Source organism: Dendropsophus ebraccatus, chromosome 6 (assembly GCF_027789765.1).
Source record: "Dendropsophus ebraccatus isolate aDenEbr1 chromosome 6, aDenEbr1.pat, whole genome shotgun sequence".
Lineage (NCBI taxonomy): Eukaryota > Metazoa > Chordata > Amphibia > Anura > Hylidae > Dendropsophus > Dendropsophus ebraccatus.
The window spans coordinates 55,921,817-56,065,995 of NC_091459.1; the positions used below are offsets into that span (position 1 = coordinate 55,921,817).

At 45.3% G+C, this 144,179-nt stretch overlaps 3 protein-coding genes across 4 annotated transcripts in view; 2 read left to right on the forward strand and 1 right to left on the reverse strand.

Annotated features, from left to right (window-relative positions):
• The first annotated feature begins 32,846 nt into the window (after positions 1 to 32,846).
• On the forward strand, positions 32,847 to 53,268 carry ABRACL (ABRA C-terminal like). The gene is made up of 3 exons (XM_069973750.1): positions 32,847 to 33,096; positions 47,304 to 47,374; positions 52,868 to 53,268. Exons 2-3 carry the CDS (start codon positions 47,314 to 47,316, stop codon positions 53,050 to 53,052), a joined length of 246 nt encoding a protein of 81 aa, XP_069829851.1. The 5' UTR covers positions 32,847 to 33,096; positions 47,304 to 47,313; the 3' UTR covers positions 53,053 to 53,268.
• Positions 53,269 to 61,510: 8,242 nt separating this feature from the next.
• On the forward strand, positions 61,511 to 95,043 carry HECA (hdc homolog, cell cycle regulator). Of its 2 annotated transcripts, none has more exons than XR_011363651.1 (4): positions 61,511 to 62,236; positions 84,967 to 86,004; positions 86,221 to 86,302; positions 91,057 to 91,144. XR_011363651.1 is itself a non-coding variant. In XM_069975027.1 (4 exons), exons 1-4 carry the CDS (start codon positions 61,975 to 61,977, stop codon positions 94,396 to 94,398), a joined length of 1,620 nt encoding a protein of 539 aa, XP_069831128.1. In that variant the 5' UTR covers positions 61,513 to 61,974; the 3' UTR covers positions 94,399 to 95,043. The 2 variants fall into 2 exon arrangements, 1 of the variants encoding a protein (XP_069831128.1); XM_069975027.1 differs by lacking the exon at positions 86,221 to 86,302 and adding an exon at positions 94,234 to 95,043 and having other exon boundaries at positions 61,513 to 62,236; positions 91,057 to 91,211.
• A 16,695-nt stretch (positions 95,044 to 111,738) lies between these two features.
• The window catches only part of TXLNB (taxilin beta), a 63,399-nt gene continuing 30,958 nt past the window's right edge, over positions 111,739 to 144,179 (reverse strand). Inside the window, exons 3-10 of the mRNA XM_069973751.1 lie at positions 140,515 to 140,606; positions 135,881 to 136,051; positions 132,852 to 133,046; positions 131,580 to 131,699; positions 120,261 to 120,335; positions 116,249 to 116,341; positions 114,114 to 114,209; positions 111,739 to 112,988 (exon numbers count right to left, since the gene is read on the reverse strand). Coding sequence (XP_069829852.1) covers positions 112,527 to 112,988; positions 114,114 to 114,209; positions 116,249 to 116,341; positions 120,261 to 120,335; positions 131,580 to 131,699; positions 132,852 to 133,046; positions 135,881 to 136,051; positions 140,515 to 140,606 — 1,304 coding nt within the window. The 3' untranslated portion in view covers positions 111,739 to 112,526. The remainder of the gene's footprint in view (positions 112,989 to 114,113; positions 114,210 to 116,248; positions 116,342 to 120,260; positions 120,336 to 131,579; positions 131,700 to 132,851; positions 133,047 to 135,880; positions 136,052 to 140,514; positions 140,607 to 144,179) is intronic.

Genomic DNA, 144,179 nt, shown 5'->3' on the forward strand with positions numbered 1-144,179 from the left:
GTTGTGATCACAAGCAGCTTTGCAATATACTCGCTTTATTTTTAAAGTTTTCTTTGTTTAAATCAACATTATACATATGGCCACTAGGTGTCTCCTTTCCTGTCAAACTGTGCTCCATACTCCCTCTGTGTCGATATTTTGTCTTTTCTCTGTTCAAAAAAAGAGACCAAACACAGGAGGTCCCAGTCCTTTGTGCCCTCACATCCAGCAGAGGAGAATCCTGGGTGTCCTCGCATTGTATGGTCAGCTCTCCTGTCACACAGCACCAAAACCTCTTTAACCACACAGTGACATTATACTGACTGAATGGTTACATAACAAAGAGCATTGTCTCCTGGTAAGCTGCAGAAATGATAAAATAATTAGCAAAAGTTATTAATATATGGAGGTACCTTGGTTTAAGTGTAACTTGGATTAGGAGCGTTTTGCAAGAAGAGCTCACAGTTTTTCAAAATTGTAACTTGGTTTAAGAGCATTGCTTTAAGAGCTCCCTGTACTGGGTGGGAGCGGGAGTGGCATGGCCTGCACAGGGTGGTCTACAGCACTGTACTCTGGCTGAGGAATTCTCCCTCACCTTCCAAATCATGGCAGATCTGTCAGCCATTGTGTTTCCCATCCTCTCCATTCCTGCTATAATGTGCCTGCACTCACACTAAGCTATACACACTGCTGCTATAATGTGTCGGCACTTACACTCAGCCATTCAAACTGCTGTAAATAAAGTTTCTGTCCTCCTGCACAGCTCTGATTATCACTTCCTGATTGGTTCATGCTGAACACACACCCCTTCCCCCTATCACTTATTTAGCTGTTTCTTATTGTTTGTTTCATCTGTTTTACATGTTATTCAGAATTTAAAAAAAACAAAAAACATTATTTTTGGGATGGGGAACCAATTGTCTGCATGTTAGTGATTTCTTATGGGAAAAGTTGCTTTGGTTTAAGAGTGATTTGGATTACAAGCAAGATTATGCTGGTAATCAAAGGCACCACTGTAAAAGATAATATAATATAATTAGCCTAAAATAATCTTTGATTGTAAAACTGCCATCTTAGATTCATGTACAGAAGACCTGTACAGTGATCCATCAGAGAGCCTGTCTGCCAGAATGAGCAGCAAACAGCATCCAATAGTGTAAATGCTTTTTTTTTTTTATTTTAATACTGCTATTATTGGCAATGCATGGCGTTACTGTGGCATACATTGATATTATACATCAGAAAAATATTTTTTACATATTACTCTGTATCTAGGCATAGAATGATGTAAAAAGTATGTTAGCACATTAGCCACTAAATTATTAGAAGCCATTATCTACTAAGGGTTCAGCATTCAAGTTTAAGGCCCCGTTCCCACCGAGCAAAACTAGCGGAATTCCGCGGCGGAATGCCGTTAGCCTCCCGCTCATAATGGGAGTCTATGAGAGGCACGCGCTCCTGCCCTGTCCGCGATGAAGAATGAACATGTTCAGCCGGGGAGATCTAGTGGGACGGATCTCCCCCCGCGATGGGGGGAGATCCGTTCTTCTGCCCAAGCCGGGCCTCAGCGTCGGAATGACGCTGATCCCGGCTTGGCAATAGATTGTTATGGCCTGCAGCAGGCCATAGCAATCTATGACCGATCTCATCGATCTTTGCTGTGTATATACACAGCATTGATCTCTATAAAGATCAGTGCTGTTTATATACAAGTCCCCCAGGGGGACTTCTAGTTGATGTAAAAAAAAAAAGTAAAAATGTTTTTTTTATTAATAAAACCCCTCCCCTATTAAAAGTCCAAATCACCCCCCTTTTCCCATTTTATAAATATAAATAAATAAATAAACAAATAAATAAACATATTTAGTATTGCCACGCGCGTAATCGCCCGAACTATTAATTAATCACATTCCTGATCTCGCACAGTAAAGGGCGTCAGCGCAAAAAAATTCCAAAGTGCAAAATTGCGCATTTTTGGTCGCATCAAATCCAGAAAAAATGTAATAAAAAGTGATCAAAAAGTCGTATATGGGCAATCAAGGTACCGATAGAAAGAACGCATCATGGCGCAAAAAATGACACCTCATACAGCCCCATAGACCAAAGGATAAAAGTGCTATAAGCCTGGGAATAGAGCAATTTTAAGGAACATATATCTGTTAACAATGGTTTGAATTTTTTACAGGCCATCTGATAATATAAAAGTTATACATGTTATATATCGTTGTAATCGTAACGACTTGATGAACATGCATAACAAGTCAGTTTTATCATAGGGCGAACGGCGTAAATGCAAAACTCCCCGAAATAAAAAAAAATTCCTTTTGAAGCTAAACTACCTCCCACCAAGTGACTACTTCCTATAGGGGTGTGTAAGGGAAGAAGAAAAGGTAAGTGATAGGTTAGAAAAGAGGAGTATCTCTATTGGACAATAAAATACATAATACACAAAGAAAAGTAACCCCTTGTTCACTACAGATGTGCAATAGATAAAAGTTTACAAACAAAATACTGACATCTAGTGGTGAAACAATAAACTACCTACATCACCACTTTAATTGAACAAAAATGATATTTTTGCGACAGGTGTGGCATAAGAAACACCTCGTGGTGGGACACGACGCTACTGTATGGGGACACAAATAGACCTAACTACTATATAGGGGCATAAAGGGGATCTAACTACTATATGAGGGAAGAGAGGGGGCCTAACTATTAAATGTATCACGAGGGACCTAAATACTATGCAGGGGGACCAGAGGAGGGCTTTATACTATGTGGGGACACATAGACTATCTGGGCCTAGAGCCAGCCCTGGGTCGGAGTATAATAAAAAATAAAGGCTTAAATTAGTGGACTGCTTAAATTGCCAGATAGCAGAAGGTGCAGAGAGTATGGAGGACCATAGTACTGTGAGTCCTAGGTTGTGTGTAGGCCACATGGATGTGTCAGATAATCAATGGGGCTGCAAGTAAACCTGTCTGCAGGTATGCCTACATATACCACAGACATAGAGACAATTTCTAGTCTGAACGTAGACTTAGGGCCATATTAAAGGTCCAAATATTCAGGGTAAACACAATCTGCTAGATTAGTGCTCGCTTAGGGTCTATTTACAGAAAAAAATCATCTGACAGATTATCTACCAAAGATTTGAAGCCAAAGCCAAGAATGGATTTGAAAAAAAGAAGAACTTTCAGGCTGTCCTTTATGATTTATTCTCTGTTTATAGTCTGTTTCTGGCTTTGGCTTCAAATCTTTGGCAGATAATCTGTCAAATAATCTTTCTGTGTAAATGGACCATTACTGTGCAGTTTTTATGTTTGAATAGCCATAGTGCATGCATTTTTTCACCTACTGACCTATATGAGACCTTATTGTTTGTGACACCAACTGTACTTTGTAATGACACACTTAATTTTCCCATAAAATATGCAGCAAAACTGGAAAAAAAAAATATTTATGTTGTGAAATTGAAAAAAAAATTCTGTGGTTTAATTTCGTGTTTATGCCATTTGCCCTATGGTAAAATTGAGCTGCTGCAGAGCTATGGAGTGCCGAACTGGGATCACCGTCATTGGGACACTGAGGCCCGACCCGGGCAGAAGAACTAATTGCCCCTCCGCAGTGACATTGCACGAGGGGGAGCGATCCAACCCACTAGACACCAGGGACGTGCTTTTCAGAACATTTAAATGCAGCTGTTAGGTTTTACAACTGCACTTAAATGCTTAATTAGGCGTCAAGTGGCCTGCATCGGATACTAGAGGCGCTCCCTGGCTACTATCAGGCGCAACCCCTCTCTGAACCCCCCTTGCGCCGCCATAAAGTACGAGGTATGTCATGGGATGTTAAGGGGTTAAAGGTGTAAAATAATAAAAATGTACTTGCCCAAAATAATACAAATGTACCTGCCCACGTTCCCCCAATGCTTTTTCAGCATGTTGAAAGACAGCGATCAGCCGATTATCGGTTCCTCGGCTGTTCGTTGCCTTTATAACACGAATCAACCTGATTTGGCAGATAATCGCTCCATATAATAGGTAAGGCTGAGCGAACCGTCGGACTTTTGGTCTGACGGCATCTTCGCTCAATTGCTATGCCTGCGATCCCGGGTGCATAGTTGCGCTTCAGGGAATCTGTGGGCAGGATCTTCCAGGGAATTCAAGATACATTCCCTGGATTTCCAAGGAATGTATCTTGAACTCCCTGGAAGATCCCGGCCGCAGATTCCCGGGAGCGCAACTATGCACACGGGATCGCAGGCATCGCACTGGAGTGATCGGCTTTCGGACCGAAAGTCCGAAAGTTCCGCTCATCTCTAATAATAGGGTCCTTAGAAGGAAGCTGGGAAGAACCATTAAGTACTATTAAAAAAAAAAGCTTGTCGGCAAAAATGCCCCCAAGTCCATCTAGTTTGCCCTATTAGTATTTCCTAGATATATGTTTATCCCAGGCAGGTTTACATTCAGTTACTGTAGATTTACCAACCACATCAGCTGGAAGTTTGTTCCAAGCATCTACTACAAAGTAATATTTTCTCATGTTGCTTCTGATCTCTCTCTGAGGAGACAGAACATTGGTTCCACTCTTTTTCGGCTAATAGAGAAAATGAAAGCATCTAGGGAATAAAACCTCAATAATAACCTCACCAGCCCCCCAGCATTTAAAGCAGCAACAAAAGGAACTTGGGGAAACTAAAATATTTCAACATTTAAAGAGCTCTAAACATTTCTTTTATAAATACAGCTGTTCAGTTCATGGAAAAAGTTACATTATTATATAAACTTTTCTTGTGAAATGTTTGCAGTCCTTTGAATACAGACCAACAGTAGATGTTTTTTTTTTTTAAACGATATTTTATTAGTGGCTTATGTAATATTTGAACATACATATTGAAAATTCATTACATATTCAAAAAGAAAGTCGCTCACAGGCAACAAAGGATTGTATGTTTACAATATCATACAGATACAATGAGCCTTTGTAATAACCTTAAAAGATATATTATCATATACAATACAACGTAGTCTTACCAAAAACATAAGTAGAAAAACAGTAATTTATAATATCACCTTAAAACACGGTATAGATGTCAGAAATTCAAATATGCTACCAATAGAATGGAGAGAATTGTCTTTAGCAGAGAAAGGGAAAAGCTTAAGATATTTGGAGTGCTCCCAGAGTGCCCTTTTGGGTGGCCATGCAATACCAACCAGTGTCCTTAAATTAGATTAATGACAGATTCTCTCTCTTCTATAGTAAAATCATGAATTAGAAATTGTGTCCATTTGGACATAAATGTTTTTGTTGATTTTTCTTTGGTGCGCAATACATCCAAAAGTTCCCAATGAGTATCCAGTATCCAGTGTCTTAATAAACATTTCAGGGAAACTAATAGAGTTAAATGAATTCCTTTAGAAGTAAGTAATTTAGGAGAGGGAGTAGTCTATATCAATAAAATTAAAAAGATAACTAAGAGGGAGAAGTGGTATGGCATGGCCCCAAGTGGACAAAAGATAGAGCCGCACAGAGTCCCAAAATTCCTGCACATGCATGCAGGCCCAGGCACGATGAAACAAGTCTGCTTTAGGAAGTGAACATTTCGGGCAACTGTTTATGTGAGCAGTGTGGGAGTTGGAAAAAGGAATATTAAAGGCATATATAGCCTTGTGTATAAAGCGGAAATGTATTTCACGTAAAACCACATTGGGAGTGGCAGAATGCACTAGTTGAGATCCTCTCAATATTTGTTGGGTCAGATCCTCTGAAAAAATTACGGAGGACCATTTTTTGAAAAAAATTTGTCTAGATAAATTCTTTTGAGAGCGTGATCTAAGTTCTCCATATGTATGTGATAAAGAATTATGTACCAGTGGTGTTGGGAATAGATTATCAAATTCTATATCACTTTCTGCTTCTGCTATGTCCTGTACTCTGGAAGTAAGAAATTCAATTATAGAATCGTATTGAGGTAAATGAAATGAAGACAATTTACATCGTGTTCTGACGATATCCCATGATAAGAAAGTGTTGGAATTAGTATCCAGCAGATCCCCAACAGAAGAAACATGTGCACTCTGCTACTCCGAGTAGTCCAATTTGTCTGAGTCAGGTGGGTAAAGTGGTGAATGCCACAGAGGAAATCTTTTCGATAGGCAAAAGGGTAAACCATATAATTTTCGTGTCGCCTTCCATGTGGCAATGGTGTCTTTAAAGATAACACTTCTCTTAATTTCTGGGGGTAGTTCTGGTAATTTAGCATGTAGCAGGGTGGGTAAAGGCCAAGGTGCTGCTAAAGCTTTCTCAATTAAAATATAGGAGAAATATGACGTGTCCATAATCCAATCTTTAGCATGGCGAAAGAGAGCGGCTAAATTATATAATCTAATATCTGGGCATTGAGCGCCACCTTTAGAAGTAGGGAGACAGAGAGTGAAATAGGCAATACGAAGTCTCTTTGATTGCCAAATAAATTTAGTGAAATATGATTGGAGTAGGGAAACGTCAGAATGTTTGAGTAAAAGGGGTATTGTTTGCATTGGATATAACAGTTTTCCAAAACACATCATTTTGATTAAGTGGGTACGTCCTAGAATTGACAATGGAAGAGATTCCCATCTCTGGAGATCTTGTTTTATTCTCTTAATTATAGGGCGATAGTTCAGGGAATATAGTGAGGAGGGAGTTCTGCCAATCTGGATTCCAAGATAAGTAATATAGGATTTAGCGATGGAGACCCCCGCAGGACCCGAAGTAGACCTCTTATGTGGAGTTAGGTAAAGAAGTTGACTTTTATGTATATTGATTCTATACCCAGAGAAGGAACCAAAAAATTTTAAGGCATCTAATACTGCCGGAACATGTAGATCTGGGTTATCTAAATATATTAAAGTATCATCAGCAAAGCATGTAACTTTGATGATTTGGGAACCAACCCGTATGCCTGAGAAAAAGTCAGAAGAAATAAGATATCTAGCAAGAGGCTCCATCGCCAAATTGAACAATAGAGGGGATAGGGGGCAACCCTGTCTGATACCTTTTTGTAAGGGAAAGCTATCTGAAAGGAAACCCGGGGTATGAATTCTAGCTTTTGGAGATGTGTATATTGTGGAAATAAAATCTTTGAATTGACCTGTGATACCAAATTTTGTTAAGGTCATGTCCAGCCACTCCCAGCTATTATCAAAAGCCTTTTCGGCGTCAATTGTCAACAGACCTGGAGAGTGGCTGGAACGACCCCCAGATTGGACACCAGACTGGGCCGCTAGTACCGTTCTTATATTAGTGACACCAGAACGTCCTTTTACAGTAGATGTTTTTATTCTGGTCTCCATGGCTACATCTAGACATATGTATACACCACTGTAGTGATTATTCCTTTTACTGTATTTATATTCCTGCAATACAGAATCAAAAGTATGTGGACTCTTATATAAATATGCTGGTAAATGTCTTGTTTTAAAGGGGCATTCTGCTCAATACTATTATTTTTTTAATCAATAGTATGTAGCAATGTTGTAATAATGCCATCTGCGTTGTTCTTGTGTATTTGCATGTGCGCCTTTCCACAATCACGGCCAGGCCGCACAAATGATCATTATATTGCTATTAGCCAAAGTGAGATGTGCAGGTGATAGCAATATATTTTACTGCCCGCACAAAATATAAGATCAGCCGATGATTCTGTGTTAAGGCCCTTTTACACAGGCTGATTATGAGCCGAAGGAGCATTTCTAGCATTTCTCCTTGCCAATAATAGCTCTTACCGGTCTTAAAGGGACAGTGTCACATTTTTGATAATTTTTTAATGAAAAGTAATAAGTATAAATAAGTCTGTTGGATGTTATATATATATTTTTTTTAATGTAGTGTTTCAGTATTTTTTTCAAAAATGTATTGCTGCACAGGGGGCTGCCATGTTTATAGTGTCTGTGTGTGACGTCATTTCACAACATACACACAGACACTATACGGCACCTCCACATCATTGAAGTGAACCGACGGAGTCCGTCTGGTTCACTTCACTGGAGGCTCCGTCACTGTGTACTGCGCATGTGCATAGACATGCGCAGTACACAGCTACAGTACATGGGGCGGGTGGCGGCGCCATTTTATTGAGGTCCCAGCACGAGAACCGGGGAGGAGAGAGAGACCGCACAGAGAGTGTACAGGAGAACTGTGTGCAGCTCTCTCTCCCCCCCGCCCCCCGCCGGAGGGAGAGAAATTAAATAAACTTTTGCTTTGGGTGCCGGGACATTGCTATCACCCAGCAATGTCCCGGCACCAGTCACCGCAGCTCTCTCCTTCTTTCCCCCAGCAGCAGCTCAGCAGCGTTCTGTGGGGGAACGGGCTTGGAGATGCTGCGGGGGAAGATGGAGAGAGTAAGGCTGATGGCAGGGGGAGCAGGGCACATCAGCGTCTGCTGCATGCTGTACCCCCTGTGGCTGCCAGACCCGGGAGCGCCGGCATCACGATGGTGATGGAGGCAGAGAGGAGGTGAGGGGATGATGGGGGCAGAGGAGGTAAGGGGATGATGGGGGCAGAGGAAGTGAGGGGATGATGGGGCATCGGGGGGTCTAATCGGGGCAGAATAATCCTTTGCAGACCTGAGAGGGATCCGGGCAGCTGTCAGTGAACCGGGCCGGCGAGGAGTCGTGGTGCGCGGGGCTCCCCTGCTCCGGGCTGTGACAGGAGTGGAATGCGGCCTGGGAGATGGGGCAGCCCCGGCGTCCACCGTCCGCCGCTGTTTCCACCTGGTGGCCGGTGGACGCCGGGGCTGCTCCATCTCCCAGGCCGCATTCCACTCCTGTCACAGCCCGGAGCAGGGGAGCCCCGCGCACCACCAGTCCTCGCCGGCCCGGTTCACTGACAGCTGCCCGGATCCCTCTCAGGTCTGCAAAGGATTATTCTGCCCTGATTAGACCCCCCGATGCCCCATCATCCCCTCACCTACTCTGCCCCCATCATCCCCTCCTCTGCCCCCATCATCCCCTCACCTCCTCTATCACCCCCATCATCCCCTCCTCTGTCACCCCCATCATCCCCTCCTCTGTCACCCCCATCATCCCCTCCTCTGCCCCCATCATCCCCTCACCTCCTCTGTCACCCCCATCATCCCCTCACCTCCTCTGTCACCCCCATCATCCCCTCACCTCCTCTATCACCCCCATCATCTCCTCACCTCCTCTGTCACCCCCATCATCCCCTCACCTCCTCTGTCACCCCCATCATCTCCTCACCTCCTCTATCACCCCCATCATCCCCTCACCTCCTCTGCCCCCATCATCCCCTCCTCTGCCCTCATCATCCCCTCCTCTGCCCCCATCCTCCCCTTACCTCCTCTATCACCCCCATCATCCCCTCCTCTGTCACCCCCATCATCCCCTCCTCTGCCCCCATCATCCCCTCACCTCCTCTGGCACCCCAATCATCTCCTCACCTCCTCTATCACCCCCATCATCCCCTCACCTCCTCTATCACCCCCATCATCCCCTCACCTCCTCTATCACCCCCATCATCCCCTCCTCTGTCACCCCCATCATCCCCTCCTCTGCCCCCATCATCCCCTCACCTCCTCTGTCACCCCAATCATCTCCTCACCTCCTCTATCACCCCCATCAGCCCCTCACCTCCTCTATCACCCCTCCATCATCCCCTCCTCTGTAACCCCGATCATCCACTCACCTCCTCTGTCACCCCCATCATCCCCTCCTCTGTCACCCCCATCATCCCCTCACCTCCTCTATCACCGCCATCATCCCCTCACCTCCTCTATCACCCCCATCCTCCCCTCACCTCCTCTATCACCCCCATCATCCCCTCACCTCCTCTATCACCCCCATCATCCCCTCACCTCCTCTGCCCCCATCATCCCCTCACCTCCTCTATCACCCCCATCATCTCACCTCCTCTATCACCCCCATCATCCCCTCACCTCCTCTATCACCCCTCCATCATCCCCTCCTCTGTAACCCCGATCATCCCCTCACCTCCTCTGTCACCCCCATCATCCCCTCCTCTGTCACCCCCATCATCCCCTCACCTCCTCTATCACCCCCATCATCCCCTCACCTCCTCTATCACCCCCATCATCCCCTCACCTCCTCTATCACCCCCATCATCCCCTCCTCTGTCACCCCATCATCCACTCACCTCCTCTATCACCCCCATCATCCCCTCCTCTGTCACCCCCATCATACCCTCACCTCCTCTGTCACCCCCATCATACCCTCCTCTGTCACCCCCATCATCCCCTCACCTCCTCTATCACCCCCATCATCCCCTCCGCTGTCACCCCCATCATCCCCTCACCTCCTCTGTCACCCCCATCATCCCCTCACCTCCTCCGTCACCCCCATAATCCCCTCCTCTGTCACCCCCATCATCCCCTCCTCTGTCACCCCCATCATCCCCTCACCTCCTCTATCACCCCCATCATCCCCTCCTCTATCACCCCCATCATCCCCTCACATCCTCTGTCACCCCCATCATCCCCTCACCTCCTCTATCACCCCCATCATCCCCTCACCTCCTCTGTCACCCCCATCACCTTCTCCTCTCACCCCCATCATCACCTCCTCTCACCCCCATCATCTTCTCTCACCCCCATCTCCTTCTATCACCCCCCTCCTCCTCTCTCCCCTTCACCTCCTCTCACCCCCACCACCTCCTGTAACTGTTCTGGGGGGGGACCAGACTGCCTCTACCGTGCCTTCTCCCTGTGCCCCCCGCTGTTCCCCGCCCACCCCCCCAGTTGCTCCTTCTGCCACATCAGCTTCCCCCCTGTCACCCAAGCCTCCCTCCCCCCTGTCACCCCAGCCTCTCTGCCTCCTGTCACCCCAGCCTCCCTCTGCCCCCTGTCACCCCAGCCTCTCCCCCCCCCAGTCACCCCAGCCTCCCTTCTCCCTGCCACATCAGCCTCTCCCTCCTGTCACCCCAGCCTCCTCCAGCCTCTCCCCCCTGTCACCCCAGCCTCCTCCAGCTTCTTCCTCCTAACACCCCAGCCTCTCCCCCCTGTCACCCCAGCCTCCTCCAGCTTTTCCCTCCTGTCACCCCAGCCTCCTCCAGCCTCTCTCCCCTGTCACCCCAGCCTCCTCCAGCCTCTCCCCCCTGTCACCCCAGCCTCCTTCAGCTTCTCCCTCCTGTCACCCCAGCCTCCTCCAGCTTCTCCCTCCTGTCACCCCAGCCTCCTCCAGCCTCTCCCCCTGTCACCCCAGCCTCCTCCAGCTTCTCCCTCCTGTCACCCCAGCCTCCTCCAGCCTCTCCCCCCTGTCACCCCAGCCTCCTACAGCTTCTTCCTCCTAACACCCCAGCCTCTCCCCCGTCACCCCAGCCTCCTCCAGCTTCTCCCTCCTGTCACCCCAGCCTCCTCCAGCTTCTCCCTCCTGTCACCCCAGCCTCCTCCAGCCTCTCCCCCTTGTCATCCCAGCCTCCTCCAGCCTTTCCCCCCTGTCACCCCAGCCTCCTCCAGCTTCTCCCTCCTGTCACCCCAGCCTCCTCCAGCCTCTCCCCCCTGTCACCCCAGCCTCCTCCAGACTCTCCTCCTTGTCACCCCAGCCTCCTCCAGCCTCTCCCCCTTGTCACCCCAGCCTCCTCCAGCTTCTTCCTCCTAACACCCCAGCCTCTCCCCCCTGTCACCCCAGCCTCCTCCAGCTTCTCCCTCCTGTCACCCCAGCCTCCTGCAGCTTCTCCCTCCTGTCACCCCAGCCTCCTCCAGCCTCTCCCCCTTGTCACCCCAGCCTCCTCCAGCCTCTCCCCCGTCACCCCAGCCTCCTCCAGCCTCTCCCCCGTCACCCCAGCCTCCTCCAGCCTCTCCCCCCGTCACCCCAGCCTCCTCCAGCTTCTTCCCCCTGTCACCCCAGCCTCTCCCCCCTGTCACCCCAGCCTCCTCCAGCCTCTCTCTCCTGTCACCCCAGCCTTTCCCCCCTGTCACCCTAGCCTCTTCCTCCCTTCCCTCCCAGCTTCTTCCCTCCTGAGTGCATGTACGTGCTGCCTATATGAGAGTGCATGAATGAGCTGCCTGTATGAGAATGCATGTACGAGCTGCCTGTATGAGAGTGCATGTACGAGCTGCCTGTATGAGAGTGCATGAATAAGCTGCCTGTATGAGAGTGCATGTACGTGCTGCCTGTATGAGAGTGCATGAATGAGCTGCCTGTATGAGAGTGCATGAATGAGCTGCCTGTATGAGAGTGCATGTACGAGCTGCCTGTATGAGAGTGCATGTACGAGCTGCCTGTATGAGAGTGCATGTACATGCTGCCTGTATGAGTGTGCATGAACGAGATGCCTGTATGAGAGTGCATGAATGAGATGCCTGTATGAGAGTGCATGAATGAGATGCCTGTATGAGAGTGCATGTACGAGCTGCCTGTATGAGAGTGCATGTACGAGCTGCCTGTTTGAGAGTGCATGTACGTGCTGCCTGTATGAGAGTGCATAAATGAGATGGCTGTATGAGAGTGCATGTACGTGCTGCCTGTATGAGAGTGCATAAATGAGATGGCTGTATGAGAGTGCATGTACGTGCTGACTGTATGAGAGTGCATGTACGTGCTGCCTGTATGAGAGTGCATGTACGTGCTGCCTGTATGAGAGTGCATGTACGCGCTGCCTGTATGAGAGTGCATATACGTGCTGTCTGTATGAGAGTGCATGTACGTGCTGCCTGTATGAGAGTGCATGTACGTGCTGCCTGTATGAGAGTGCATGTACGTGCTGCCTGTATGAGAGTGCATGTACGAGCTGCCTGTATGAGAGTGCATGAACGAGATGCCTGTATGAGAGTGCATGTACGTGCTGCCTGTATGAGAGTGCATGAATAAGCTGCCTGTATGAGAGTGCATGTACGTGCTGCCTGTATGAGAGTGCATGTACGCGCTGCCTGTATGAGAGTGCATATACGTGCTGTCTGTATGAGAGTGCATGTACGTGCTGCCTGTATGAGAGTGCATGTACGTGCTGCCTGTATGAGAGTGCATGTACGTGCTGCCTGTATAAGAGTGCATGTACGAGCTGCCTGTATGAGAGTGCATGTACGAGCTGCCTGTATGAGAGTGTATGTAAGAGCTGCCTGTATGAGAGTGCATGAATAAGCTGCCTGTATAAGAGTGCATGTACGTGCTGCCTGTATGAGAGTGCATGTACGTGCTGCCTGTATGAGAGTGCATTAATGAGCTGCCTGTATGAGAGTGCATGTGCAAGCTGCCTATATGAGAGTGCATGTACAAGCTGCCTGTATGAGAGTGCATGTACGAGCTGCCTGTATGAGAGTGCATGTACGAGCTGCCTGTATGAGAGTGCATAAATAAGCTTCCTGTATGAGAGTGCATGAATGAGATGCCTGTATGAGAGTGCATGAATAAGCTGCCTGTATGAGAGTGCATGTACGTGCTGCCTGTATGAGAGTGCATAAATGAGATGCCTGTATGAGAGTGCATGAATAAGCTGCCTGTATGAGAGTGCATGAATGCGCTGCCTGTATGAGAGCGCATGTACGAGCTGCCTGTATGAGAATGCATGTACGAGCTGCCTGTATGAGAGCGCATATACGAGCTGCCTGTATGAGAGCGCATGTATGAGCTGCCTGTATGAGAGCGCATGTACGAGCTGCCTGTATGAGAGCGCATGTACGAGCTGCCTGTATGAGAGCGCATGTACGAGCTGCCTGTATGAGAGTGCATGTACGAGCTGCCTATATGAGTGTACATTAAGGATCAGCAAATGTGCAGCAGTAGCGAAACCCTTCGCTATGCTCGGCCGTCAGCCGGCTGCATTAGAGCTCCGCTCCAGGTGTTAGGAAAAGCTGGATACAGTCCTGGGAGAAGTTCCCCAGAGCTGTACCCAGATTTTCTAGACACCTGGAGCGGAGCTCTAATGCAGACGGCTGACGGCCGAGCATAGCGAAGGGTTTCGCTACTGCTGCACATTTGCTGATCCCAAGTGTACAGGAATGAGCTGTGAGTGTAATAACAATACTATGTGCATTCGGGGGATGGGCGATGAGAAGTGCGGGAGGTGAGTGTGGGCAGGCGAGCTGTATGTGGTTTTTGCAGCAGGTTGAGGTGTATTAGGAGGTTCTGCAGCAGCTGAGGTTTATTTAGAAAGGCTAGGGACACGCTTGTATCTGTACTGTTGTGCAGACAACAACAAAATGGGGCTGCCCAGCAGTACAGATAATAGCACCTTTACCCTCTTTGTTTCCCTGTGAAAAGAGGAGAGAGGTGCTAATGTCACAGCAGTTGAGCAGGGACTGCCTCTTTTTTTCAGCATCCGTCTTTCAGGCTGCTTTTACCAGCAGTTTCCTGCTGGAGCTCCCCCTGGTGTCCATCACTGGGAAATATAGAAAATTAGATTGTTAATTTTTCATATTTCCTTACATGAAAAAAAATGAAAAACACATATAAATTAACAAAAAAAAATAACAAATTCAGTTTTAACACTTTCAATTTTTTTTTTCTTTGCGACACATTCCCTTTAAGACAGAGCCCAATGCAAGCTGTGGCAAACTCTGATTTACTAGGTCACAACCTTTGCCACTCATTTCATAGGGTGACCTCCATCATCATCACAAGAAGGGGGAAAAAAAAGGACCACAGACACTAATGACAGAAATAAGTGTCCACTACCACTACACAAAGAGCGATATAACAGATAATACATAGGTGCACTGGAAAGTATTATCACACTGCCGATTAAAGTACAGAATGCAGAACTGATCAGACGCAGTCTCAGGCAGAATGTGCCATTATAGAGAATCTCCCACCTTTCTTACCCGCCTCATTCAGTGATGCCTACCTATGCAGGATTCAAAAAACATGGCTGCTTTTTCCCAAAAAACTGAATACTGATACAGAATAAAATCCACCATATAAACACAAATATTACCAATGACACCAGTATACACAGGGCAAATAATACACCATGACCACTACCATCTTCACAATACAGTAACTGGATAATACCACTTTAGTCCCTAAGCAGTGACCATATAGAGGTAGATCCAGCATACGCAGGTTCTGCAGACATAATAAGTGATTATAGTGCAGCTACATCCAATGACTCACAGGGGGCGTCTTCTCTGTATGAACTGCAAGCAACGTTTTTGCTAATCATGGTTGTTCATTTTTCCTTTTCTTCTCCATCCGGCCCGGCTATCACAAAGACTTCTCAAGTTGTCTCCATTGAATCACAGTTACATTGCTCCTCTGTGCCCCAGATAGCAGATAGCCCCAGTTTGAGCCTCCCACTAGTAGCCAGGCCCCTCTATGTTCCCATATATTATTATGCCCCCATCTGTGCTTCCATTTAGTAATAGCCCTCCTGTTTGCTCTGCCCCCATACGGTATAAGGTCACTCTTTTATGCCCCCTATAGTAGTTAGTTCCCTCTCTGTGCAATATACTTTGACCCTCTTTATGCTCCATATGCCCTCTTTGTGCTCCCATATAGGCTTCCTCCATAACCCCACATAGTATTAGGTTCCCTGTGTTCCTGCATATACTATAGAACCCTCATGCCTCCATATAGTATATACCCCTTTTGTAAAGCAGTCCCCATAAATTATAGCCCCCCACATGCAGCAGCCCCATGTAGTATAACCCGCCTTTCCCTGTGCAGCAGCCCCATGTTATATAGCCCCACTGCTTTCCTGTATAGTAGACCCATGTAGTGTAGCCCCCTGTGTAACCCCCATAGTATAAACCCCTCAGAGTAGTCTCCACATAGGTTAGGCCGCTTTGTAGCCCCCACATAGTATAGCCCCTTGTGTAACCACCACATAGTATAGGTACTTGTGTAGCCCCCACATAGTGTAGGCCCCTTTGTAGCCCTCACATAGTATAGCCTCCCTTTTGTAGCCCCCCAGAGTGGAGACCCCCAGGTAGCCCCCACATAGTATAGGATCCCCCGTGTCTCCCCCACATCATATAGGCCCCCTGTGTAGTCCCCACATAGTATAGGCCCCCTGTGTAGCCCCCCCATAGTATAGACCCCATGTGTAGTCCCCATAGTATAGGCCCCATTGTAGCCCCCCATAGTATAGGCCCCTTTGTAGCCCCCATAGTATAGACCCGCTATGTTGCCCCCCCAGTAGACTCCCTGTGTAGCCCCCCCATAGTATAGACCCCCTGTGTAACCCCCCCCCCACACAGTATAGACCCCCTGTGTAGCCCCCCACAGTATAGACCCCCTTTGTAGCCCACCCCCACAGTATAGACCCTGTGTAGCCCCCCATAGTATAGACCCGCTGTGTTGCCCCCACAGTATAGACCCCCTGTGTAGCCCTCCCACACAGTATAGACCCCCTGTGTAGCCCTCCCACACAGTATAGACCCCCTGTGTAGCCCCCCCTACAGTATAGATTCCCTGTGTAGCCCCCCCCCCCATAGTATAGACCCCCTGTGTAGCCCCCCCCCACAGTATAGAACCCCTGTGTAGCCCCCCCCACAGTATAGACCCCCTGTGTAGCCCCCACCACAGTATAGACCCCCTGTGTAGCCCCCCCACAGTATAAACCCCCTGTGTAGCCCCCCACAGTATAGACCCCCTGTGTAGCCCCCCCTACAGTATAGACTCCCTGTGTAGCCCCCCCCCAACAGTACAGACCCCCTAAATAACCCCCCTCATAGTATAGACCCCCTCCCAAAGTATAGAGCCCCTGTGCAGCCCCCTCATAGTATAAACCCCCTGTGCACCCCCCCCTTATAGTTTAGACCCACTGTGTAGCCCCCCCACACAGTATAGACCCCCTGTGTATCCCCACCCCAGTATAGACCCCCAGTGCAGCCCTCTCCCATAGTATAGACCCCCTGTGTAGCTCCCCCCCACAGTACAGACCCTCTCAGTAACCCCCCTTATAGTATAGACCCCCTGTGCAGCCCCCCTCCCATAGTATAGACCCCCTGTGCAGCCCCCCTCATAGTATAGACCCCCTGTGCACCCCCCCACAGTATAGACCCCCTGTGTAGCCCCCCCAGTATAGACCCCTTGTGCAGCCCCCCCCCACAGTATAGACCCCCTGTGTAGCCCCCCAGTATATACCCCATGTGAAGCCCCCTCCCATAGTATAGACCCCCTGTGCAGCCCCCTCCCATAGTATAGACCCCCTGTGCAGCCCCCTCCCATAGTATAGACCCCCTGTGCAGCCCCCACATTGCAGCATTTATGTAAAAAATTAAAATACAAAATACACTCACCTCACCTGGATCCTGGATCTCCCTCTGGCCTGGCAGCTTCTCTTGTAGGTTCAATGAGTTTCCGGGATGCCCGCCCCGGCCGGAAGCTCACTGATGCAGCACCGCGGTGCCCGGACTTCTCCTCTCTACTGCTCGTCGGCTGACATGTGACTTAATGACGTCACATGTCAGCTGCCGAGCAGGAGCAAGGAGAAGTCCAGGCGCGGCAGTGCTGCATTAGTGAGCTTCCAGCCGGGGCTGGCGTCCCGGAAGCTCACTGAACTTACAAGAGGTCTGGCGGCCGCAGCCCTTTAACGGCACAGGGGGGGGGGGACCGGGCCGGGGGGCATATGGGTATTACTATGAAGTGCTCTGCTATAGCAGTCTCTGTTCTTGTAGTGAAGCTTGTCTCATTTGTGAATCGATCTGTTAATATTAAAGAGAACCATGAATGTGCTGATATGGTTCCCAGTTGCACAGTATCTGCAGCGGTGGCACTACATTGTGGGAAAAAAGCATTTTATTCCGGCTCACAAGGCCAGGAGAGGGGCGGCAACTAGTCATCTGAGCGGAGGGCCGTCTGTTACTAGTCACAGCTCTCTGCCTGTCAGCGCGCAGTGCGGGATGATTGACAGGTGGAATAAAACTCCTTGCACTGCACAGTGGATCTATACTCTTCTGCTGGGAACCATATCAGCATAATCGTGCTGATATGGACAAGACATGCACAATGTTAGATGTTCTGCATGAACAGCTATTGTTTGGAAATAACGGCAAATATTTGCCATTATAGGGCGGCCATCCACTCAATTTCAACAGTGAGTGCACATAGCCTTTCTGTGTTTTTCAATCCACTTCTGGTTTTGGTTGCAAAATAGTGACCAAAATATTGAGCAAACATACTGTGTGTGAACATAGCCTAAAATATGTGGTGTCTCTTTAAGTATTTAAAGTTATTATTGCAATGAGTTGTTTTTTTCCTAAGACCAATCATTTGGAACATCTAGAAAGACATGGATTCAGAATCAAGGAACAAAAACTTTCTGACTTTTCTCTATGAATTCTGCCAATAAAAGTTATTATTATTATTATTAAAGCTCTTGTGATATTCCTAGTTTATGCTATTTCTGTTTTGCCTTGCAGACGCCTTGGCTTTACACCAGTCAAACATATGACTCTTTTACAAATCCATTTTTAGAATTCATGTGGTTCCATCTGTTATGCTATGCAGAACGCCTGGTCATATGCAGGGCCGTATTTACCACTAGGCACCCACCTCTTGTTCAGACTTGTCAGTAAATCTGGTGTCTTTTTGAGGGGGGGGGGGGGGGGGGAAGGGGGGAGGTATGGTCAGGTCTGGTGTGGCGGTGTTGTTCAGGTCTGGTATGGCTGTGACACCTGGAGCTATTACCTACCAATCCTGTGGTGAGAATACCTTCAGACAATATGCAGACGTCTCTAATCACTGAGTCAATGTGGAACTTTATGTTTTAAGCAGTTAAAAACCATGAAAAACATGATTCAGACAATGTTTCTCCATGTAGAGAAATGCATGTGGCCGAAACCACGCTCCTCCACACTCCCCAAGATGGGGCGTCTTCAGGCTTAGGGCCTAGGGCAGCAGCAGCTGTTAAAATGGCCCTGGTCATTTGCCCTATATATGTTAAAGGGGTAGTCCACCCAAAAATTTTTTCTTTCAAATCAACTGGTGCCATAAAGTGCCAGAGATTTGTAATTCACTTGTATTAAAAAATCTTAAGTCTTCCAGTACTTATTAGCTGCTGTGTGTCCAGCAGGAAGTGGTGTTTTCTTTCCTGTCTGACCCCGTGCTCTCTGTTGCCTCCTCTGTCCATGTCAGGAACTGTCCAAAGCAGGAGCAAATCCCCATAGAAAACCTCTCCTGCTCTCCAGACTGGAAATAATACAACTTCCTGTTGGGCATACAGCAGCTGATAAGTACTGGAAGGCTTGAGATTTTTTAATAGAAGTAAATTACAAATCTCTGGCACTTCATGGTAGCAGTTGATATGAAAGAAAAATTTTTTTGGTGGACTACCCCTTTAAGCTCATAAGACAGGTCTAGTTCCAGTGCTAGAGGTTTGCAGAGTGTGTATTGAACTTGCTTAGCCCCTACATATTTTTGTGGGTGCACAAAAGTGTAATGGAAACCTTTGCAGGTTGAACTAAGGTAACGCATATGTAGTCGGATCGCAGCCTCTCCTGCGATTTCCTCCCCGGGAACAACTTGTTGCACCTCACTGCACACAACATGGGTGAAATTAGATGCAGGTCACATGAGGTTCCAAATGTAAAAAAAGAATTTATTAAAACACACAATGCGTTTCGAAGCCAGACAGGCTTCTTTATCAAGTGTAAGTATGTATGCAGGTATGTTCACACTGAGCACTTATCAGCTGCTGTATGTCCTGCAGGAAGAGATGTATTCTTTTACAGTCTGTCACATAGCTCTCTGCTGCCACCTCTGTCCATGTCAGGAACTGTGCAGAGCAGGAGATGCTTTCTATGGGGATCTTCTACTGCTCTGGACAGTTCCTGAGATGGACAGAGGTGGCAGCATAGATTTTTCAAGGGGTAGTGCGGCGCTAAATTATTCACAAAATAACACACATTACAAAGTTATACAACTTTGTAATGTATGTTATGTATGTGAATGGCCCCCTTCCCTGTGTTCCCCGACCCCCGCCCGTGGACCCAGAAGTGTTATGCACTATACATACCTGATTCGCATTTCTTCTGACAGTGATGTAATCTTCGGGAGGCCGGCTGACCCGCTCCTGCCGTCCCTCATGCCGGCCCCCTTCTGCCGTGTCATAACTGTGCTCAGCTGCGATTGGCTGAGCACACTTATGCTCAGCCAATCGCGGCTGAACACAGCTATGACGTGGCAGCAGGGGGCCGGCATGAGGAACGGCAGGAGCGGGTTGGCCAGCCTCCCGAAGACTACATCATTGTCAGAAGACGGCGGACAGGGGTCGACACGAATCAGGTATGTATAATGCACAACACTTCCGGGTCCATGGGCGGGGGTCGGGGAACACAGGGAAGGGGGCCATTCACATACATAACATACATTACAAAGTTGTATAACTTTGTAATGTGTGTTATTTTGTGAATAATTTCTTTGCGCCGCACTACCCCTTTAAGCCAAAGCCAGGAACAGACTTTAAAGGGAATCTGTCAGCTCCTGGGCCCTACCTAAGGTGCTGACAGTGTGCTGTAGCTGGCAGCCCCCAGTGAGCATGGTGCCTTTTTGGTAATTTTCCGTGCAGCGGATTATGTACAATCTTATGTCTCCTACTGTACTAAAGAGTCACAGAGCAGTTGTTTGTGCCACACTCTGGCATGCATTCTCCTCCCTCTTCATGAATAATCAATGCTGCCCGGCCTCCTGCTCGCTCAGCTGTCAGATTGCAGATCAGTTTATGTCTTAAAGAAACACTCAGTTATAATTGAATCTCTTCTCCCTAATGTGTTGGAGCTGTGGTCTAGGGGTAACTCACCTGTCTAGAGATCTACCAGCAGTTCATTCTCTGGTTTGAATCCCCTGATGGAAATTAAACAGATGTATTTTTTTTCTTCTCATCATTTTTAAGGCTATGTTCACACACAGTATTTTTGTTCAGTATTTTGGTCAGTATTTTGCAATTAAAACCAGAAGTGGATTGAGAACACAGAAAGGCTATGTTCTGAGTGAAACTCAGTGGATGGCTGCTATTTAAACGGGAACTCCAGGTAGAGGTTAAAAAAAAATGAAACTTCTGCAGAATCATAACGCATTACTTACCAGTCTATCCCAGTTTTGAAACTACTAAAAATCCATTTGTTTGGGTGGGGGTTTGCTCTGTATTGTGTTTCTGTTCTTCCTGGTTTGGCATTTCCCAGAATACAATGCTTTCCCTCATGTGATTATCACAGCCACACCCATTACAATCAGTAAAATTAGTGCAGCAGCTGCTTCTGGCCAGTCAGAGATGGTGAATCACTCAGGGGATTGGGTTATCCAGCCAAGCCTCCTATGACATCACGCCCTGCCCCCTGTATGCATCATCAGCAAACACACACAATGTGAGACAGAGGCATGTAAGATTTGTCTCCTAAGGGGAGATAGCAGCAGGAGCAGGAGACAATGTGGATTGGCACATAGGCCATTTTTTTCACTTCCTGGATTTCTATCAGCTACCAGTGTGGCAGAACCGTACAGGTACAGTAATACATTGTATAGACACATCTATATAACTTTTAATGTACTTTTAATAGAAAACAAGTTTTTCTTATCCAGAGTTCCCCTTTAAATAGATGTATTTTTTTTCTTCTCATTACTGTATCATTTTTTTTCAAAACCAGGAGTGGATTGAGAACGCAGAAAGGCTATGTTAACACACTGTTGAAATTGAGTGGATGACCGTCATTTAATGACAAATATTGGACATTGTTTTAAAATAACAGTAATTATTTGCCATTAAAGGGAAACTCCAGATAAGAAAAACTTGTTTTCTATTAAAAGTACCTTAAACGTTATATAGATGTGTCTATACAATGTATTACTGTATCTGTACGGTTCTGCCACACTGGTAGCTGATAGAAATCCAGGAAGTTGAAAAAATGGCCCCTGTGCCAATTCACATTGTCTCCTGCTCCTTCTGCTTCCCCCCCCCCCTAGGAGACAAATCTTACATGCCTCTGTCTCACGTTGTGTGTGTTTGCTGATGATGCATACAGGGGGCAGGGCGTGATCTCACAGGAGGCTTGGCTGGATAACCCAATCCCCTGAGTGATTCACCATCTCTGACTGGCCAGAAGCAGCTGCTGCACTAATTTTACTGATTGTAATGGGTGTGGCTGTGATGATCACATGAGGGAAATCATTGCATTCTGGGAAATGCCAAACCAGGAAGAACAGAAACACAATACAGAGCAAAAAAACCCCAAACAAATGGATTTTTGGTGGTTTCAAAACTGGGATAGACAGGTAAGTAATGCGTTATGCTTCTGCAGAAGTTTAATTTTTTTTTAACCTCTACCTGGAGTTCCCCTTCAATTTCCATCAGGACATTCAAACCAGAGAATGAACTGCTCGTGGATTTCTAGACAGGCGAGTTACCCCTAAACCACTGCCTACAGAGGACTGATCTGCAATCTGACAGCTGAGCGAGCAGGAGGCCGGGCAGCATTGATTATTCATGAAGAGGGAGGAGGATGCATGCCACGAACAACGGCTCTGTGACTCTTTAGTACAGTAGGAGACATAAGATTGTACATAATCCGTTGCACGTAAAATTACCAAAAAGGCACCATGCTCACTGGGGGCTGCCAGGTACAGCACACTGTCAGCACCTTAGGTAGGCCCCAGGAGCTGACAGATTCCCTTTAAACAGGGAACAAGTAATAAAGGAAAGACTTATATTTCTCCTCTTTTCAAATCCATTCCTGGATTTGGCTTCAAAAATTTTCGCCAGATAAATCTCTCTGTGTAAACACACCATTACATATGACTTAGAAGGATAGGAGAGTGGAGGGGGCCTAATACTATATGAGGCACAGAGGGGCAATCCAAATGGAGTGTTTGTATAGAGAAGAGTGCTGGAGTGAGGAGCCTAAAATGTTTGCAGATTCTAGGAAAAATAGTCATGGTCAGAAGAAGTCTTAAAGGGGTATTACACTGATAATTATCTTTTTAATATGTTGCTGCTCAAGCACAGAACATAACAAACAGCCTATTCTTACCTCTCTATGCTCCCCCAATGTTCTAGTACATGATCTTCAATCCCCAGCTGAACAATCTCGCCTCCACTTCCAAGATGGACTTGCCTGGCAGTATTACCACATCTCAGAAGAGGAGGCGGGATCATTCAGCCGGGGAACGGAAGATAATGTAGGAGGACGCTGGGAGAGCGCAGAAAGGTAATGTTCTGCACCTGCGTGGAATACCCTTTTAATAAAGACCCAGGCAGGGCAGCGAAGAAAAAAAGGAAAAGTGGACAAATCTAATTAGAGTTCACCAATTATTCACTCAAAGAATATGCTCCCCTTGAGTCACTCGATGTAACTGCGCTGTAATCACTTAAAAGTGGGAATGAGAATCCGGGGCCCTCCAGCTGTTGTAAAATTACAACCTTTACCCTCTTTGTTTCCCTGTGAAAAGAGGAGAGAGGTGCTAATGTCACAGCAGTTGAGCAGGGACTGCCTCTTTTTTTCAGCATCCGTCTTTCAGGCTGCTTTTACCAGCAGTTTCCTGCTGGAGCTCCCCCTGGTGTCCATCACTGGGAAATATAGAAAATTAGATTGTTAATTTTTCATATTTCCTTACATGAAAAAAAATGAAAAACACATATAAATTAACAAAAAAAAATAACAAATTCAGTTTTAACACTTTCAATTTTTTTTTTCTTTGCGACACATTCCCTTTAAGACAGAGCCCAATGCAAGCTGTGGCAAACTCTGATTTACTAGGTCACAACCTTTGCCACTCATTTCATAGGGTGACCTCCATCATCATCACAAGAAGGGGGAAAAAAAAGGACCACAGACACTAATGACAGAAATAAGTGTCCACTACCACTACACAAAGAGCGATATAACAGATAATACATAGGTGCACTGGAAAGTATTATCACACTGCCGATTAAAGTACAGAATGCAGAACTGATCAGACGCAGTCTCAGGCAGAATGTGCCATTATAGAGAATCTCCCACCTTTCTTACCCGCCTCATTCAGTGATGCCTACCTATGCAGGATTCAAAAAACATGGCTGCTTTTTCCCAAAAAACTGAATACTGATACAGAATAAAATCCACCATATAAACACAAATATTACCAATGACACCAGTATACACAGGGCAAATAATACACCATGACCACTACCATCTTCACAATACAGTAACTGGATAATACCACTTTAGTCCCTAAGCAGTGACCATATAGAGGTAGATCCAGCATACGCAGGTTCTGCAGACATAATAAGTGATTATAGTGCAGCTACATCCAATGACTCACAGGGGGCGTCTTCTCTGTATGAACTGCAAGCAACGTTTTTGCTAATCATGGTTGTTCATTTTTCCTTTTCTTCTCCATCCGGCCCGGCTATCACAAAGACTTCTCAAGTTGTCTCCATTGAATCACAGTTACATTGCTCCTCTGTGCCCCAGATAGCAGATAGCCCCAGTTTGAGCCTCCCACTAGTAGCCAGGCCCCTCTATGTTCCCATATATTATTATGCCCCCATCTGTGCTTCCATTTAGTAATAGCCCTCCTGTTTGCTCTGCCCCCATACGGTATAAGGTCACTCTTTTATGCCCCCTATAGTAGTTAGTTCCCTCTCTGTGCAATATACTTTGACCCTCTTTATGCTCCATATGCCCTCTTTGTGCTCCCATATAGGCTTCCTCCATAACCCCACATAGTATTAGGTTCCCTGTGTTCCTGCATATACTATAGAACCCTCATGCCTCCATATAGTATATACCCCTTTTGTAAAGCAGTCCCCATAAATTATAGCCCCCCACATGCAGCAGCCCCATGTAGTATAACCCGCCTTTCCCTGTGCAGCAGCCCCATGTTATATAGCCCCACTGCTTTCCTGTATAGTAGACCCATGTAGTGTAGCCCCCTGTGTAACCCCCATAGTATAAACCCCTCAGAGTAGTCTCCACATAGGTTAGGCCGCTTTGTAGCCCCCACATAGTATAGCCCCTTGTGTAACCACCACATAGTATAGGTACTTGTGTAGCCCCCACATAGTGTAGGCCCCTTTGTAGCCCTCACATAGTATAGCCTCCCTTTTGTAGCCCCCCAGAGTGGAGACCCCCAGGTAGCCCCCACATAGTATAGGATCCCCCGTGTCTCCCCCACATCATATAGGCCCCCTGTGTAGTCCCCACATAGTATAGGCCCCCTGTGTAGCCCCCCCATAGTATAGACCCCATGTGTAGTCCCCATAGTATAGGCCCCATTGTAGCCCCCCATAGTATAGGCCCCTTTGTAGCCCCCATAGTATAGACCCGCTATGTTGCCCCCACAGTAGACTCCCTGTGTAGCCCCCCCATAGTATAGACCCCCTGTGTAACCCCCCCCACACAGTATAGACCCCCTGTGTAGCCCCCCACAGTATAGACCCCCTTTGTAGCCCACCCCCACAGTATAGACCCTGTGTAGCCCCCCATAGTATAGACCCGCTGTGTTGCCCCCACAGTATAGACCCCCTGTGTAGCCCTCCCACACAGTATAGACCCCCTGTGTAGCCCTCCCACACAGTATAGACCCCCTGTGTAGCCCCCCCTACAGTATAGATTCCCTGTGTAGCCCCCCCCCCCATAGTATAGACCCCCTGTGTAGCCCCCCCCCCCAGTATAGATCCCCTGTGTAGCCCCCCCCACAGTATAGACCCCCTGTGTAGCCCCCACCACAGTATAGACCCCCTGTGTAGCCCCCCCACAGTATAAACCCTCTGTGTAGCCCCCCACAGTATAGACCCCCTGTGTAGCCCCCCATAGTATTGACCCCCTGTGTAGCTCCCCCCAACAGTACAGACCCCCTAAATAACCCCCCTCATAGTATAGACCCCCTCCCATAGTATAGAGCCCCTGTGCAGCCCCCTCATAGTATAAACCCCCTGTGCACCCCCCCCTTATAGTTTAGACCCACTGTGTAGCCCCCCCACACAGTATAGACCCCCTTTGTATCCCCTCCCCAGTATAGACCCCCAGTGCAGCCCTCTCCCATAGTATAGACCCCCTGTGTAGCTCCCCCCCACAGTACAGACCCTCTCAGTAACCCCCCTTATAGTATAGACCCCCTGTGTAGCCCCCCTCCCATAGTATAGACCCCCTGTGCAGCCCCCCTCATAGTATAGACCCCCTGTGTAGCCCCCCCACAGTATAGACCCCCTGTGTAGCCCCCCCAGTATAGACCCCCTGTGCAGCCCCCCCCCACAGTATAGACCCCCTGTGTAGCTCCCCAGTATAGACCCCCTGTGAAGCCCCCTCCCATAGTATAGACCCCCTGTGCAGCCCCCTTCCATAGTATAGACCCCCTGTGCAGCCCCCTCCCATAGTATAGACCCCCTGTGCAGCCCCCACATTGCAGCATTTATGTAAAAAATTAAAAATACAAAATACACTCACCTCACCTGGATCCTGGATCTCCCTCTGGCCTGGCAGCTTCTCTTGTAGGTTCAATGAGTTTCCGGGATGCCCGCCCCGGCCGGAAGCTCACTGATGCAGCACCGCGGTGCCCGGACTTCTCCTCTCTACTGCTCGTCGGCTGACATGTGACTTAATGACGTCACATGTCAGCTGCCGAGCAGGAGCAAGGAGAAGTCCAGGCGCGGCAGTGCTGCATTAGTGAGCTTCCAGCCGGGGCTGGCGTCCCGGAAGCTCACTGAACTTACAAGAGGTCTGGCGGCCGCAGCCCTTTAACGGCACAGGGGGGGGGGGACCGGGCCGGGGGGCATATGGGTATTACTATGAAGTGCTCTGCTATAGCAGTCTCTGTTCTTGTAGTGAAGCTTGTCTCATTTGTGAATCGATCTGTTAATATTAAAGAGAACCATGAATGTGCTGATATGGTTCCCAGTTGCACAGTATCTGCAGCGGTGGCACTACATTGTGGGAAAAAAGCATTTTATTCCGGCTCACAAGGCCAGGAGAGGGGCGGCAACTAGTCATCTGAGCGGAGGGCCGTCTGTTACTAGTCACAGCTCTCTGCCTGTCAGCGCGCAGTGCGGGATGATTGACAGGTGGAATAAAACTCCTTGCACTGCACAGTGGATCTATACTCTTCTGCTGGGAACCATATCAGCATAATCGTGCTGATATGGACAAGACATGCACAATGTTAGATGTTCTGCATGAACAGCTATTGTTTGGAAATAACGGCAAATATTTGCCATTATAGGGCGGCCATCCACTCAATTTCAACAGTGAGTGCACATAGCCTTTCTGTGTTTTTCAATCCACTTCTGGTTTTGGTTGCAAAATAGTGACCAAAATATTGAGCAAACATACTGTGTGTGAACATAGCCTAAAATATGTGGTGTCTCTTTAAGTATTTAAAGTTATTATTGCAATGAGTTGTTTTTTTCCTAAGACCAATCATTTGGAACATCTAGAAAGACATGGATTCAGAATCAAGGAACAAAAACTTTCTGACTTTTCTCTATGAATTCTGCCAATAAAAGTTATTATTATTATTATTAAAGCTCTTGTGATATTCCTAGTTTATGCTATTTCTGTTTTGCCTTGCAGACGCCTTGGCTTTACACCAGTCAAACATATGACTCTTTTACAAATCCATTTTTAGAATTCATGTGGTTCCATCTGTTATGCTATGCAGAACGCCTGGTCATATGCAGGGCCGTATTTACCACTAGGCACCCACCTCTTGTTCAGACTTGTCAGTAAATCTGGTGTCTTTTTGAGGGGGGGGGGGGGGGGGGAAGGGGGGAGGTATGGTCAGGTCTGGTGTGGCGGTGTTGTTCAGGTCTGGTATGGCTGTGACACCTGGAGCTATTACCTACCAATCCTGTGGTGAGAATACCTTCAGACAATATGCAGACGTCTCTAATCACTGAGTCAATGTGGAACTTTATGTTTTAAGCAGTTAAAAACCATGAAAAACATGATTCAGACAATGTTTCTCCATGTAGAGAAATGCATGTGGCCGAAACCACGCTCCTCCACACTCCCCAAGATGGGGCGTCTTCAGGCTTAGGGCCTAGGGCAGCAGCAGCTGTTAAAATGGCCCTGGTCATTTGCCCTATATATGTTAAAGGGGTAGTCCACCCAAAAATTTTTTCTTTCAAATCAACTGGTGCCATAAAGTGCCAGAGATTTGTAATTCACTTGTATTAAAAAATCTTAAGTCTTCCAGTACTTATTAGCTGCTGTGTGTCCAGCAGGAAGTGGTGTTTTCTTTCCTGTCTGACCCCGTGCTCTCTGTTGCCTCCTCTGTCCATGTCAGGAACTGTCCAAAGCAGGAGCAAATCCCCATAGAAAACCTCTCCTGCTCTCCAGACTGGAAATAATACAACTTCCTGTTGGGCATACAGCAGCTGATAAGTACTGGAAGGCTTGAGATTTTTTAATAGAAGTAAATTACAAATCTCTGGCACTTCATGGTAGCAGTTGATATGAAAGAAAAATTTTTTTGGTGGACTACCCCTTTAAGCTCATAAGACAGGTCTAGTTCCAGTGCTAGAGGTTTGCAGAGTGTGTATTGAACTTGCTTAGCCCCTACATATTTTTGTGGGTGCACAAAAGTGTAATGGAAACCTTTGCAGGTTGAACTAAGGTAACGCATATGTAGTCGGATCGCAGCCTCTCCTGCGATTTCCTCCCCGGGAACAACTTGTTGCACCTCACTGCACACAACATGGGTGAAATTAGATGCAGGTCACATGAGGTTCCAAATGTAAAAAAAGAATTTATTAAAACACACAATGCGTTTCGAAGCCAGACAGGCTTCTTTATCAAGTGTAAGTATGTATGCAGGTATGTTCACACTGAGCACTTATCAGCTGCTGTATGTCCTGCAGGAAGAGATGTATTCTTTTACAGTCTGTCACATAGCTCTCTGCTGCCACCTCTGTCCATGTCAGGAACTGTGCAGAGCAGGAGATGCTTTCTATGGGGATCTTCTACTGCTCTGGACAGTTCCTGAGATGGACAGAGGTGGCAGCATAGATTTTTCAAGGGGTAGTGCGGCGCTAAATTATTCACAAAATAACACACATTACAAAGTTATACAACTTTGTAATGTATGTTATGTATGTGAATGGCCCCCTTCCCTGTGTTCCCCGACCCCCGCCCGTGGACCCAGAAGTGTTATGCACTATACATACCTGATTCGCATTTCTTCTGACAGTGATGTAATCTTCGGGAGGCCGGCTGACCCGCTCCTGCCGTCCCTCATGCCGGCCCCCTTCTGCCGTGTCATAACTGTGCTCAGCTGCGATTGGCTGAGCACACTTATGCTCAGCCAATCGCGGCTGAACACAGCTATGACGTGGCAGCAGGGGGCCGGCATGAGGAACGGCAGGAGCGGGTTGGCCAGCCTCCCGAAGACTACATCATTGTCAGAAGACGGCGGACAGGGGTCGACACGAATCAGGTATGTATAATGCACAACACTTCCGGGTCCATGGGCGGGGGTCGGGGAACACAGGGAAGGGGGCCATTCACATACATAACATACATTACAAAGTTGTATAACTTTGTAATGTGTGTTATTTTGTGAATAATTTCTTTGCGCCGCACTACCCCTTTAAGCCAAAGCCAGGAACAGACTTTAAAGGGAATCTGTCAGCTCCTGGGCCCTACCTAAGGTGCTGACAGTGTGCTGTAGCTGGCAGCCCCCAGTGAGCATGGTGCCTTTTTGGTAATTTTCCGTGCAGCGGATTATGTACAATCTTATGTCTCCTACTGTACTAAAGAGTCACAGAGCAGTTGTTTGTGCCACACTCTGGCATGCATTCTCCTCCCTCTTCATGAATAATCAATGCTGCCCGGCCTCCTGCTCGCTCAGCTGTCAGATTGCAGATCAGTTTATGTCTTAAAGAAACACTCAGTTATAATTGAATCTCTTCTCCCTAATGTGTTGGAGCTGTGGTCTAGGGGTAACTCACCTGTCTAGAGATCTACCAGCAGTTCATTCTCTGGTTTGAATCCCCTGATGGAAATTAAACAGATGTATTTTTTTTCTTCTCATCATTTTTAAGGCTATGTTCACACACAGTATTTTTGTTCAGTATTTTGGTCAGTATTTTGCAATTAAAACCAGAAGTGGATTGAGAACACAGAAAGGCTATGTTCTGAGTGAAACTCAGTGGATGGCTGCTATTTAAACGGGAACTCCAGGTAGAGGTTAAAAAAAAATGAAACTTCTGCAGAATCATAACGCATTACTTACCAGTCTATCCCAGTTTTGAAACTACTAAAAATCCATTTGTTTGGGTGGGGGTTTGCTCTGTATTGTGTTTCTGTTCTTCCTGGTTTGGCATTTCCCAGAATACAATGCTTTCCCTCATGTGATTATCACAGCCACACCCATTACAATCAGTAAAATTAGTGCAGCAGCTGCTTCTGGCCAGTCAGAGATGGTGAATCACTCAGGGGATTGGGTTATCCAGCCAAGCCTCCTATGACATCACGCCCTGCCCCCTGTATGCATCATCAGCAAACACACACAATGTGAGACAGAGGCATGTAAGATTTGTCTCCTAAGGGGAGATAGCAGCAGGAGCAGGAGACAATGTGGATTGGCACATAGGCCATTTTTTTCACTTCCTGGATTTCTATCAGCTACCAGTGTGGCAGAACCGTACAGGTACAGTAATACATTGTATAGACACATCTATATAACTTTTAATGTACTTTTAATAGAAAACAAGTTTTTCTTATCCAGAGTTCCCCTTTAAATAGATGTATTTTTTTTCTTCTCATTACTGTATCATTTTTTTTCAAAACCAGGAGTGGATTGAGAACGCAGAAAGGCTATGTTAACACACTGTTGAAATTGAGTGGATGACCGTCATTTAATGACAAATATTGGACATTGTTTTAAAATAACAGTAATTATTTGCCATTAAAGGGAAACTCCAGATAAGAAAAACTTGTTTTCTATTAAAAGTACCTTAAACGTTATATAGATGTGTCTATACAATGTATTACTGTATCTGTACGGTTCTGCCACACTGGTAGCTGATAGAAATCCAGGAAGTTGAAAAAATGGCCCCTGTGCCAATTCACATTGTCTCCTGCTCCTTCTGCTTCCCCCCCCCCCTAGGAGACAAATCTTACATGCCTCTGTCTCACGTTGTGTGTGTTTGCTGATGATGCATACAGGGGGCAGGGCGTGATCTCACAGGAGGCTTGGCTGGATAACCCAATCCCCTGAGTGATTCACCATCTCTGACTGGCCAGAAGCAGCTGCTGCACTAATTTTACTGATTGTAATGGGTGTGGCTGTGATGATCACATGAGGGAAATCATTGCATTCTGGGAAATGCCAAACCAGGAAGAACAGAAACACAATACAGAGCAAAAAAACCCCAAACAAATGGATTTTTGGTGGTTTCAAAACTGGGATAGACAGGTAAGTAATGCGTTATGCTTCTGCAGAAGTTTAATTTTTTTTTAACCTCTACCTGGAGTTCCCCTTCAATTTCCATCAGGACATTCAAACCAGAGAATGAACTGCTCGTGGATTTCTAGACAGGCGAGTTACCCCTAAACCACTGCCTACAGAGGACTGATCTGCAATCTGACAGCTGAGCGAGCAGGAGGCCGGGCAGCATTGATTATTCATGAAGAGGGAGGAGGATGCATGCCACGAACAACGGCTCTGTGACTCTTTAGTACAGTAGGAGACATAAGATTGTACATAATCCGTTGCACGTAAAATTACCAAAAAGGCACCATGCTCACTGGGGGCTGCCAGGTACAGCACACTGTCAGCACCTTAGGTAGGCCCCAGGAGCTGACAGATTCCCTTTAAACAGGGAACAAGTAATAAAGGAAAGACTTATATTTCTCCTCTTTTCAAATCCATTCCTGGATTTGGCTTCAAAAATTTTCGCCAGATAAATCTCTCTGTGTAAACACACCATTACATATGACTTAGAAGGATAGGAGAGTGGAGGGGGCCTAATACTATATGAGGCACAGAGGGGCAATCCAAATGGAGTGTTTGTATAGAGAAGAGTGCTGGAGTGAGGAGCCTAAAATGTTTGCAGATTCTAGGAAAAATAGTCATGGTCAGAAGAAGTCTTAAAGGGGTATTACACTGATAATTATCTTTTTAATATGTTGCTGCTCAAGCACAGAACATAACAAACAGCCTATTCTTACCTCTCTATGCTCCCCCAATGTTCTAGTACATGATCTTCAATCCCCAGCTGAACAATCTCGCCTCCACTTCCAAGATGGACTTGCCTGGCAGTATTACCACATCTCAGAAGAGGAGGCGGGATCATTCAGCCGGGGAACGGAAGATAATGTAGGAGGACGCTGGGAGAGCGCAGAAAGGTAATGTTCTGCACCTGCGTGGAATACCCTTTTAATAAAGACCCAGGCAGGGCAGCGAAGAAAAAAAGGAAAAGTGGACAAATCTAATTAGAGTTCACCAATTATTCACTCAAAGAATATGCTCCCCTTGAGTCACTCGATGTAACTGCGCTGTAATCACTTAAAAGTGGGAATGAGAATCCGGGGCCCTCCAGCTGTTGTAAAATTACAATTTCCATCAGGTCTGGACAGCATATTTGGTTTTGAATCCATTTCTTCTGACTTCCACCTCCGATTTGCATTAAAAAAGCATGGAGTTCAGCATGGTCCGCATACTAAAAGCTTTGACTCCTTATAACTACACAAGGCTCATGTGAACCTGTCCTAACAGAGTTCATGAGCAGAAAGAAGTTGCCTCCAAGAATGATTTCCTCTACAGTTTGCACATTAACCCCAGTAGCACATCTGTCCCCAACAGGACTCCTTCCTGATCCCACCAACCTATATAGGAAGAAACTGCACATGTCACGTGACTGCTGCTCTAGACCACGTGACTTCTCTTCGAATCCCCTCCAGCAGCACGCGCCTCTGTATAGATCCTGTTAGTACAGAGGTGGCTGGGCTGCGTTGAGATACACTGCGCATGCTCCGTGCGCTGTACATTGACATGAGCTGAGCACATCTCCCGGGCTCACCTTGTTTCGCACATACTATGCCGGCATGCAGCCTCCTCCCCATTTCCTCCCGGCTTTCATGCAATAGGCTTCTCCCCGCTCCTATGGGCGGCCCCGGTGCAGCTAACATAACTGCATCCTACACAAAGCGCCTCTCTTCCTCCTTCCTTCCTTGTAGTGATCGGTGTGACCCGTCCCTGCCGCCGCCCCAGTCCCCGGTGCACGATCCTTGGAGACAACTAGTGGGTGAGTTCCCAGCAGCCGCAGATGTCACCTGGGCTGTGACCATATATGGCTCCTCTCTATGCCCTGTGCATGTGATGTCATGTGTGGGGGAGCTGGATGATCGGGCTGTGCACAGTCCGATCACTGCCCCTCAATGTGTACAGCTCCCCGGCCACTCAACTTCTCACTGCTTTATCGTCTGAGTAATGTCATTGATTTCCATTAGAAACACTTTAAGGATGACTTCAGACAGGGCTTTTTTATACATGTTTTTCTTTCTTTACATTTAGCCTTTTAGGTATTTTACAGCAGTATAGTTTTCCAGTGTATATGTGGCCATAGATGTATTCATGTCTCATGTTTGTCTCTGTTGGCTACTATTATAGTGTTTTATTGGTATATACAGTCTTCTCCCAACTTGTGGTTGTGTAACCGCTATAGAACTACAACTCCCATCATGCATGGACTGCTGGAAACTCAGTCGTGATAGGAGTTGTAGTTAAATGCACAGATTTGCTCCAACTGTGAAAAATCATCCTTGTGGAAAGTAATTGCCATAGTAATGTTCACTGTATGGCAGGTTACGTATGTGTGTCTGGTTCTGGTCATCCCGGGGCCGCCGCCTCCTCCCATCCGACCAGCCGCTCCCACTCTGGCATAGTCGCTATGTGTACACATCTTATTGCGGCTTATTCCTTTAGGGTGCGTTTACATGTACAGGATCCGCAGCAGATTTGATGCTGTGTTCAGCTATTTAGATGAAATCTGCTGCGGATCCGGTACGTGTGAACGTACCCTTAGGGTGCGTTTACACCTACAGGATCTGCAGCAGATCTGCAGCAGATTTGATGCTGTGTTCAGTTATTTAAATAAAATCTGCTGCAGAAAATCAGCTGCAGATCCTGTAGGTGTGAACGCACCATTAAAGTGTTTTTCTGGGCAAAATGTACTGATGGGCTGTCTACAGTGGAGCAGCTGATCGGCACATGGCGGCTGTCTGCTCCATGACAATAAGTTACTGATGACTAGTGTTCAGGGAACTTTCTGAACTTTTCAGGACCGGCAATGTTCTCCCAACTCCAATGTTCGGCATTTGACTCCTGGAGGCTGGAGAAGTTGGATGCTGCCCAAGGGTTGCCAGGAAAGCATGCATACAGCCTATGTATGGCCTATGGCTGCATCCTTCTTTTCCAGGCAGTCCTCGGTTTGCATCCACCTTCTCCAGGCAGCAGGATTCAAATGCTGATCACCTCTAGTAGTTAGTACTGTTTAGACGTGAGCCAATTCCCAGTAATAACAAAGCGAAGCACTTCATTATCCCTGCAATCCTGGGAAACTTTTCCCAGGACTGGATCCAGCTTTTCCAGGCACCCAGGGAGTCTTTTTTTCTTTCAGATAAACTGGTTTCAGCAATTTATATCAATTTCTAACTTACTTCTATTTAAAAATCTCTAGTCTTCCAGTACTTATCAGCTGCTTTATGTCCTGCAGGAAGGGGTTTATTATTTCCAGTCTGACACCAGTTTATTTGAAAGAAAAATATTTTTGCCATTGTACCCATCAGGCTCTTTAGCGGATTGCCGAGATACTTCACTATTATAACTGTAAATTCGCTCGTCTCTAGTACTGTTGCCTTCCAGCACAGGAGTCCAGGGATTAATGTTTACATTGTGCTTGCATGGTTTTCCTCCCACACTCAGGTAGGTGAATTGTGAGGCTGGGTTCACACAGCGGTTTTGCAGTCTGTTTAACGTGTCCGTTTAATGGAAAAAAAACTGATTCGTTTTTTTTATTGACTTCCATTATAAAAAAAAGGATCAATTTTTTATTTTTTTTTGGCATACAGAAAAACGTGGTTGAACACGTTTTTGTGTACGTTAAAAAGTAAAGCTTTAAAAACAGATCTGTTAAACGGGACTGCAAAAAACAGTGTGAACCCAGCCAAAGTCGTAATGGGGACAAAGACAGATTTGAATGAAGGCGTAAAGTTAGTTGGCACTATATAAATAAAGAAATAATTGACAGATGTTTCTTTTTCATTGAAGTCTATGGCAATTTTTTTTTTTTTTTCCTATGGGGGAATTTTTTTAACTGCTGTTGGATAGTTATACAAATTTGTAATTTACTTCTATTTAAAAATCTCCAGTCTTCCAGTACTTATCAGTCCTGCTGTATGTCCTGTAGGAAGTGGTGTATTTTTCCCATTCTGACACAGTGCTGTCTGCTGCCACCTCTGTCCATGTCAGGAACTGCCCAAAGCAGTAGCAACTCTCCATAGAATAACTGTACTGCTCTGGACAGTTCCTGACATGGACAGAGATGTCAGCAGAAAGCACTGTGACACCAGGGGAAAAAAAATAAAGGGGAGTTAAAGGGAATCGGTCACCATTAGAGATGAGCGAACCGGGTTCGGGTTCGAGTCCATCCGAACCCGAACCGGTATTTGATTAGTGGCGGCTGCTGAACTTGGATAAATCTCTAAGGTTGTCTGGAAAACATGGATATAGCCAATGACTAAATCCATGTTTTCCACATAGCCTTAGGGCTTTATCCAAGTTCAGCAGCCACCACTAATCAGATGTCGAAAGTTCGGGATCGGATCGACTCGAGCATGCTCAAGGTTCGCTCATCTCTACTCACCAACTTAATGGCGCCATATAAATGGTGGGATTATTATTGTATTGTAAAGATGTACAGCGCCAGTGCTGCCTGATTATAATATGGAGAGGCTGTTTCAGCTCTCTACTTGTGAGTACTACATATCATTATTATATTTACTGCTAAGGAAAACTTGTGACATGGTGAGGGATCCAGTCCTACAACTATAAAGAGGTTCATTATCTTGAAAAAATTGCACATGGTTTTCTGACTTTTCAGAGACACACACTTTTTATATATACATATATATGCACTACTGTTCAAAAGTTTGGGGTCACTTTGAAATGTCCTTATTTTTGAAGGAAAAGCACTGTACTTTTCAATGAAGATAACTTCAAACTAGTCCTAACTTTAAACAAATACACTCTATACATTGCTAATGTGGTAAATGACTATTCTAGCTGCAAATGTCTGGTTTTTGGTGCAATATCTACATAGGTGTATAGAGGCCCATTTCCAGCAACTATCACTCCAGTGTTCTAATGGTACAATGTGTTTGCTCATTGGCTCAGAAGGCTAACTGATGATTAGAAAACCCTTGTGCAATCATGTTCACACATCTGAAAACAGTCTAGCTCGTTACAGAAGCTACAAAACTGACCTTTCTTTGAGCAGATTGAGTTTCTGAAGCATCACATTTGTGGGGTCAATTAAATGCTCAAAATGGCCAGAAAAAGAGAACTTTCATCTGAAGCTCGACAGTCTATTCTTGTTCTTAGAAATGAAGGCTATTCCATGCGAGAAATTTCTAAGAAATGTAAGATTTCCTACAACGGTGTGTACTACTCCCTTCAGAGGACAGCACAAACGGGCTCTAACAAGAGTAGAAAAAGAAGGGAGGCCGCGTTGCACAACAAAGCAAGAAGATAAGCACATTAGAGTCTCTAGTTTGAGAAACAGACGCCTCACAGGCCCCCAACTGGCATCTTCATTAAATAGTACTCGCAAAACACCAGTGTCAACATCTACAGTGAAGAGACGGCTGCAGGATTTTGGGCTTCAGGGCAGAGTGGCAAAAAAAAAGCCATATCTGAGAATGGCCAATAAAAAAAGAAAAAGATTAAGATGGGCAAAAGAACACAGACATTGGACAGAGGAAGACTGGAAAAAAGTGTTGTGGACGGATGAATCCAAGTTTGAGGTGTTTGGATCACAAAGAAGAACGTTTGTGAGACGCAGAACAAATGAAAAGATGCTGGAAGAATGCCTGACGCCATCTGTTAAGCATGGTGGAGGTAATGTGATGGTCTGGGGTTGCTTTGGTGCTGGTAAGGTGGGAGATTTGTACAGGGTAAAAGGGATTCTGAATAAGGAAGGCTATCACTCAATTTTGCAACGCCATGCCATACCCAGTGGACAGCGCTTGATTGGAGCCAATTTCATCCTATAACAGGACAATGACCCTAAACACACCTCCAGATTGTGCAAGAACTATTTACAGCAGAAGCAGGCAGCTGGTATTCTATCGGTAATGGAGTGGCCAGCGCAGTCACCAGATCTGAACCACATTGAGCTGTTGTGGGAGCAGCTTGACCGTATGGTACGCCAGAAGTGCCCATCCAACCAATCCAACTTGTGGGAGCTGCTTCTAGAAGCGTGGGGTGCAATTTCTCCAGCTTACCTCAACAGATTAACAGCTAGAATGCCAAAGGTGTGCAATGCTGTAAGTGCTGGAAAAGGTGGATTCTTTGACGAAAGCAAAGTGTGATGTAAAAACAATGTTATTTCAAATACAAATCATTATTTCTAACCTTGTCAATGTCTTGACTCTATTTTCTATTCATTTCACAACGTATGGTGGTGAAGAAGTGTGACTTTTCATGGAAAACACAAAATTGTTTGGTTGACCCCAAACTTTTGAACGGTAGTGTGTGTGTGTGTGTGTGTATATATATAATATATTTATACACACACACAGTGGTACCTTGGTTTAAGAGTAACTTGGATTAAGGGCGTTTTGCAAGAAGAGTTCACAGTTTTCCAAAATTGTAACTTGGTTTAAGAGCATTGCTTTGGTTTAAGGGCTCCTTGTACTGGGTGGGAGGGGGAGTGGGGGAGGGGCATGGTCTGCATAGCAGGGTCTACAGCCCTGTACTTTATCCCATGAAGTCTCCCTCACCTTCCAAATCATAGCAGATTCACTTCAGGCTGGGGCTTGCATCAGGGGACGGGACTGTGGAGGTAATGTCTTTATAGCTGTAACCCCTCTCTCCCCGGACGGGTGCTGCATTTATGTGCCCACATCTGCCCTGCTCATTCCTTGATGCTCCCTGCAGTCTCTTTCAGCTCTTGTGTTTCCCATCCTCTCCATTCCTGATATAATGTGCCTGTACTCACACTCAGCTATACACAGTGCTGCTATAATGTGCCTGCACTTACACTCAGCCAGTTACACTGCTGTATATAATGCTGTAAACTTCCTGATTGGTCCATGCTGAACACACACTCCTCCTCGATTGCTGTCATGTGACCACACAGACCTCTGACAGCAGCCCTGCTTCTATATTCTAGCCTGTTGTCCTAGACTACTGCAATATGGAGATCTGCACCTCCATCCTGTATCTACAAACTGCTGCTGTTTTCTTCAGATTATGCACTTACTATACATTATACTCCACATGCTAATTGCTATACTATACAGTAACTTATAATATGACATATTCAGCTGTTTCTTATTGTTTATTTCATCTGTTCTACATGTTATTCAGAATACAAAAATAATTATTTTTGGGGTGTGGAACCAATTGTCTGCATATTAGTGATTTCTTATGGGAAAATTTGCTTTGGTTTAAAGGAGAAGTCTGGCGCAAAATTTTATTAAAGTATTGTATTGCCCCCCAAAAGTTATGTAAATCCCCATTATACACTTATTACAGGAAATGCTTATAAAGTGCTTTTTTCCCTGCACTTACTACTGCATCAAGGCTTCACTTCCTGGACGACATGGTGATGTCACTTCCTGAATAACATGGTGATGTCACTTCCTGAATAACAAGGTGATGACACGACCCGACTCCCAGAGCTGTGCGGGCTGTGGCTGCTGGAGAGGATGATGGCAGGGGGACACTGAGGGACACAGGGCACTGGAGGGACACTGAGCATCCCTCTGCCATCATCCTCTCCAGCAGCCACAGCCCGCACAGCTCTGGGAGTCTGTTTGTGACATCACCATTTTATCCAGGAAGTAAAGCAGGGAAAAAAGCACTTTATAAGCATTTCTCGTGTGTGTGCTTGTTCTACTGTATGTATGTATGTATGTATGTATGTATGTGTATGTGTGTGTGTGTGTGTGTGTGTGTGTTACCCAAGTGGTGCAAGTCAAAAGCACTATAAAGTGAGCATGCACAAGTCCGATCGTTTGGCGTATGGCCAATGGTTGTATCCATGTGTACTTGGACTCCTTAGGACGGTATCCAACTTCTTCAGCCACCCTTATTAAATGCTGAAAAATCAGGCTTGAGCATGCTCCAGTTGCACTCATCTCTGCTGCACACAGTGTGTACACTATGTGACACTGTACCGGATGCATCTTGTGGACACTGTGGGACACTATACCAGATCCATCTTTTGGACACTGTGGGACATTATACTTCTTGCATCTTGTGTACACTGTGGGATACTATACCGGATGCATCTTGTGTACACTGTGGGATACTATACCGGATGCATCTTGTGTACACTGTGGGATACTATACCGGATGCATCTTGTGTGCACTGTAGAACACTATACCGGATGCATTTTGTGGACACTGTGGGACATGATACCGGATGCATCTTGTGTACACTGTGGGACACTATACTGGATCCATCTTGTGTACACTGTGGGACACTATACCAGATGCATCTTGTGGACACTGTTGGACACTATACTGCATGCATCTTGCGGACACTGTGGGACATTATACTACATGCATTTTGCGTACACTGGGACCCTATACTGCATGCATGTTGTGGACACTGTGGGACACTATACCGGATGCATCTTGTGACACTGTGTAACATTATACTGGATCTTATGTACTGTATACTATGTGACACAATACCAGATGCATCTTCTGTACACTGTGGGACACGATACTGCATGCATCTTGTGGACACTGTGAGACACTATGCCGCATGCATGTTCGGTACTCTGTAGGACACTATACTGCATGCATCTTGTGGACACTGTGGGACACTATGCTGCATGCATCTTGTGTACACTGTGGGACACTATGCCGCATGCATCTTGTGGACACTGTGGGACACTATACCGCATGCATCTTATGTACACTGCGGGATACTGTACCGCATGCATCTTGTGACCCTGTGTAACATTATACTGGATCTTGTGTATACTATGTGACACTGTATTGAATCCATCTTGTGGACAGTGTGGGACACTATCTAGGATGCATTTTGTGACACTGTGAAACATTATACTGGATCTTATGTATATTTTATGTATATTATGTGACACAATACCAGAAGCATCTTCTGTACACTGTGGGACACGATACCAGATGCATCTTGTGGACACTGTAGGACACTCTACTGCATGCATCTTGTGGACACTATACTGCATGCATCTTGTGGACACTGTGGGACACTATACTGCATGCATCTTGTGGACACTGTGGGACACTATACCGCATGCATCTTGTGGACACTGTGGGACACTGTACCGCATGCATCTTGTGGACACTGTGGGACACTGTACCGCATGCATCTTGTGGACACTGTGGGATACTGTACCGGATGCATCTTGTGGACACTGTGGGATACTGTACCGGATGCATCTTGTGGACACTGGGATACTGTACCGGATGCATCTTGTGGACACTGTGGGATACTGTATTGGATGCATCTTGTGGACACTGTGGGATACTGTACCGGATGCATCTTGTGGACACTGGGATACTGTACCGGATGCATCTTGTGGACACTGTGGGATACTGTACCGGATGCATCTTGTGGACACTGGGATACTGTACCGGATGCATCTTGTGGACACTGTGGGATACTGTACCGGATGCATCTTGTGGACACTGTGGGATACTGTACCGGATGCATCTTGTGGACACTGGGATACTGTACCGGATGCATCTTGTGGACACTGTGGGATACTGTACTGGATGCATCTTGTGGACACTGTGGGATACTGTACCGGATGCATCTTGTGGGATACTGTACCGGATGCATCTTGTGGACACTGTGGGATACTGTATGCACAAGCCAAAAAGACAGAAATGGCTGCACATTGCACCCATGGCTGACACGAAAGCTTATTAAGCTACATTTAAAACCAACATCAGAAGTTAGTATATAATTTGGCCAAACCATATTGCCTCATGTACCACGTGCAGGTCTCTGATACACATGAGTCCCTAACCAAAAAACATCACTGTGACGGTCAGCGACCACAATCCCCGTAAAACGTGTGCAAGCAGAGAAGGGGGGCCACGGAATGGCCCTGCAACCCCATTGTAACAGGACCAGACCCTAAAGGGCCCCCCCCGGACCCCGCAGGTGCCACCGGCGGAAAAAGTGGACGCCAAGCAACACAAGTGTGAACAAGCTCTTACCTCTCTCCATTCCTCTGAAGGTAGAATGGGAGAACACTAGGAAATCCTCCCCTTATGTGCACAGGTGCTTCCTGCTAATTTGGATCACATGGGTCTTACACAGCACGAGTGCTAGCCACAATGAAAAAAGGGACAGAATACATAAAATACGCAAAAGCCAAAAATACAGAAATGGCTGCACATCGCACCCATGCATCGCACATCCCATCCCAAACTGGGGGATACTGTACTGCTTGCATCTTGTGGACACTGTAGGACACTGTACTGCATGCATCTTGTGGACACTGTGGGATACTGTACTGCATGCATCTTGTGGACACTGGGATACTGTGCCGGATGCATCTTGTGGACACTTTGGGATACTGTACTGCATGCTTCTTGTGGACACTGGGATACTGTGCCGGATGCATCTTGTTGACACTTTGGGATACTGTACTGCATGCTTCTTGTGGACACTGGGATCCTGTGCCGGATGCATCTTGTGGACACTGTGGGATACTGTACTGCATGCTTCTTGTGGACACTGGGAAACTGTGCTGGATGCATCTTGTGGACACTGTGGGATACTGTACCGCATGCATCTTGTGGACACTGGGATACTGTACCGCATGCATCTTGTGGACACTGTGGGACACTGTACCGCATGCATCTTGTGGAGACACTGTGGGATACTGTACCGCATGCATCTTGTGGACACTGGGATACTGTACCACATGCATCTTGTGGACACTGGGATACTGTACCGCATGCATCTTGTGGACACTGGGATACTGTACCGCATGCATCTTGTGGACACTGGGATACTGTACCGCATGCATCTTGTGGACACTGTGGGATACTGTACCGCATGCATCTTGTGGACACTGGGATACTGTACCGCATGCATCTTGTGGACACTGGGATACTGTACCGCATGCATCTTGTGGACACTGTGGGATACTGTACCGCATGCATCTTGTGGACACTGTGGGATACTGTACCGCATGCATCTTGTGGACACTGTGGGATACTGTACCGCATGCATCTTGTGGACACTGTGGGATACTGTACCGCATGCATCTTGTGGACACTGTGGGATACTGTACCGCATGCATCTTGTGGACACTGTGGGATACTGTACCGCATGCATCTTGTGGACACTGGGATACTGTACCGCATGCATCTTGTGGACACTGGGATACTGTACCACATGCATCTTGTGGACACTGGGATACTGTACCACATGCATCTTGTGGACACTGTGGGATACTGTACCGCATGCATCTTGTGGACACTGTGGAATACTGTTCGGCATGCATCTTGTGGACACTGGGATACACTATGCTAGATGAAGCAAGCATGGCACAGTTTCTGTAAAAAATACAGACCCGTTTTTCTAATCGCACTTGGCTTCTAAGTGACATGACGTAATAAAGACAAATGAACCAAATGTGAAGCAACCATTTCTCTTCTGTGCAGTGTCTGAAAGGGATCATCGCTCTCTTCTAATGTGATGAAGCTGTCAGCAGGAAGGTGTGGGTGGAGGGAACGGCTGGTCGCTTCCGTAAATCTTGCTTCCTGCTTTCTATATGTATCACTCAGGAAGGGATCTGTGTCTTGTTTATTCAAGAGTGTGTGGAGGGAATCCCTGCAAGTATAATCCACTAGAGAAGGAATCCTACCTTATTGTACAAGCATCCTGAACCAGACGTTTAGCAGGTAGAAGGTAGTCCTCAGTTGTCAGCTACAGCATCGTGACCTTCTGTGTGTAATTCTGGTCATACAGCAGGATCTATATTAGTAGCGTTCTCTCAAAGGGGTACTCCGGTGGAGGTTTTTTTTCCCAAATCAAATGATGTCAGAGAGTTATGTCCAATTTGTAATTTAAAAATAGCAACCCTTTTAGTACTAATAAGCTGCTGTATGTCCTGCAGGAAGTGGTGTATTCTCTCCAGTCTGACATGGTGCTCTCTACTGCCACCTCTGTCCATATCAGGAACTGTTCAGAGCAGGAGAGGATTTTTGTGGGGATTTGCTAGTGCTCTGGACAGTTCCTGACAAGCACTCAGGTGGCAGTAGAGAGCACTGTGTCAGACTGCTAAGTATACACCACTTCCTGCAGGACATACAGCAGCTGATAAGTACTGGAAGACTGAAGAAATAGTAGTAAACTTTAAATCTGTAGAACTTTGTGAAACCAGTTGGTTTGAAGGGGGAAAAAATCACCCTTTTTCATTCCTTTAAAGCAGTGCTTCTTAAACTTTTTCTACTGGAGCCTCACCCAACAGACCAAGGCAATGCCTGGGCCTCACCAGACTGACCATGAGGGTGCCTAGGTCTCACCATCTGTGGTAAAAGTCCATTTAAAAGCTGAGAATAATGCTAGGGCAGGGCCGCTTTAACCAGAGGGCACATGGTGCACGTTCATCGGGCCCACTGGTTAAAGGGGCCCCCCAAGCAGGCCGGCCGTTGCTATGTGCGACCAATGCGGTCGCACAGGGCTCCGGCCATCAGCCTGTCAGGGGGGAGCGCCATGGATGGGTAATCTACTTACCCCTCCATGGCGCCCCCTGCAGGGCCCTGGCGTTTGCTGCTGCCCCCGCCCGCTGCTGCTGCTGCGGCGCTTCAGCAGCGACACTGACAGAGAGAGAGCCATTGGCTCCCTCCCTGTCAGTCACTCTTGTGGCCGCACTTCCTGCGGTCACAAGAGGCCGCACTCACCCTCTAGCGCCCGACGTCACTAGAGCGTCGGCGCGAGGGTAAGGGGAGTGCAGCCTCTTGTGACCACAGGAAGTGCGGCCACAGGAGGGAAGAGAAGAGGAACGCGTGGATCCAGGTGAGTAACAGTGTTTGTTTTTTTCAATGTTATATGTTAGGGGGAGCTATATACTATGGGGGGGGGGCACAGGGGGCTATATACTATGGGGGGCACAGGGGGCTATATACTATGGGGGGCACAGGGGGCTATATACTATGGGGGAGCACAGGGGGCTATATACTATGGGGGAGCACAGGGGAGCTATATACTATGGGGGAGCACAGGGGAGCTATATACTATGGGGGAGCACAGGGGAGCTATATACTATGGGGGAGCACAGGGGAGCTATATACTACTGGGGAGCACAGGGGGCTATATACTACTGGGGAGCACAGGGGAGCTATATACTATGGGGGAGCACAGGGGGCTATATACTACTGGGGAGCACAGGGGGCTATATACTACTGGGGAGCACAGGGGGCTATATACTATGGGGGAGCACAGGGGGCTATATACTATGGGGGAGCACAGGGGGCTATATACTATGGGGGAGCACAGGGGGCTATATACTATGGGGGAGCACAGGGGAGCTATATACTATTGGGGAGCACAGGGGTCTATATACTATTGGGGAGCACAGGGGTCTATATACTATGGGGGAGAGCACAGGGGGGCTATATATTATGGAGAGCACAGGGGGCTATATACTATTGGGGGAGAGCACAGGGGGGCTATATACTATTGTGGGAGAGCACAGGGGGGCTATATACTATTGTGGGAGAGCACAGGGGGGGGCTATATACTACTGGGGAGAGTGCACAGGGGGGGGCTATATACTAATGGGGGAGCGCACAGGAGGGCTGTATATAACTGGAGGAGCACATGAGGGTCTATATACTACAGGGACACCTTAAAACTATGGAGGCACAGAGGGGTGTAACTACTGTATAGGGGTACAAGGGACCTAACTACTGTATGTGTTGGAGCCTAAAATATTTGTCTGGCAGATTCTGGAGAGAAGATTCACAGCCAGGGGAAGACTTCAAGGTGGCCCAGGCTGGCTGGAGAGAAAAAGAAAAGGTGACAGACTCTGATCGGAGAAGACGCCCCCGGTGAGTCACTGGATGTAACTGCACTCTGTTATAGGGTTGTAGTGTTAGGCCTTATTCACACGTTCCGTAATTTACGGATCCGTATTTCCGTATCCGAGTTAGTGCACATTGAAGTCTATTGGGCTATTCACACGATCAGTAGCAGAAATGGATGAAAATCAATCCGTAAAAAAAAAGGACATGTCCTAGTGCGGACCGGGTGCGGACCCAGATTTTTTCACGGATGCTCTCATTGACATCAATTGTCTACGGATTGTTTGCGGATTGCAACATGTTTGGCATTCGTATTTCCGTAGAAAAATATGGATAACTCATGCTCCTATTGTGCACAGCAGTATATAGAAGTGCTGGGATCTATAGTTCTCCGGATCTCCGGGCGGACAGCTGACGGAATTCCGCGGACATTTTCCGCGAGAATTCCTCAGTCTGAACCCGCCCTATAGCAGAATCAGTAGACGAATGTATTGAGGCAGTGTTGGTGATGGTATATCAGAGAGCTGGGATCTGTAGTACTCCACAAGGTGAAGACCATACAGAAGGGTGCCTGCTCGGAACATTACATACTTTATATTGTGCCGAATTTAGCTGACAGGCCATTCATTCACTGCTCACAGTCTCTTAATTGATTCATTGATACTTTCCTAACCACATAGTAAACACCAATTTATTGAGCTAATTGGTAATGATGATTGGCAGCTGGGCTACAAAGGTACAAGTACCAATTACCTCAATAAATTGGGGTGTTCATTGTAAACACCCCAATTTATTGAGGTAATTGGTACTTGTACCTTTGTAGCCCAGCTGCCAATCATCATTACCAATTAGCTCAATAAATTGGTGTTTACTATGTGGTTAGGAAAGTATCAATGAATCAATTAAGAGCACTGAAGGCAGAACGGCACAGGAGGATCGCATAGGAGATCGCATCCTTACCGCAGGAGGGGTCTGATGATGCCGCCGGAGGGGGTCTGATGCCGCCGGAGGGGGTCTGATGCCGCAGAGGGGGTCTGATGATGCAGGAGGGGGTCTGATGCCGCCGCAGAGGAGGTCTGATGATGCCGCAGGAGGGGGTCTGATGCCGCCGCAGGAGGGGGTCTGATGCAGCCGCAGGAGGGGGTCTGATGCAGCCGCAGGAGGGGGTCTGATGCAGCCGCAGGAGGGGGTCTGATGCAGCCGCAGGAGGGGGTCTGATGCAGCCGCAGGAGGGGGTCTGATGCAGCCGCAGGAGGGGGTCTGATGCAGCCGCAGGAGGGGGTCTGATGCAGCCGCAGGAGGGGGTCTGATGCAGCCGCAGGAGGGGGTCTGATGCAGCCGCAGGAGGGGGTCTGATGCAGCCGCAGAGGGGGTCTGCCATTCATTCACTGCTCAGTTGAAGTCTGGTCCAGCAACGGATGGAATACGGATGGAATACGGATGGAATACGGATGGAATACGGATGTCCAATCTGCAATTTCTCACGGGTTGTTTCAGGACCAGAAAAAAATACTGAACGTGTGCATAAGGCCTTAGGGGTCATGATGTGGCGGTATTATGTAATGGTATCATTGGTGATATCTTTCTGTTTTGTTTAGTGCAGTTTTTATGTAATATGTAATCACTGTATGGTGGAAATAGTGTTATACGGTAACTACTGTATGTATTGGGGCTCTTGATACAGTGTGGGGGCAAATTCAGTACATTATACAATGTGCCGAAAGGAAAGGGGGGGCCCACTCTTGAGGGCTGTGCACTGGGCCCACCAATGTATTAAAACGGCCCTGTGCTAGGGCTACCTGTCACCCATCTCCCAAGCTCTATATACCAACAAAGCAAGTACAAAATAAATTAATAATGTTGCTAAAATAGAGATTTCTGCAAACAGCAAAAGGACTGTTCAGATCATAGTAACTTTGTGAAAACCGGCTCCTCAGCTGGGCCTCACCAACAACTAGGGGGCGCCTCACAGTTTGAGAAGCACTGCTTTAAAGGCTGCCATGTGATGTTGCAGGGAAAATACATAGCCAGCTGAATTCCTGGGCAAAGTCATCTGTCTGCAGGGATAACTGCAACCAGACAGGAGTTGTCTCTGAATTGTAATACAAATTTATATAAAAATGGTTATTGTAGAAAACCCACTAGGATTTAATACAGGTGAATAACTGAGTTATGTTGTTTCAGGTTGATAACAATGAATGTAGATCATGAAGTTAGTCTTCTTGTGGAGGAGATCCGTCGCCTTGGCACAAAAGGTAAATGCTAGATGACATTACTATAGGTTTTTAGTATTAAAATACCGTTCATGCTAATTTAAATGAAGGTAGGTGCTAGGAAGGCCCACAGTGCACCAAAGGAACTCATTAACATATTTGTTTTGGATGGAATTTAGCAAAAAGGACAGGACATAGAAATATAACAGAAGCAGTGCCGGAAATGGGAGGTTAATGGCTACAGGGAGATATCAGCAGGTTTGTATTGATGAAGCTGCTGATAGTTTACTTTTTAGGGTACAAACACCGTATACGCAGCAGATACGCAGCAGATCTGCAGCAGATTTGATGGTGCAGATTTGATGCTGTGTTTAGCTATTTAGATCTAATCTGCTGCGTATTTGTTGCGTATCGCAGCAGTAAATACGCTGCGTATACGTTGTGTTTATACCCTTAGGGTGTGTTCACACCTACAGGATCTGCAGCAGATTTGATGGTGCAGATTTGATGCTGTGTTCAGTTATTTAAATGAAATCTGCTGCAGATCTGCTGCGGATCAGCAGCAGAAAATCAGCTGCAGATCCTGTAGGTGTGAACGCACCATTAAGGGGGTTTTCACACATATGGGATCCGCAGCTAATTTGATGGTGCAGATTTGAAGTTGCAGATTCAAAGCAAATCAAATCTTCTGCAGATCTGCTGCGGATCCTGTACCGCACATGCAGGATCTGTAGCAGATTTGCTTTGAATTTGCAACTTCAAATCTGGTGCAGATCCTGTACGTGTGAACGCACCCTTAGGCTGGGTTCACACTACGTATATTTCAGTCAGTATTGTGGTCCTCATATTGCAACCAAAACCAGGAGTGGATTAAAAACACAGAAAGGCTATGATCACACAATGTTGAAATTGAGTGGATGGCCGCCATATAACAGTAAATAACGGCCACTATTTCAATACAACAGCCGTTGTTTTAAAATAACAGCAAATATTTTCCATTAAATGACGGCCATCCACTCAATTTCAACATTTTGTGAACAGAGCCTTTCTGTGTTTTTAACCCACTCCTGGTTTTGGTTGCAATATGAGGACCACAATACTGACTGAAATATACGTAGTGTGAACCCAGCCTCAGGGTAGTTTCACATGTACCAGATCCACAGCGGATTTCACGCTGTGGGTTTGCAGCGAAATCCGATGCGGATCCAAGTAGTGTGAAGGTCTATGGGTTACATATGTAACCTGGCCCTTTTAATCCCTGCAGCCCTGGCCCAGAGCAAACATTACCTGCTCCAGGCTCCTGCTTGCTTCGGGGCCTCCCAGCATCTTCGGGTGATCAGCCAATCGGTGCGCTGTCCCACCGCAGCGCACTGATTGGCTGACCACCGGGAGATGCCGGGGGGCTCCGAAGCAAGCAGGAGCCTGGAGCAGGTGATGTATGCTCCAGGGCTGCCCCCTGCCCAGATTATACATTACCTGCTCGGCGCCGCGGCTGTGTGAGGTTCCCGACTCCCCTCACTCCTCAACAGCCAATCAGTGCACGGCAGCACTGATTGGCTGATGAGGGGCGAGGGAAGGCGGAAGCTTCACACAGCCGCGGCGCCGAGCGGGTAATGTATGCTTCGGGCCGGGGCTGCGGGCGGCCGAGAGTTAAAGGGGCCGGGTCACATCTGCAGCGGAATTAATATTTCGCTGCAAACTTGCAGGGTGAAATCTGCTGCTGATCTGGTACATGTGAAGGCACCCTTAAAGTGTTTTCTGGGGGGAATAAAAAACAGCCTGTACTGCCTCCCCGTGTAGTAAAACAATGACATACTTACCCCCTCAATTTCCTACTGCTGTGCCATCTCCAGTCTTTGTTGTGTTCATGTGCTTCCAGCTTCTGATGGCTTCCCGCTCAGCTCTGTGTTTAAGAACACAGAGAAAACTGGAAGATCAAACAGCCAGAGCAGTGTGGGAGCGATAGAAGTAAGCATTGGCTCTGTTGTTTTCCTGCACAGGCAGGCAGGTCAGTTTTATATTTACCTGGAAACCCCTTTAAGGATAATAAAGGTGCCTCTTATTACTCCTGGTTCAAAAATACTAATGTCTGTGCAACAGTAGTAATGATTAGAGATGAGCGAACCGGTTCGGCCGGTATGGGATCTGGTCCGGATTTTCCCAAAAATCCGAGTCCGATTGGATTCAGATTTTTGGAAATCCGCTCCGATTTATTTATTTTTTTCCCTTGCTTTTTAAAATGGCAGTCGCCATTCTAGAAAGCAGGAAGTGTTCCGGGCGGGAAAAGCGCTTTCCCATGATGCCGGGAACACATCCAATCAGCAGGGATCTTGCACTAGCCCACCTACTGTGTGACATTGGTATTGCTTTAAAAGGAGCGGTCACATGACCGCACCACGCAGTGTGTAGAGGAGAGAGAGAGAGAGGAAGCAAGCTGCTGTTGTGGGACTCCTTGGCATCTGTTCACAATAGACAGGTTGCATGCACCAGGTGAGAGGTGGCAATGTGTTATGGTTTGCAGCTTAACTGTTGTGTGGTAATAGTATGGTTCCATATTACCATCCTGTGTAAATGCATTGTATAAGTTGTATCAAGCACTCTTTTGCCTATACCCCTAATGCAGCAAGGAGCGGCCCCTACTAAACTTCATTAGCAGTTACGGCAACATTTCCCCATGTCCCCTCTTCTTCCTTAGCAGTCACAATCCCCAGTTCTTCCTCTTTGTCACTTAAAGGGAATCTAGCTGCAGATTAGGCAGATCTAACCTGCCGATAGCTTTAAATAAGGCAGGGGACATACTTATATGAATGCACTTCTCTTAGGGTTTATTTACACAGAAAGATTATCTGACAAATATTTGAAGCTAAAGCCAGGAACAGACTATGAACAGAGAACAGGTCATAAAGGGAAAGCCTGAGATTTTTCCTTTTTCAAATCCATTCCTGGCTTTGGCTTCAAATCTTTGGCATTTTTTTTTGTCAGATAATCTTTCTGTGTAAATGGACCCTATCACTTCCCTGTACACAGCCCTATATCAGTCTCACCTGCTGCTAGATCTACCTTTATGCTAAGTTTACACGAGGCGATTATTGGCCCGATCGTACGATTAACGATTTCAAAGTAACGGTTTTTTTTATAACGATCAGCGTTTAGATGGTACAATATATAGAACGGAAAAATCGTTTTGCGATCGTTTTGCACTGATTGGCTGAAGGGGAGCCGTTTGAAATTCCGATCAGAGCGGCGGCGGCGATCAAGCCGGCGCAGGGGGCTGCGGATGAGTGGGGAGCCGGGCTGCTAGCGGGAGGCCGGGCGTCCGGACTATCGCGCGACGACTGTTTACACGGAACGATCGGCGAATTTTTTGCGATTGACGAACGACGATTTATGAACATGTTAAAAGATCAAAATGAACGATTTTTCGATCGTTCGCCGTGTTTGCACGTACGATTATCGTTTGAATTCAATCGTTATCGCGAAAATTCGCCCAATAATCAGTTCGTGTAAACGTAGCATTAGGGTCCATTTACACAGAAAGATTGAAACATGTCGGCTTTTCCTGTGTATGTTTGCGAGTTTGCAGCAAAACCCGCTGCGGATCCTGGTGTAATGAAGGCCTATGGGGTCCCACACGCACAGCGAAATTTTCATTCAGCTGCATATATGTGACCCGGCCCCTTTAACCCCCGGCCCGCAGCATACATTACCTGCTTGGCGCCGCGGCTCTGTGAAGCTCCACCTGCTTCAGGCTCCTGCTTGCTTCGAGGCCTCCCGGCATCTCCCGGCGGTCAGCCAATCAGTGCGCTGCCATGGGGCAGCGCACTGATTGGCTGACCACCGGGAGATGCTGGAAGGCCCCGAAGCAAGCAGGAGCCTGGAGCAGGTGATGTATGCTCTGGGCTGCGGGCGACGGGGGGTTAAAGGTTCCTGGGTTACATATCCGCAGCGGAATGAAAATTGCGGATCCGGTACATGTGAAGGTACCCTAAAGGGGTTATTCAGCGCTACAAAACCATGCCCACTTTCTTCCAGAGAGAGCACCATTCTTGTCCCCAGTTCAGGTGAGGTTTGCAATTAAGCTCCATTCACTTCAATGAAACTAATTGGAGCGATAATTTGCGCAATCGAACGATTAACGATTTCAAAGTAACAATGTGTTTTTTTTATAACTATCAGTGTTTAGATGGAACGATAAATTGTTTAAAAACATTTGTTATTACGAACGATGAAAGATCACGATGAACGATTTATCGCTCGCCGCTTGATCGTACGCAGTGTTTGCAGGAGGCGATTATTGCTCAAATGTGATCGTTATCGCAAACACCCCACCCAAACTGGAGACGAGTGGGGCTATCTCTGGAATAAAGTGACAATGTTTTTGTAGCGCTGGATAACCCCTTTTAATTATACTTCATGCACATAAATGTGTTTTTCCTCAAAGTGTGGTTTGCTGCTCCTGTGGACCTATGAGAAGTCGGGTGACCTAGCCAAGTAGTAGGTGGTGTAAATACATTCTAAAATAGACTGTATCACTGTATAATCTGAAGCATTCCAGGAGAACACGCCTGGTTTGGTCAGGCTTGTCCACACAAGCGTTTTCACTTGCTTCAATCTAAATGGAATGTACAGTAGGTGAAATGTTCTGCACTGAAAAGTTCTCAGAATCGGATAGTTTGCCATTTCCTATGTTTATCTGGCAGATAATGCAAATGTTAAGTACAGTATATTATCTTGATACTTATAAGTTGTAGGCCTGGTTACAAGTTAGGTTACCCAAACACGTTAGACGAGCACTCGCTCTGCCAGCGGCTACCTTTCCTGACCCCCTTCTCAGTACAAGTGCATGCTTCTGTCAGCCAAGTATACATGTGTTGTTAATAGGGAGAGGAGAATACAATGCTGCCAGACCCCTGTATACATTACAGGGGTTGTCCGGGGAGCAGGAGATACCTTCTACCCGCTGGCGCTCACTTTCTGACATTCCGTATCTCTGAAGTAAGCCTAGCTGCACAGTGTCCCCAATTATGCAGAGATGCTGTGCAGCTATTGGACATTGCATGCGATGATTGTGAACTAGACCCATCATCTTGCAAAGAACAAGCCCTGCTGCAGATGCATTCATGGAGATAAAAAAAAGTAAGGAAAAAGATGGTCAGGTCTTCATAGGGTTAAAGGAATCAGGGGGAGTTCCCGCATGGCTATAGAGATGAGCGAACCTCAAGCACACTTTGGTTCCTAAACCCAAGCGTGAAACTCGAGAAGCAGCCCTGAGGCTGTCTGGAAAAGATGGATAGGGCCTATGGCTGTATCCATGTTTGCCCGGATTCCCTAGGGCTGCGTCCAACTTGTTCAGCCACCGCAAATCATATGCTGCACGCTCTGGTTCGGTTGCACCCAAGTGTACTCTAGGTTCACTCATCTCAAGTCTAAAGTGTGTAAAAGGTCTCGACCATCAGACACCGAAGGTAATTGAGTCATCTGTTCTATATTGTTTAACCTGTAGAATCTTCTCCAAATAATTTTTTTTTTTTTCAGGCAGTGATGGAAAACTTAGCGTAAAGTTTGGTGTGTTATTCAATGACGACAAATGCGCTAATCTATTTGAGGCTCTAGTAGGAACCCTTAAAGCAGCGAAACGGAGGAAAATCATAACATACGATGGAGAATTACTTCTACAAGGTGTTCATGACAACACTAACATTGTGTTACTTCAGGATTAGAGGAGAATCACTGGTGTATGTGGTTTTCCTAATGCAAGACAAAAGGTGCTCACCATAGTGGATTGGGTGCACAGTCAACAGCTGAGATTGTATTTTTCTAGTGGGACATCTGTAATACATTTCCAGTGCATTTTTTGTTTTTTTTTTAAACATACATTCCTTTTGTAACCTGAAAGGACCACAATGCAATAAAATTTCTGAAGAATTATTCTAAAATCGTATTGGGTTTTTGTTGACCTCAAATGTTTGATGTTCTGTATTGTATCTATGGGTTGTCCATATGTTTTTTTTATTAGTTATTTTGCACATAACAGATGTTGGGTTTTCAATGTGTGAATATCATGTAAACCAGCAACGGGTTCAGGATGGTGAAAGGCGGTAGTGATGGTGCCAGCTGTCCTGAGTGTGTGCCTACATTCTGTTCATTGAAGCTCTCTGCTTTCTTATTGAGTTGTGGTGTCTTGCAAACTTTCATCATTTTCTTGAAAACTACTGAAACTGAAAAATAAATCTAAAAACTGAGAAACCACACAGACATGACAATTTTATGAATGGTTGGGGTCTCAGTGCTAAGACCCCCCACTGATCACTAGCTGGGAGAAGAGTTCACGCTCCAGCTTGTCCCTCGATCTGATTTGTATCAAAAGAGGGGCTATGTTGTAAAGTCAGGAGTGTTGCTGGAAATGCAAATAAAAGTGTAAATCTTTAATTCTAACTTATCTGTGTCTGCTCCTCTCCAGGATTTGGACATAAATATCATGTGTGATCCAGCCTATGGCTATGTGCACACTGACTTTTTTGGTCCATGTTTTTAACCTCAGAAAAATCAATTTATTTTTTTTCATTGCATTTCTTGATGTGATTAAAAAACCAAGATGTAATAAGATGTAAATGATCAGATAATGGGCCTTGCTCCAGTTCCGTAGGTGGTCTGTGTGGTCGCTCTGACCTCTCTGAGGATACCTGGCCCTGTATGCAGCAAGCTGTGATGTTCTTTGTGTTCTGATATCTTTTCTAGTAGAGCTGCAGAAGCAGCTAGTCCTCTATACACTGCAGAGAATACAATTCTGGTAAAAGTCTGAGAGCAAATCCTTAAAGAAATGGACATACTCTCAAAAAAAAGTATATATATTAATGTATATTGTATATTCTCTGCAATATTGTATATTCTCTGTAATGGTGTGTTTACACAGAGAGATTTATCTGACATCTTTCAAGCCAAAGCCAGGAACAGACTATAAACAGAGAATAGGTCATAAAGGCAAGACTGGGATCTATCCTGTTTTCAAATCCATTTCTGGCTTTGGCTTTAGAAACCTGTCAGATAAATCTCTGTGTAAATGCACCATACTCTTTCTTGAAATCCCATTCTGCAAGGCAATCCTAAACTGCCAGTAAAGAGAAGCAAGTGCGGTGGCACTTCACTGGCTGAGCTGCTCCTCTAGGCAGGGCCGTCTTAACAGCATTATGGGCCCCTGGGCAGAGGTGCGAATTGGGCCCCACCCCCCGCGGCCGCCGCCATCAAAAGCCCCCATCTTTGCAACCCCGCCCCTAGCCAGTACAATTACGTACAATAAAAAATACTAATTATTGTTAACATAAACTTTAATTCACAACACAGTCTCTCAGCAGCACAAAAACAAAAAATAACCGTGCGTGCTGCCTTAGCCAAACCAGACCAGGTTGGCTTCAAAGTATCCAAAAAACGCAATGGAGACAGCACTTCCAACAGCAATCTGCAGGGTTTATTGTCACACCAGTGCAACATGTCTCATATATACAGAGGGGCAACAACATGACTATTATATATGAGAACCATGTTGTCTCCCTGTATGTATACTGTATAATACAATATACAGGGAAACAACATGGCTTATATATAGAGAAGGGCAAAACAACATGTCTCATATATACAGAGGGGCAACAACATGACTATTATATATGAGAACTATGTTGTCTCCCTGTATGTATACTGTATAATACAATATACAGGGAAACAACATGGCTTATATAGAGAGAAGGGCAAAACAACATGTCTCATATATACAGAGGGGCAACAACATGACTATTATATATGAGCACCATGTTGTTTCCCTGTATACAGAATACAGGGAAACAACATGGTTCATATATAATATAATAGTCATGTTGTTGCCCCTCTGTATATATGAGACATGTTGTTTTGCCCTTCTCTATATATATGCCAAATAACAAGCAACAAATATTACCACCGCATACTGACTAACACCACCGCTGCTACTGACTAATCCACTGTACACAGATCACTATCACCTCATCCAGTCATATAGAGGTACCCAACTTTACACAGGTTCTGTACACCATATACATTACAGTGCAGATACATCAAGTGACTCACATGGGACGTCTTCTCTGATCGGAGTTCTTCCCTTTTCATCTTCTCCATCTGCCCTGGGCCGTTATGAGAACTTCTCCGAGCCACGAATCCACAGAATCTGCCAGACAGACATATTAGGCTCCTCACTCTGTCACCATCCTCATCTCTCTACACACTGCACATCTGTATTGGCCCCTTATAGATAGCTCCCCCTGTATTACCCCCTTATAGATGGCTCCCCCCTGTATCTCCCCCTTATAGATGGCTCCCCCCTGTATCCCCCCCCCTTATAGATGGCTCCCCCCTGTATCCCCCCTCTATAGATGGCTCCCCCTGTATTACCCCCTAATAGATGGCTCCCCCTGTATTACCCCCTTATAGATGGCTCTCCCCTGTATTACCCCCTTATAGATGGCTCCCCCCTGTATTACCCCCTTATAGATGGCTCCCCCTGTATTACCCCCTTATAGATGGCTCCCCCTGTATTACCCCCTTATAGATGGCTCCCCCCTGTATTACCCCCTTATAGATGGCTCCCCCCTGTATTACCCCCTTATAGATGGCTCCCCCCTGTATTACCCCCTTATAGATGGCTCCCCCCTGTATTACCCCCTTATAGATGGCTCCCCCTGTATTACCCCCTTATAGATGGCTCCCCCTGTATTACCCCCTTATAGATGGCTCCCCCCTGTATTACCCCCTTATAGATGGCTCCCCCTGTATTACCCCCTTATAGATGGCTCCCCCCTGTATACCCCCCCCCCCCCGTATAGATGGCTCCCCCCTGTATTACCCCCTTATAGATGGCTCCCCCCTGTATCCCCCCATAGATGGCTCCCCCGTATTCTCCCCTTATAGATGGCTCCCCCCTATAGATGGCTCCCCCCTGTATCCCCCCCTTATAGATGGCTCCCCCCTGTATCCCCCTTATAGATGGCTCCCCCCTGTATCCCCCCCTATAGATGGCTCCCCCCTGTATCCCCCCCTATAGATGGCTCCCCCGTATTCCCCCCTTATAGATGGCTCCCCCGTAGTCCCCCCTTATAGATGGCTCCCCCCTGCACAGCAGATAAAAAAAAACAAACACCCAACTCACCTACCAGCGCTCCCCCGTCGCTGCTTCCTCTTCTCTTTTGCCCCCGGCTGATGCGTCGCTCCCTGGGGGATTCTCCGGGAGCGCACACATCCGGAAGCTCAGTGTGCGCCCAGGCCGGGACTTCCGGTACAGGAAGCCCCAGCGACGCGCACTGAGGTTCCTGATGCGTGCGCTCCCGGAGAATCCCCCGGGGAGTGACGCATCAGCCGGGGCCGGATTTCCTCTTGCGACCGCAAGCAAGAAAGTGCTTGCGGTCGCAAGAGAAGGGGAAGGGGGGGGGGGGGCGAAGGGCCGTCTTACCCGTTGGGCATGGAAGGCGGCTGCCCGGGGACCCTTGCGTCCTAGGGGGCTCCTGCCCGCTGTGACAGCGGGCAGGGGCCCCCTAGGACGCAAGGGCCCCCGGGCAGCCGCCTACCATGCCCAAGGGGTAAGACGGCCCTGCCTCTAGGACACTTGCAGGCCTGAATAATACTTGGCTTTTAAAGTGATACAATACTGCACACACTGGATTTGGGTGTTTTTTTTTTTTTTTTTTAAATAACACTCTATAAATGGGTTATTCAGGATAAAAAAAATTTATATATATATATATATATATATATATATATATATATATATATATATATATATATATATATATATAGCTGCTTTCTTCCAAAAGCAGCAGCACCACCCCTGTCTTTAGGTTACGTGTGGAATTACAACTTGGTTCTGTTCACTTCAGTGAACCTGAGCTGCGATACTGTGTACACACTGAAGAGTGGCGCTGTTTCTGTAGGAAAGCAGCTACGATTTTTCAAACTCTGGATAACCCTATAGTTGTATAGAGAAGTCTATGGACCCCATTAGTGAAAAAGCGTCCAGAAAAGCTCTGCCATCATGTTACATTTCATTAAAACATTTGATTCGCAAAAATGCAGGAAAAAAACAATAAAAAACTTGGTATTATTTCCTTTTAAACCCCTGGAAGTGAACACAGTGGTGAGCATGCAGCAGAGCACCATTCAGTCTGCACAGACAGGCACAATGCTGGCACAGTGATACCATTGTGCCTGCTGTGTCCAGTGGGGAAGGTCTGAGTAGGACTAGGTAAGTATTACCTCTTTTTTTCCCCTCTTTTGTGGCACTTGTTGGAAGGCATTATACTGTGTGGAGCTTATAAGGGCTATTCTACTGTATGTGGGCACTATAGGGGCATAATAATGTGTGTGGGCACCAGGGCTGTGAAGTCGGTATGCCGCAGCTCCAACTCCAGCGCTACAAAAACATGACCACTTTCCCCCTACTGTTGTCTCCAGTTCAGGTGCGGTTTGCAATTAAGCTCCATTTACTTCAATGGAACTGAGTTTCAAAACCTTCACCCAAACTGGAGACAACAGTAGGGGGAAAGTGGCCATGTTTTTGTAGCGCTGGATAACCCCTTTAATTTTATCAGGGCCAACTCCCGACTCTGATTCCTGTTCCTTCATAAATGACCAGTCATATACCAGGGAAGTTATTTATCACACTGGTTCAGCAGCTTCTCACTAATGTCCTGGGGCGACTTCTGAGGGAATAAGGAAAGATATAAAGCAGATTCTCCTGTGTGTGCAATGGATGCAGCCAGTCTCCAGCCTCCATGTCCTGAACAACTCACAACTAGACTACATGGAGCAGGTGCTTGTTTCTGCTGACAATCTTATGTGTTTCTATCTAAATATTCACCATACACAAAGATACACTGCTAACAATGCCAGATCTCTGTGATATAAAGGTGTCAGCCAAAGCGAGGGGGTCACACACAGGGATACAGTGGGGTAAGCCATAGGCCCAGATATATCAGCTCTCTGTCAGGATCCGCACTTCTGAATCATCTCGGACCCAAAGGAACTACCCACTCAGCCAGTGAGTGACTACAGCTGTACCTCACCTCACTCACCAATGAGCAGGCATTTCTGAGTGGGGCTGTGACATCACAAGATTGAATAAGAGAAACAGATTGCTGAACTCGGGGAGACCAGCAATCTGTTTCTCTTATGGCTCTACTAGGCATTGCTCCCACCTAGCCAGAATCCTGCTTCACACTGATGAGGGGCAACACCACGAAACAGCTGTATGTAGATGGTTACCTAGCCTTGGTTTATTCTTTGTCCTTACATTGACTTATAGGGCCACTTAATATGGTGGATTTGGTGGTTTCCTAACAGGAGCTGCTCCTTGGCTGGGTCCTTCCCGGAGGGATATCTGGCTAGTCCTGTGTTTTGAGACTCTTCAATGAGGCTCCACAGGCTCCTCTTTTGCATAATCACAGGATTGGGAGCATGTTGCACTGTGGGGGCACAGGGGGCAGGTAAATAAGACTTCTTTATTATGAACCAACCATTCCCTGTCTCCCCTGGATTTTTTGCTGTTGCCCAGAATACTCCTTTAATATACCCCTTTAATTTCTGCCGCACAGCCTGCTGCAGCCATAGCACACACAGACTGCTGAGGTACGTGTGAACAAGACATACACACCGCCTGCTGCAGCCATAGCACACTGAAGAAAAACACAATTTTCTCCCAGAGAGAAAACACCACACTGAGGACAGAGGTTACTGCTACACTACTTATGGCTCCTCCTCCTTCACTTTATTAGGGTACGTTCACACGTACCGACTTGCTGGGAGTATGTAATGCAGCCACCCCCTTCGGCTGCCGCTCGGCTCCCCCGCTGTCTGTATATACTTTGCCTCTCTCCTTGCTGCACGGGGTCCCGGCATCCTGCTCTCCCGCCCAGCCAATCTGTGGCTGCGGCTGGGCGGGAGAGCAGGACGCCGGGACCCCGTGCAGCAAGGAGAGAGGTAAAGTATATACAGACACAGTGGGAGCCGAGTGGCAGCCAAAGGGGTTAAGGGGGCGGCTGCCTTACATACTCTTTTGACAGGGACCTGCCAGGACCTTGACTCTTAGTGGATCTTGCTAATAAACTCGCAGCAAAATTTCCGCTGCGAGTCAGTACGTGTGATTGTACTCTTACACAGGATATCTTCATATTACACTGCTGCTCATATACAGTCATCCAGCATCCAGGAAGAGAACAGCACAGATCTCCCCCCACACAATGGACTCTTCCAGCTCAGAAACAAACTGCCAAATAGTGACCGACAACTTTTCCCCGACCACCCTTATCTAATAGGTCCATTGTCCTATTAGAATGTTGCTCATAAAATATATTGATGAGTAAATCTTCCGCTGCGGATCCTGCCCTGTACATTCAATGGCAGACAAACTTGCAGCGGGATGCACATCCTGCTGGGAGTATGTCCGCAGCCCGCCCTGTTAACCCCTCAGCTGCCGAAGCATACATCAACTGGTCCCCACTCAGGCTTGCTTCGTGGGGTTCCCGGCACGTCCCGCTCGGCCAATCAGTGCGCTGCACGGGACGTGAAGACATTGGGAGCCCCGAAGTTTGTCTGCCATTGAATGTACAGGGCAGGATCCGCAGCGGATCTCGATGCGGATTCGTTACGTGTTGAGTCCGAATCGGTACATTTTTTCGGACTCTGACTCCACAGCCCTGGTGGGTACTATAGGGGTATTGTGTGTGGACACTATAGGGGCATTATACTGTCTGTGGGCACTATATGGGCATTATACTCTATAGGTATTGTGTGTGGGAACTATAGGGGTATTATAACGTGTCGGCATTATAGGGGCATTATACTGTGTACAGGTACTGTAGAGGTATTGTGTGTGGGCACTATAGGGGTATTATAATGTGTGTGGGCACTATAGGGGCATTATACTGTGTGTGGGCACTATAGGGGCATTATACTGTGTACAGGTACTGTAGAGGTATTGTGTGTGGGCACTATAGGGGTATTATAATGTGTGTGGGCACTATAGGGGCATTATACTGTGTACAGGTACTGTAGAGGTATTGTGTGTGGAAACTATAGGGGTATTATAACGTGTGTGGGCACTATAGGGGTATTATAACGTGTGTGTGCACTATAGGGGCATTATACTGTGTACAGATACTGTAGAGGTATTGTGTGTGGGCACTATAGCGGTATTATAACGTGTGTGGGCACTATAGGGGCATTATACTGTGTACAGGTACTGTAGAGGTATTGTGTGTGGGAACTATAGGGGTATTATAACGTGTGTGGGCACTATAGGGGCATTATACTGTGTGTGGGCACTATAGGGGCATTATACTGTGTACAGGTACTGTAGAGGTATTGTGTGTGGAAACTATAGGGGTATTATAACGTGTGTGGGCACTATAGGGGTATTATAACGTGTGTGTGCACTATAGGGGCATTATACTGTGTACAGATACTGTAGAGGTATTGTGTGTGGGCACTATAGCGGTATTATAACGTGTGTGGGCACTATAGGGGCATTATACTGTGTACAGGTACTGTAGAGGTATTGTGTGTGGGAACTATAGGGGTATTATAACGTGTGGGCATTATAGGGGCATTATACTGTGTACAGGTACTGTAGAGGTATTGTGTTGGGCACTATAGGGGTATTATAACGTGTGTGGGCACTATAGGGGCATTATACTGTGTACAGGTACTGTAGAGGTATTGTGTTTGGGCACTATAGGGGTATTATAACGTGTGTGGGCACTATATGGGCATTATACTGTGTGTGTGTGTGCGCACTATAGGGGCATTATACTGTGTACAGGTACTGTAGAGGTATTGTGTCTGGGCACTATATGGGCATTATGATGTGTGTGGGCACTATAGGGGCATTATACTGTGTACAGGTACTGTAGAGGTATTGTGTCTGGGCACTATAGGGGTATTATAACGTGTGTGGGCACTATAGGGGCATTATGATGTGTGTGGGCACCATTATACTGTAGCTACTAAGCTAAACAAAGCTTTCTTTGTTGCCCATAGAAACCAATCACAGCACACCTTACATTTTGAAGAATCAGAACAGGAAATGAAAGCTGCTCTGTGATTGGTTGCTATGGGCACCATATCTTTCCTCTTTTTCCATCTCCTCCACACTCCCAGCAGTCACGTTGCACCGCAGGACGCGCACTTTTCCTCCGTTCCATTGTGTCACGACAGAAATGCTGCAGCAGCCCCGCCCCACAACACGGCGCCCGCCACGGATTGGAGGCCTCGGAGGGAGCAGACAAGGGCTGGATCAGGGGGCGGCCCTGAGGGAGCGTGCGCTGACGTCACAAAGGGATGGGCCGCTGAGCCGTGACGTCACAAGAGCCAGGGAAAAATTGACAGAGGGGAGGGGCCGGGTGCACGGAAAGCAGAATCAAAACAACGAGACACGCCTTCTCTCCCTGGCAGCGAAGACAGCCACCCATGTCCCCGGGCGCTGGGCACACTGCACGCTAGAGAGTGACGCTCCGTGCCCCTAACAACAGCCGCCGCAGCAGCCACTGTCTGACGCCTTCCTGCACCATGAAGGCCGGGGGCGCGAGTAGCTGAAGGCTCTGTGCGCTGCACCGACCGCGGGCTCCGCAATGCCTAACGTGAAGAATAGCAAGGGCAAGAAGAACAAGCGGGCGAACAGCAGCGGGGATGAGCAGGACACCGGAGCCACAGCGGCAGCGGCGGCAGCAGTGGCGGCGGCGGGAGGAGGAGGAGGAGGCGGCAGCAGCAGCAGCATGGCAGCGGCCACAGCGGGGGGAGCCGCAGTCGCATCCGCATCGGCGCTCGCTGCAGCATCGGCGGTAATGCCCCTGGCATCGGCCGCACCTTCCAGTGACAGCGGCGGCAGGAATGGTAAGAGGCTCACCTGTCAGTAAGGGGGGAGCAGGGAGGGGGCCCGGCCACTGACAGCCAGGGAGGGGGCCCGGCCACTGACAGCCAGGGAGGGGGCCCGGCCACTGACAGCCAGGGAGGGGGCCCGGCCAGGAAAGACGATCCCCTCCACCAGTGAGGGACGGCAGCAGCTGGGCTGCCATCTACAGGGGACAGGCCGCTGCCAGGAAGCTACCTGTGCTGCCGCTGGCGGACTGCCTTATAGTACAGAGCCTGCACAGGAGAGACCCCATGTGTATGATAGATAAGAGAGACCCCATGTGTATGATAGATAAGAGAGACCCCATGTGTATGATAGATAGGAGACCCCCATGTCTACACCAGCCCTGTATGATAGATAGGAGACCCCCATGTCTACACCAGCCCTGTATGATAGATAGGAGACCCCCATGTCTACACCAGCCCTGTATGATAGATAGGAGACCCCCATGTCTGCACCAGGCCTGTATGATAGATAGGAGACCCCCATGTCTGCACCAGGCCTGTATGATAGATAGGAGACCCCCATGTCTGCACCAGCCCTGTATGATCTATAGGAGACCCCCATGTCTACACCAGCCCTGTATGATCTATAGGAGACCCCCATGTCTGCACCAGCCCTGTATGATCTATAGGAGACCCCCATGTCTGCACCAGCCCTGTATGATCTATAGGAGACCCCCATGTCTGCACCAGCCCTGTATGATCTATAGGAGACCCCCATGTCTGCACCAGCCCTGTATGATCTATAGGAGACCCCCATGTCTGCACCAGCCCTGTATGATCTATAGGAGACCCCCATGTCTGCACCAGCCCTGTATGATCTATAGGAGACCCCCATGTCTGCACCAGCCCTGTATGATCTATAGGAGACCCCCATGTCTGCACCAGCCCTGTATGATCTATAGGAGACCCCCATGTCTGCACCAGCCCTGTATGATCTATAGGAGACCCCCATGTCTGCACCAGCCCTGTATGATCTATAGGAGACCTCCATGTCTGCACCAGCCACTGTTATCTATAGGAGACCCCCATGTCTGCACCAGCCCTGTATGATCTATAGGAGACCCCCATGTCTGCACCAGCCCTGTATGATCTATAGAAGACCCCCATGTCTGCACCAGCCCTGTATGATCTATAGGAGACCCCCATGTCTGCACCAGCCCTGTATGATCTATAGGAGACCCCCATGTCTGCCACAGCCCTGTATGATCTATAGGAGACCCCCATGTCTGCACCAGCCTCTGTTATATATAGGAGACCCCCATGTCTGCACCAGCCCTGTATGATCTATAGGAGACCCCCATGTCTGCACCTGGGAATGTGCAGCCTGATCTACGTTCCTGTTTCTAGGAAATCCGGGTGACACAAAACATGGCTGGCAGCACAGCTTCCCCAAGGCTGTCACTCTGTAAGCAATGCGTTGCTCCATAACCTGCAGCAAAACTCCTTCTCCTGTCAGCTGGCCAGGCATGATGGGAAGTGTAGTTCTGCAGCGACTAGAGAGAGACAGGTTAGGGAACACTGCCCTAGATGAAGTGGTGTCTAAAAGTTATAAAAACATTTGCTCACCTGTCCGATCCCGCGGCGGTCCCCAGGTCACATGTCATACTACTTTAATACTGCAATACAAATTATAATAAAGGGTGGTGTAACCATCAACACTGTCCCATAAAGAAACACAGGGGAATGGCCGCTCACCCCAGAAAAAATATTAGAAAATATACAATTTATTAATTCACAAAAATCACAAAATCAGAAAAATGCTAAAAACACTGAAAAAACGGTTTGACGTGGGTCCAGTAATAGAAACTTGAAACCTCCCAGTAACAAGAAGACATAGATCCAACGTCTATGTGCATGGGCAGTAAGGTGGATGTTAGAGCCCTCTCACTCCTCCATGATGACATCACAGAGCTGGTGGATGTTATAGCTCTCTCACTTCTCCATGATGACATCACAGAGCTGGTGGGTGTTAAAGCCCTCTCACTCCTCCATGATGACATCACAGAGCTGGTGGGTGTTATAGCTCTCTCACTTCTCCATGATGACGTCACAGAGCTAGTGGATGTTACAGCCCTCTCACTCCACCATGATGACATCACCGAGCTGGTGGGTGTTAGAGCCCTCTCACTCCTCCATGATGACATCACAGAACTGGTGTGTGTTAGAGCCCTCTCACTCATCCATGATGACATCACGGAGCTGGTGGATGTTACAGCCCTCTCACTCCTCCATGATGACATCACGAAGCTGGTGGATGTTACAGCCCTCTCACTCCTCCATGATGACATCACGAAGCTGGTGGATGTTACAGCCCTCTCACTCCTCCATAATAACATCACAGTACTGGTGTGTGTTAGAGCCCTCTCACTCCTTCATGATGACATCACAGAGCTGGTGGATGTTACAGCTCTCTCACTTCTCCATGATGACATCACAGAGCTGGTGGGTGTTAGAGCCCTCTCACTTCTCCATGATGACATCACAGAGCTGGTGGGTGTTAGAGCCCTCTCACTCCTCCATGATGACATCACAGAGCTGGTGGGTGTTAGAGCCCTCTCACTCCTCCATGATGACATCACAGAGCTGGTGGGTGTTACAGCCCTCTCACTCCTCCATGATGACATCACGGAGCTGGTGGGTGTTACAGCCCTCTCACTCCTCCATGATGACATCACGGAGCTGGTGGATGTTAGAGCCCTCTCACTCCTCCATGATGACATCACAGAACTGGTGTGTGTTAGAGCCCTCTCACTCCTCCATGATGACATCACAGAACTGGTGTGTGTTAGAGCCCTCTCACTCATCCATGATGACATCACGGAGCTGGTGGATGTTACAGCCCTCTCACTCCTCCATGATGACATCACGAAGCTGGTGGATGTTACAGCCCTCTCACTCCTCCATGATGACATCACGAAGCTGGTGGATGTTACAGCCCTCTCACTCCTCCATAATAACATCACAGTACTGGTGTGTGTTAGAGCCCTCTCACTCCTTCATGATGACATCACAGAGCTGGTGGATGTTACAGCCCTCTCACTCCTCCATGATGACATCACGGAGCTGGTGGGTGTTAGAGCCTTCTCACACCTCCATGATGACATCACCGAGCTGGTGGGTGTTACAGCCCTCTCACTCCTCCATGATGACATCACAGAGCTGGTGGATGTTACAGCCCTCTCACTCCTCCATGATGACGTCACAGAACTGGTGGGTGTTAGAGCCCTCTCACTCCTTCATGATGACATCACCGAGCTAGTGGGTGTTAGAGCCCTCTCACTCCTCCATGATGACATCACAGAGCTGGTGGATGTTACAGCCCTCTCACTCCTCCTCCTTCTGTTTGGGGATGACCCACAGATGCTCAATAGGGTTTAGATCTGGAGACATGCTTGCCCAGTCCAGCACCTTTTACCCTCCACTTCTTTACCAAGGCAGTGGTCATCTTTGAGGTTTTTGGGGTGGTCATCATGTTGGAATACTGTCCTGTGGGGCAATCGTGCTCGGCTTCAGTATGTCATAGTACATATTTGCATTCATGGTTTCTTCAATGTACTGCAGCTCCCCACAGTCAGCAGTACTCATACAGCCCCAAACTATGACACTTCCGCCACCATACTGGACTATAGGTAAGACACACTTGTCTTTGTAGTCCTCACCTGGTTGCCGCCACACATGCTTGACCACTGAACCAGATACGTTTATCTTGGTCTCGTCAGACCACATGACATGGTTCCACTCATTTATGTCCCTATTCTGCTTGTCTTCAGCAAAGTGTTTGTGGGCTTTCTTGTGCATCATCTTTAGAAGAAGACACTTCCGTCTGGGACTATACTCATGCAGGCTAATTTAATGCAGTGTGTGGCGTGGTATGAGCACTGACAGGCAGACCCCCACCGGTATGAGCACTGACAGGCAGACCCCCACCGGTATGAGCACTGACAGGTATTGGTCAAAATCTCAGTATACTGAGGAGTGGCAGCCCTGCACCCAGTGCACCAAAGCGCCTAAATAGCACATCTTTATCCTCAGGGCCCAGTGCACTATAGGAAGATATTAACAGGTTAGATACTTCTGACAGTTTCTCTTTAAAATGTCAGGCTGCACACATCCCATGTTTGCTCCGTGAAGCACTGACGGGGAATTCCTGCACTGGAGTGTCCCCACTCTACATGATGTATTATTATCACGCAGGGCGCGTGAAAACTGTTAGAATAATTGTGCCATACTATATAACAAACTTATACTTACTTCTATCCAGGTCCAGTCTCCTGAAGATTTTTAGGTCCCATTCACACGTTCAGGGATTTTTCTAGGCCGCAAAAACCTTCCATCTTTTTTTTTTCTCCGTGATCCGTGGAAAATCATCTGTATTTGCATCCGTTATTTAATCCCTTTACGTAAAATGTGAATAGTACTAATTTCCTTTGATTTGATCGATGTTTTTTAAAGATGTAAAAAATACGGATCCCATACCACAATCACAATCTGCTGCAATCTCTGTCTTTCCTTTATGACCTGATCCCTCTTTATAGTCTGTTCCTGACTTTGGCTTCAAAAATCTGTCAGATAAATCTGTGTGTAAACGCACCATGACTCAGGCTGGGTTCGCACTACGTATATTTCAGTCAGTATTGTGGTCCTCATATTGCAACCAAAACCAGGAGTGGATTGAAAACACAGAAAGGATCGGTTCACACAATGTTGAAATTGAGTGGATGGCTGCCATATAATGGCAAATATTTGCTGTTATTTTAAAACAGCTGTTATATTGAAATAATGGCAGTTATTTACCGTTGTATGGCGTCCGTCCACTCAATTTCACCATTGTGTGAACAGATCCTTTCTGTGTTTTCAATCCACTCTTGGTTTTGGTTGCAATATGAGGACCACAATACTGACTGAAATATACGTAGTGTGAACCCAGCCTAAGACTGTAATGGCGCTGGATAAATCCTTTAAAATGCTGCAACCAGTCCCAGTCTTAAAGGGGTTATCGAGCGCTACAAAAACATGGCCACTTTCCCCCTACTGTCGTCTCCAGTTTGGGTGGGGTTTTAAAAAAACAGTTCCATTGAAGTAAATGGAGCTTAATTGCAAACCGCACCTGAACTGGAGACAACAGTAGGGGGAAAAGTGGCCATATTTTTGTAGCGCTGGATAACCCCTTTAACCCCTTCAAGACAGAGGCCTTTGACGCACAAAAGTCCGGGTCAAATTAATGCAATGTTCCTCCCCGCCTTCTAAGAACCATAGCGCTTTTATATTTCCACCTACAGGGCTGGTTGGGGTGTTGCTCCATAATCTATAGTTTTTAATAATATCATTATGGTGTAATAGAAAAATTTTGATCGCTTTTTATAATTTTTTTTTCTGATTATATAATGTTAAAAAAATCAGCAATCCTGTTTTTTTTTGTGTTTACACCGTTCACCGCGTGGGAAAAATAATGTAATATCTTAATACATCGGACAATTCCGCATGCTATAATATATAATATGTTTAATTTTTTAAAATATTTTTATTTTTTATAATGGGCAAGGGGGTATATTAAACTTTTATTGGGGGCGGGGGTATAAGAGTTTTTTAATACTTTTAAAAACTTTTTTTTTTTTTTTTTACAGTAAAACATGCAATCATTAGATTGCATGTACTGATCTATGCTTTGCCATAGCATAGATCAGTGTTATCGGCGATCTATGCATAGAGCCTGTCTGAGAGCAGACTCTATGCATAGAACGCCGAACCGACAGGACGGAGGTAAGAGGCTTGTTCTGTCACTGAGTACCTTAAACGCCATGATCGCTATGGATCGCGGCGTTTAAGGGGTTAATGAGACGCAGCTGCAGGATTACAGCTGCCTCTCATTACCCTCAGCTCCCAGGACACTGATGTGTGCTCGCACTGCAGCGGTCCCACACACATCAAACCCCTTCGGTGTCAGGAACGTGCATATATGTTCCTACTGCACGGGTAATGTGCAGCAGGAACATATATCTACGTATTGCTGATGTGAGGGGGTTAAACAATTGTTGGGCTAAAGGGGTTCTCCGGCCCGGGAGTATTTTAAAGCTATGGCTGGGGAGGGAGTGGTTATAGACTGCGGAGGTCACTTACCTCCCAAGTTCCAGCACGGGGTCCCGGATTGCGTCTCAAGGCAGCTCAACCATTTAGCGGCCGTAGCGGAGTCCCGCCTCGGGACAGGTGTACAGGGCGGCACAATCCGGGACCCGGCGCTGGAACCGGGGAGGTAACTGGCGCCATCTATAACCACCCCCTCCCTGGCCATAGCTTAAAAATACCCCCGGGCCGGAGTACCCTTTTAAACAATTTACCAAAAACTGCACTGTGTGCTGGAATACCTTTAAGTGCATATCCTAACATGTGGTGTTTTGGTGGGGGTTTTTTTTCTGCATGTTTTGTCTTTTGTTAAAAGTTTAAAAACACAAAAATAAGCAGGAGTAGAGCCAAAAAGATAGTGTCTCAATCAAACTGCAAGCACTGTCCGTGTGGATGTGCCTTGAAGGGAGTTTCCAGGTACTATGTTTTTGCCTACTTGAAGCATGAAGAAGTAGAGGACAGAAGGGACCGGATGCTGTTATTTTTTTTGCCATTTTAGCACCCAGGGGCACTTAAAGTTAAAGAGGATGTACCACACTGTGACTGGATAACCCTGCCATACCAGACCTGACCAATACCGCCACACTGTGACTGGATAACACTGCCATACCAGACCTGACCAATGCCGCCATACTGTGACTGGATAACACTGCCATACCAGACCTGACCAATACCGCCACACTGTGACTGGATAACACTGCCATACCAGACCTGACCAATACCGCCACAGTGACTGGATAACACTGCCATACCAGACCTGACCAATACCGCCATACTGTGACTGGATAACACTGCCATACCAGACCTGACCAATACCGCCACACTGTGACTGGATAACACTGCCATACCAGACCTGACCAATACCGCCACACTGTGACTGGATAACACTGCCATACCAGACCTGACCAATACCGCCACACTGTGACTGGATAACACTGCCATACCAGACCTGACCAATAGCGCCACACTGTGACTGGATAACACTGCCATACCAGACCTGACCAATACCGCCACACTGTATAAACTACAGGTATACAGGTCCCCCAAACTATACACTACAGGTATACAGGACCCTCAAACTATAAACTACAGATATAGTATACTACAGGTATACAAGACCTCCACCAACTATACACTACAGGTATCCAGGACCCTCAAACTATAAACTACAAGTATAGAAGACCTCCACCAACTATACATTACAGGTATACAACACCTTCACCAACTATATATTACAGGTATAAAGGACCCCCAACTATACAGGACCTCTACCAGCTATACACTGCAGGTATACAGTACTTCCCAAGCTATACAGTACAGGTATACAGCCTGTTCCCCCCCAATTATACACTACTGGTATACAGGACCTCCCTCAACTATACACTACAGGTATACAGCCCCCCCAACTACACACTACAGGTATACAGGACCCCCTCAACTATACACTACAGGTATACAGCCCTCCCCACCCCCAACTATACGCTACAGGTATACAGGACAGATGTTTGAAGTTCTTAGTTTATTTCTAATAAGCTCCAATTTACATTAACAGTGCAGAACTGTCGGGTATATAGGGGCATATATGGCTACTGGCAACGTCCCCTTAAACAAAAAAACAAGAACATAGATTGGCCTCCTGGGCACCTTAGAATAAATCTAATTAACACACTGACACTTTATACCCGGGCAGCGCTGGGTACATTTTCTAGTCATCCATATTAAAGACCCTGCATGGGACATGTGAATGCCTCCTATGGCTGATTTCACACTGTGTTCTTAGTACAAGGTTCCTTTATTTGCTGGGAAAGGTGCCAGTTTATAGGTTAAACCCATCCATAGAGCCCACAAAGAGTGTCATGTTTGCCTCCATAGTCCAGATTGTGCTGGCCAGGTCTTTGACAGGTTCGCTCGACACTAGTTGTGACCCAAACTGTTTGGGTTCAGCAACATTCTCCAAACCCGAACGTTTGGTGATTGATTGCCCGCGGGTGCAGAGGTTGGGTGCCAGGGCTGCCAGGAAAACAGGGATACACTAGTCAAAAGATCTCAGAAATAGCAGATCTTATAGGGTTGTCCCAGTAAGCAGTGGTTAGAACCTACCAAAAGAAGCAGAAGAAAGGACAACCTTTGACCTAATGCCAGGGCCATGATCGCCCAAGACTCCTTAAAGCGAATGTACCATCAGGTACATTCGCTTTGTGTTTCACATGCATAGAACAGTGCCGTCATGGGGAAGCTGGTGGGGCAGTCCTTTTTTATTGAAATGCAGCCCGGTTCCCGAGCACGGCGCCAGTCTATTACTGGGCCCAGGCTGAAGCACTGGAGGCGGGCTGGCCCCTCTATGACATAGCTCCATTGATTCTAATGGAGAAGAGTTGATTGAATGCATGCCCTGTGGCCGGCCACAGCAGTGCTACACTCCTGCCCCACCTCTATAAACAGGGAAATGCCCTCACATCAGAATTATCAGCTCGCAAAGGCATAGCAGGAGCGTAGGGCCGGCTGTGGAACTTGCATACTGTCATTCCTGTGCTGGTGGGCAGCAGGCGGGCTGCGAGCCAGATGCGACCATCAAAAGAGCCACATCTGGCTAGCGAGCCATAGGTTCCCGACCACTGATTTAACTGCTGCAGTGCCAGGGGAGCCGGGAAGGTTAGGATGCAGGCATTTGCTGCTTATATGTACAGGGGGCATTAGTTTACATCTTTACTATTGTAGCTTTTTTTTTATTATTTATTTTATTATTTATTATTATCTCTAAAATTGTCTTTGGAGGTTGCCATATTGGTGGCACATGTTTCCTTCCTGTGTAATCATTCCAGTAGAGTGCATACACTCTTTAGCAGCCAAAGTAGATAGGAGTGAATTTATTATATTCAGAAAGCTATGAAGTAAAGCCCCTCTCTAAGAGAACAGAGGAGATCATGGTTGATAAGGTTAAAAAAAGGCAAGAATTCATCAAGTTCAACCTATAACCCTATTGTGTTGATCCAGAGGAAGGAAAAACCCTTATGAGGCAGATGCCTAATGTCCCATTACAGGGAAAAGAAACTTCTTCCCGACTCCAATATGGCAATCAGAATAATTCCTGTATCAATGTACCATCATGTATACAGATGTATACAGGGCCTTATTGCAACTACTGTAATGGTAAGTGTAAAAACTAATAAAGCCTGATTAAAACCTGTTCCTTTCTGCTGAAGCCCTGCTCATGGCTCATCCTTCTTAACTTTAGTATTAGAATTAAGAGCAGTAAGCCAAGATGTACAAAGAGAGATGCTACAGCAGTACCTGTCTGGGAAGGACATACATTGTTCCATTAGTGAAATAAATATATGGGGGGAGATTTATTCAACATGGTGTAAAGTGAAACTGGCTCAGTTGCCCCTAACAACCAATTAGATTCCACCTTTTATTTTCCAAAGAATCTGTGAGGAATGAAAGGTGGAATCTGATTGGTTGCTAGGGGCAACTGAGCCAGTTTCACTTTACACCATGTTTGATAAATCTGCCCCCATGGTGCGTATATATATATAAATTATGTTATTTAAAAAAAATTTTTATTTATTTTACTGATCATAGTTGTAAATTAAAATGTGGTCTATGTGACCCCCATTTTTTTGCTTTTCAGGGTGTAAAATATACACTGGTGTAAACTGTCTACAGCAACCAATCACAGCTCAGCTTTCATTGTACCAGAATTATAATTGGTTGCTATGGGTCTTTTACACCAGTGCACTATTTTCACCCTTTGTTAAATCTCCCCCATTGTCTGTACCTCTGGTGTCACCTTTCACTCTATCCCTTTTGTCTGTGATGGTAAGGAGGGCTCAGATAGGAAATGACTGTACAGAACAGAAAGTCTAAGCTTCATTTTAAGTCTTAGTGGCTAAAATGAAAACTGCAAGACTCCCGGATTAATTAAAAAAATAAATTGTGAAATGGAAAATGAGAGAAAGATTGTTGAAAAACAAACGACTGCAACAATCAGCCGACATGAACGATGTTGGCTGAATGTTTCTTTCTATTCCACGGGACGATTATCGTCCGATATCGGCTGAATACGGCCGATAATCCTTCCGTGGAATAGGGCCTTTAGTAAAGCTTCACACAGAAACTCCAGCAGATATGTCTTCCTTTATCTACAGTTCCTTTATCTACAGTCTGCAAATAATGGCCATGTTCCAGGATTATTTGTTGAGCAGATAAGACCAGGATACCGTATCACTCTTCTATCAATGCATTTAGGGTTCTGAATTAAGAGACCCAAATGTTGCCCTTTGGTTGGATATTTAGGGTATGTGCACACTATGGAATTTCCACAGAGACTTAGTCAATGATATGACTTAGAGTCACTTGACATGTCATTTCTTTGGGCGGACGACGGAATTTGCCGGCAAATATCATTGAGTCTATGGAATAGGTGACACTTCAAGCAGAGGCTGCCCGCCACGTCTCCGGAAATTCCGTAGTGTGCATATACCTTTAAAGAAGAAGCCAGAGGAGGGGCGGGACCGGAAGTCGATGGAGACAGTCGCATAGGCAGAGAGCTCCGTCCCAGACTACCGTATCTAGCGATCTACAGCCATTTTACACGGACCGCAACTCACCTACATGGGGAAGAGGGCCCCTCAGAAGTCCCAGGCTAAGTTGCCGGCATCAGGGACCATCACACCGTCCACCTTGGACTCCTATCTCCGCAGCGCGCGGCAGCCAGCTAATTCCAAGATGGCGCCGATGACCGAGAAGCGAGGCCGCAGAGCCTCAGATCCTGGCTCACCCACAGTAGGCGCTCTGCATCTCCACCAGCACGAGACTCCGCCATCTCCTCATGGGGTTACCCGGTTACCGGTGGCATCGGAAGCCTCTCGGGACAGTGCCTTGAGACCGGATGCCTCTCCATTCCTGCCGGAAGCCTCCCAGGTACATAACGCGCCTCAAGCCGGGCGTCATGTGACCGGGGTACATCCCGACATGCAGGACCAGGTTAGTCCTCAGTCATCACTGGCTGCTTCGGCCCCTGCACCTTCTAGCCCTGCACCTCTACCGCAGCGGGATGCCTCCCACTCAGGGCGTACTCCTGTACAGCCGCCTCAGGCCTCCGTATCTGGTGCGCCGCACCTCAGCCCAGACATAAGGGGAATGGACTTACCGCGGTCCCAGCGAGACAGAGTGGACTGGTGGTCATCACAATCCACGGTTTCAGAGAGAGAGGACCACCCCGGGCTGTCTGACACACACTGGTCTAGCTTCTTGCAAAATATGCCAACTAAAGATGACTTCAAAGGACTGATCACTGAGGTGAAAGAGACCTTTAAGGCAGAGATTGCAGCAGTGCGGTCTGACCTCCAGCACATGACTCATCGTATTGAAACCCTAGAGACTGACCATGATGAGACACGTGGTTACATAAAAGATCTTCATGCTACAGTACAAACCCAACACTCTGCTATCTGCGACTATCAACGCCACCTAGAAGACATTGACAACAGGGGGCGCAGACATAATATCCGAGTTCGTGGACTGTCTGAGCAAATCCGTGACTCTGATCTTAGGCCTGCATTAGAGGCCATATTTAACCAGATCCTGGGGGCCCCTAGGGATCACCGGATTCAAATGGACAGAGCACATAGGGCCCTACGCCCGAAAGATGCCTCACCTCTACCGAGGGACGTGATTTGCTGTATCACCAATTACTCCCTGAAAGAGGCAGTAATGACCAAGGCTAGGGACCTGCGAGATATTGAGTATGAGGGTTCCAGCATTCAACTCCTCCCTGACCTGTCGTGGGTCACCCTGCAAAAAAGGAAGAGACTACGCCCGCTCTTGCAACTCCTCCGTGATACCGGAATACAGTACAGGTGGGGTTTTCCCTTCAGCCTCACCGCGAGACGGGATGGAAGATCGGCCACTATGAGAGTGGCAGATGACCTTGAGGCGTTCTGTGAAACACTGGACATACCCCCTCCTCGATTGCACAATTGGGAACTTTTACCACCTCCTCCTCCACCACCGCCAGTGTGGACACCGGTTCGGTCCTCGAGGAAATGCAATGCTCCCAGATCTCCTCCAAACGTGACTGCACAGTCACGCTCACCACGGAATCGCTGACGCAACACGATTCATCTTATAGCTGATGTTTGCTTTATTTGATGCTCTAGCCCTACTTTTTTCCCTTTCCTGGCCTAGGTCTCTCTCCTTCCTTTCATCCCTCCTTTTTCTATATGCAGTCCTTCTACTACATTCTGGATCGTGTTTATAGCTTTATACTTCCCACTGGTAGTTCTGGACCGGAGTGTTGATTCATATTTGATTCTGGTTGTGGATGCTATCGCACACCGCTCCTACGTATGAACTGTGTTATTTGCTCTCTCCGCTGACTCCTCTCACATCTCTTCTCTCCTTTTTCCCCTATATCCCACTGAGTACTTTCCCGCTCACCCACCTTACTGTCCTTAGTGGGTGGGGTGTAGACATATTCATATCTACTGGTTTTGCTTACACTGCTCAGAGGGCGCTAAGGGGACCTTGTCGGCCCCCCTGGCACATAACATGGTTTTTTCTTGTTTTGTTTTTCTGTGTTGTTGTGTTTCATGTCTCCCTCCCTCATGTTTTTCCCTTTGTTCTACAGGCATGGTTACCTCTACTGTCAGTTTCATGTAGACGATGGGGTGGTTTGGCTGAGTATCTTCTCCTGTTGCTGCTGCCTCTACTTTCATCTCCCTGGTTCGGAATGAGCTGGGATTCCGACCTACGAAGGCTACAACCCGTTGTAATAGGGTTCAGGTACATTTGCGATCACCTCCACCCATTCGAAAACCTGTCATGGTGCGTGTTCTGACATTAAATGTGAAGGGCCTTAACTCTAATGTTAAGCGGCGCCTACTACTGAAAGAACTGTCCATCCTGAAAGCAGACATAGCTTATGTCCAGGAGACCCACCATGACAGATCGTGTACATTTAAATTTGCCTACTTTAAGTACCCCGTGGTATACTCTGCCACTAATGATCAGAAAAAGGCTGGGGTGGCCATACTGTTTGGTCGCACGACACGATTCCAGGAGGATAGCTCCGACATTGACCCCCAAGGAAGATATATCATTCTTCATGGTAAACTGGACGGAGTTCAGGTCACGCTTTGTAACGTTTATGCTCCCAATGACGGCCAGACCCGTTTCCTGGAGAGGATATATGCCAAAATAGCCCGACTTCCCCCGGCCCTGTTGCTGCTGGGAGGCGATTTTAATACCCCACCCTCGGAGATAAGGGATAGGTCAACCGTGACGAATACAGCCCCACCTATACACACCACTCAACTGTCTAAGGCTTTTCGTCGGCTGATGAGATCTCACCAGGTATTTGACTTGTGGAGGGCCTGTCACCCTACTGAAAGGACCTTTACCTTTTACTCCCACCCCCATCTTACACACACGCGCATAGATCTTTTTTTAGGGAACATCCTAGGACTTAGAGCCATGGCCTCTTCAGAGATTCATCCCATCGTATGGTCGGACCATGCGCCTGTCACCATTGACCTCCACCTGTTGTCACAACCCCGTAGGGTTTGTCATTGGCGACTCAATGAAAGTCTCCTACGCCACACAGTGCACAAGGACAAGTTGGCCCAAGGCCTCCGTGAATACTTTCAGGTCAATGAGGGCAGTGTTGCTGATCCGTCTGTGCTGTGGGAAGCACATAAAGCTGTCTTCCGGGGTGCCTGCATCTCCCTCTCCTCGCATCTTAAAAAAACGGCCTCCCATCAGGTGGACCTATATACACAGCAACTTAAAGAGAAGGAGGACTCTTTACGTACCAAGTCTTCTCTCTCAACCCTGAGGGAGGTGGTGGCGCTCCGGAATAAGCTAAAGGACCTAGCGCTGGCCAGAACAGAAAAACTTCTTTCTTTCACAAAACACACATATTATGATAAGGCCAATAAAACGGATACACTTTTAGCATCCCAACTTCGTGATCAAAAACTGATGACCTCGCCAGCTGCTCTAAAAGATAAAGCAGGGACCCTCCACCATACACCAGATCAGATTGCAGCCATATTCGCAGACTACTACTCCTCACTCTATTCCCTCCCCCCTACCCCCTCTGGGTCAATAAGCGATAGAAACAGGGTAATTAAATCTTATTTGGATAGATGCCAACTTCCCCAGCTCACCTCTGACAACCTGGCCTCCCTTAATGGCCCCATCTCCCCAGAGGAACTGGCCGAAGTGATAAAGGACCTACCTAATGGGAAATCCCCTGGTCCTGACGGCCTTCCATATCTATATTATAAAGTATTCACCCCGCTGCTATTACCCCATTTGCTCCAGGTCTATAACTCCTACATGACGGGCTCCCCTATCCCCTCCACTATGCTGAGTTCTTTTATCACTGTTATTCCAAAGGAGGGCAAGGACCCTGCAGACCCGGCTAGTTACAGACCCATATCTCTGCTGAATGCAGACCTGAAGATCTTCACAAAAATTCTAGCCAATAGACTAGGGGGCCTGCTGCCTGGTCTAATACACGCAGACCAGGTCGGTTTTGTCCTCAATCGACAGGCGGGCGACAACACCCGCCGCACCATAGATCTGATTGACGTTATGAACAAGACTGGTTCTCAGGGGGTTTTACTTAGTCTAGACGCAGAGAAAGCCTTTGATAGGCTAAGTTGGACTTTCTTATCTGCGACCCTAACCGCATATGGTTTTTCAGGGCCCTTCCTCCAAGCGGTCCATGCACTCTATACAGTGCCAACTGCACGAGTGAAATTACCACATGCCTCCTCGGGACCAGTCTCGATACATAACGGAACCCGGCAGGGGTGCCCGCTCTCTCCCCTTTTATTCGTACTTAGTATAGAACCGCTGGCCGCAAGCATACGTCTCTCCCCGGATGTCCGGGGAGTCCAGGTTAGGGGTAGAGAATTCAAACTCTCGCTATTTGCGGATGACATACTGCTTACTCTTAGTAACCCAGCGGTTTCTCTCCCCAACCTGCACTCCCTCCTGGATGAATACGCTATGCTTTCCGGATATAAAATTAACACACATAAGACTGAGGCACTAGCAATAAACCTGCCAGACGCCCTATTAGTGTCTCTTAAATCGTCTTTCCCTTATAGGTGGGGGGAAGGTTCTCTTCGTTACTTGGGGACGCATATCACACCTTCCTACAGAACACTATATGGAGCTAACTTCCCGCCTTTATTTCGGCGCATTGAAGCAGAGCTACGTAAATGGTCCACGCTCACTATTTCATGGATTGGTAGAATCAATGCCCTGAAAATGAATGTTCTCCCGCGGTTCCTCTATTTACTTGAAACCCTGCCTGTCCCGATCCCACGTCTGGCTCTACGTAGGTTTCAAGGGGCACTGATGCGATTCATATGGAGAGGGGGCCGACACAGAGTGTCGCAAAAGGTGTTGTGTGCCGGGAAGATGTCTGGTGGGCTTGGAGTCCCCGATTTGCACAAGTACTATTTGGCTGTCCATCTGAGGTGTGTGCCATCATGGACTACTAGACCGGCGTTCACTAAATGGACAGAAATAGAGAAGCTCTGGTTGGCCCCTATCCATCCATGTGAGTTGTTATGGTCCCCCATAGCGTGTACTGACCGGGCAACACTTTTAGGTCCCATGAAACACACATTAGACATATGGAAGATAGCGGTGACAACATACCCTTTACGGTCTACTCCGTCCCCACTGACTCCTATTATATACACCAATCTCATAGGGAGTAGTTGTACATATGATGAAATAGCTCCATGGCAACATGCTAATTTGTTCCACTTTGCTGATGTGGTCGATCCGTTTACCAGGACAGTCTTGCCGTTCCCTGTCCTGAGGGACAGAAGGGGCCTCCCACAACGGTCAGCTGCCTATCATGAGATTATCTCTTCCACGGCAGCAATAATCACGGGATATGCACCATTCCCGAAACCAACCACCTTTGAGTGGTTATGCAAAAGTACCCCCTCCACCAGAGGGTTAATTTCTACCATCTATTCTCTTCTCAATTCCCCTCAGGAGGGGCGGGAGATAAGTCACCCATACATGGCTAAGTGGGAAACTTACCTGGGTAGGACTATTCCCGTCCAGGTGTGGCAAATTATCTGGTCGCAAGCGGCCAAATCCTCTTCGAGTGTGTCGTACCGGGAAAACCAGTACAAGATCCTGTTTTATTGGTACCACACGCCCGAGTTGTTACACCGTCTGTATCCTGAATCTACGCACCTCTGTTGGCGTTGTTTTGAAGCACCAGGCTCCTTACCGCACATATTTTGGGATTGTATTAAGCTCCGTCCATATTGGAGCGGTATCCAAGGATTGATTGCGACTGTGACAGGCCGTACTATTCCCTTGGATGCTATGGTTTATATTCTAAATGTCCCACCCAAGACCATGCAGAAACATTTGGCCAGACTGTTGCTATATATACTAACAGCTGCTAAGTGCCTGGTGGCGCGGTATTGGAAGCAGACATTGATTCCCTCTGCGGCCGAGCTCGTCAATCGGATACAAGAGGTGAGGAGGATGGAATACATGACAGCTATGCACGCTAACCGTGTGGATAAATTTAGAAAAATCTGGGATCCATGGGATGCCTACTATGAGGTCTCGCATACGCCCTGAGTTGCTGCTCAGCCCCCCCCCCCCCCCCCCCCCCCCCCCTACCCCATGTTCATCCCCTTGACCCCACTCCTGTGTTGTCCTTGTCTTGTTCGTGTCAATGTGTTTGGTTTCCTGATTGATGGCGCCAATGTTGGCGCTCCATGGCGATTTTGCTAGCCCAAGTTACTAGATTAATATGCTTACTGATTTGTGTTATTCATAGGACTCCCTGTACGGGATACGTTACTATTGTGCTACCTGTTTCTCCTTATGTCTGAATCATCCCGTGTTGGGGACTGGTATATTGCTCTTACTACTTTTCGTATACAGTGTTAAAAAACAAAAAACGAATAAAATAAACAATTGTTTAAAAAAAAAAGAAGCCAGAGAACAGCTCAAGTCCATTTTTTTTTTTTTTAACACTATAGATTATTTATTTATTTTTAGTTATTCTTCCCAGTGATCAGGCTATTGCTAGAGCTTACTTAGTAGTTCTATATTAGGAAATGCAATTTCTGTAGGAGATGATTGTAAAGGGCCCATCACTCTAAACGGTCTTGGCTGATTACTGACTGTACGGACCGATAATCGTTCAGTGTAATAGCGCATGTTGAAAGGCCCCAATCAGCTGACATGTGCAATCTTGCCTGATCGTGGAGTTTCATCATGTTGAAAGATCCTGATTTGTGCAGCGACAGTCTGCTGCATGTCGCTTTTACTAATAGGAGTGGCAGCAGCTGCTTACTTGGGACTGCCCAAACCATCTATATCATCTGTATTCTACAACCTCTTGCTGCAGAAGACTGGGTGGGGGTGCATTATAATATATATATACCTTTTTTGTGTGTGTATGTGTTTTAGATGCTATCCATTCTCTACTATTAGTTTCTATGGAAACAACTAGGCACATGAATATGGGCTCCATTCTTCTGAGTGCTTTGTTAGTAAATGCAGCTTTGACTGAATATAGTGTGAGAACACCTCGGTGACCACGTGCAGTCACTGGCAGGATATATAACTGTTATAGAGGATGAAAGGGAGACAGTGCTCCTGTGCAAAACCCAAGGTCTGAATTAGTACATAGAAAGAAATCCCACTCACCTAGCGCTGTTATACTGGGCACAACACCTGCCTTGGCTGAGTGCTTGTTGCGGACAAAGTACGGAGGGACTGCCTGTGATCCTGGCCAGTCATCGGAATACATGGAGCTTTAACCTTGGAGAAATCTTGGATCAATGGAGTCTCGCTGCAACCAGATAGTTTTCTACAAGATTTTATTGCATGAAACAACGTGTTTTGAAATCATTACTATTGCGAAGCACGTGGTTTCGTCCAATAATATCTTTTAGTAATTGGTGGCAGTGCCTCCATTGATCAAAGGTTACATTTCTATTATAAAGGATGTCTATGCTCTCCTGTCATGTCTGTTTCTGTAAATAATTCATAATAAAAGTTATTTTATTTTGTAAACCGTTACAGGGGTCGTCTGGCCAGGGCTCATTTTCACTTTGTCCGTGAAGGGGGTGCTTGTAAATATTGTAGGCGTACCTTCCTGGCTCCTGAACTGTCACCTGTACGACGCCGCTCCTGTCCCTGCTGTACAGTTCTTTCCAGGGACGTCATGTAACAGGATGGCTCAGCTAAAGTTGTTTGGTTGGGCTAACCACAAGGGTGGTGGAGTCGGTAAGCCATAGCTTCGACTCAAACTCTGACTCCTAAATTTTAACAGGGACTGACTCCAACTCGCGACTACAACTCCAGCTCCTTAATAAATGGCCAATCAGACACCAGGGGAGTTATTTATCAAACTAGTGTAAAGTAGAACTGGCTCAGCAGCTTCTCCCTGATGTCCTACATGATCCTGGGGCGACTTCTGAGTGAATAAGGCAAATATATAAAGCAGTTTCTTTTCTCTGTGTGTGTGTAGTGGATGCAGCTAATCTCCAGCCATTATGTACTGAAAACTAGACTAGAAGGGGCAGGTATTTGTTTTGTTTTTTGCTGACAAACTTTTATGTGTCTAAGTTTTTTCTGTACACAAAGACAAACTGCTAACAATGTCAAATACCTGTGATATAGCGGTCACACATAGACACATAGGCCAAGATTTATCAGCTCTCTGTCAGCGTCCGTGCTCCCGAATTATCGCGGTCCCACAGGAACTTCCTGCTCAGCCAGTCAGTGACAGCTATGTCTTGCCTTACTGACTGGCTGAGTGGGCCTTTCTGAGTGAGGCCATGACATCACAGGATCAAGAACCCAGCAGGGGATCATGAGTCGTGACACTGCACTACAGAGCACGGGGATGGGTAAATAGAACTTCTTTCTTACTATCCCACCACCCCCTGCCCCCTCTGGATTTTTCCCTGCTATAGCACACACACACACAGCCTGATGCAGCCATAGCACATGCGCACACACACACAGCCTGATGCATCCATAGCTAGCATACACACACAGCCTGCTGCAGCCATAGGGCACACAAAGTACATTTGTTCCTCAAAAAAAAGAAGCCCTTACATGGCCCTGTAGATGGAAAAATAAAAGTTAAAGCTCTTAACAGTGAGGAGATAAAAACTAAAAGGCTAAATTGAAAATCGTTGAGGTCATTAAGTTAATTTTAGGCTCAGTGCTTAAAGAGAGTAGGTTTATGCTATCCTATGTAAGGGTAGCTTAAACTAGTGACAGAGAAGCTGAACATAATGATATATCACTTACATTATTCCGTGCAGCTGCTCCAGGGATATCCTGCTGAAAAACAAGGACAATAAGTAGTCCTTTACATTATGTGCATGAGCCCAGAAGTCCTGTATATTCATGAGAAGCAGAAAACTCCGCCCACCAGCTGTTGATTGGCAGTTATCTATCCATGCTATGTATAGGCAGTCAACTGTCGGTCAGCAGCTGGTGGGCTCCTATTTAGCAGCCCACCAGCTATTAGCATTTAATTCAATATTTTATGCTGTTCTCATTTAAGGCAGCATAAACCTAGTTACAGATTCCCTTTAAGGGATTAAGGACTAGTAGTACTAATTAGTGAATGTGACTGATAATGAGCTAATTCCATACAATCTACCAATATAGGAAGAAATAGTATAGTGGTATATAGTTGGTAGTTGTCAGTTATAGCCACATTACACAACTATACTAAAGTCTTTTTAGGACTAGAAGAGAAGGAAAATCATCTGACATACAGTATAGTACCAGTGTTAACCAGTCTAACCTGTGGCATAGAGTGACAATCTTAGGGTGGTCTCTGAGTATTTGCTGCTCACTCACTACTGTCCACAACTTGAATACATTTTTCTTTCTGGCTAGTGTTATCCCTTTTTCTGCCATACAGTATAGTACCAGTATAGTCCTGTAAATGTACTTTACTTTATGTAAATGGGACTTTATCCTGGAGTGGGTGCGCAATATTGTCAGACTGTAAAAGTGGCCTAATTCGGGGAGCTGGGAGTCTTTAATGCATCCATGCATGCTCCCCCGCTGTGCCAGTTACATTTCTGTGTTGTGTCCATCTCTTTCAGAGTTTTCAGGTGCACCAGACACCCTCCCCTCTGCCAAATAGGAGGCCCCTAAAAAAATACTTGAGTCTCCCACTGACTTAAATGGGGTTCGTTACTCGAATTGAGAACTCGAGAACTCTACTTGAGTAACAAGCATTTTAGTATTCGCTCATCTCTGATAATGCAGTCTGTTCTGCAAGCTCTATGTCATACAGCAGGAAGAGCTGAATAGACTGATACATAGTTCAGTGGAAAAGATTCTGTATTACTTTGAAAATGTTGCTCAAAATCTCTTCTTATTTTGGGCTTTTTGGGTCCAGTGGATGGTCCTTATCATTGATGGACTCCAGTCTTTATATGTACACTCATACAGGACGGACTGTCAGTCACTGATTAGGACTGCCAACTGGAATCCTAAACCCACAATAAGTGGAGATTTACTTCGGTATTTTCATTAAAAGCTCTGCAGAATTTTTTTTCTTATACTAAACTTTATATCAGCTCATCCAGCTCTATAACATGCTGGCAGCAGACTGGCAATATTTGGCCTGAATTTAGTCAGTCTTAGGCTGGGTTCACACTACGTATATTTCAGTCAGTATTGTGGTCCTCATATTGCAACCAAAACCAGGAGTGGATTAAAAACACAGAAAGGATCTGTTCACACAATGGTGAAATTGAGTGGATGGCCGCCATATAACAGTAAATAACTGCCATTATTTCAATATAACAGCCGTTGTTTTAAAATAACAGCAAATATTTGCCATTAAATGGCGGCCATCAACTCAGTTTCAACATTGTGTGAACAGATCATTTCTGTGTTTTCAATCCACTCCTGGTTTTGGTTGCAATATGAGGACCACAGTACTGACTGAAATATACGTAGTGTGAACCCAGCCTTAAAGGGGTACCCTAGTTAAAAAAAAAATAGTTTTTAATTCAACTGGTGTCAAAATTATACAGATTTTTAATTACTTGAATTTAGAAGTCTCCAGTCTTCCAGTACTTATCAGCTGCTGGATGTCCCACAGGAAGTTTTTTTTTTTCTCCAGTCTGACACAGTGCACTCTGCTGTCCAGAGCAAGAGAGGTTTTCTATGGGAATTCCCTATTGCTCTGGACAGTTCCTGACATGGACAGAGGTGGCAGCAGAGAGCACTGAGTCAGACTGGGAAGAGTACAACACTTACTGCAGGGCATGCAGCAGCAGATAAGTACTGGAATCAAATGGACTTAAGATTTTTAAATGGTAGTCATTTACAAATCTGTAAAACTTTCTGGCACCAGTTGATCTGATAATTTTTTTTAACTGCAGAACATTAACATGAGCCACTCCGATACATCCAGTGCTGTTGTTGATCATGTAAGTTTAGAAAGTCTAAGGGTGCCTTTACACAGTGAGATTTATCTGACAGATTTTTGAAGCCAAAGCCAGGAATGGGTTTGAGAAGAGGAGAAATCTCAGTCTTTCCTTTATGACCTGGTCTCTGTTTATAAGCTGTTCCTGGCTTTGGCTTAAAAAATCTGTCAGATAAATCTCTCTGTGTAAAGGCAGAAGAATTTAGCTAATCAATTACCCTATCGGCATGGTGATCTTAGTGGTGTGGTCCATTTTACTTTTTTTTCAAAATACTTCCAACAGTTTTTTTTCTCATGCACCAGCCTGCTCTATGCACTGGAGGTGGGCCTGGTGCCCCCCAGTGTGACAATATCTCCTCCCCTTTCTCGTGCACTTCCATTAGAATCAACAGGTCTGTGTCACAGAGGGGAGGGGATATCATTACATTGGGGGAGTGCTGGGCCCGCCTCCAATGAATTAAGGCAGGCCGGTGCATGAGAAAACTACTGCACTGAGCTCAGGAATCGGGCAGTGTTTTGAAAAAAGGACCTGATGGTACATTCGCTTCAAGCTTTTTATAAGTATTTCTGCATGTGCCTCTTAATTGTAGCTGAACGCACACCCTAACATTGTAGTGGACACCTGCAATCTGGAAGTACCATTCTGATCCAAGTTCTGTACATTGTTTCTCTATAAGGCTGGGTTCACACTACGTTTTTGCAATCCGTTTTTTGCAAAAAAAAACTAATGAAAAACTGATTGAGAAAACTGATCCGTTTTTTCCATTGACTTCCATTATAAAAAAAAAAATTGGATCAAAACGGATCCGGTTGTTTTGCCCGACACAAAAATGAGGTCGACCACGTTTTTGTGTCCGTCAAAGAAAACAGATCCATTTTGATCCGTGTTTTTTTTTTTTTTTTTTTTTTTTTTTTTAATATAATGGAAGTCAATGGAAAAAACTAATCAAAATGGATGCTTGCAACTGCATCCGTTTTTCATCCGTTTTATTGCAGAAACTTAGTGTGAACCCAGCTTAAGCTTTGTGGAATTATGAAATGTAGTATAATGTTTGCTTTTTTTACTTTTATAATTTTTTATTTATTTATTCTTTTTTTTTTTCAGAAGCTGCTTGTGCCACTCCACTTATTTGCAGTCTAGGTAGACCTGTTGACCTGGACAAAGATGACTACCAGAAAGTTATCTGTAATAATGAGCACTGCCCTTTCAGCACGTGGATGCACCTGCAGTGCTTTTATGAATGGGAAAGCAGTATTCTCGTGCAGTTCAATTGCATTGGCAGAGCCCGTAGCTGGAACGAGAAACAGTGTCGCCAGAACATGTGGACTAAAAAGGGCTATGACCTGGCTTTTCGGTTTTGCTCTTGTCGCTGTGGTCAGGGCCACTTAAAAAAAGATACGGACTGGTATCAGGTCAAAAGAATGCAGGATGAAAAAAAGAAAAAATCTGTTCCAGAAAAGACCACAGGTAGATCTATGTCCGAGTCCTCAGATGACGTAAAGAAATGTCGTGGGTCAACAAAACCTCAAAAAGGGATAAACTTTGACCCCCCACGTAGACATTCCGTGGACAGACAAAACTCCCAAGAAAAGGGCAGTGGCGGTTCACATGGACTACGTTCTCCATGTATTTCTCCGGGTCAGTCACCCCCTGCTGGCTATCCTATCCTCTCCCCTTCTCACTTTAATGTCCCCCGTAGTTCTAGATACTTAGGTGAATTTTTAAAGAACGCTATTCATTTGGAACCTCACAAGAAAAGTATTGCCTCCGGTGGAGTGCTCAGGAATACGCACTTTGACTACAGTATTTCTGGATTACAGGCACATAGGTCAGGGCGGTTAGATGCACCAGTACAATTCCTCCGGAGACTTGACCTCTCAGAATTGTTAGCTCATATACCACGGCATAAGCTGAATACTTTTCATGTACGTATGGAAGATGACGCACAGGTTGGACAGGGAGAGGACCTACGAAAATTTATCCTGTCTGCTCTCAGTGCTAGTCACAGAAATGTAGTCAACTGTGCATTATGCCATCGGGTGCTCCCTGTATTCGAGCAGTTTCCGCTAGTGGATGGAACGTTGTTTCTCAGCCCCTCGAGGCATGATGAGATTGACTACGACGTACCTTGCCATCTTCAAGGTAAAATGTTTGTATAATGTTTTATAGTCAAAATACTACTGTAGAATTGCTGGTCTCACGTGCTTGTCTCCTCACCTGTCCAGGTTATAGAAGTCTGCATGACATGTTATGTACTAGATTTCCAAATTCCATGTCCCCCTAACCCCCTAAAAAAACCAGATGCATGTGAATGTTGAATATAATATAGCATGTCTGTATTATTATATGCACTTGCAGTGTACCCCCATGACGTACCCAAAGGATAGGTCATTAATATCAAGGTCCCAGAAAACCTCTTTTAAGGAAGGACAAGAGTAAGGTAAAGCTTTACACATGGCACCATAAATCTGCAACAAATTACTCTCCAGATGGGTCTACAATGGTCACAGGACGCAGGAAGCCCTTTATATCAGTGGCACGTGAACTAGAGCCACTGGCCAAAAACAAATTATTACTCAAATGAAAGAGGGAGGAGGAACCAGGGATTAGCGTGCCAGACCGCAGCGTAGCCACAGAGCCAGAACTCCTTTTTGACTCTTTATCACTGTTAGAAAACATGGATTGCGCATTTTCTCTTCCATGGACAGATAAACCAGAGTTACCATGTCCACTAGGGTGCTGTCACCTTTAGAACACGGTCAGCAACTTGGGTCAGGTCTCGGTGCTGTCAGATTTCCTTTAACCTAGTAATAAAGAAACGTTACGTACAGTATAAACATAGTGTGTGTGTACAGTGAAAAAACATTCTTCTTGGAAGACACAAATATAAAACTATAACCACTGGAATAGTTCTCATTTCAGTTTTCAAGATTAGGGATAAAATGCTATTTCCATGACGCTGAATATTCTCCTATAGATATTACTGGCCTCAGATGTGTCCATTGTAAGTCAGATGAATTGGATCAGCTGATTTGCTGCGCTGCAGACTGGACAGTCTAATCTCTTAGCAATACATCAGATACTATAATGGTTTGTGCCACATGGCTACATAAAGAGTAAACGATCTTTATAAGGGACGGCAGATTCCCAGTTTAGTGGTAAGTAACCATGAAATTACTGTACAGCTGATTATAGAGCAAGTGAATCAGGCTAAAGCCTCTAAATCTTCTTAGGCCTTTTGTAGACATAGATCACTAAGCCACAGAATCCCAGGTGAAAATGGAATAAGAGACCGAGCCACCCAGGAGAATGTGCCAGTCAGCTAACAATATTACTACGGGTGTTTTGTTATATCTAGATATTAAAGGGACCTTTCACCATTTAACCTGACAAATCTCGGTCACCTTTGAGTAGTAACAGCTCCGTGTACTATAATAATCTCTTCCCATGTAGATAAAGCCGCTGTGTAACTGAACACTTTCTCGTCCATGTAAATTGGATGATGTGTGTAACCAGGAAGTACAATATCATAGATTTCATTGTGTACTGGTAAAATGTAACTTTTGTTTATATGTGGCATTAAGAGATGTGCAAACCTTGAGTATGTCCGAACCCGAATGTTCGGTATTTAAAGGAGAAGTCCAGGCAAAATGTATTTTTAATATGTTATTACATAAAGAAAGTTAGACAAATTTCTGATATACACGAATTATGGGAAATACACATAAAATGCCATTTCCCTCAATTTAGTAGATCAGGCAGTCTTGAATTCTCCTAAAAAACTGTGACGTCACACATCAGTTGTAATTCCTATGAAGTGTCCAGCAGGGGGCGCAGTGTATGAGAAATTACATTACGTAAGAACAATTATATCACAGCAGCCCCATCCACGGTACATAGGACGGAGCTGCTGGCACTTGTGGTTCGCCCCCCCACCCCCTAAAGACCCCTAAACTACCCCCATCACAAGTGCCAGTAGCCCTGTCCACGGTACATAGGACGGGGCTGCACCCTCCCTCCCCCACCCCTCACAAAAGCAGACCCCCAGACCAGCAACACCCCCAAACACCCCCTTCCCTTGGTAACCCCCAAGCCGCACTAAGAGGAGGTGCATCACCTCTCGGGGGGCACCCAAGAAAAGGGGGTGTGTTGGGGTGAGCTACGGGGTCCTTGGGGGGAGGAGGGTTCCCCCCCCCCCCCGCTACATACCCCAGACCAGTGAACCCCTCCCAAGGACCCCATAGCTCACCCCAACACACCCCCTTCCCTTGGGTGCCCCCCGAGCCGCACCGAGAGGAGGTCCATCACCTCCTTTGATGTGGCGTCTCCCCGCTCTCTCTTCTCCTGCTACTGTGCGGGAGAGAAGAGAGGCAGTGGGGAAGGGGGGGGGATGTTGCTGGTCTGGGGTCTGCTTCATGGGGGGGCAGCCGCACTACAAAAGCCAGCAGCCCCGTCCTATGTGCTGTGAACGGGGCTGCTGGCACTTGTGAAGGGGGTGGTTCTGGGTTCTTTAGGGGGGGGGGGTTTTCACTGGGGGCTGCAGGGGGGAGGCAGCTGAAGGGGGACAGTCGCACCACAAGTGCCAGCAGCCCCGTCCTATGTACCGTGGATGGGGCTGCTGGCACTTGTGATATAGTTATTCTTACAAAGTCATTTCTCCATACACTGCGCCCCCTGCTGGACACTTCATAGGAATTACAACTGATTTGTGGTGTCACGTTTTTTTTTAGGAGTATTGAAGACTGCCTGATCTACTAAATTGAGGAAAATAGCAGTATATGTGCATTTCCCATAATTATTGTATATTAGAAATTTGTCTAACTTTCCTTTTGTAATAACATATTAAAAAATGCATTTTGCCCGGAGTTGTCCTTTAATTACCAGTGGCTGAGAAAGTTGGATGCAGCCCTAGGGAGTCTGGTAAAACATGGATACAGCCTTAAGCTGAATCCATGTTTTCATGGCAGCCCTATGGTGGCATCCAACTCCTCGAGCCCCCAGGGGTTATTCCAAGCATTTGGGTTTGGAGAAGGTTGCCAAACCCAAACAATTCAGCATCTCTTACAAAATATTGCACAAGCAAAGCTTTTGCACAGTATTTTGAGACTTCTTGCCAGGACTGCAAAACACTCGACATGTGGGCAGGTAGAAGGTGTGGCATATCACAAAGGGGGGGTGTCCTTCCTTGTGCCAAATTTACTACAATTTATGCCCGCTTCAAAGATGCATGTTTCCAGACTGTGCCTTTTTTTTGTACCTCTCTTATGTTCTATTTTTATCTAACCTCAGATTGTACCCCCTTGTCCTTATGTTCAGTTTCTTGTCTTTATTACTCATAGTCATGGCACAACAATACCTTTGGTTAAATACCATGGTAGATGAGTGAGCATAATCTAATGGGTAAAAAAATGCCCAAATAGCAGTAAAGACAAAGAAAGTGCTCCATACAGATGATATATGCAGTATCAGACAATTGGTTTCCCACTCCCTCAGCGTTTCCCTGGTGGGGAGATTGCCCTGCATGCATTGCTGTTTACTGCAACTTTAGCAGAGGTTTAGTAAATAGTCAAATCTATTTGTTAAAAGCAAATTTACCAAATAGGCGTGGTGATCCCATTGATGTGGTCCTTTTAAAACGCTGCCTGGCTCCAAGACTTGGCGCCACTTTCTTCTTGTTCACTGGCCTGGCTCTATGCTCTGGAGGTGCGCCCCCCCCCCCATGTCATTATATCCCCTTCCCTCGGTGATACGCCTCCATTAGAATCAAGCAGGGTCTAATCACCAAGGGGAGGGGATATCATCACCCTGAGGGTGTAGGGCCCGCCTCCAGTGCATAGAGCCGGGCTGGTGCACAAGAAGAAAGCATCTCCGATTGCAGGAACCAGGTCAGGTAGAAGTGCTGTAGTGCACGAAACAGCTGTCATGTTGTGTCTGTGGAGGAGCTGGCATCCCCGCTGTCTGCATACTGTACTGATTGACTTTTAATGTTGAGCAAATAAAGAAGAAGTTTCTAAAGGGTGCTCTCTTTGTCCTCTTTTCTATTGGAAGTGTTCATATTATCTTGCATTCATGAGAGAAGCACCATGATACCCTGAACATTATATCACCTGTGTTGCATACAAATCCATTGATACCTATATATAGCGTAGTGCCAGTTGCTGTGTCTTTTTTTTTTTTTTTGCAGTTTTTTAATCCACCCCATAACTTGGGCATTACAGCTAGACCCTATATGAATGAGGTCAGAGTTTTTATACCGCTACTACAATAATTATGCCTTGTGAGAATAGTCACATTACCTTGGTCTTGAGGGTCCAATTGGAGATGCAGGGAACTTCACCTGGAGACAAGCTGAAATACAATAGTTCAAAAAGAAACTTATTCCAGCTTTATTTGTTCGAAATCCATGATAAAAATACAAATAGACAGTGCAGTCTTGCTTGTTTGCTACTGCAGCCTAGATCACAGCTATATAAGATATATATATATATATATATATATATATATATATAATATAAAAGATAATTGTGGCACTCAGAGTAAAGTGAAAAATGATTTTTCAATTTACTCTGAGTGCCACAGTTATCTTTTATATTATATACTTTAGCACCTATGGTCACAAGGGTGCATGCTTGGGTATTTACTTCACCACGGATAAAGTCGCTGTAAATTACCCTTTGGGCAATCTTCCCACCAGAGGGAGTGGTGGTAAATTGGTTGCCTGGTATTACCATCTCTTCTCTTCTTCTTTACATTTTCAGCTGATCAGATATTTTTTTTACCTATTTCATGTTGCTAGTTGCTATCTGGACTTTGAATCTCTTCTCCCGCGGTTCCCCCCCCCCCCCCCCCCCCCGAGGCATTATGTGTTGTATATGATGTTTTTGGTTTTTGATCACAGGTAGAGTTAAGCTGTATTACTGTGTAATAAAGACAATTCTGTACAATAAAATAAAAACATTTCCTTCGAGGTGCAGTCTGGAATAAAAGTTTCTCTTATTTAATATTTCCCACCAGGTTGGCTGTGTTAGTTTATGAATACTTTCTTAGGTATTATTAGGTGTTTCTATACCTAGGAAATGCATTGTGTTGCATTACACATGGTGTCCACAAGGTGGAGCTACAAAACATACAATTGTTGGTTATGTGATCTGATTTTGCGTTGTCTTCTGAACGTTGCTGTGTTTTCCATCACAGGAAGACTTATGCACTTGTATGCTGTCTGTGTGGACTGCTTAGAAGGTGTTCATAAAATTATCTGCATCAAATGCAAGTCACGGTGGGATGGAAGCTGGCATCAACTCGGAACCATGTACACTTACGATATTTTGGCGGCATCCCCATGTTGTCAGGTTTGTAAGAATAAATGCTAATTTTAGTGTTTTTTCTTTAATTATTTTCTGATATACAGTGAAAACTCTGTGAGCCGACTACCCAGCAGCAGCATACATTTACACATAAAGATTGTGACAGAGCACACAGTCATGTCTTTTATCATGTGTTTCATGAGACAGCGTTCATACAGCAATCATTACTGTATTATGAACTTTTTTCGTACATCCCTATATATGGGAAGTATTGCCCAGCCCTAAAACTATTCCTGGAACTGACTACAGTATAACACAAGTACTGTACTGTACTGTACCATTTTATTATATCACTGGTATTGGCTCCATACACCATTCTATTACATCACTGATATCAGGAGCTCTATACACCATTTAATTCTATCACTGGTATCAGCTGTATACACCATTCTATTCCATCACTGGTATTAGCTGTATACACCATTGTGTTAATTCATTGGTATGGGCTGTATACACCATTCCATTAAATCACTGATATCGGGAACTATTCACCATTCTGTTACAGTACATCGCTGGTATCAGCTGCCAGTGGCAGGAAAGAGGGGGAGGGGCAGAGATCGCAGAAGTGCAGTGCACTCTGCCAGCCCTCCCCACTCTCCCTGTTGGCCTCTGTAAACAACCAGGACACCCCTCCCCTCTCTGCCTGTCATTCCCTCTCTCCCTGTCTGCCTCCGTAGACAGCCAGGACACCAGAGGCCTGAGGCCTCTGATGTCCATGACTACCATCAGTCAATACTAACAGGCACAAAGGGCCAAACAGCCCACTTAGGGCCCTATTCCATGGGACGATTATTGTTCGCGTAATCGTTAACAATAAAACATCCAAACGACTGCTATTGCGAAAGACTTGAAATCATTAACCCATTTACATGGAACAATAACCGTTACTTATGATCGTTCTTGCGGTCGTCGCTATTGCATTCGTCACTACTACGAACAACCGAACAACGTCTTCAATTCAATGCGAAGGATGTGCGAACGAGCAACGATAAAAATAGGTCCAGGTCTTATTAAACGATCAACGATTTCTCATTCGGTCATTAATCGTTAACTGCTATTCAACCGAACCATTATCGTTTAGATTCGAACGATTTAAAGGGGTACTCCAGCGGGGGGGGGGCTATTTTTGGTTCTGGCTGGGGAGGAGGTGGCTGAGAGAAAAGACGTCTACTCACCTCCCCGTATCCAGCGGCGGATCCCGCATAGCGGCGCTCCGGTCCCCAGCCGCTTCTTGGTGTCTGACGCGGGTTCGAGACTTGACGTCTCAAGTCCTCTCAGCCAGTCAGTAAGAGAGGTGGGATCCGTTTCAAGTCCGCTCAGATCCGCTGTTACTGACTTGCTGAGCGGACCTGAGATGTCACGTCTCGAGCCCGCGTCAGACACCAGGAAGCCGCCGGGGACCGGAGCGCCGTGATACGGGACCCACCGCTGGATCCGGGGAGGTGAGTGGACGTCTTTTCTCTCAGCCACCTCCTCCCCGGCCAGATTCAAAAATAGCCCCCCTGTTGGAGTACCCCTTTAACGATAATCTGAACAATAATCGTCCTGTGGAATAGGGCCCTTAGACCTGGGCTTTCTTTGTGAAAAAATATTTAAAATATAACACTTAATAACTGCTTTTAAAAGGTATAAGCGTGAAACAATGTTTAAAATCCTCTGCTACCACATTCCTATTATACATGGTGTGTATAGTAAATATAGTTACCCCTGTTGGGGTGGTTCGCCAGCTGGGGAGACCACCTACAATCTACACTCACTAATGATAGTAGCTGCAGACTACTACATAGAAAAGGATATGTGGTAGAGAATGTTAAAAACACGGTGTGTTTTAAAAAAAAAAAAAAAAAAAACTACCACTGCAGTTGTTGTGCCAAATCAAAAGGGTGTCCAACAGAAAAATGCACGTCCTCCCTTCCATCCCATTTGAATCCACTTCTGGCTTTGGCGCAGAAAGTTAGCGATGTTCGTGCAGCCCTTGCCTTTAGTATAAAATAATAAACTAAATAAAAAACTTGCCTTACCACGTTCCCTGGTGTCCCCGAGGAATTGTTGGCATCATCCCAGTGTACATTAAATGAAAATAGAAATATACGCTGCATTCCTAGAAACTATAAAACAGCAAAATTGGCGCTTGCTTGCAGTGCCTTTAAAAGGTGTGGTTAATTGCCTGCTCGGGCCGCACAAATGATCCCTGCATTGTTTGTTCAGCCATTAACATTCTTTGTTATCAGCTGTCCCCTGTTAACACAGAGGTGTGTGCACAATAATGATGGATTTTACCGCAGGCCAAAGATGCGATCAGCCATCAAGTGGCTGTTTCTCGCTTGCGGCTGAACACTAGCCCTTTTAGATGACCCAAATATTAGCCAAACGTTGCCAATAATCGCCCCTTAAAGGAGTACTCCGTTGATTTTTTTTTCCCTTTCGAAGTGTCAGAAAGTTATACAAATTTGTAATTTACTTCTATTTAAAAATCTCCAGTCTTCCAGTACTTATCAGTTGCTGTATGTCCTGCAGGAAGTAGTGTGTTCTTTCCAGTTTGACACAGGGCTTTTTGCTGCCACCTCTGTCCATGACCGGAAATGTCCAGAACAGGAGAGGTTTTCTATGGGGATTTGCTACTGCTCTGGACAGTTCCTTCATGAGGTGGCAGCAGAGAGCACTGGAAAAAATACACTTCCTGCAGGACATACAGCTGCTGATAAGTACTGGAAGACTGAAGATTTTTAAATAGATGTTTTTACAAATCTGTATAACTTTCTGACACCAGTTGTTTTGAAAAAAATGTGTTTTTTTTGTTAGAGCTCTCCTTTACAGGAAGGTTGAGAGAGATATCTGGAGGAGCATTTGGTCTGCGGCTATCTTATGCGTATACCATGCTTTACTGTGGTTATAGTTTAGTCAGAAGCTTATGAGATGCATCATAGGTGTCACTGACAAAGTTACTACAGGTTGAATCGCTTTTATTGGTATATGTTGCCCAATTACTGTCTCTTTATTATTCTAGGCCCGGCTGAATTGCAAGCACTGTGGAAAGCCAGTCATCGATGTACGCATCGGAATGCAATATTTTTCTGAATACAGCAACGTTCAACAGTGCCCTCACTGTGGGAATTTAGACTACCACTTTGTGAAGCCATTTTCCTCATTTAAAGTACTAGAGGCCTATTGACGACAGCTTTGTTTTAGTAATAGCCATTTTATAGGTATTACTACTTTGTTACATATCTTTTATAGGAAATATTCCGTGGGGAAATAACTTTTTGTTATCTAAAACTATTGCAGCATCTTTTTTTTATTTTGAATGACCTTACTAAATCTTGTACATAGTATTTACAATTTCCCATTTTTCAGTGGGAAATGTAACATGGAAATGTGACGGGTGAATGTAAGTCTATGCCAGCAAAGTGGATTTTTCGTCTCGTTTAAGTATTTGGGGACAGTACTGTAATTTCTATTTAAATTTTACCCTGGTGACTTAGCACTTAAATTTAAAAAAGAAAAAAAAACCTTTCCACCAAAGTAAATTTAGATATTTTTAAAAATAAATTTGATATTCAAAGCCATTTGGGTTTTTGGTAGGATTTTTTTGTAGTTGGATGCAAAGTACAATTCTTTTTTAAAAAAAATCTTTTTTAAAATGATAATAATAAATAAAATTACTGTTATTGGAGTTAATCCCTTTGATTCGAAGGACACATAAAATCTATCACAAACTGTCAGACCAAGATTGTGTGTGTGTGTTTTTTTTTTTGTCTATGGCAATGTTATTTGCCTAATCAATCTACAATAAAATTCTGCGAGTATTTTGAGTAAACCTGTCCTATAGCACTGTGTATTCAGCTCCTATGCAAACCTCTGTGTATCCATGGTTACAGACCGCAAACAAAACATATAGGTAAACAAGCCAAACAATAAGGCCCTATTCCACAGCCTGGCTGTCAGCGCTCGTTTGCTCCTCATTCCCCACTCGCTGCCTTTGCTATCCCATGCGGCAGCAGCGAGCAGGTGAGTCCGTTGCCTTTTATTTCAAAGGACGATTATCGGCCGATAATCGTTTCGTGGATCACGGCCTTTAGACTCCACTCGTGTAATACTTAGGAATAACACATAGGCCACATAATAACACATAACACACCTTAGATTTCCTGTGTGATTAGAACCTATGCTTATTTATTTATACAGTATTAACTCCTTAAAATGACACTGTCACCCTCTTTTTGCATTATGACTTCTCTACACAGGTGTAAAGGGTAAATTTTGCAGTTTTCATACCTTATTTTATATCATACGTCATGGTGCTTGTTCCAGTAAAAAGTGATCTTTTATCATCTGCGGATTGTGCTACCTGCACGGGGCTTCAGGGGCACAGCACCACTTAGCCCCGCCCACATCGTAACTGTAGGCCCCTCCCCTCCGAGACATCACCACTGCATAGGCCCAGCCTCTCCATGGCCTTTGGCCTAAAGGTCTAGGCCCCACCCCCAATGGCCGCTGAGGGGGTGGGGCCTGTGCGCCGATTACGAACGGGCAGGGCCTACAGAGGCTATGTGGGCAGGGCTGAGTGGCGCTGCATCATTGAAGCCCCGCCCAGGTAGCACAATCCACAGATGATAAAAGATCACTTTTTACTGGAACAAGCACCATGACGTATGATATAAAATAAGGCATGAGAATCATAATGCAAAAAGGGTGTGGCAGTGTCACTTTAAGGCAAATTCACAAACATGTACATCTGTGGTTGATGCTCGTTAGCACAACCTCACATACATGTACATGAATGAGTTAAATTGTCACAGCGACAGTTGAAATGGGTATTCCACCCAGGAACTGAGAGACTAAATGCTCCTAAACCTAGCTGGTCTTACTAAGTCCCAGTGAGTATTTTAAGCCGTCTCCCGTCTTTCTAGCTGCCGCCTTTCCTAAGTTCCACGGTTTTCTAAAAGCCAGTCTATATCCAAGATGATGCTGGCCAGGAAACTACATTTCCCAGCAGGCATTGCTCTTCAGAACCAATTACAAAGTATCCACTTCATCTTGTAGCATCTTAGATATTTGTTTACAATGTAATGCAGAATCAATCTCCTAGCTATCTCTATATCTCTTTATCTATACATCTACATAGATAGATTAAAAAGAGAGAGAGCGATGAGACAACTGTGTTTCCTTTCCCCTATACTGCTTAGGAGGCTGTTACTGTTTTATTATTTCCCCTCTTCTTAGCCAGATGCTCACTGATTGATTGATGTGATGTCAGTGGTGGATGGGGCTACATATGAGGTGTTACAGCTTACCTGGCAACAGAAGAGACAGATCATGTGACTTTGGTCTCAGAAAGGAGGGGGAGGACAGAGGAGTGGAGACAAAGCAGGCATTGAGGATTTTCTGTAGCTTCAGGGTGTGAGTCAGGATATGCTGGTAGAGCACCCCTTTACCTATCATCCGACAAGGACCTACCTTCACTCGGCCCAGCCGGGGATCAATCTATCTTTTCAGTTGGACCAATCACAGTAAGAATGACAGGAGCGGCCTTCAGTTCAGAGCCAGGAGAGAACAGTAGATCCAGCACAGTAATGTGAAGTATAAAGCACAGATTAACTCCTTCCTGCCCTTCTTGTTGCCCCTGCTCTGTTGTATCTGATATTCATCCTTGTCCCCTGTTGCTGTACCTAATAGTTGCTCATATCCCCTGTTGCTGTACCTAATAGAGTCCTCTGTTCCCTGTTGCCTTACCTGATAGTCTGTAGTGTCCTCTATTACTGTACCTGTGGTTGCTCCTGTTAGCGTACCTAATATTTTTCCTTGTCTCATTGCTATACGTGATCTTCGCTCCCTTTAGTGTACCTAATCATTGCCCCTGTTAGTGTACATGGTTGTTTCCGCTGTAAGTGTATGCGATTGCTGTTCCTGTTACTGTACCTGATTGTCGCTGCTGTTACTGTATCTGAAATTTGAAAAAATTGCTGCTAACTTTCTTAGCACAATAGCATCCTAAAAAGTAAAGGACTTTTACCAGATAATGCCGACAGAGTAGACAGACTGTAAATGAGAATTACTATCTCATTTGTAATGAGTATCTTTGTTACACACAGGGAATTTCAAACTTTGAGAAATGCAAAGTTTTTAATTTTTTATTACCTTTTTCAGTTTTTCACAAAGAAAGGGTTAAAGGGGTTGTCCGGCGATAAAAAATTATTCACAGAATAACACACATTACAAAGTTATACAACTTTGTAATGTATGTTATGTCTGTGAATGGCCCCCTTCCCCGTGTTTCCCCCCACCCACGCTAGACCCGGAAGTGTGGTGCATTATACTCACCGCATCTCGTGTCGTCCACGGTCTCCGATCCTCAGCAGTGACGTCTTCTTCGGGAGGCCGGCGGATCTTCCCGAGTGCCGGCCACCCTCTGCAGCGTCATCCGAAGCTCAGCCGCGATTGGCTGAGCATAACTGTGCTCAGCCAATCGCGGCTGAGCAGCTGATGACGTGGCCGCGTCATCAGCCGCTCAGCCGCGATTGGCTGAGCACAGTTATGCTCAGCCAATCGCGGCTGAGCTTCTGATGATGCTGCAGAGGGCGGCTGGCACTCGGGAAGATCCGGCGGCCTCCCGAAGAAGACGTCACTGCTGAGGATCGGAGACCGTGGTCGGCACGTGACAGGTAATGTATAGCGCACCACACTTCCGGGTACACGGGTGGGGGTGGTGGGACACGGTGAAGGGGGCCATTCACAGACAACATACATTACAAAGTTGTATAACTTTGTAATGTGTGTTATTCTGTGAATATTTTTTTATCGCCGGACAACCCCTTTAATGTATCGAGCAAAATTAACTACTAACATAAAGTTCATTTTGTCTTGAAAAAAAATCAGAATCACTTAGATAAGTTTAAATTTCATGACGTTATTAGCACATAAAATGAGACCTGTCAGATTTTGAAAATACGGCCTGGTACTTAACACCAAAAGGGACTGCGGAGGCAAGGGCTTAATAACATCAGTTGACTCTGTATTCCAATAAATCTTTATTTTTTTGTGGATGAGCAAAGTAGAAGTAATAGTTAAATTAAGTTAAGTGAGAATGGCTTAAAGTAAATAATCACCTGTATTTTTTCTTCATATTGTTATTTCTGTACAAATTAGGGATCTGCAAATATTACAGATATGATAATCTGTGCAGCAATTATGGTCCAAGAGTTTGTCAGTAATTTTTGCGGATCTGTAAAACATGGATTACAGATCCATAAAACTACAGACAGTGAGAACAGCCCAATAAAAGTCAATGGACCCTAAATTTGTCTGAGGATCTGTGTGAATGTAGCCTTACCCGAGAACTATGGGTCCACAGCCCTGAAACAAACACCTGGGCCATGTTTGGCCAGCAGTTATCTCAGTAACGAGTATTCTGAAGTAAGCTGCTAATAATATTCTCTGGTGGCAGCTTAGCTCTCTAAGAACAATAGGATTGGGCAGTTAAAATCTATCAGGCCCACTTATAGGTTCGGACATCATTTTTCTAATGTATTGGGACCTTAAGGGGGAATTCCAGCAATCCCATAAAAACTAAAATGCTCAAAAAGCATATAGGTGCTCTCACTGATCACCCACCAGTCGTATGACACCTTTCACACTGTGCTGCTCCTGGCCCCAGATTCAAACTTTTACAAATGTTCCCAGTTTAACATCATGGCAGCTGGCAGGGAAACTACATCTTTCAGCATGTATTGCACCCACCCCTGTCTAGTTAGTATCTGCCAACCATTGGATCGATCTGCTTCTTTTCACAGTCAACACTACTCAGGAGAGGCTGTTTTTTTCCCTACCACAGGCGATACCCATGTGATAACCGTGTGATGTCATTGATAGGTGGGGTTACTAATGAGGTGTTACAGCTTTCCTGGCAACAGAAGCGACAGAGATCATGTGACCTGTGTCTCAGAAGGGAGGGGGAGGACAGAGGAGTTGAGACAGAGTGGAGCAGGAAGTGAGGATTTTTAGCAGCTTCAGGGTGTGAGTCAGGATTTGCTGAAGACATACAGACCAATTCATGTAACAGAAACCTATTAAACACAAGCTTCGATTATGGGTGAGGATTGAACAGCATTAAATCTATCCTAACCAGAGTTCCCCTTTAACATACAGTATAAGAAGTAAAGTAGAGTAACTCATGGTAAGAGGTCTGCATGTGAATTGTTTACGCTCTTTGATAGGATATTTCTAGTCTAGTCACATTCTGCAAATTGTTGTGGAGTTAAGTGTTCATGAATGTACTCTGTAATAAGGAGCTAACCATCATGAGTGTCAGGATCAGTGCCGAGTAAGGGTGCTGGGTATTTAACTTATGTTCTCTTACAGACATTACCTGTTTAGTCTGTGTAAATGCTTCAGGGACCCTTTAAATTTCAAGATTATCTTTGTATGCCCTTTAACTTACTCTTGGGTGGACTTGGATATTTGACAATTTTTCATCTGAAACCAGTGTTTGCATACATTTATTTTCTGCTTTAAGTCTGGAAAGCACAGATTTTTTTTTTAAAATTTTTTATTGTTTTACTCCAGGTGCTCTACTTTTTATAACAGAATTAGTGCTGCAAAAAAAACTGAAAGTGTGATGTACTAGTATTTCCTTACAGCTCTGGGGTGTGAAAGAAAGAGCAGGCTGATTGAATAGACTGCAGAGATGAAACCTTGACAATCATATTCTTATAATAAAAGCTCTATTATACTTTAATACTATTTATAGTACCTGTATGCTGTGAACACTTGTACAACATTCTGGTTGGCTATCCGTCATCAAAATTATCCTTGTACCATTATACACAAATAGTGTGAGTCTATGTTCACACAATAACGTAAAAGCAAAATCCGACAGTAAAATAGGTATAAAACGCAGCCACGCAACATTGTCGTGGAAAAATGACAGTCTGCGCACGTTTTATAATTATTTTAATGTCATATTTTGCTGTTAATGTACTGTGTGTCAAGAAAGCCTTATGGGTTTTTTCAAAGGTATGTCCAACTGTGAGCACCATATTACAGTTTATTATGTTTCATATTGAGTAACCATATAAATTGCACTAGTATCTTGTACTGTGTAAGGGCCAGTTCACACAGAGTAAAACTGACGGACTTGCGGGGCGGAACTCTTCGCCGCGGAATCATGCCAGCCTCCGTGTCATACTGGCAGTCTGTGGGTGGGCTCGCGGTTCCTCTCTCCGCGCGGAAGAATTGAAATGTAAATTTTTCCAAGCGCAGAGGCACGGAGAGAGGAGGCGCGCAATCCTCCCATAGACTGGCATCATGACACGGAGGCTGGTGGGATTCCGCAGTGCAGAATTCTGCCAGTTTTACTCCATGTGAACTGGCCCTAAGGCCTTATTCCCATGTCTCATGCACGATATGTAAATTCAGATGATGTGCAATGGAATGGAGTTTGGATGATGGCAGGAGCTCTGAAATGCATAGGCCGTAATTGTAATAAGTTGTAAGGGTGGATTCACACATACCGGAATCGCAGCGGCATTCCACAGCAAAATCCGCTGTGATTTCTAGTACTGACATCCCCAGTGGCTGCGGCAATCACCAGAGCAAAGCATGTACAGTGAGACTCTGCCCCTTTGTCTCTGCAAGCTGCATTAGGAAAACCATATCAGGAGAAGAAGAGGTAAAGAAGGCAGACATGGTATATTACTAGAGATGTCTGATCGTTCAGCATTTTGATACCGGTGGCTGAAGAAGTTAGAGGTAAAGGAGTCTGGAAAATCATGGAGACAGCCTGTGGCCTATGCTCGAATTGCACTCATCTCTATATACTACCTTATACTGGTACCTATCCTACAAAGAAGGGCTACAACACTTGTATAATCCAAATACAATCCAATATTTTATTAATCACAAAAATAAATTATAAATTACACAGAACAGAGTAAAATTTATTCTTCACACAGGATCAAAATGTCAGCCACATGATTCTATTACAGAAGGATACATATACAAGGCAGACATCAGATCACAAACCACAATGGGTAACAAACAATGGAAAGACTTTATTTATTTATTTAAGACTATAGTGTCTATTGCACTGCCCCCTGCCAAAGTGCTAACTTCCCTCCCTATACCACTACAATCCTAAGGTGCAAGTGCACGAGGTATAACATATGTAAAAAGGATTAGAAGAGTATCTGCTGCAGATATTACCTGTCACACTGTGTGTAGATAACCCCCAACATGCATTTCGCGATCAAGCCAGACGTGAAACACGCGTTGGGGGTTATCTACAAAGTGTGACAGGTAATATCAGCAGCAGATACTCTTCTAATCCTTTTTACATATGTTATACCTCGGGCACTTGCACCTTAGGATTGTAGTGGTATAGGGAGGGAACTTAGCACTTTGGCAGGGGGCAGTGCAATAGACACTATAGTCTTTCCATTGTTTGTTACCCATTGTGGTTTGTGATCTGATGTCTGCTTTGTATATACATCATTCTGTAATAGAATCATGTGGCTGTGATATTTTGATCCTGTGTGAAGAATTAATTTTACTCTGTTCTGTGTAATTTTTATGATTAATAAAATAAAGGATTGTATTTGGATTATACAAGTGTTGTAGCCCTTCTTTGTAGGGTAGGTATGATTTAGCCTGGGCAGGCTTGTGGTGTTATAGGAATATACCTTATACTGGTAGCTGATACCTCATACAGATACTGCATATTCTTTATTGGCAGCCTGTGCTGTACTATGTAGGTAAAAAGCAAAATATTAGGAATACAATGAGAAGGTTGCATTTTCCCCCCTAAACCAGTTTACTATAGAGTGCCTGGCGTAAATAGGCAGCTCTACGAGCATGCAGGTATAAGAGCATGCCATCTTTGTGGCAATGCTGGCAGTGTTCAGCTCTGAATACTGACAAATTATGAATGTAGTTGGACTTGCTGTGACTTGGAATCAATAGAAGATTTATAATTTACATTGCCAGCACATGGTACCCCTGATTTGCTTATGACAAACGGGTGAATCTTCCTCCACAGCACCAGGAAGACCAGATATGCTTTATTCACAAAGTCCACGTATGGTGCGATGTTTCAGCGGATGCAACCGCCTTCCTCAAGCTTGATTTGCTGAAACATTGCATCTTAAGTGCATTTTGGCTATGCTGTGATCCATTTTACCTGAACAGTAGATAGATCACAGCATAGCCAGTAACTCAGTTCTCTTTGTAGGTTAATTCCTTATGTAAACTGTAAAATGGTGTTACCGTTGTGATGCACTGAACATGAAGCATCCTTACTAGGTAGCAAAAAGAAATAGTGTTCCTGCATGTGACTGTACTTCTCAACCATGTGAACAAAACAGACAGAATGAAAAAAATTAAGATTAATGATTTCTGATTTTTTCCCTTTCAAGTAAACTGGTAGCACAAAGTTATACAGAATTGTAATTTACTTCTATTTAAAAATCACCAGTATTCCAGCTGCTGTATGCCCTGCAGGAAGTGGTGTATTCTTTCTAGTGTGACACAGTGCTCTCTGCTGCCATCTCTGTCCATGTCAGGAACTGTCCAGAGCAGGAAAGGTTTTCTGGTTCAATGTTTTTATTAGTTTTTTTTAAGAACAAATTACAAAAGAGAAAATCTATTTGCTACTACTCTGGACAGTTCCTGACATGGACAGAGGTGGCAGCAGAGAGCACTGTGTCACACTGGAAGGAATACAACCCTTCCTGCAGGACATACAGAAGCTGATAGGTAATGGAAGCAGAAGATATTTAGGTATAAGTAAACTACAAATCTATATAACTTTTTAACACCAGTTGATTTGAAAGAAAATTATTTTCACTGGAGTACCCCTATAAACAGTGAGCTTAAGCTCCTATTAAAAATCTGCATGCAAAGACTGGCAAAGTAGATTAGGAAGAATGCTGTGCCTGACACTGTGAGCCAAGCCTTTGTGTATCCAATATATAATATAATGCCTTAAAGAAAAAGCTTGCACCCTGGTTGGATAAGAGGATAGCATATCTACCCCTTACTCTGCAGAACCCTCCCACTTTTAGACGCTAGCCTGCAGGCTCTTTGTTCGGTTTGATGACATGCAGGATCTATGTAGCTTACCATGCTTCTTATTTTGATAAGTGATAACTTTACTGCCGATAAAGAAAGGTAGTAGACTTGATTTTCTTCAGTATATTCAGTGACATACTCTATAGCGAATGTTATCATGAATTGACGCTGTATGTTAAACTTCAGAAATACACTCATTGGTTTATAGTTTATGTTTTTGTTGCATGAATAAAAGGTTTCGGGCTGCTTTAGATTGCTATCCACACTTCTTCAATGGTTTTTCTACATAGGTGGACTGCATTACAGGCAATGAATAGATAATTAACACTTTCTTAAAGCTGTAATCTTGCACAGCATATGTCAGACCCGACATGTGGCTGGTGAGAATATCTAAAGAGTCTTTATTCCTACACGTATATGACTTTACATAGTCTGGATATAAAATCTTTCAAATATACTTAGGGTACATTCACACGGTCATATTTCCTGTCTGCAATCACAGACAAATTATGGAGTCATACATTTCTATGGCCCTATGCACACGTCTGTAGGTGTTACGGGTCAGTGGCGGGGCCATGATCCATACTGCAAAAAATGCTGGAAGGCCCTAGTACAGAGCAGAGTTGCAGCTTGGATCATCATACCCCTATGTATGGGCCCATGCAATTGCAGCCTGCGGCCGTGGACAGCTCTATGGACATGTGAATGAGGACTTCGTTTTGAAAAGGTACTCTGGGTAGCAATGTTATCTCATAACCAATCATATGTTATGTTATGTTAACATTTGTGTTTTTGTGTTATCATTCATATTCTCTGGAAAAAAAAGACAAGAAAGCAAAAATTCTGCTGGGGTATGTAAACTTATGAGCACAACTGTATATGTTTATGAAATAGTAACTACAAAATAGGATATGCTTAATCAAACAACATTTATTTTGGTAACACCTTCACTATTATATACAATTATATACAAATATAAATCTCCAGAGGTCTGCTAGTTGTGGAAATTCATGCACCATGTCGTGCCTTTCCTTCCCTTCGTCCAAACTGTCCAGTACAGTCAGAAACCCTTGTCTGTCTATCAGCTGTAACCAGATCCATGAACAGTACCTGTCAATCAAGCCTACACCATGATGGCATCACCAACCAAGTAACTATGTCCAGTTTGGGTGTATAGGTACAAGAGTCAGTCACACCAATCACGTATTATGTAGTACTGATCCAGTCCATGGAATGTGAAACACCTTGCCCAACGTGTTTCAGTCACTAGTATCCGTGACTTCATCAGGGACGCCGAGGCATTAGCTTATTAGTGACAGTGTATATGCAGTTAGACACAGTACACAGATGGAGGACAGTTCTCCATCTTCTCAAGGCAGCGCTGCATCCCTAGGATTACTGTGCACTCACTAAGAACCATGAGCACTGAGGGAGACTGGTCTACTTTTAGTCACTGCTATTTAGGACCATCCCTCCGGTCGTTCTTGACACCAGGACAGTGAGTAGCCACAACAATTGTTGTGTTGTAATGCCTCGGAGCCCCTGATGAGGTCACGGATACTAGTGACTGAAACGCGTTGGGCAAGGTGTTTCACATTCCATGGACTGGATCAGTACTACATAATACGTGATTGGTGTGACTGACTCTTGTACTTATACACCCAAACTGGACATAGTTACTTGGTTGGTGATGCCATCATGGTGTAGGCTTGATTGACAGGTACTGTTCATGGATCTGGTTACAGCTGATAGACAGACAAGGGTTTCTGACTGAACTGGACAGTTTGGACATAGGGAAAGAACGGCACAACATGGTGCATGAATTTCCACAACTAGCAGACCTCTGGAGATTTATATTTGTATATAATTGTATAAAATGGTGAAGGTGTTACCTAAATACAGTAAATGTTGTTTCATTAAGCATATCCTATTTTGTAGTTTTTGTTTATATTTCTAAGATACCTTCTAGTACTTGATGTTACATATTACACTGATTTATACATATGTTTATGAAATGGTCAAGGTTTGATCTGTTGTAGGGGTTGTCTGCATTTTTCAATACCTTACTGCTGGTGCAGATAAAACAAAAGACAAGTTATCCTTATCTGTCTGCGTTCCTCTATTGTCCTCCTCTGGTGTTGCCTGTGTCCCCTGACAACTGAAAAGCCTTCACAAACTCATCTTGGGAGTGACAGCCTGCTCAACCAATCACTGACTGAGACAGGACAGTCCTGCAGCCACTGATTGGCTGAGTGGACTGTTACTCCCAAGACGAGTTTGTGGAGGCTGTGCAGTCAGGGGGGACACAGGCAACACCAGAGGAGGACATGTTTATTTTACATGCACCAGCAGCAAAGTATTAAAAAAGGCCGACAACCCCTTTAAATTCTCCGGCTGCAGCATGAGAAGGTCACTGTAGTTGTCAGAATACTTTTTAATGATAACTAGAAATGAGCACAACTGGAGCATGCTCGAGTCCGATTGTTCAGCATTTGAATACTGTTGGCTGAAGAAGTTGGATGCAATGCTAAGGAGTCTGGAAAAACATGGGTACAACCTATGGCTGCCTCCATGTTTTCTGGGACTCTTGATGGCTACTTCAAACTTCTTTACCCATGGTATTCAAATGCTAACCAATCAGATTTGAGCACGCTCCAGTTACACTTATCTCTAATGATAATCTGACATTGAGTGTGGGATCTCTAAAAGGACAGAGTACATTGATACTCAATAGGCTTCATAGAGTGTAGACAGAGAAGTGTTGTTCCTAACAAACATTACAGAATTCGCTATTTATTTTTGCTTTTACTCCTGTTGTAGATGTAAAATCCGTTTCTGCTTCCACACTTTTTTTTTTTTACCTTTTATAAAGTGACAAAGCCAAGCACATTCATTTTTTTCAAAACGTCAAGTACAAATGTGTCACTGAAATAAACCTATTATTTTTACCTATTGAATTATTGATTTTCCCAAGGCTAAACCTGAAAAGCTGTCATTCTTTATATTCATGTTCAAAGTGGGCACAATGCACTCTATCTGTTTCATAGAAAATATTTTCCATCAACAAAGAAGGTCAAATACAAAAAGTTCGGAAAGCGGTATGTACACAGTGCTGTAATTGCTAAAGAAAATGAAATTTTACTGAGACATAAACCGCCAATGATAGGAGACTAGAGATGAGCGCAACTGGAGCATACTTGAATCCGATTGTTCGGCATTTGAATACTGGTGGATGAAGCCCTAGTGGGTCCAGGAAAACATGGATATGGCCTATGGCCTATAGCAGCATCCACCAGTACTCCCTAGGGCTGCATCCAATTTCTTCAGCCACCAGTATTTAAATGTTGAATGATCAGACTCAAGCATGCCGCAGCTGCTCTTATCTCTATAGGAGACTAACAGATCCTTGATACATGATAAAGCTTAAAGTAAATCTATTATCACATTTAATAAATTAAGTTTTAGTACTACCTGATGTTTTTGTGAATATACTAAGTAGCAAATCTGGTGCACTGGAGGCGGGCCCAGCACCTCCTAGTGTACCTATTTCCCCTTTCATTGATGATGAGTTGTGAACTATTCGCCTCTGCTAGATGAATAATAATAAGGGGCTTTATCAATAGGAAGGGAAGTCTGTGCACTGGGGGTACTGGGCCCGCCTCCAGTGCACCAGACTTGCCAACTAGCATATTCACAAAAGCTGATATTTTTTGGCAGTGGCGGATTAAATGGGCTGTCCACCCAACCTGCCCCCCCCGGTCAATCTGCCCACATTATAATCCACTACTGCCCCCCCATGCTGTCCCCAATAAACATAATGTTTGGTCTCTTGTGCACAGAGGATGTCAGGAGAGGAGGGTGCTAATCCTATAGAAGAGGTCCCAGCAGCACAGAGGATGTCAGGAGAGGAGGGTGCTGATCTATAGGGGAGGTCACAGCAGCACAGAGGATTTCAGGAGAGGAGGGTGCTGATCTATAGGGGAGGTCACAGCAGCACAGAGGATGTCAGGAGAGGAGGGTGCTGATCTATAGGGGAGGTCACCCTCTCCCCCCCCCCGTGCACAGCAGATAACACAAAAAAAACCCAAAAAACAACACAACTCACCTGACGTCCGTTCCCCCATCGAGCCTCTCTCCTCCTGGTCTGTCCCCGGCCGATGTGCGGCTGCTGGGGGTGTCATGTCCTATCCCCAGCAGCGCGCGCATCAGAGAGCTCCCCGTGCGCCGGAAGTCACAGCCACAGGCGCACGGGGAGCTCTCTGATGCGGGCGCTGCCGGGGATAGGACGGGACACCCTCGGCAGCCGCGCATCAGTCGGGGGACAGTACAAGAGAGTCAGTGGTGGATTATAATGTGGGCGGCGTGGCATGGGCCCCCCTGAGCCTCGGGACCCGGGCGGCCGCCCAAACCGCCCATATTAAAATCCGCCACTGTTTCTTGGGAACAGACAGTGGACTTACTAATAAATGGCACGGTTGGCTTCAGTGCAGCAGCTAAAAACTTAAACTTAAAAGCGAGCGCTGACCTGACAGGTTGGTGTTCACTTTCCCCTTAGTATCATGTCGTGTAATATGGCTTTAAAGAAGTGAGCAAGAGTAAAACACAAGCTATGCTTAAAGGGGTATTCCACTCAGAATGAACTTTTAATATGTTGCTGCCAAGACAAAGAATATAACAAACAGCCTATTCTTACCTCTCTGCACTCCCCTGTGTCCTCCTACATCATCCTCGGTCCCCGGCTGAATCATTTCACCTCCACCTGCAAGAAAGACTCCTCTGGCAGTGACAGCCCGTTTAGCCAATCACTGAATGAGATGGGACAGCTCTGCGACCAATGATTGGTTAAGCTGTCAGACGAGTCCATCTTGGAAGTGGAGGTGGGTTCACTCAGCCAGGGACCGAGGATGACATAGGAGGACACACTGATTGCACTGGCCGGTGTCAGTGAAGTTTATCCCAGCCGGTACTGCAGTAGCGGCAAGATGAACCTCATTTCTTTAGATTTGGAATGCGGGCACGTTCCGGTGCACCCACATTGCAAATCACTATACACGACAATGTAAAGTGCAGCCAGAGCCGGACTTTACATTGTCTGCTCTGTCAGTCTTGTGCGGCTGCTATTCAATGAATAGTGGCCACACAAAACTGACGTCGGTTTATTGTGCGGCCGCTTGGAATCACGGCTGGAGTGTATACTGAGTGTATACACTCTGGTCAGGATTCCATAGACTTAAAAAGGGAACTCCAGGTAGAGGTAAAAAAAAAGAATAAACCTGCTCCAGAAGCATATAGAATTGCTAAACTGTCTAACCCAGTTGTAAAACATTTGTTTTGGCGTTTTTTGTTCTGTATTGTGTGGCTGTACTTCCTGGTTGAGCAGTTGTACACTACCACAGGTTCCAGAAAGCATTGCTTTTCCCTCAGCTGTTCATCACAGTCCTCCACCCTGCCCCTTCTCCGCACAAATCTGTTGCAGAACATTCTAAGCTGTGTTCACACATTGTAATTTTATTGTGTTACTGAATTAATTGCAGTACTTTATCATGTCATTGTGTTCTTACCCACACTTTTTCTACCTATAACACCGATATTGGAATAAAGAACTTATGTAATTTTTTTTTCTTTTCATCTCCATGCACATATTATGATCAAGCATCTTTTTTCTTTGAGGTTGAGCCCCACAATAAGGACTTTATCTAATATGATCTTACATGGTATATACTGTTTATGCCTCGTTTTTTGTCTAGGTGGGACTGCCAGTGCCGACTCTGATCCTCTGTGCCATTTAGCATCATGTAATTGTGTTACTGCATCATTTTTGTGAAGATGCTGCAGTACTGCAATAAAGACTTCAACCTGTGTGAACATAGCCGTAGCTTCAGTAAAGTTGCACCACCTACATCTGGCTGGTCAGAGATGGTGAATCGCTCAGGGGATTGGGGGATCCAGCCAAGCCTCCTGTGACATCACCCCCTGTCTGCATCATCATTCTGTGCTCAGCAAACACACACAATGTGAGACAGAGGCATGGAATCTTATGGGGGGGGGGGGGGGGATGAACGATGTCAGCTGATTGTTGCAGTCGTTTGTCTTTTTCAACATGTTGAAAGACAAACGACTCATATAGCAACAATCTGCTGCAGTCGCCCCGTGGAATAGGAGCGGTGGCAGCAGAACGCTGCTATATGCTATGGGCCGCCCGGACAAAAAATTGATCACCCGGGCAGCCCCCCCACCTCTCCACGCAACCCCCCCCTTTCACCCACCTCCTGCTGGCACATGTAATAGGGGCTTGTCTAATATAAAGTTGAGACTTCCTGTTCCGTTGGTGTTGATAAGGAGAAAATTGTTGGAAAGTGATCCATACAAACACCAGTACACAGAAGACAAAAGGAACTCAGCCCACTCCATAGACAACATTATACATACAGTGGTACCTTGGTTTAAGAGTAACTTGGTTTAAGAGCGTTTTGGTTTAAGAGATCACAGTTTTTCAAAATTGTGACTTGGTTTAAGAGCATTGTTTTGGTTTAAGAGCTCCCTGTACTGGGCGGGAGGGCGAGTGGTGGAGGGGCTTGGCATGCACAGTGGGGTCTACAGCACTGTACTCTGACCCAGGAAGTCTCCCTCACCTTCCAAATCATAGCAGATCCACTTCAGGTTGGGGCTTGCATCAGGGGACAGGACTGTGGAGGTAATCTCTTTATAGCTGTAACCCCTCTCTCCCCGGACAGAGAGCGCTGCATTTATGTGCCCACATCTGCCCTGCTCATTCCTTCATGCTCCCTGCAGTCTCTGTCAGCTCTGATTGGTCCATGCTGAAAATAGCCCCTTTTCCATTGCTATCATGTAACCACACAGACCTCTGACAGCAGCCCTCCTCCTCTATTCGAGCCTGTTGTACTACGCTCCTGCATTATGGGCATCTGCAGTTCCATTCTGTATCTAAAAATTGCGGCTGTTTTTCAGGTTTCTGCACTTACTCTATAATATATTATACACCACATGCTGATTGCTATACTCTACAGTAACTTATAATGGGACATATTCAGCTGTTTTTAAATGTTTGTTTCATTTGTTTTACATGTTGTTCAGAATATAAATTCACTATTTTTCGGGTGTGGAACCAATTGTCTGCATTTCAGTGATTTCTTATGGGAAAACTTGCTTTGGTTTAAGAGTGGATTTGGATTACAAGCACAGTCCCGGAACGAATTATGCTCGTAATCCAAGGCACCACTGTATATATATTTGCACTACTTAACATGTTAGTATGTGTAAATAGACCACTGAGGCAATGTGAAGTGAATTGTACTACTTTAAATAAAACAATTTACACTCCCAGAGTCAGAGCTGTCTTGATCTGGATTTTAAACAAGATTACAATAAGTCTTTGGCCATTCAGTTGTTGTGAGCATAGGAAGATTATGGTCTATTTCGGTCCTTTGTTGTGCCACAAGTTGTCTTTATCCTGTTTAGAAGAGAAGGTCAACACTGTTACATTAGTAGATGTCATGTGTTATGTAGTAAAATAAAATTATTTTCAAATCATTTGGTGCCAGTTATATAGACTTACAATTTACCTTAATTTAAAAAGGTGCTGTCTGCTGCCGCCTCTGTCTATGTCAGGAACTGTCCAGAGGAGAAGAAAACCCCTATAGAAAACCAGTTCCTGACAGAGGTGGCAGCAGAGAGCACTGTGTCTGACTGGAAAGAATATACCCCTTTCTGTAGGACATACAGCAGCTGATAAGTACTGGAAGACTGGAGATTTTTAAATAGAGGTGATTTACAAATCTGTATAACTTTCTCACACCAGTTGATTGGAAAACAATATCTTTTCACTTGAGTACCCCTTTAAGAGCACAATTCTTGAACAGTTCCGTATTAAATGTCTGCACTACATGATCTTCCAATGTGTAACAGGCAGTCAGGAGAAGTTATGAAATACACCAGATAAATTACTGGAATGTGCCATTACTTTGCTGACAAACATTGGTGTAAGGTAAGCCAGCCAAGATGTAGGATAAGGGAAGGCGTCATACAGATATAGCAAGATCCATCAGATCTATCATGCAGTATGTCCCATTGTGATTAATTAGGTTTTACTAAATAGAAAAAGGATCCCACAACAATGTATACTGCACATAGTCTGGGAGTCAGTGGCAGACTAATGCAAATAAATAGGCAGTTGTATATTCTTGAAATGCTGTGCATGTAAGAGAAAAGATTAAATACAGAAATATAATTATGTTAAATATAATAAGGTAACCACAAAAACCTTTTATTTGTTTCCAAATGCAATTAGAAAAACACTTCCATCTTTCCATCACGGCAATGTAACAGTTAAAGGGGAATTATCAGCAGGTAAGACGAATCTAGCCTGCCGATATGCCCCTACTGCACAGGAGATGCTGAGGAGGAAGATATGTCCCTTACCTTCCTCCTCGGTGCCGTTCAGTTAGTCATTGGCTCCACGGTCCGGTGAGACATAGTGCTGATCCGGCCCACTCCATTCATTATCTTTAGAAACGGGCAGGTCGGCCCTATAGGGTCGGGCAGTGCTCCTAATGGCGCTCCCAGTGCTCCTGTCTCACCGGACCATGGGGAACACGGCTCCAGAACGGCGCTGAGGAGGAAGGTAAGACACATATCTACCTTCTCAGTGTCTCATGTACAGTAGGGACATAGCAGCAGATCAGATTTGTCTAACCTCCTGATAGTTCTCCTTTAAAAACAAACACAATTTAACAGAATGTAACTTCATTGTTTGTAGTAATAATTTACAAAAGAAAGCATTAGTATTTCTTCTGTTGTTGGGTGAGCCATGCTTATAGATGTGTAGCCATCCACTAACTATGACCACATATAGTAAAGAAGCACTCATAATGCTGTGGACGCATAATGCTAACTCACCAGCAATATCCTTGCTGTGTATTTTTATTCTTTAATGAGTGTATCCATACATACTGTCCAGAGCAAGAGAGGGTTTTCTATGGGGATTTGGTACTGCTCTGGATAGTTCCTGACATGGACAGAGGTGGTAGCAGAGATCACTGTGTCAGACTGGACAGAATACACCACTTCCTGCAGGGCATACAGCAGCTGATAAGTACTAAAAGACAAGATTTTTTAAAAATAGAATATGGAATATAACTTTCTGACACCAGATGATTTGAAAAAAAAAAATATTCAAGCCAACTCATGGACAATCTTAGTGTACTGGTGAAGGTGAGCTTAGTCTACATCTTCCATATCATTATTTGGGCCTACTTGCTGTCCTTCTGGTTTAGCAGTCTTCTGCTCTGTAGAATCGGGGCAGGCTGCCTGTTGTGATGACTGGGCAGGATTCCCCCCTGTAGTGGCGGCTAATTCCACGGCTTCTAATTGTAGGCTGCTTTCTCCTGCTGCCTCTTCAAGAGTATGGGTCACCATAAAAGCTTTTTCCAGATCTCTGATGATTTTTTCATCTATTACAGAAGATTCTGTGACGGACTTTTCATTCGTAGCTGACGCAGCAGAATCCAGGGCCTCAGTTGCCATTTCTACCTCCTCCTCGTCCTCCTCTTCATCTCGTGTCTTCGCATCTTTAATTCTTTTGTAAAGTTCACTTCTCTCCTCCTGCAGCGCTCTGCAAAGCTTCTCCAGCCTCTCGATTTTCACAACAAAGCATTCATATTCTTTTGCCCTCATGGATTTCTGTAGAAAAATAAGGCAACAATGTAAGGTAGTTAGGAAGCCTTATATAATAAATTACACATCCAACGATAATGAGGTTTTTATGTGTCTACTATACAAATGATACTAGAACGTAATATAATATACTGTATTAGGTAGCCTGTTTTTGATGCCTGTTAGATATGAACATTTTTCCCAATATCAGACATTTAGGTGTTTTACAGAAGCTTCTTCATTGTTCATAAAATTTACCACCATTTCAGTATTTCTGCTTCTACTCTATGTATCAGAAAGCAGAGGCATAACTTGTAGCTAAATGAAGGCAGCCTAAACTAGTGACAGAAATGCTGAACAAATGACTTTATTACTTACATCATTCTGTTCAGTCGTTCTCCTAATATGCAGGAGAATGGGATTCGTGCAACCCTCCTCCCGTCCTCCAGCTGCTGATTGTCAACTGTCTGCCTAAATACAGCATAGATAGACAACTGACAATCAGTGGCCGGTGGGCAGAGAGAGCTGCTGCTCATAAATAGTGAGGACAACTGAGCACATGCACATAATGGGGAGCACTACTTATTGTTCTTGTTATTCAGGAGGATACACTGGTTGTCCACTACACTGGACAGGACTTCTAATGGGATCGGCGGCCGGGGTGTGTGTGTTTGAGTGGCATTGGGGGGGGGGGGGGGGGGGGGGGGGTTCAGGTAGCTGAATTTGGGGCAGAAAGGCACAGGAATGGCCGTTTCATGTAATTTCTACATATACTCCGCCCCCTGCTGGTCCTGCAGGTATAGACTGGGGAGTTGTGACATCACTTTTGTTACAGAAATTGAAGCCTGTCTGATCTAGTAAACTGAGGGAAATAAGTGCATTTCCCATAATAAGTGTATATTAGGAATTTGTCTAACTTTGCTTATAAAATAACATATTAAAAAATTGTTTTTGGCTGGAGTTGTCCTTAAAATGGTGGCCATCCACTAAATTTCATCATAGCCTTTCTGTTTTTTCAATCCACTCCCAATCCTGGTTTTGGTTGAAAAATACTGAGCGAAAGTCAATGGAAAAACAGAACACAAAAAGGGATCCACCCAAATGCGATCCCCAGCACTGCAGGCTGGAAATGCTTTCCTAGAAATCTCTCACCTCTTCAATCATGTCCACCAGAGCTTTATTACAATTTTCGAATCTAGTTTTCCAGGTGTTTGTGTCTTTTTCTAGTTTCTTTATCTTCTTTGTCATCTAGAAATTCATAACACAAATTCCAGTTAGCGCATAATCATAAAAACAAATGACTGGATGCTCCAGAAATAAAATGAACAAGGTGTTGAAAAGAAATTGTCACGGTGCTGAAGTGATCACTGTATTTTGACAAAGGTAATTACATTTTATGTCTGCTCTTCAAAGGGAGAATTTATCACGACATTAATATTTTACGAGGCTGTCGGGTTTTTGAGAGCAGAGATTATTTATCTTGCATTAAAGAAGAATACTTTTATTTGGTAACATATAAATTCCAAAAGAATCCTCCAGCATTCAATATCTTCTACAGTTCTCAATTTATATGTCCTTGTATATGGAATTTGCACTGTTCCCTCCCTGTTATCATCCAGTGACTCTTGCTTTGAGAACAAAAAAAAGTAGGTATGGGACTTTTGTTACCTTAAAGGGAAACTCTGTTGATTTTTCTTTCTTTTAAATAAATTGGTGTTAGAAAGTTATATAGATTTATAAACTGCTTCCATTTAAAAATATCAAGTCTTCCAGTACTTATCAGCTGCTGGATGTCCTAGAAGTGGTTTATTCTTTCCAGTCTGACACAGTGCTCTCTGCTGCCATCTCTGTTCGTCGGGAACTGTCCAGATCAGTAGCAAATCCCCATAGAAAATCTCTCCTGCTCTGGACAGTTCCTGACATGGACAGAGATGGCAGCAAAGAGCACTGTGTCAGACTAGAAAGAATACATCACTTCCTGCAAGACATACAGCAGCTGATAAGTACTGGAAGACTTCAGAGTTTTTAATAGAAGTAAATTACAAATCTTAACTTTCTGACACCAGTTGATCTATGTGTGTGTGTTGTGTATGGAATAAATCTTGTCTTCACCCATTCTAGGGCTGAGCCAAGAGAATACTAGTCATACCACACATGGAATATTGCATATAGTGTGGGGCATCAGTACATAAGAAATACATTGAAATCATAGAACTAAACTATTAATGGTTGTTCTACCATAGACATAACAATTATTGTTAAAGGAGAAGTCCAGCAAGGGGACTTTTTTTTACTTTAAAAAAAGGCAATTTAACTCTCCAGCACTGGATCGCTACTTGGGGACTCCGTCTGGCTCTGGGATCTTCTCTCAGCCAATGTCACAACCAGATTGATTGACTGCCTGCTCAGCCAATCAGTGAATGGGGTGGGACGCTGCGGCAGTCACTAATTGGTTTAGCGCGTGCAATCCATCAGCAGGGAAAGAATTTCCCCCCTCGTCGGGACATCATCAGGGAAAATGTGATCCGACTGGGTCCTGGAGCCAGTGTAGCGTCGTGGAGAGGTACAGTAAGTTAGGATTCTGTATTAAAGGGAACCTGTCACCCAGGCTGCGGGCGCAGAGCCCGTCCGACCCCCCGATGCAGCCCCGGATACTTTCCCCATTCCTGCAAGGCCCGCTCCTGGAACCGGGATGGAGATATCGGCGCCCAAAGCTGAGCGCGCGCTGCTGTATGCTAATCAGCAAAGATGAGTCCGATGCCCATAGAGAATGAATGGAGCCGTCATTCTCTATGATTCTCAAATGATTCATGGGAAAAGAAGGATTGGGCATGATGAATTTCAAGGCCCAATTTTTTTTTGTTATTCCTGGAGATTTGTTTTTTTCTTCATGGGGGTTGTTATTCAATAGGAAGCTGTCAGGGCATGGCACAGTATGTGGAACCATGGTTATTCTGTACTGTATTGGATTAGTAATCAGATAGGAGGAACTAGATATTTCCCTGATCAGCGATTAGGCAAATCCATAAAGCTACAAATGATCCTATTAATAAATGTTGGATTGCTAGAAAGTTAAATATTATGGAACCAAAGTTTTTGTATCTACAGGCTTCAGCGGGGTCTGCCAATAAATATGTCTAACCGTCATGTCAATGTCATGACTGTGTATTATCCATCTTTTCTACCAACCGCCAGATCCCAGAATCAGTTCCCCAAAATTTTGGACCTGAACTGATCACACTTTTTATATGACTTTTATGTTTCTCAATATAAAGGAGCATATTCACCTTTTCCATTTCCTTTTTGAAAGTTGTAAAAACCTCGTTGCTTTTCGTCAGCGAGCTCTGGAACTCATCAAATCTCTCGGAGTATAGTGCAATCTGCCAGCGGAGAAAATGAGAATAATTAGCAGGATCTTGGATAATGACATTTACTTTTGTGTTAATCTGACTTGCTTTGAAATATTATCGCAACAAATCAATGCAAGCAAATCTAAGATGTTCGAGGAATGTACCATTTTTCATAACTCCTTTGTCAAACACCAGTGACATTTCCTCTGTTTAGCATTTTTTAATGATCACATATGCAGTTCAGGAATTATAATGAACATATGCTTTAAGGATTGTCAATGAATACATTGCAACATCGAGAGTTCATGTTTTCATGCCAGTGTAGAATGGGACTTTTTCCACTTGGCGGTTGATTATACGATAGTCTTCTATTCACTGTGGATGTAGTACTTAGAACCTTTAAGAACACAAACACAATCTGTAAAAGGAAAGGTAACACTGGTTTACCCTCACCAAATTATAATATGGCGGATCCAAATTCATTTGATATGCATCTTACTAGGGGTTTATGGAGCACTAATGGGTATGTAAACAATACACCAAGGGGGATGGGGTCACTTTGATAGGAAAAAAAAACACTAAGGGCCAAAGGCCCAATCAGGCCTCAGTTCTCTCTTGTATAAAATGTAATTTATAATAATGCCTCAAAATATGGGTAAGGTCAAAGGGGTGTCTGATACATGATGCAAATTAAAAATATAACTATATTCAGCCAGTATTAAGATATTCATATAATCATAAAGCTCTATATAGAGCTAGCAGTGACACCCAACAAAGGTATATTAGCTGAAGAATACCTATGCTGGACTGATAGATGCACATTTAAAGGGAAACTTTAACAAACATTTTTTTCTTTCAAATTACAGTAATTGGTTTCATTAAGCTATATAGATTTGTAATTCACTTCTATTTAAAAATATCAAGTTTTCTAATACTGATCACCAGCAGAATTGATCAGGTAGCAGTGGGTTAAAATGAGAGGGCTTTCTACCCAGTACAGGATCAAGATGGAGACACAGGGTTATCAGCTCCTATTAACAGTCTACCAAGAACGGTTTATCAGTAAAGAAGGGGTTAATCAGTCAAGTCTCCCTTAGACCATGTTCACACAATGTAAGTTTAGCATTAAGCACAGCCGTTGGCGCTGATTTGCAACAACGGCCGTGATTAATACGTAACTTACATTGTGCTGCAGCTAGGGGGAATCCTGGTCAGAGTGTATACACATATTAGACATGTCAGTTTTCTGTGACCGCTATTCATTGAAGACATGTCATTGCACACAATGGAGCGAGCGCCTCTGGCCGCACGCTCCATTGTGTGCAGTGGTGAATGGGGGTGCGGGCGTATACTGATGCACCCGCATTCCAATTAATCAGAAATGAAGATCATCTGGCCAGTACTGCAGTACCGGTCAGGATGATCTTCTCGAACGGCCGGTGTTTTACAGAGTACGAACATGGCCTTAGGGTGGGTTAACACGTAACGAATCCACAGGGGATTTCACAATTCAAGTTTGCAGCGATATCTGCTGCGGATCCTTCCCTGTCACTTTCAATGAGATTACATACTCGCAGCGTGATTGTTATCCTGCTACAGGTATGTAAAGTAGCCTTCTTGTATGTAGGTAGCCTTCTTAACCCCCACGACCTGGTACATCTCACTACAGTCTGCTACACATAGATTACCGGGTCCGCACTCCGGCTTGCTTCAGGCTCTCCTGGTGTCTGAACGTCCCTCAGCCAATCAGTGTACTGCCCTGCCGCAGCCATTGATTGCCTGAGTGGGACGTCCAGACACCGGGAATCCCTGAAGCAAGCTGGAGTGCGGACCCGGTAATGTTTGAGTAGCAGACTGTAGTGAGATGTGCCGGGTCGCGGTGGGTTAAGGGGGCTGCCTTTTACATACTTGCAGCAGGATAACAATCACGCTGCGAATATGTAGTCTCATTGAAAATGACAGTTGAGGGATGCAAAGATTTTGCGGTGAACTTGCAGCATGAAATCCACTTTGGATCTGTTGTGTGTGAACGCACCCACACAAACAACTCCCCAGGTGGATGCAAAGTTTAACACCAGAAGAAAAAATTGGAAGATATTTTTCTTTAAAACCCGAAAAAAAAGTTAAATTATTATGTAGGTGTGTTTCTCAGTAGTGAGCGTTAAGAAGCTGAACTTACAGTAAGCCAAGCTGTTAAAATCCAAAGTAAAATGAATTATATAGAAGCCGTATACTCAGACCAAGTTACTTGTAATCCAAGGTTTCACATATAATAGAGGAATGTGTGTGTTTTGTGTGTAGCAGAGCTGTGTATGTGTATGTGCGCAGCAGTGCTGGGTATGTATATGTGTGTAGCAGTGCTGTGTGTGTGTGTGTGTATGTATACTGTATATATTAAGCAGAGCTGTGTATGTGTTGGTGTATACAGTAATGCAGTGTTCCCTAACCTGTGGCTCTAAAGCTAACAGCTGTCAGGACACAACAGGAGTTGTAGAGGCGCAATAGTGGGAGAGGTACTCCAACATTAAAGTCAAGTTATGGAAAAAATAGTCCTCAACATCCTAAAAAACAGCAAACAAAAACAAACCAAAACAGAGAAAGAATCACAAAACAGGAGGAACATTTAGACCAGTTTATAACAAGCGTAATACAGACACATTCATGGATCATTTTTTCCCCAAATCCTAGAAAACTTCTTTAGGCTATGTCATATACCGTGAAATGTTTTTATTGGAAAGCTGTCATTTCGACAGTTTATGAACATAGCCTTAGGGCCCTATTCCACCGGACGATTATCGTTCAGATTATCGTTACATCGTTCGAATCTAAACGATAATCATTCGGTTGAAATGCAGTTAACGATTAACGACTGAACGAGAAATCGTTGATCGCTTTATAAGACCTGGACCTATTTTTATCGTTGCTCGTTCGCAAAACGTTCGCAAATTGTTCACATTGAATAATTAACGATTAACGTTAGCGATTATGCGAACGATAATCGTCCGGTGGAATAGGGCCCTTAAAGTTAATCTGTCGGCTGCAGTTCTGGAAGCACAGACAGATATCTGTAGGGTACCACGTGTCTCCTTGCCCTAACAGCTATCTAACAGTGACAGCAAAATGTGAATTGCAGCTAACAAATTCACTTAAAGTAATTATCAGGCAGTAGGTGTGAAGCTTCAAAGTGTACTTGTTTTGCAATATACTCGCTTTTTTTTTGTTTTGTTAAATCAATGTTATACATATTGCCAAATTATGGTTCATGCTCCCTCCATGCTGATTCTTGGTCTTTTCTCTTTTCAAAGAAAAGACCAAACACAGAAAGTCCGAGTCCTTTTCACGCTCACACAAGGAAAGACCCCTGTACATCATGCAGATTGGGTTCATTTACACAGAAAGATTATCTGACAGATTATCTGCCAAAGATGGTGGAATAGGGCCTTTACTTGCCCTCAGTTAATAACAACTGAGGGCAAGTAAGGGTCTGGCTATGGCTTCAAATCTTTGGCAGATAATCTGTCAGATAATCTTTCTGTGTAAAGGGACCCTAATTTAGGCTAATTATATTATTAACTTTTGCTAATTATATTATCAATTCTGCAGCTTACCAGGAGACAATGCTCTTTGTTATGTAACAGTTCGGTATAATGTCACTGTGTGGTTACAGAAGTTTTGGTGCAGTGTGACAGGAGAGCTGACCATACAATGCAGGAATCTCTGCTACTGAATGTGGATGTGCAGCAGCTGTACACATGCGCAGTTAAGGGAGACACCTAGTGGCCATATTTATAACATTGCTTTAAACATAAAAAACATAAAAGAAAATAAAGAGAATATATTGAATATAATACATTGCAAAACTGCTTGCAATCACAGCCCCTGTTGATTTCTTAAAAAAAACTTGTAACGGTGACTCTTTAATGACATTTGTTTTATTCTCTAAGTTTACCTGTGTTTTTAATACAGTTTCTTGATCTTTCAACATTTTGGTCTGTAACTTCCATTCTGCCGCCTGGGTAAGCAACTGAAAAACGAAACAAAACTGTGATTTAGTTGACAATCATTTGAACCACCAAAAACCAACATAGGTCAAAGGGCTTTTAAAATGTGGAAAGCCAAGAAGCTAAGTGACTCCCTTAAGGCTGGATCATGTAATCCTTAAAGCAAATGTACCATCAGGTACATTCGCTTTAACGGTTGCACATGAATAAAAAATTAAGGGGAAGCCGTCAGGAAATCCATTGATTGTAATGGAGCCAACGGGGGGGTTTCCTCCCACTGGAGGCAGACTGGCCCACCTCCAGTGCTTCAGCCTGAGTTGGTGCTCGGTAATAGACCGGCATTGTGCGTGGCAACTGGTTAGCAGTTAAAAAAAAAAGGACCGATGCACCTGCTTCCCTGCACCGTTCTATTCATGTGCAACAGCTTTCTTTCACGTGGGACTGTCCAAATGATTTGTGGTTGAGGCAGCATGAAAGTGATGACACGTTCCCTTTAACATTGCAACAATGCAGAGGGGCGGGTCCAAAGATGACATTAAAAAACTGACTCCACTACTGAACACTTTGGACAGTCAGAGGTCTCTGTACAACCATTTCTAATAAAGTGGAGAATAGTATAGCCTATACAATATACTGAGCTGGACAAAATATATATATAGTATTATTCCACAGTTCATGAGAGATCTCACCCAGAGTCCTTTTCCCATTTCTTTGTAGGATTGATTTGAAAGGTCTAATTTAATACTAATTTCAAAGGATAACAGCAGAAAGTAACAGAAAGGAGCCCCTATAAAATCACCAGACACAATACCCTTGTAAGTGACAGTCGCAATACCCACCAGCCTTTCATATCAACAGCAACCACAAGATCCTAATAGTAATACCAAACTGCCAGTCACAATGACCCAATAAAAAAACTTGCTCAACTAAGTATTGCCATAAAGGGGCCAGCCATGCATCTAGGTAAACCTACAAAAGTGCCAGTCACAATGTTCTAATAAGAGTGATATTACATTGCTGCCGTAAAAGTGTCAGCTACAGTGCCAGTATTAGCGCTCTGATACACACATCTCATAATTACGGTGTGGATGCATCCCTGGTCCTGGGGGGCGCACTTCTTAGTATTTAGGGTGTCATCCCACAGCACCAGGGTGATAGATGTCAGACTAGTGACACATTGTGGATAAAGACAATGTGACAGAAACATTTCAGTAGCACCTTGGATTCCTAGTTACTTCTACATTTACATTCTCTTGTGTTTCATTGAAAAAAAGTCATTTGAGAATTATAGGAGTTGTGTAACTAGATCAAACTGTGATACAGTTATCCAATATTCTGGAGAATTTTACAATTCCTTGTGGAGGGTCACATACCTCATTGTCACCACCAGGTGGCAGCAATAAACTGACAATCTGATTTTGGTAGCAAGACAACTTTTCTATTGCAGAGCTTTAATAGTTGCATCACGGCCATAAAACACTTGGAAACCTGAAAACTTGGAATGTCATTTGCAAAGACTAAATTCATTTTAGTAGAGAAAAATATTTTATTGGTAATTTTAATATGAATATCATGTAAATGTAATATTAATTGAATGCAGTTACAGCATACTTTTATAACAATTTTTCAGTTTTATTACCTCAGTGTACATTGCGTGAGTTTGGAAAGACAAATGGAAAAGCATGGCATAAAAAAATGTCTGCACCTTAACGCAATGAAATGGTGTATTGTTGGGCTACAAATTCTAAAATGCCAAGCCAGATACCGGCAGGGATGCTTTTAGTATCTACATCTGCTTAATGGAACCGCACTATTAATAAGATAATAATTGTTTTCTTTTTGGGTTGTAGAAGTACATGTGCATTAAAGGGGTACTCCAGAGAAGAAAATGTTTTTAAATGAACTGAAAGTTATATAGATTTGTAATTTACTTCTATTTAAAAATCTCCAGTCTCCCATTACTTATCAGCTTCTGCATGTCCTACAGGAAGTGGTGTATTCTTTCCAGTCTGACACAGTGCTCTCTGCTGCCACCTCTGTCCATGTCAGGAACTGTCCAGAGCAGTAGTAAATCCCCATAGAAAATATATACTACTCTGGAAGTTCCTGACATGGACAGAGGTGTCAGCAGAGAGCACTGTGTCAGACTGAAAAGAATACACCACTTTCTGCAGGACCGGAAGACCTTCCTGCAGGTGATAAGTACTGGAAGACTTGATATTTGAGACATGAGCATTGGTGTGCTCTGCCTTTAAGGTAGCTACGCCATTGCATACTGGCCCTACAATCATCAGATCTAACACCCCGAAACGTTTTGGGCTATGTGAAGGTTTTAGTGTATCTGCTCCAAGACACATAATCTGTTTGACCTCAGTCATATTGGAGCATATTGTTGCACACATCTGGACAGGACTGCACTAGTTCCTAGACATCTGCCGTCACCAATGGAGGTTGCTTGTCCATTTGTAGTGTATAGATAAATCTTTTGCCATGAACTCATAAGATGTTTGTTATACTTTTGGGGCCACATAGGTACATATGGTATATAAAGTAATTAGTAAATACCATATGTAGTAAATTTGTATTAGGTTCTTTCAGTTGTGAAAACTGAGGCTATACTTTAGCATCATGCTTATTTCAATCACCCTGTATGTATTATTATAGTATTATATGTAGCATCATACAGTGGTCATCAGAAACTATTTGGCATGACAGATCTTTGAAATCCAATGTTTATTCAGCCAAGTGTCATCCCACCACTTTCACTGTCAATGCCTTTGGGCTTTAGATTTCTTTGATGTTATGGTTTACCTTCGTAGGATTGTGAACCCTTATTGTGCATCCTCCTGATCTACCTGAATATCTACTGATCTACTGGTGCTGCTGGACTGTCCACATTGCCTGGTGTGGCAGATCTTCGGTCATTCTAAGTTTATTATGAGATACTGCTGTTACTACCAAAATGGCACCAATAGCTGGGACTGTTTCTCCTGCACTCAATGTCTTGATAAAGGAGTCTATAGAGCTATTACTATGAGTGCAATAGTATTTCTGTGTGGGCAGGAGTCTAAGATACAACTGGGCTATAGTTTAGGGGAACAAGTAAATAGCCCTCCACAACACACAGCCCCTCTGCCTTGTTGCCATTTTGCATATTTAGGGTACAAACTCACACCGGATCCACAGCGGATTTCATGCTTCAAATTCGCCACAAAACCGCTGTGGATCCCTTGCTGGTCATTCAATGAGAATATACACTCAAAGTGGGATTGAAATCCCGCAGAAAGTATGTAAATGACAGCCCACTTAACCCCCCACCGGCTGGAACATACTGTACCTGCTCCAAGATACAGCTTGCTTCAGGGGTTCCTGGCTGGACGTCCTGCTCAGCCAATCAGTGCGCTGCCCTGCCACAGCCACTGATTAGCTGAGCGGGATGTCCAGCCGCCAGAAGCCCCTGAATCGAGTCGCAGTGTGGAACAGGTAATGTATGGTTTGGCCAACGGGGGGGTTAAGGGGGCTGTCACTTACATACTATATGAGTATGTATTCTCATTGAAAGTGACCGGCAAGGGATCCGCAGCAGATTTCGCTGCAAATTTGCATTGTGAAATCTGCTGCGGATCTGGTGTGTGTTTTTACCCTTAGTTGAACCTGCTGATCTCCCTCATGGGGGAAAACATGTTGAGGAAAAGAAGTTTTTGGTATTTGATTTCAACTATCCAATCCAAGTCTGACAATGGCTTTCTCCATCCTCCCCACTGAGAACTCATTTCAGGGTATGGGGGATTTGGGAGAGATAGCTGTCAGCCAAACAAGCACACTGAATAGTCTGTTCTTAAAGGAGAAGTTCGACCAAAAGTATTTTTTTATATGTTATTATATAAGGAAAGACAAATTTCTAATATAAACTTATTATGGGAAATGCACATTTACTGCTTTTTTCCTCAATTTAGTAGATCATGCAGACTTCAATTTCCCCCCAAAAAACGTGACGTCACAAATCAGGGCTGAGCTGGGTGTAATTGCTATAAAGCTACCAGCAGGGGGCGCAGTATATGGAGAATTTACATTGTAATTCCTGCACAGGTTTCAGTCATTCATAGCAGCTTGTGCACTGACTGGGTGGCAGGAAGAGGCTCCCCTATCCCCCCAAGGTCCCCCCCCCAGACCGGTCTATGCCGCCAGCCACCCTCCCCTAGCCCCCCTGCTTCCATTCATGCTGCTGGCCGCCCCCCCCTGCTCCCATTCATGCCGCTGGCCACCCCCCCGCACCTGTTCATGCCTGGCCGCCCCCCCGGTATGTCCATGCCTGCCCCCCCCGCACCTGTTCATTCCTGGCGGCCCCCCCCCCCTTACCTGTCCATGGCTCCGCGGCAGTGGCGGATTAAGGATACCATGGGCCCCGGGCGGTTCAGAAATTGTGGGCCCCCTGCTAACCACACTCCCTCTAGCCCTGTCCCCACCCCACTAAGCTCTGCCATACAGGAGGCTGCTGTCTATGTGACACTTCAGCTGATAATGAAAAGGACTTACAGGAGGCGGCTTCTCTCCATGAGGACTTACAGGAGGCGGCTTCTCTCCATGAGGGATGTTTTGCTAAATCAAAATTGTTCATTTTTCCTTTTCCTTTCCATCTTGCTCAGAACATCATGAAGACTTCCCCGGCCATGACTCGTCCCCACAGGATCTGCCAGACAAACATTTTAGACTCCTCACTCCAGCATCATCCTCATCTCTATACAATGTCCACATCTACTTCACACAGTTACCGTGCTCCCTCTCTCTCCTTCAGTAGCATCCCCCCATATATATAGCCCCCTCAGTAGCATCCCCTCCATATATATAGCCCCCTCTGTAGCATCCCCTCCATATATATACATAGTATATAGCCCCCTCTGTAGCATCCCCTCCATAGTCCCCCTGTGTAGCATCCCCTCCATAGCCCTCCTGTGTAGCATCCCCCCATAGCCCCCCTGTGTAGCATCCCCCCTGTGTAGCATCCCCTCCATAGCCCCCCTATGTAGCATCCCCCTCTGTAGCATCCCCTCCATAGCCTCCCTGTGTAGCATCCCCTCCATAGCCCCCCTGTGTAGCATCCCCCCTGTGTAGCATCCCCTCCATAGCCTTCCTGTGTAGCATCCCCTCCATAGCCCCCCTGTGTAGCATCCCCTCCATAGCCCCCCTGTGTAGCATCCCCCCCTGTGTAGCATCCCCTCCATAGCCCCCCTGTGTAGCATCCCCTCCATAGCCCCCCTGTGTAGCATCCCCCCCCTGTGTAGCATCCCCTCCATAGCCCCCCTATGTAGCATCCCCTCCATAGCCCCCCTGTTTAGCATCCCCTCCATAGCCCCCCTCTGTAGCATTCCCTCCATAGCCCCCATTTAGCATCCCCTCCATAGCCCCCTGTTTAGCATCCCCTCCATAGCCCCCCTCTGTAGCATCCCCTCCATAGCCCCCCTGTGTAGCATCCCCTCCATAGCCCCCCTACGTAGCATCCCCTCCATAGCCCCCCTGTGTAGCATCCCCTCCATAGCCCCCCTGTGTAGCATCCCCTCCAAAGCCCCCCTGTTTAGCATCCCCTCCATAGCCCCCCCTGTGTAGCATCCCCTCCATAGCCCCCCCTGTGTAGCATCCCCTCCATAGCCCCCCCTGTGTAGCATCCCCTCCATAGCCCCCCTGTGTAGAATCCCCTCCATAGCCCCCTATGTAGCATCCCCCATCTGTAGCATCCCCTCCATAGCCCCCTGTTTAGCATCCCCTCGATAGCCCCCCTGTGTAGCATTCCCTCCATAGCCCCCTGTGTAGCATCCCCTCCATAGCCCCCTGTGTAGCATCCCCTCCATAGCCCCCTGTGTAGCATTCCCTCCATAGCCCCCTGTGTAGCATCCCCTCCATAGCCCCCTGTGTAGCATCCCCTCCATAGCCCCCTGTTTAGCATCCCCTCGATAGCCCCCCTGTGTAGCATCCCCTCCATAGCCCCCCTGTGTAGCATCCCCCCTCTGTAGCATCCCCTCCATAGCCCCCTACTAGCATTCTCTCCATAGCCCCCCTGTGTAGCATCCCCTCCATAGCCCCCCTGTGTAGCATCTCCTCCATAGCCCCCCTGTGTAGCATCCCCTCCATAGCCCCCCTGTGTAGCACCCCCTCCATAGCCCCCCTGTGTAGCATCCCCTCCAAAGCCCCCTGTTTAGCATCCCCTCCATAGCCCCCCCTGTGTAGCATCCCCTCCATAGCCCCCCCTGTGTAGCATCCCCTCCATAGCCCCCCCTGTGTAGCATCCCCTCCATAGCCCCCCTGTGTAGAATCCCCTCCATAGCCCCTATGTAGCATCCCCCATCTGTAGCATCCCCTCCATAGCCCCCTGTTTAGCATCCCCTCGATAGCCCCCCTGTGTAGCATTCCCTCCATAGCCCCCTGTGTAGCATCCCCTCCATAGCCCCCTGTGTAGCATCCCCTCCATAGCCCCCCTGTGTAGCATCCCCTCCATAGCCCCCTATGTAGCATCCCCTCCATAGCCCCCTGTTTAGCATCCCCTCGATAGCCCCCCTGTGTAGCATCCCCTCCATAGCCCCCTTCTGTAGCATCCCCCCTCTGTAGCATCCCCTCCATAGCCCCCTACTAGCATTCTCTCCATAGCCCCCCTGTGTAGCATCCCCTCCATAGCCCCCCTGTGTAGCATCTCCTCCATAGCCCCCCTGTGTAGCATCCCCTCCATAGCCCCCCTGTGTAGCACCCCCTCCATAGCCCCCCTGTGTAGCATCCCCTCCAAAGCCCCCCTGTTTAGCATCCCCTCCATAGCCCCCCCTGTGTAGCATCCCCTCCATAGCCCCCCTGTTTAGCATCCCCTCCATAGCACCCCTCTTTAGCATTTCCTCTATAAGACCCCTATTTAGCATCCCCTCCATAGCCCCCTATGTGCAGCATCACCCCCCATGTTAAAAATAATAAAATCTTACTCACCTATCCCAGCGCTCCACTGCAGCCTCTCTTCTCCTGGAGCTGCAACCGGCTGTTGCAGCATGGCGACGTCGGTCCTCTTCTACGCAGGCTTCCGCGCCGGCGTACGACAAGGAGTGACGTCAACGGTCTCTAGCCAATGGCAGCAGACGTGCCGCGTGCAGGCACGTCTGCTGCCATTGGCTCTGCTGTTTAAAGGGGCAGAGCAGGTCCGTCAGGGGAGAGCTAAGTGCCGCGACGGAGGGGGGCGGTTTCCAGGCCCGGGGGGGGGGATCCAGGGACAGCGCGCCACAGCAGCACATCACTCAGGGGCCCATTGGGCCCCGAAAGTGATGTGCTGCTCTGAAACCTTATGCAAAGTTATAATGTGGACGGCATGGGCCCCCCGGAGCCTCGGGCCCCGGGCGGCCGCCCGAACCGCCCACATTATAATCCGCCACTGCTCCGCGGCCCCCCGCACCTGTCTATTACTCAGGCCGCCCCCCCTTACCTGTCCATGGCTCCGCGGCCCCCCGCACCTGTCTATTACTCAGGCCGCCCCCCCCGCGCACCTTTCCATGGCTCCGGTCACCCCCCCGCTGTAGTCAATCACTCTCCCCGCTGCCCGGTCCTGTGTTCGGAGTGTCTCTCATCCTGTCTCTCTCCCGCTGCTTTCAATGACTCTGTGGCTGGAGAGAGACAGCAGGGACAACGGTATAGCAGCGCTCTTTCACCTGCACACAGGACCGGTCAGTGGGGACAGTGATTGACTACAGCTGGGGGGCGGCTAGAGCCATGGAAAGGTGCGGGGGGGGGGGGGGGGGGGTGGCCAGGCATGAACAGGTGCAGGGGGGGGGGCGGCCAGGCATGGACAGGTACGAGGGGCGGCCAGGCATGGACAGGTACGGGGGGGGCAGCCAGGCATGAACAGAAATGGGGGGGGGGCGGCCAGGCATGAACAGGTGCGGGGGGCGGCCAGCAGCATGAATAGGTGCGGGGGGTGTTCCAGCAGCATGAATGGGAGCAGGGGGGCTAGGGGAGGGTGGATGGTGGAGCCTCTTCCTGACACCCAGTCAGTGCACAAGCTGCTATGAATGACTGAAACCTGTGGCGGAATTACAATGTAAATTCTCCATATACTGCGCCCCCTGCTGGTAGCTTCATAGGAATTACACCCAGCTCTGCCCTGATTCGTGACGTCACTTTTTTGGGAGAAATTGAAGTCTGCATGATCTACTAAATTGAGGAAAAAAAGCAGTAAATGTGCATTTCCCATAATAAGTGTATATTAGAAATTTGTCTAACTTTCCTTATGTAATAACATATTAAAAAATACTTTTGGCCGAACTTCTCCTTTAAAGCTGAGCTGTAAAAAGCTTGAAAAATGGAAAAGTGTAAGCGTCTGAGAAGGGCCAAATGGTGATGGCAAGACGACTGGGTCATAACATCTTCCAAAATGCAAGTCTTGTGGGGGGGTTCGCAATATGCAGTGACAAAGTTCTCCAAGGAGGGACAACTGGTAAAAGCTTTTAGCTGTGCAAAGTAAGTGAAGGTTAGCAGCTTATCTGGTTCACACCCACAGAAGAGCACAAACTGCTCAGCAAGAGAAAGACTCCCCTGTAGCACTAAGTAAAGGGGGATATGATGTTGCTGGGTGTGGTGGGTAATAAACCTGCAGGGCTGTCACCCACTGCCAAATGTACAGGGAGCATAGCTCCTTTTAAAGGGGTCCCCACTTTCCCAGCTCCTCTCTACACGCAGACGCCGGAGTCCACATGTGAAGGCCCAGCGCTGCCTCCTATTCGGGACACTTCACTGCCCCACGCGCTTGCACTGTGTTTTTCTGGCCAGCGCGCGTGTCCCTGCCTCTTAGGGCGTTTGCACACTGGCTTTCACAGATTTAAAGGGGGAGTATGCCCCTAAATGGCCCCTTAGAAGTTGCTCCCTGGTGCAGCTTACGCCATTGCTAGTCGTGGTTCAGTTGATCCACAACCCCTGTCATTACACACACACACATATATATATTATATATATATAGCATAGTAAAGTCAAGTAGATCTATTTGTGCAGACAATGGAAATGTAATGTTCAAATTTTATGGCCTCCAAAGTATAAGAAGAATCTTATAAAACGAGTACATTATAGAAATATGTTTTTCCATTAGTACATTTCTCAGTTGGCAAATATATATAGAGAGATTGTATGTTTTCTTGTGATTTATTGTTCTAGCGGTCAATAGATACAACTCTTGAGCTAAAAGAACATTATGTTTTAATAAGCATCTGGGTATGAATTGTAAAACGAAGCAATAATAAATAGAAGCTGCAGCTGCCAAGTAATAGAGAAAGACAGGAAAGTGGAACAGCTGCCTCCTTAATCAAATTGTTTAGGAAGAGTATATGGATAGCTGGTATAGACAGATGGCAATGCCGGAGGGATGTGTCTAGCTGGATAAAAATATGATGATCTTGAGCTGCTAGTGTTGCTATCTTCAATTACTAAATAGAAATAACACACTTATTTTATTCTACAATAAACTTGTCATACACATGAAGGGTTTGTGTTACATATAGTTACATATAGTTAATAAAAAGACAAGAGCCCATCAGGTTCAACCTACAGAAACCCTACTGTGGTGATCAAGAAAAAGGCAAAAACCCTTATAATTGCCCCATTACAGGGAGAAAAATTGGAAGTGTTAAAATTGTAAAATATATCATGAGGTGGTTATAGCATCTATCCTGTATGAATAATATAGCCACACAATACAACATGATCTCACAGATAGATCTCCCTGGTTTGTTGTTGGTCATTCTCCAAATCAATTTACAAGCATGTAATGTACCGTCAATGGGGAATAATACTTTATATCACGCCATTCCCTATGGTTCTTTAATAGACTTGATTAAGTCTTTTCATACTAAACAGTTAAATCAAGCAGCTGGTACAGGACTCCTAGAGAGAAAGACCCCTGGCCTGGTTGGTGCTATCGCATTGGATACTCAGTGGCCATAACCTGAGTGCTTTATGAACCGCATTGAATGTAAATGAGTTCTCTATGAGGATATGGAGTATATTAATATTTTAGCCAGGAGCACAGGATTCGGGTCTGCCTACTGGGATCCCCTGGTTGTAATCTAGGAGGAAACATGGTATTAGGAAAAATGAGCAAACTTTTCAAAAGTTCGGTACGGCATGTACGCCAAACTTGCGCCAAAAGTGTGGGTTCATCCAAACCAAACCTTAAACTAAGCAAATGAAAACATCTAATGGATTGCAGGTGTTTAGCTGTTTTAGTGCAGTTCATAAAAATTGCTCATGTATACTTACGTGGCCACGCTTTCCGTTGTCCTTCTTCAGCCCCCACAAAATCCTATTCAGCCAATCACTGACTGAGATGGAACTGAACTGCGGCCAGAGATTGGCTAAGCAGGCTGTCAGCCCGCTCAGCCAATAACTGGCGAGTGTGCTGTCCTGTCAGTGATATGCTGGATGGGCTGGAGGTGGAGACTTGGAGGAGGACACCGGCATGGACAGGTGAGAAAACCATTTTTTTGTGTGGCTGCCAGCTTTCCAACCTTTCCAAAAGTTCCAAACGAGGTGACCCCTCTCATAACCACCGCAATCCTGGTTGCTATCTTTATCCCGGGACAGCAGCTATGAACGGGCGCAGTCCGATTGCCGCTGCTGCTAATTATACATTTAAATGCAGCTGTCAAAACTGACAGCTGAATTTAAATGAATTATTTCCTTCTATCCCTGGTGTCTAGTGGGGGGATCCCCGCCCTGAGATGCGATCACAGAGGGGAGATCCCTTCTCCTTACCTGACCGGGGCACTGACGCTGATCCCGGCTCGGCAAACGATGTATCTGGTCTGCGGAGTAATACAGCAATGATCGATTAGATTAGGTATTAAGTATACTGCAGTGATTTCTATGGGAGATCACAGCAGTAATAATAAAAGTCCCACAGGACCAAAAAGTTAAAGTATACTGTAAAAAAAGGGTTTTTATTAATAAAAAATCCCCTCCCCTAATAAAACTTTGAAAGGTGAAAAAAATGCAAGCGCTGTGGCCTTTTAAACAGGTGGAGGAAAAAATGAAAACACAAAAAGAAAAATAAACCCGGTCCTAAAGGTTTTAATGAATTATCTGTGTAATGCAGCACAGGGCAGGCCCTCCAGGGTCATTCTGTGTGACTGCTCTTCACTGTGGCCAAGAGATCCTATACAGGAGACCCCTCAGAATTCCCTAATAAGGTGTATAGAAATGAGTTATCCAAACCTTCTAATCTCTGTAAGTAATAGTAAAACATTGACAAGACTTACAAAATCTTTCTCCCGCTTATGTTTTTCCTCAGCTTGTTTCATCAGCTCTTGAGCCTGCTCCAGCCTGGCATCCACCAACTTCTGCTGCAGCTCCCTCTGTCTAAATATCTGATCCAGGTGCTGAAAGAACGCACAAAGTCACCAGGTCAGGACTATTAACATATTCAACATCTTTCAGGAAAATACTGTTTTGGTCGCCCCTCCACACAATTAAGGTCTATACTAGGGATGTTGTTTTCTCACTAAACTCTTTGAAAAGCACCTGTCACAACTCTTGGTTTCTATTTTTAAGAAAATTCATGAAATGTCCATGAAATAACAATTCTGGATCTGAATAGTTCTGTATTGTGCTGTTCCTTTGTTATTCTTATTAGAAGTGTATGACTTAATAGCAACTGGGCGTTACCAATTTGGGGGGGGGGGGTGTCTTTATACTGTCAGACACTATCCAGACTGTGTTGGGACACCTCCCCAATGGGTAACGCCAAGCTGATTATTGGTTATTGATTAAATTATTTAATTGGATATACATATATTTACATGTTCCTTTTACCTTCACATGCACCATATACTGCAGAGGATTTTCTCGCTGTAAGTTTTGCTGTAAAATCTGCTGTGATATTGATTACTATTAAAGTCTATCGCACTCCATTGTTATAGCAGATTTTCATACCGAACCAAAGTTTTTGCAACGATTGGAATGAATATTGGTTTAGAAGATTCGGTTTTCTCATCTCTTGTAATCAGTATCACAGAGGACTTTACTGCAAGAAGATATTTATTGAATGTTCAAATATAAAAGCACAAGTTAGTAGAAACATACAGTAGCTATATATGTCTATCACTATCCAATAGTAGTCCATCAAAATCTCTTTGGATTTACAGTCATGGCCAGCAATAATCTGAATCCTAGATTATTTCCATATGTAAAGAGTATTTGTCAAATGCAATAAATAAAGGTAATGGCTAGCCAATGACATCCATAGGGTACTATACATAAAGAATGGCTTAACAATCCTGTGATATATCAGTTGTGGACTAGATTAGGTGAGCCAGTCCCATTCAGTTAATATTCTTCATATGGAAGTCATTTATATCTATTATAAAACGAACAGTGTACGGCATAATTATATAGTGCACCTGTTATGGTCATAAATCCAGCAATATCAATATACAACTCTATGAGGACTATAAAGCATTTTATTGGCTCCCTTTACAGGTTTGCTTGTTTTCTAAGGAAGATTGACAGCTAGGGCAGCTGTTCCACCTTACCTCTTCTCTGACTTCATATTGTCCAACAATGCTCTTGAGTTTCTCTGCCAGCTCGGCATTCTCCTGGCACAGTGTTGTATTTCTCTCACTCTGTTGCTCTATCTGACTCTGGATATCTGTCAGTGTCATCTGGAAATGGTTAGTGATTTCTTTCCGTTTTTCTTCATCTTCTCTAACTCGTTGAAGGGTCTCCTCCTAAAAGCGACATTTACAAGTGATACAACTAACGGGAAGATAATTACATTTGATTGGGTATTCTTGTACTGTATGTTACTAAATATTTACATTTGGTCATTAGAATGTTGTTTTACCCTTTAAACATCAACATTTACTTAAAGAATAAGTCTGGCGTGGGGGGAAAAATCATTTCAGACAGGGGGTGGGGGAACATAATATAGTATGCTTACTGGACCTCGTGCCGCCGCTGCGCCGCATTACTGGGTTCCCGTACCCTGCCGGATGTAACGTTCTCCTGGCTTTTGGGGTACATCACGACCCAGCTGAAACCCACCAAAGGGTGTGATTTAGCCCTCTCAGCCAATCAGTGACTACAGCAGTGTCCTGCGTTAGTCACTGACTGGCTGAGTGGGGTATCAATCAGCTGGGTTGTGACATAGCAGGAGGGGAGATATGAAGAATGCCGGCCGGAGTCCAGTAGCGGGATGTGGCGCTGCATGGGCACCGGGACAGGTAAATATACCTTCTTTATTATGTTCTCCCCCACACTGCCCAGAATGACTTTTTTTTCCCCTTGCCGGACTTCTCCTTTAATTTACTTGCTTGCAAATATGTGTCAAAAACATGTACAGAACTTATATCAGTTCTTGTAGCCCTATTACATGAAGTGATTATCTGCTAAAACAGGCCGATCTGGGCAGATATCACTCCGTGTAATAAAGTCGATCATTGGCCGATCATTGTCTTCCAACATGCTTAAAAATCATCAGCCTCCGTGTAATAATGATGTGATGCTGACGGCTGATGACAGGGTAACAGGGTGACAGGACAACTGTCCGCTGGCTTTCCCCCCACTGATCGCAGCTGCTGCTGAGGCTTCTGAAGCCATTTGTAAAGTGACGGGCCACTCAGGCCGCTGTCCCATCTCGGCCAATGAGTGGCCCATCACTTTAGAGTGCCAGTGGCAGCTGCAGTGAGCGGGGAACACTCAGAACAGATAGGAGGACTGGAGAGGTAAGTATAGGGTTAAGTTTCCACAATGTTTTTCTCTTTTTTGCTGTTTCACAGCCTTTTTTTAGTTGAATTTTGTCGACAAATCGCGTCCATTTTATGAAAAATACAGACGTAATTGAAGCAAAGTTTGGGTTTGTTCGAGCCTAACCTAAGACAAACTGCACTTAAACAGCTAAACGATTGCAGGCATTTAGTTGTTTTAGTTTAGTTTAGCTGTTTGCTTATCTTACTTACCTGTCTGGTGTCCTCCTTCTTCGATCTCCAGTGTCCCTGGCAGCTGCATCCAGTCTGCTCAACCAATCAATGAGTTGAGACAGTGCCATGGCCAATGATTGGCTTAGCAGGCTGTCACTCTCCTCTTGATCACTGACTGAGATAGTGTCATGGCAAGTGATTGGCTGAGTAGGCTGTCACTCTTCAGCCAATTACTGGCCGTGGTGCTGTCCTGTCACAGTCAGTGAGTGGGTGAGCAGGCTGGAGGGGGCTAGAGACACCAGAGATCCATAGGAGAACACGGGGGGAGCGTGGACAGGTGGACATACCCTTTTGCTCATCACTACTCATTATCACCCCTTGAAACACTTTTAGGGGCTATCATAAACTGACTGCCAAACCTACACCTTGCTTTGGGTGAATAAGCCTTAACAGAATTTCACTTAGCTTTCTTAACGCTATGTGTTATTGCTGATTGTTCACTTATCATTTATTAAAAGTTGCATTACATTTCCTAACTGCTTTTTGGTCATATAGTTTAATGGCCTGTTGTGAACCATTAAACATTTTATTTATGATTTGTTTACATTACACTTTACTTTTCTTTCTTCTTTGTCAGTATACTCATCATCTACTTTTCTTTGTTCTTTGTCAGTATACTCCTGTAGCCCCCCTCATCTAACACATCACAGACTACCTGCATGAATCAGTGCTCTAAAGTTAAGATGTTTAGATGTTCTCTTTCTATACAGAACGCTTGTAACTTTGTTTGTGTAAGATATTCAAATTATTTTAGCTATCTTTCTCAGCCCAGGGCAACAAGGTTTATGGATGCAGTAAATTAAATTGACTCTGTACCTACAATCTGACCCCCCAAACCACTTGTACTGTACCTTCGGATAGCTGCTTTTCCTCCAAGATCTGTCCTGTGGTCCGTTCGGCGGGTGATGCAGTTATTGACATAAAAAATTAATTTTAAAATTGCAGCTCTGTGCCCTAACTTTGCACCCCTCCTCCCTGCCCTCCTCATGATTAGGAATGCTCCAGGCAGATTGCTTCCTATTCCTCACCTGTGTTACCACAGCACATGGGCTGGATCATTAAGGACCTGTTCAATGTTCAAACAGAAGTAAATGTTCCAGTGGCATTCCTAATGATGAAGAGGGCGGGGAGGAGGGACGGAGGGGGTGGTGCAAAGTTAGGGCACAGATACGCCCATAGGGCACGGAGCTGCAATCTTAAAATAATTTTTTTATGACAATAACTGCATCACCTGCCAAACGGACCGCATGAAAGATCTTGGATTAAAAGCAGCTATCTGAAGGTACAAGTGGTTTGGGGGGGGGGGGGGCGGTTTGTCAGATTGTGGGTACAGAGTTGCTTTAAGCCTCCTGCTAAGCCCAATATTAGAATTAAAAAAAGCACCATGAAGGTTGGCTTCTATTGGTCTGATGGCAAGTCAAGGGGAACTCCGGAGAAACTTTTTCTTCTTTTAAATCAACTGGTGTCAGAAAGTTATATAGATTTGTAATTTACTTCTATTTAAAGTCTGACACAGTGCCCTCTGCACAATTGTTTCATATGTTATCCGTGGTATTTATATAATAGGCAATAATAGTCTATACCTTTAGTGTTTTGTTGTGCCTCTGCAGCTCCCGACACAGACTCTCAAGTTTGCTTCGAGCAAGAATGGCTTTGCTATGCTCACTTTGTAGCAGGTCTTTTTCTTTTATAAGTTGGACTTGGCGTTTTTGCATCTGCTTCATCTGCTTTTGCTCCATACGATGCTCCTCAAGCTACACAGATACAAAAGCACAAATAGCATATTATATGGACAAAATAACAACTTTGATTGATGGCACTTTATATTGTTATAATTTAGTTGAACACATAAGGCTATGGTTATACATCGTCGAAATGATGGACATTTTTGTACGGCCGTCTAGACCGTTGTACGGTCATCTAATAAAAACCAGCCATCATTTCAACAGTGTGAACATGTGTAACCAGTGTGCATGTTCTCTGTAAGGCTATCTTCCCACTATGGGAACATAGCGGGGAAAGGTGGCCATCCTGTTATAATCACGGCCGCAGATAATGTTCATAATCATTAATTGTGGTCATGATTATAAAGAAACGGACGTCTTTCCCCGGCATGTTCCAAAAGTAAGAAAAAAGCCTAAATGTTCAGAAAGCTTTATGGTCTCAAAAATATATATGTTTAGAGTCAAACAGTAAATGGAAGACATGGAAGAGGGGGATGCAGCTGCAGCCCACTCAGTGTTTTAGTGAAGCCAACATCACACCAAGCTAAACCCACACTCCAAAAAACGAAAAGTCCCAAAATGTGTCCCTTAGAGACAATCCTACTACATCTAGTACACATATACAGTAATCTATAGAGGCATTGTAGATACCCTTTAAAGGGTTAATACGGGCTGCTGTTAAGAAAAAGGCTTTACTTACTATTCTAGCTGCCCTGGCAACATTGTTCTGATGGTGTCAGTCCCTGCCACTGAGACCGGGAAGTGTGCACAGTGGGGAGCAAAACCTCAGAGCAGCAGAGGAGGAGGGAGGCAGTGAAGTTATAAGTATTAAAGCAAATCTGTAGCAGCCATAACCCACCCCAAACCTACAGTACTGTTTTCTAGCCTCCATCGCTTCATGTCAGATCCTGAGGTAGAAAGCGGTATCAGCAGTTTGGGGTGGTTGACAGCTGATACAGATTTGCTTTAGTTATTGATCACAGTGGGTGTCACTGCTCAGACCTGCTGTGATCAGGAGATACAGCCAGGGAAGGAGAGCGGCAACAGCACGAACCACTCATCAGCCATATCTTTGTAATGACAATGGCAATCTCCCCTTCATCTCTAAGCTCCTGGAACGTCTTGTCTACTCTCGCCTTACTCGCTATCTCTCTGATAACTCTCTTCTTGACCCTCTACAGTCCGGCTTCCGACCCCTTCACTCCACCGAAACTGCTCTCACCAAGGTGTCAAACGATCTGCTGAAGGCCAAGTCACAAGGAAACTACTCCTTGCTGATTCTCCTGGATCTCTCAGCAGCATTTGACACTGTGGACCACCAGCTTCTCCTCTCCATGCTCAGCTCTCTTGGTCTTAAGGACTCTGTTCTCTCCTGGTTCTCTTCCTACCTCTCTGACCGCTCCTTCAGTGTATCCTTCTCGGGCTCTACTTCTTCTCCCTTACCTCTCTCTGTTGGGGTTCCCCAGGGATCAGTCCTGGGTCCCCTCCTCTTCTCCCTCTATACAGCCCCCATCGGACAGACCATCAGCAGGTTTGGTTTCCAATACCATCTTTATGCTGATGATACCCAGTTATACACCTCTTCCCACGACATCTCCCCTGCCTTCCTGCAAAATACTAGTGACTGCCTATCCGCTCTCTCTAACACTATGACCTCTCTGTTCCTCAAACTTAATCTCTCTAAAACTGAACTTCTTGTATTTCCTCCCTCTAACAAACCTAAACCCGACATTTCCCTCTCAGTCTGTGGTACTAGCATAACTCCTGTGCATCAGGCTCGATGTCTGGGGGTCATGCTAGACTCTGACCTATCCTTCACCCCCTACATCCAAGCTCTTACACGCTCCTGTCATCTACATCTCAAAAACATCTCCAGAATCCGTCCATTTCTCACCACTGACACTGCTCAGACTCTGACTGTCGCCTTGATCCATTCCCGTCTTGACTACTGTAACTCCCTACTAATCGGTCTTCCTTTCTCTAAGCTCTCCCCTCTCCAGTCTATCCTGAACGCAGCAGCCAGGCTCATCTTCCTCTCCAGCCGCTATACCGACGTCTCCTTTCTGTGCCAGTCACTGCACTGGTTACCCATTAAATATAGAACACAGTTCAAACTCCTCACCCTCACCCATAAAGCTCTCCACAACTCTGCCCCTCCATACATCTCCTCCCTCATCTCCACCTACTATCCTTCCCGTGCTCTGCGCTCTGCAAATGACCTCACACTAACCTCTTCTTTAATCCGAACTTCTCATTCCCGCCTCCAAGACTTCTCTCGTGCTGCACCAGTTCTCTGGAACTCTTTACCCAAAGACCTCAGACTTATTTCCAACATCCCCAGTTTTAAGCGTGCCCTAAAGACCCATCTCTTCAGGCGTGCTTATAACATTTCGTAATCTTGTCTCCCTTTGCTATCCCTTCTCCATCCTCTCTATAACTTCTTCGGTGCTAGGTACACTGTCCTTGTCATCTGAGCTTAGAAAATGGCTTGTGACTGGCTTGCCCAGCCGCCTATAGGCACTTAGAGAATCCATGTACAATGACTGGAACATTGACAAATAAAGCACTTGTTGCCTCTCGTGTTACTCCCAGTCATCCTAGCCTGTAAGCTCTTGAGAGCAGGTCTCTAATTTGTTGTTGTAATTTATTCATTGTATAATTTAATATATAACCTGTAACGTATTTATATATATTTAAATAAGCGCTGCGGAATCTGTTGGCGCTATACAAATAAATATTATTATTATTATTATTATTATTATTAATGACAATGTAAGTCTATGAGCAGATAGTTGGGAGATGAGCGAACCGGGTTCGGGTTCGAGTCGATCCGAACCCGAACCGGTATTTGATTAGCGGGGGCTGCTGAACTTGGATAAAGCTCTAAGGTTGTCTGAAAAACATGGATACAGCCAATGACTATATCCACTATATCCACCGCTAATCAAATGCCGAAAGTTCAGGTTCGGATCGACTCGAGCATGCTCGAGGTTCGCTCATCTCTATTGGGAGTAGATTATGCTGCTACTGTGCTCTCTCCCCAGCTATATCTCCTGATCACAGCGGATCTCACCAGTGAGACCCTCTGTGATCAATAACTTTTGACATGCCTGATGACATACCAAAAGAAAGTCTTACAACATCAGGAAACTTGGTCCAATATGGCCTTCGTAGTGGATGGATACACGCTGGAAGCCCCACAATCCCAGATATAAGCACTCAACATAGAAACTAGAAAAGTCCTACAACAATTGTGGTATAATCAATGGAGATTTATTGACATGATCTGGTATAGAAATGTGACATTTTGACCCCTAAGACCCTATACTTGATAAAGACGCATAGGGTTGAAACGTCCCATTTCTGTATTGGATCATGAGAATAAATCTTCATTGATTGTACCATGGATGCTGTGGGACTTTTCTACATTCTATGCCTGATTACATATCAATGACAGGTACTCTAACCTTTTTTTACAATTACTAACAGAAACCTGAGCACTATGAGTTATAAAATCCCAAGAATACCCAGCATTTTGATGTCTTGTATGACACAAGCTTGTTTGCAGTTAGTTAATATAACAACAAAAAAATTATATATTTACGTTTGGAGAGGTTCTAACGCAGGGGTGTCAAACTCAGGCCCTCCAGCTGTTGCAAAACTACAATTCCCATCATGCCTGGACAGCCAAAGCTAAAGCCTTGGCTGTCCAGGCATGATGGGAGTTGTAGTTTTGCAACAGCTGGAGGGCCTGGGTTTGACATCCCTGTTCTAATGTATTTCCACAGAAACCAAAAGCCACCCTCTTATCCAGACCTTATTTCACTCCACCGTACATTATGCATAGTAACTTTGCTTTGAGCAATTTTCGGGTGGTCTTCTCAAAGAGATTTTTCTGTAATAAGGAGCTATTCGGCGATCAGAACTTTTGATGTGTGTCTGACAAGTCAAGTGTTTTTCTAATTGACAGGGACACTTTAAAAGAATGCTTGGAATAAATACACGACATCAATAAAAGTAGCTTTAGTAGCTCTTATGTGCTTATGTCTACTATATAATGTTACTCTTCATGAAAGGAATCCAGATCCTGGAAATAATATTGTATTTTAGTGTCAGAATTAACAAAAATATGGCTGGAATATTAGTCCCTGCTAATACCAATTTACATCAATAGTTACCAGTTTTTTTTTAAATCCTGAATTAGATACAACAGCCATAAGGATAATTTCCCATATAAAACCAATGATTATTAAAAAACATAACTCTGGCCAGTATGCAAGTGTATAACAGCCAGTGCTTTTCTTATCTCATATGCAATTCATTTAGGAAAAGGTCTCTGCGATTCACAATTTTAGAATCACAAATGTGGATTTGCAATCATTACATATACATTTGGTGGAGTAAATCATGTCTTAATTATTTTATTGCCCATATTAACAAAAGAACACAAGAGTTGCATTGCAATACAAATTACAAATTCATGCAATACCAACCAGTTCTCCATACTTCTTTGTCAAGGCTTCCAGCTTTTCCTCAGGCGTGTTCAGTTTGTTTAAGCTCTGGAGCAAGACAGCAGCTTCTTTACCTTAAAGTAAAAATACAATATCAGGACTAATTCACACATCTTCAGATTTTTTTAAAGCACTGATTAAAATAAAAATTCCAAGAGCATCATGTGGTTTTCATTCATTTTTCCCCACATTTGCTGTTTTCTGTTCTTTAACCCTTTAAGGACACAGTGTATTTTGGCCATAAGGACCAGGCAAATTTTAATTTATAACGTTTTTGCTTTTTCCTCCTCACCTTCTAAGAATCATAGTGCTTTGATTTTATCACCTACAGGGCTGGTTGAGGGTTAATTTTTTTATCACAATCTCTAGTTCTTAATAGTGTTTTATTATTTTTTATATTTTTTTCTCCTAATAAAAAACATGACAAAAAATCTGCAATCCTGGCACTTTTTTCCTCATTTTGTTTACGCTGTTCACTATAGGGGAATAGTATTGTTATAGCTTAATAGATCGGACAATAGCACACGCTACGATACATAATATGTTTATTTTTATTTATTTTTCGTGTTTTATTTGTAAAATGGTAAAAATGGGGTAAGTTTTAACTTTTATTGGGGGAGGGGCTATTTCATATTTTTAAAACCTTTTTTTTTTTTTTTTTGTTTACATTTTTTTCCACAGTCCAGCATTGATTCCATTCCATAGCATTGAGTCTGCCTGAGGTATGCCATGTGTCGTTCAGGCACAGACTTCCATGGCATACATTTACGTCCACTATCGGGAAGGGGTTAAATGGTCAATATCATTACCAATAAATAATGTTAAATCCTTTTAAAGGATCTGCTGCTATTGTCTTGGTGCTAGGCACACCTTCAGAGGTCTGGTGTAGGTCATGACTTGATGGGTCAGGCCTATTTTGTTGGCACTAGAGGAACCTGCACAATATTAGGTTTTAATGTTAAGGCTTAACAGTATATTTTTTGCAAATATATTTATTAAGGCACTATGAGACATCTATGTTTATTTGACTGTAAAATAATGTTAAATTGGAAGTGTATTTCATATTTTATGATAATGTATCAGTATTCATTTATAACGTATGTGTTAGACATCACCATTTTGGGTAATGTACACTTCTTCCATGCTCTAGTTCTGTATGAATGAAATCAATTATTCCACTTACTGTGACATATTGAAAAATACAGTGCTCGAAGTATTTAGCTTCACAGAAGAAAAGAAGAAAAAGCCTTATTACCATACCCATGGAAACCATGAATTTGGGTAATCCATGGATTCATTTGCAAATCTAATGAGCAGGCATAAAAAGACTCACATCTGCTGAATATGTGTTAGAAATGTTTATAACTTGAGTCTTCATAATGGGCTATGATTATCAAGCATAAAAAAAAGATTCCAGAAAATGTGCAAGGAGGTCTCTAGACAAAACACGGTGACAGACATTAACTCTACATTCCGCTAAGGCTTTTTTTTTTTTATGTTACATTTAGTTCCTTGCTCGTATTTTCATATATAGCTTCAAAAAGGAACAAAAGGGAATGAAATAACCGTGTTGTCAGTTGAAATTTTAATGTAGCAATACGTTCTTCTGGAGAAATTTAATAAAACATCAGGAGATTCCAGTGAAATGAAGTCAAATTATTATGAAAATTTTATTTTCATAATTTTTGGTAAACTGATTAGATTTGAAAAAAAAAGAAAAACAGAGAGAATATAATCAGAATTTTTGTAACATACTGTATACATTTATTACTTGCTTTGACTGATTCCAGTGCCAAAATAGAATCACTGAAAATGATGGTAGTCTAGCGTAAACAATAAGAGGATCACAGAATAAAACTAAAACTTAACTTTTTATTTTGATTACGTATAAAATACCTTACCTAGGCAAGTACATATACTGTAAGTATATGGAAAGATTACAAGATCATCATCCAGACGATCACTGATATCAAAACCAAATTGCCAGCTATTAGTAGTCAACGCAAGAGGAGTATTATACCTACACTCGGGAGACCCAGCGCAGGGGCGGTCTTGGCATTTCTGGGGCCCCAAGCGAAGTTATGTCTGGGGCCCCCCCCCCCCCTCGACACTCGTTCCAAAACAATAGACCGCTGTGTGTTGCCCCCAGTAGTATATACCCCTTGTGCGCTACCGCCAGTGATATATACTCCTTGTGTGCTGCCCCCAATAGTATATACCCCTTGTGTCCTGCCCCCAGTAGTATATACCCCTTGTTTGCTTCACCCAGTAGTATATAGACCCCTGTGTGTTCCCCCAGTTATATATAGCCCCCCGTGTGCTCCCCCAGAAGTATATAGCCTCCTGTGTGCTGCCCCAGTTCAATATAGACCACCTGTGTGCCTCACAAGTAGTATATAGACCCCCTGTGTGCTCCCTCAGGGGTATTTAGCCCCCCTGTGTGCTCCCCCACTTGGATATAGACCTCCTGTGTGCTCCCCCACTTGAATATAGACCCCTGTGTGCTCCTCCAGTAGTATATAAACCCCCTGTGTGGTTCCCCCAGTAGTATATAGACCCCCTGTGTGCCCCACCAGTATTATATAGACCTCTTGTGTGCTGCCCCAGTAGTATACAGACCCCTGTTTGCTCCCCCAGTTCAATATAGACCACCTGTGCCTCACAAGTAGTATATAGACCCCCTGTATGTTCCCCCAGTAATATATAGACCCCCTGTGTGCCCCACCAGTAGTATAAAGCCCCCCGGTGTGCTCCCCCAGTAGTATATAGCCCGCCTGTGTGCTCCCCCACTTGGATATAGACCTCCTGTGTGCTCTCAAAGTTGTATATAGACCCCATTCTGCTGCCCCAAGTAGTATATAGCCCCAAGTAGTATATAGACCCCCTGTGTGCTGCCCCCAGTAGTATGTAGACCCCTCTGTGAAGCCCCAGTAGTCTATAGCCCCCCTGTGTGTTACCCCTGTTATATAGCCCCCTTGTGTACTCCCCCCATTTATATAGACCCCCGATGTGCGATCCCCCAGTTAAACAGACCCCTGTGTGCTCACCCTCCCATATAGTATATAACACAATAAAACAAACACTTATACTCACCTGGGTCCAGGCGTCTCCTCTTCTCTTCACTCACAATCTCTTCACGATCACAAGAGGCTGCACTCCCCTTGTCCTAGCGTCGATGCTCCAGTGATGTCACTGAAGCGCCGGCACCACAAGGACAAAGCTGCCACTTGTGACCGCAGGGAAAACCCTTCCTGCGGCCACAAGAGTGACTGACAGGAAGGGAGCCAATGTCTCCCGCCCTGTCAGTGCTTCTGCATGTATCTATAAGCGCTCATTACGAGTGCTCATAGTTACAGTTCACATGGCAGCAGCGAGCGGGGCAGCGGCCCTGTCCAGCGGTCTTGAGCACAAGAGCATGGCGTGGGGGCCCCCCTGGATGTTGGGGGCCCCAAGCGATCGCTTGGGGTGCTTGGTGCCAAAGACCGCCACTGACCCAGCGTTGTATATGTCTCAGTCCGTGTGTGGCCAAGGGAGGGAAGGGGTGGTTAGTAAGATGGTATAATGTAGATAATCAGGCCTGTTTCTGTCCTAAGCTGCCATTCCCTTACTTACCCTGCCCTAAGCAGGGTGATCGCACTAAAAAGTGT

Excerpts from the sequence above, each read along its gene's own strand:
- ABRACL (XM_069973750.1), top strand. The coding sequence starts at position 47,314 with ATGAATGTAGATCATGAAGTTAGTCTTCTTGTGGAGGAGATCCGTCGC. Across the intron at positions 47,375-52,867 it reads CCGTCGCCTTGGCACAAAAG|GCAGTGATGGAAAACTTAGC; the intron begins GTAAATGCTAGA and ends TTTTTTTTTCAG.
- HECA (XM_069975027.1), top strand. The coding sequence starts at position 61,975 with ATGCCTAACGTGAAGAATAGCAAGGGCAAGAAGAACAAGCGGGCGAAC. Across the intron at positions 62,237-84,966 it reads TGACAGCGGCGGCAGGAATG|AAGCTGCTTGTGCCACTCCA; the intron begins GTAAGAGGCTCA and ends TTTTTTTTTCAG. Across the intron at positions 91,212-94,233 it reads CGGCATCCCCATGTTGTCAG|GCCCGGCTGAATTGCAAGCA; the intron begins GTTTGTAAGAAT and ends TTATTATTCTAG.